Source organism: Elgaria multicarinata, chromosome 14, assembly GCF_023053635.1.
Source record: "Elgaria multicarinata webbii isolate HBS135686 ecotype San Diego chromosome 14, rElgMul1.1.pri, whole genome shotgun sequence".
Classification (NCBI taxonomy): Eukaryota; Metazoa; Chordata; class Lepidosauria; order Squamata; family Anguidae; genus Elgaria; species Elgaria multicarinata.
The window spans coordinates 14,060,024-14,204,202 of NC_086184.1; the positions used below are offsets into that span (position 1 = coordinate 14,060,024).

At 43.4% G+C, this 144,179-nt stretch overlaps 5 protein-coding genes across 5 annotated transcripts in view; 2 read left to right on the top strand and 3 right to left on the bottom strand.

The window, feature by feature from the left end:
- The window catches only part of PLEKHF1 (pleckstrin homology and FYVE domain containing 1), an 18,037-nt gene extending 13,156 nt beyond the window's left edge, over positions 1-4,881 (top strand). Inside the window, exon 2 of the mRNA XM_063140949.1 lies at positions 2,838-4,881. Within this exon, the coding sequence (XP_062997019.1) occupies positions 2,851-3,663 (813 nt within the window). The 5' untranslated portion in view covers positions 2,838-2,850 and the 3' untranslated portion in view covers positions 3,664-4,881. The remainder of the gene's footprint in view (positions 1-2,837) is intronic.
- Positions 4,882-16,756: 11,875 nt separating this feature from the next.
- LOC134408698 (protein C19orf12 homolog) lies at positions 16,757-21,798 on the bottom strand. Its single transcript, XM_063141079.1, has 3 exons — positions 21,606-21,798; positions 18,071-18,257; positions 16,757-17,084 (listed from the first exon to the last, which is right to left on the bottom strand). Exons 2-3 carry the CDS (start codon positions 18,228-18,230, stop codon positions 16,810-16,812), a joined length of 435 nt encoding a protein of 144 aa, XP_062997149.1. The 5' UTR covers positions 18,231-18,257; positions 21,606-21,798; the 3' UTR covers positions 16,757-16,809.
- Positions 21,799-26,627: 4,829 nt separating this feature from the next.
- LOC134408734 (protein C19orf12 homolog) lies at positions 26,628-58,275 on the bottom strand. Its single transcript, XM_063141132.1, has 3 exons — positions 58,186-58,275; positions 29,076-29,251; positions 26,628-28,506 (listed from the first exon to the last, which is right to left on the bottom strand). The coding sequence occupies exons 2-3, from the start codon at positions 29,233-29,235 to the stop codon at positions 28,241-28,243; spliced, it is 426 nt and encodes a 141-aa protein (XP_062997202.1). The 5' UTR covers positions 29,236-29,251; positions 58,186-58,275; the 3' UTR covers positions 26,628-28,240.
- Positions 58,017-88,236, bottom strand: LOC134408733 (uncharacterized protein F13E9.13, mitochondrial-like). Its single transcript, XM_063141131.1, has 7 exons — positions 88,155-88,236; positions 85,475-85,638; positions 84,869-84,951; positions 73,288-73,468; positions 65,045-65,195; positions 64,035-64,162; positions 58,017-58,359 (listed from the first exon to the last, which is right to left on the bottom strand). The coding sequence occupies exons 2-7, from the start codon at positions 85,548-85,550 to the stop codon at positions 58,160-58,162; spliced, it is 819 nt and encodes a 272-aa protein (XP_062997201.1). The 5' UTR covers positions 85,551-85,638; positions 88,155-88,236; the 3' UTR covers positions 58,017-58,159.
- Positions 88,237-88,433: 197 nt separating this feature from the next.
- CCNE1 (cyclin E1) lies at positions 88,434-104,197 on the top strand. The gene is made up of 12 exons (XM_063141198.1): positions 88,434-88,474; positions 89,304-89,358; positions 89,636-89,726; positions 91,857-91,925; positions 97,004-97,149; positions 97,250-97,385; positions 98,875-99,021; positions 100,283-100,378; positions 101,906-102,040; positions 102,125-102,236; positions 102,493-102,650; positions 103,594-104,197. The coding sequence occupies exons 2-12, from the start codon at positions 89,345-89,347 to the stop codon at positions 103,714-103,716; spliced, it is 1,227 nt and encodes a 408-aa protein (XP_062997268.1). The 5' UTR covers positions 88,434-88,474; positions 89,304-89,344; the 3' UTR covers positions 103,717-104,197.
- Positions 104,198-144,179: the final 39,982 nt, after the last annotated feature.

Sequence of the window (144,179 nt, forward strand, 5' to 3'; positions counted from 1 at the left end):
GAATTTTGTTCACCCTCCTTGACAAATGAAGTGAGATCTCTTTGCAGCCGTGGCGGCCAGAACAGTTAACAAACCGCATCTACACGCTTAAGCTTTGCTAGTGCGTTTTTCTTTACGTTTCCTTTCTCTCTCAGACCTTTGTGTGGTGCATCGGTTCTGGAGGGTGAATGTTATACCTTTCATTTGGGCGGAGAGGCATCGTACGCAGGTAGGATTTACAGCGGTGTTGACAGGAGGGTTAAAAGCTGCTTTTCATTGTCATTTCAGAAGAGGAACTTGGCCCCAGTCTGAGCTTTAGAGCTCTGTGTTCCTTTATGAACGATCAGTTGTGTCAATCATTGTATGTACATCAGAGAAACACATGTTTTTTCTGTGAACTTCAGTTTACCTTTGCGGATGAGGGAATGATGACTCCCTTTCTCCGTCTGTCTTAATGTTTTGCCTGTAACTAATGCCGTCAAGCAGTGTTTCAATAAACACAGACAGAATTCTGACAATGTATAAATCAGAGTTGCAGAAACTCAGGCCCAGGGCCTAAACTCAGTTCTCCCGGGCTCCCCAGATGGCCATACCTTTCCCCCCAACCATCCGTTCTTTCCGGCTTTTGTGTAGTCCCCCCCATCCCGGCCTGGCCCAAGGCTGCCTGAACCGAGGAGCCGCCACCGTGCCCCTCCCTCCCTCCCGATCTGCCTGCCCGCCCGCTCGCTAAATTTTGATTTGGCATGCATTTGTGTGCGTGCAGCTCAGCTGTTAGGTTAGTTTCCTTTGTGCGCACCTGCCTCCCCAGCGCGCTGCCTGTAAGGTGTTTTCACCTTCAGGATCTGCATTGGGCAAAGTATCATGGTGAGCCGGCTGGGTTGGGAGGTGCACGAGCAGAGCTGGAGGGGAGGCATGCAGGTGGCAGGACCAAGAAGCGGCAGACCCTTTGAAAAGGGAGAGCACCATTCTCCCCATACTCTGCTGCCTGCTGAGTCCGCATCCTCCCGCTTCATGGTAGGGCCAGCCCTGCTATACACACACACACACACACACACACACACACACACACACACACACACACACCACATTCTAAAAGGCTGGAATGCCTTTCCTAAGGCTTCGTTTCTGGCAGCACTAACTTTAATCTAAAAGATATTGGTGATTTTGGGCCTGCTCCCTTTTATCTTCAGTCCCACCTACCACTGGAATGTGGGCCCTGAGAGATTTTGCCACTCCCTGGTATATACCATCTGATCCTGCACCGTGAACTGCCTAGGGGTGTTTGCTGGGAACCATTCAGAAAACCGCATGGTGATCTTATGTGGGTTGTGCCACTCCAGGCTGCTGTCTCAGCTGGGGTTGTGGCTTCGAATGACACTGGAATGAATCATAGAATAGTAGAGTTGGAAGGGGCCTGTAAGGCCAACGAATCCAACCCACTGCTCAATGCAGGAATCCACCTTAAAGCCTACCTGACAGATGGCTGCCCGGTTGCCTCTTGAAGGCCTCTGGTGTGGGAGAGCCCACAACCTCCCTAGGTTACTGGTTCCACTGTTGTACTGCTCTAACAGTCAGGACTTTTTTCCTGATGTCCAGCCAAAATCTGGCTTCCTGTAACATCAGCCCATTATTCCATGTCCTGCACTCTGGGATGATCGAGAAGAGATCGTGGCCCTCCTCCATGTGACAACCTTTCAAGTATTTAAAGAGTGCTATCATGTCTCCCCTCAATCTTCTCTTCTCCAGGCTAAACCTGCCCAGTTCTTTCAATCTCTCCTCATTTTAAAACAACAAATACCTCTCACACCAGAATGAAGGTAAATCTAGAGTCCTCTTCTCTGACACGCTAACTTCTGATGTGCAGAGCCTTCTTGACTTGTGGGAGCATTCAAACATGTCACTCTCCACACACACGCCTGTAGTCTGAAGTTCCATATTTTTAGTAGAAGGATGAATGAATAAGTTGAATAGTCCAGGAAAGGCAGTACCGCATGATATTGCCGAACATGTAGTTCCACTTTATATAGTTCACAATGTTAGTACATAAGGGCTCATACATGCGTGGAATTATGTTGGAGGGGAGGGCGTTCATGACACTGAGAAGGGAAAGACCTTTGTCTTCTCCGTTACAGCTTCGTTTCTTTTATTTATTTTACTCTGGTTTGTTTCAACATTTTACTATGGGCTCTTTTGGAAGAGAGATATTTACGAATCCCTTACTTTTACTGTTTGTGTCCCTGCCAATCAGGCATGGATGAAGCAGTTGAACGTGTCTTCCTATGCTGTCTATATTATTATACTGCTCCAGTTTTAACAAAAATTCCAGTTAGATCTGATACGTAAGTTTTATTCCTCCCTTCTTTCTCTCAGACTCTACCAGCGAAGTCTATCTTAAAGTGGCAAAATTTTGCACCCAGGCATATTCTATTAGGAATCAAATTATTAAATTCATTATAATTCATTCGGAACATTAGTTGACACTAAAAGACACGCTGTTTGAAGTGCATTTTGATCCCGGATCCTCTATTTTATGTATATTTTTGTATTCGCCAGTTTCGATTTCATATATTGTATTTCTAGTGGTTGGTCTATGACCATAACTAAATGAATGAATGAATGTATATTTTATTTATTTAAACTATTTCTTGGCCTGCTTTCAGAATAGAAGCCCTCCCAGCACATCTTGCAACAATGAAACACATAACCATTAGGATATTAAAAGCAATAAAAACATAAGCACAATAAAAACATATAAACAGCAGTAAAAACAACAACGATAAAACTAGCAACAACAGCAATCCTATCAGGAGAAGGCCAAGGGGAAATCGTAACTTCTCTTTTTTCCTCCTTGCTTCCAGGTGACATATCGAGATGGTCGACCACCTGGCTAATACTGAGATTAACAGTCAACGCATTGCTGCCATGGAACACTGCTTTGGGACATCCGGCCAGCCCTTGGCCGTGCCGGGAAGGGTCCTCTTGGGCGAAGGGATCTTGACCAAAGAATGCCGCAAAAAAGCCAAGCCGCGCATCTTCTTCCTTTTCAATGACCTCCTCGTGTACGGCAGCATTGTGATCAACAAACGGAAGTACAGTTCCCAGCACATCATCCCCCTTGACGAAGTCACCTTGGAGACGTTGCCAGATACCTTGCAAATGAAGAACCGGTGGATGATCAAGACGGCCAAGAAGTCGTTTGTCGTTTCCGCGGCCTCCCAGACGGAGAGGAAAGAATGGATCAGCCACCTGGAAGAGTGCATTCGCCACTTGCTGTCCAAGACAGGTCGGCAGCCCCCCACAGAACACGCCGCGCCCTGGATCCCCGACAAAGCCACCGACATCTGCATGCGCTGCACGCAAACCAAGTTCTCTGCTCTCACACGGAGGCACCACTGTCGGAAATGCGGCTTCGTGGTGTGCGGGGAATGCTCGCGGCAGAGATTCCTCATGCCCCGGCTGTCCCTGAAGCCTTTGAGAGTTTGCAATCTTTGCTACAAACAGCTGATGGCAGAAGAAAAAAAGGAAATGGAAGACCAGGTGAAGCCCTTGCCTTCTCCGCTGTCTCACTACGATCCTTCCAGTGGGGATGACAGCGACCGATCCGATGAGGACAAGGTGGAACAGTGGCCCGTGGAAGCAGAGTTTTACACGGCAGACGTGGCTTGGTCATCTTTCCATAGGTGACCTCTGCACAATCTGGTTCATTTTAGGGGTTGTATCCTAAGGAATACAGAGAGCAAACACTTGCCTCAATGCACTTTTCAGAGGAGTAGCTTTAAAGGTGTTCAGTTCCATGCAATTTTCCCATTCTGTGAATAAGGGACAAGAGGTGACCTCTGACGAAATGCATCAGGGCCTGCTTGGCTCCTCTGAAGAAGCGAGTCGTTTTTTAAAAAAGTTTGTGGCAGAGCTGAATTGAATCCCAAACAAGACAGCTCCTGAGCATTCCTGAACACGTTGCACCTTTTCATTCAGCCTTTCCCAGCCTGGTGTCCTCCATGGGTTTTGGACCATAATTCCCATTATCTCTGACTGTTGGCCGTGCTGGCTGGGGAAGATGGAATTATGGTCCAAAACATCAAGCGCAAGACAATCTCGTTTTCCATTCTGGAAATGTTGAGTTTCAGCTTGGGAATTTTGCAGGGCTGCGCATTAGAACACCCTCAGACTGTGTCTGCTGGAGAAATCTGCCTGTTTTAGAACTGGAGGTCAAGTTCTGGATTCAGAAATCAAAGTTATGAAGTCCAAGGGTGGGTCAACTTCACAGTGGTAGATGGAGGGCCTTTGATGAAGTACTCTATGGAAGTTAATCAGGGGTTTGTAATAGCAGTATATTTCAAGGATCAGACCATTTATACTAGATTTTTAACACAGGTTGTTTGGATCAGCTTGGTGCTGAAGTGGACAGGGGAAGCCAGAAGTTGGATGTAGTGTTAGAGATTAATATTAAATGGACAGTTTTGGAGATGGGTGTTTGGAAACAAAGGCTTGCAAATCAACTTAAGGCACAATCCTATGCATGTTTAGATGGTGGTGGGGAGTCCTACATTTCCCATCATTCCCCAGCCAGCATGGGAGTTGTAGGACTTTTTCTGTCTAAACATGCATAGGATTCCACCCTTTATGTTAAACAATTGAATTCCTAACTGTGGTATTATGAGTGCTACCCTGTTTCTTAAAATTTTGGCTATGCTTCCTAATTTTCGTGTCTTCTGGTTTTATTTTGTTAATATTCAGAATAATAAAACGACTAGCCCAGGCTGTGACTCATCACTGCAACTTCCCCAACCTGGTGCCCTCCAGTAGTTTTGGACTCCAACTCCCATCAGCCCAAACAAGCATGGTCAGTGGTAAGGAATGCTGGGAATTGTAGTCCAAAACATCTGGAGGACGCCAGGTTTGGCAAGGGTGTGTTTTCACATGCAGTAAACCATATATAAAAATGTATTTTGAAACACTAAAACAGTTGGCAGACAAAAGACTGGTCTGTAGGTGATATTGGTGTGTCTTGGGGCGAGAGGGTGGCACCCAGTTATTTTCACCTATTATGACCCTGTTCAGACAACACACTAAGCCATGGTTCGGCTGCTAACCCTTTTGCAGCAAAGGGTTAGTGAGCATGTTTAAACCATGGTTATGTAACAACCATGGTTAGGAATGGTTCACATGACATGCTGAGCTCAAAATGCTAAACTACGATGGCTTAGCGTGTTGTCCGAACAGGGACATAGGCAGCCACAGCAGAAATAGATCTGAAAACCTGGGGGTGCACTTCTACGTAACTGAATTCTGGGCGTAGTTAACAGGTTTGATGCATATTGTTTTCCGTAGTGCCATTTGCTTCCTGCTTTCTCTACTTTTGGCACTTTTAGCAGCTTGTTTTTGAAGTGACATCTGCAACGACAAGGCTAGAGAAGTACTTTTTTCAAAAATTAACAATTGTAACCAGGGATTAAAGCCACAGACGCTTCATGATGCACGTATGTACATATATACACACCATGCACAACCCTAGTTCGCAGTCTAATGCTAAGCCAGCCTTCCTCAACTTACTGTGCTCCAGATGTGTTGGGTTCCAATTCCCATGAGCATGACTGATGGTTAGGAATGCTGAGAGCTGTTGTCCAAGTTGTGGAAGGCAAGGCTAGAACTTCAATCTTTACAGCTTGCTTTCGCCAAAGCAACAAAACCTGTTGGTTGGAATACTTGTTATTATACTACCGTGCATGTTAACTCTATATTCTGAACTCTTTATTCTGAGAGCCAGTGTGGTGTAGTGGCTAAAGTGTTGGACTGGGAGCCGGGAGATCCGGGTTCTAGTCCCCACTTAGCCATGGAAGCTCAATGGGTGACTTTGGGCCAGTCACACACTCTCAGCCCAACCCACCTCACAGGGTTGTTGTTGTGAGGATAAAATGGAGTGGAGGATTATGTATGCCGCCTTGGGTTCCTTGGAGGAAAAAAGGCAGGATATAAATGCAATAATAAAATAAATAAAACTTTATTCTTCATGACCAGCAGTGTAGTGGAGGCAGGATTTGCCGGGATGCAGTGCCAGCTCTTCTTCATTAGCAGGGGTGCTGATGTCACCTGCCACACACACACACCCTTAAAATGGCCTGTTCCCTGTAAGTTTAGCTGTACTTCTCACAGGAGCTGTGGGGAAATGAATTTTCCCAGCAAGATCATTGTTGTTCCTTGATGCAATGTGAAGAATTTCGGGGTAGCTTGATCTTGAACGGGCAATTGAGACCCATTCACTTTACAAAAGGCCTGTTCCTAGATCTGGTTTGCGATAGGGTGTTTGGTGGTGACACAGCTGCCTGAAGTTTTGGGCTCTCCTGGGGTGCGGTGTGTCTGTGGCCACTGTCGTGAGGAGTCCCTGCGTTCCAAAATTCGCCACTGCACCACTGTGGCTGACCATTAGACAACAGCATCTTTGTTGCTGCCACTTAAGTTTTTAAATCACAGTCTTAATTCGACAAGTAAACAACACCATTGTAGGCATTATATTTGGTTTTTGTACTCTTGCCTTTTTTTTTTTGGAACAGAAATGTTAGCTGACTTTTTAAAATTTGCACTGCCCCTAACCTGCGTCCCTTCCCACCCATGTACCAATATGTTTACATGACAGCCTTCTTTCTTTGGTCAGCTAATTGTGATTTCCTACTTTAATTGATGGATGAATTGCTTATTAAATATTACCCTGTTTCACTGTAAATTCACGTTTTGAGGAATCTTTTATTTATTTATTTATTTATTTATTTATTACATTTATATACCTCCCCCCCCCATAGCCAAAGCTCTGTGGGCGGTTTAGAAAGAATAAAACACAGAACATTAAAAACAAAATTTAAAACCTTAAAGTGCATAAAAATGGATTACATCCAATATCCATATATTCTGGGTCAGTTAAAAACTCAACATATGCTGTTAAATGCCTGGGAGAAAAGCCTTGACGTGGCACCGAAATGATAACAATGTTGGTGCTAGGCGGGCCTCATCGGGGAGATCATTCCATAATTGGGGGCCACCACTGAAAAGGCCCTTTCACTTGTTGCCATCCTCCGAGCTTCCCTCGGAGTAAGCACCCAGAGGAGGACCTTAGATGTTGAGTGTAGTGTAGATCAGTGTTTCATGATGAGAAATAACGCAGAACGTGTGGGCCTAATACAGTTCTAGTTGTGTCCTGTTGTATGCCACTCATGCAGAGGTGGGCAACATGCAGCCCATGCAGCCCTCACTGTACCCTGCTTCTTCCCCATATGTATCATGTGCCAATATGCCCTGCTGAAAGACCTCCCCACGAAGACTCCTCCCTCAGCAGTTGCTACCAGCAGACTGTGCAGAAGGGAAAATGAGAGAGGAAACAATCATTCCACCAGCCCTGCTGAAAACTTTTCCTCTTCCCTCCCCATCGCTTTTCCTTGTATGACATGACTTTTTAGATTGTAAATCTCAAGGCAGGAACTGTCTTGTTTCATTTACTACATGTAAGCTGCTCCAGAAGCCTTTCTGGCTGAGTAGCAGGATAAAAATACTAAACATAAATCAAACATGTCTGGATTGAGGGATTTATCTTTTATCATTCTGCCTATGTTAGGGTACGCACATTATTAAACGCGAGTGTGGGTTATTAAAGGCATGACTAATAGGGAAGCTATCCAGTCATGACTAAAAGCCATGTATTACTTTAAAAAGCAAGAATCTTTCAAAACAGCGGATCGTGTGATTTCAGGGCCCACTGGGTTGAACAGGCTTTCTCCAGGCACGGGAAGAACATTTCCAAGTTGGGAAAAGACAGAACTGGAGAGTGAAGCTGAATGAAAAACAGCCCGGTTTGCCTTTTTCCTCTGTCGAATTTATTCTTTTCCAGCAGGCTAAATTTCCCCCAAGTTTTCCATCCTCTGCAGCAACCTGTGTCAACTGAAATGGCATTTCCCCGCCCCCGCCCTGCTTCCCTCGTGGACAAACGATATAGAACTTGCCAGCAAAAGCCTTGACTGAAACAGATGTTTCTGGTTTTAAAGAGCAATTTTTAAAAAAACCTCTTTGTGTTGTTTTCCTCCTTTTTCTGGCTCAAAATTAGTAACAATGATGTTTATGTGCTTTGTTCCCATGATGCTGCATGAGCAGCAATTGGACTTAAATCTAAATTTGTCTACAATTAGAAATCCAAGGCCCCAATTCAGTCCCTTTCTCCTTAGCCCCCAGCCTAACTCCCTGTCCAATAAACGCTTCTGCCCACCACCACAAGCACACATGTACTATGAGATCCCTCTTCCACATTTCCCTACATTTTGTTACTTAGAAAAAGGAATGAAGTTTCTAGTCCTGTGGACCTGTAGGAAATGTGCACAGGCAGGGCTTCTATCCAATGGCTGGGTAAGAATAAAACTCGCTTCCACTTTCCATAGTTCTGCCCAATGAGTGTACAGACCTTGGAATGCCTTTAGCACCTGTGCACATTTCCTTATATCTCCACAAAAGGACTAGAAACTTCATTTTTTTAAAAACAAAAAAAAGCGCTGAAAGTGGACATTCAGGAAAGAGGCCTGAAATGTCCTGAAGTTGGGAGGGGCTCTTCCGAAAAAGCACTGGAACGGTTGACACACTTTTATTACAAATTAGAAATTTGATTCTTTAATCTTGATGCAGTTAAATAACTTTGGAACCCATGCAGATACCTGTATTTTGTTACGGCGGTTCTGCCTTTGATCCTTTCCATCCCACCCTCAGACACAGGCCATAGCTAGACCAGGCCTATATCCCGGGATTGTCTCTGTGCATCCAAATGACACACGGGATCCCGGGAGCAGGCAGGGATGACCCCTCCATTTGCCTGGGATAATCCTTAGGTCTAGCTAAGGCCACAGTGATGGATTTTGGAAGAAGCCAAGTAAGCCATGGCTTAGGCCTCATGTTAGACCTCTAAATATGTTGGCGATAACTAAGATGAAATCACTTAAATGTGTTGAGAAGTCCAGTGTGATTTACAGCAGAGTTGCCTTAGATCGAGAAAGTGTGGCAGCATCGAATTTAGTATTGGAGGCAATAAATGCAAACTAGAACCAGTTTAGAAGTTTAAATCAACTTAATTTATTAGTGCTTTTATACCCACCTTCAGAGAAGGCAATCCAAAACTGTTTAACTACAAGCATCCCCTGACGCTGGGTGGTACCCTTTCATTACCCTTCCTATTGTAATGTAACACACTTTTCTTCTCGCTATTTTTATGGTCTGGGGCCTCTGAATCTTGATATGGCTTTGGGCCTCAGCACATCTTCATCTGGCCCTGCTCAAACAGGTGAAGTTTCAGGGCACCTCACAGCTGTGGTTACACGCCTGGCTGTTGCAGCGTGAAAACAAAAGTAAGACCCCCCACCCCTGCGGCTTTTGCTCGTGTGCAAGCCAAGCCACAGGAAAAGAGCAGCGAGGCGCCGAAGAGAGCAAAGGAACACAGCCTCTGTTGTGTTTCTTATTGGCAAAGAGCTGAGTGTTAAAAGTTCTCCACTTCTGCCTCAGTAGGTGAGACGCTGGGTTCCAGCTCTTCAGCCCTTGCTCAGTTGAAAAACATGACCCCTGCGAAACCCAAGTGGGTTAAAACTAGCATCGAGAGCAAAGACCACAAACAAACGAGCAATCTCAAGTTGAAAGGTGCAGTTATTTATGAGACCATCATAAATAAGCAAACGTCGATTCAGATAAAGCTACGCGGTCGCTGACGTCAAGATATTTCATACTGAACTTCGCTTTCTCTCACAGCTTCAGTTGCTTTACAGCGAGGGGAACAGAACCTTTTCCCCGCCTGAGGACCGAATTCTGTTTCAGAGAAGTCCAGTGTGACTTACAGCAGAGTTGCCTTAGATAGAGAAAGTGTGGCAACGTAGAATTTAGTGGTGCGCAGAGCTAAAGGCAAAGGGGGGCAGGGCGTAAATCCAAGTACCAGCATATTTAAAGTTCATACTGCCAGTAATTAAGCCTTAGGAGAGGCATTTCAACCTTTTAGAATGGGGAGGGGAGAACCGCACAAAAGTTGGGAACCCACCGGGCAATGGGGGGGGGGGGGAGTGGAGGCTGGTGGCTCCGATGTCAGTGGGGCAGTGAATCTGCTCCGGGTTTCAGTCAGAATTCTAAAGGAGCTACCCGATTCATAGCTACACTCTTGATCACTGCGCTACTCGACCTGTCTTCATGAAGAAGGCTCTGGCGTCTGGGCAGGTAAGGTTATTTCCTACACAGAACGAGATAAAGAAAGTGAGTGAAGGAGGAAGTTCTGTTCAATACAGACCTGCTGCACGCTGGACAGGCCTATTTAAAAGACTTTTTCCCTCCTGCATTTCTGTACATTTACTATCCAATGAACCCAAACAATGTGCAAGTCGTCAATGGCTTTCTTCACGGTAGCGAGATGTAACCGTTCTCCCGATCTGGAGGTCTTCCAAGGGAAAACGGCTTTTGTGCTGAGCGCAGCTAAAAACTCCACTTTGTAGCCTCGTTCTCCTTCCTGAAAGTGCTGGTGGAGCTCCAGCCAAACTGATGGCAAAACAAGGCTCCAGCCTGCTGAACAGTGAAACCCAACGCTCCGGCCTAATCTAAAACCAACAGAGACCTTTGCCCAAAGAGAACAAAACCCACCACTGTAGGCAGAGTCTGGTCAGAACAAGAGAAGCAAACGCTCCACTACGAGATCAGATACTTCAATGCCAGCGATTATGTCTATCCATGATATTTTGCAAAATGCATTGGAGAGGGAGAATTTAATAATAATAATAATAATAATAATAATAATAATAATAATAATAATAATAGTTACCTGCCTCTCCCTTTGGATCGAGGCGGGGCACAACACAAATGCAACATCATACAACTAATTAAAACATTTAAAACCAATACATCACTAAAAGCAGCACATCATTAAAAGGCAAATTTAAAATTCAAGTGGATAGGCCTGGCGGAAGAGATCAGTCTTTATGGCTTTCTTAAATTCCGGAAGACTATTAAGTTGACAAATCTCTCCCGGCAAGCCATTCCACAAACTGGGAGCAGCAGAAGAAAAGGTTGTCTGGGTAATAGTTGTCAGCCTTGTTTTTGTTGGCTGGAGTAAATTCTTCCCAGAGGACCTGAGTGTGCAGGGCGGGTTGTACGGGAGAAGGCGATCCCGCAGGTAGCCTGGACCCAAACCTTGTAGGGCTTTAAAGGTGATAACCAACACTTTATACTTTGCTCAGAAACTAATTGGCAGCCAGTGAAGAGATTTTAAGACTGGTGTAATGTGGTCACCCCTAGGTGTACCGGTGACCAACCTGGCTGCCATATTTTGAACTAGTTGAAGTTTCTGGACTAGGCACAAAGGTAGCCCTATGTAGAGCGCATTGCAGAAGTTGAGCCTCGAAGTTTATTTTTATTTTATTTTTAAAAAAGAGTAGTTCATGAACGTTCTTGGCCACGTGTTCTCACAGGCATACATGCACACATACCATCCTTCGGTCTGACATGCAATGATACCTATTCCCACAACAGCCCGTTCACTTGTTCATCCATGTAGAACGGGTGGGGAACCTCAGGTCCTGGGGCCAAATCCAGGCCCGCCACGGTTCCCCGGAAGATCACACCCCCTTCCTCCAGCCAGCCTCACCCGCTTTCCCCAAACACTGGTTGTTTCAGAGTTTCCCGCTTTGGTGCCGTTTTCCCCCTATTCTAAAAGGTTGGAATTACTCGCCTGAGACTTCATTAATGACAGTAAGAACTTTACATTAAGATAGGCTGGGGTATTTGGGGGTAATTTTAGCCCTGCCCCTTTGGCCCTCAGCCCTGGTCAGCACCAGAATGTGCCACCCAACAGCTTCTCTGGAATGGAATCCAGGCCTCGGGCCCCGAGTTCAGCATGCTGGGAGCTGTAGGACATTTTCCCCCCATAGGATTTTGCCCTTATTGTGCCTTGGAGGCAGTATGGGGCAGAAACAAGGGGCCCCAGATGCAATGCAGTTTGTTTGTCACTTCTTGTTTCCAACAGAACAGAGGGCAGCCGTTTGGATGGCGATGAGTTGGGGTGGCCATGTGTCCTTGTTTACAGCGGACAGTCCTCTCTTTATAGAGCTGTCAAGCCCAAGTCCATCAGAAGGCAGAGCTCTGCCCCTCAACAGCACCTGTGCAGCAAACTGAACAGGCAGACACACCGGTCCCAACCGTCCACGCAATGGTGAGATGTGCTGTGTTTCTGGTTAGATTATAAAAATCATGTCTAAATTTGCATCTATACATATAAATTAGCATGTGCAAATTTTACGCATGTCCTCTTTTTTGGTGGTGCATTTCCTCTTCTTGGGCAATTCACAAGGGGCTATCCTATGGATATCAGGGAAATGAGGCTTTATGTGTCTTTCTTACCACCCAAATGGTAGCTTTTAAATAGAAACAGGAAATAAGGGCTGCGTCTCCCCCAATACACACACACCTACACACACCTCTCTCCAGCAACTTATACTGAAACTAAAAGAGACGTGCATTTGTCAGCAAGCAGCCTGACTGTGGGGAAAATCTTTCCAGCCACTGGCTGAACGGCTTTGGACTCCCACCATTCCGCCTTGCACCGTTTGGGATGAATGTATGTTTCTATCTTTCCTGCATTTTCGCAGCTCTCATAAATCACACTTAATGGTGGGCATTAGCAGAGAGCTAACAGCAATTAAGTGACGGAGCGTGTGTGTTCTGGCTCGCAGCTTGGGGTGATGCATTGATTTTTATGACCTCTTGAAACGGAAAGATGAAAGCGGGCATCCCGATTAAAGACAAACTCGATTTAAATTCCAGAAACAAAGAGCCCTACTCTGTTGTTGTCATTGTTTTCCTTATGGATTCTTACATCCCCACTAGCAGAACCTTTTGGTGATTCACACAGTTTAGGAAGAATAAGCAATTTGACTGTAAAGCCCCAATAGATTAACGGAACCCCCATGGATAGAGGCAGTATATCTCAGAATACTAGGTGATGCAGGATACCAACATCTTTGTAGCATCTTTAGCTGGCTGCTGCTGGCTTGCCTTTTGCTTCAACTTGGCAGTGAGGTTTTGTGCAGCTTGAGATCCAGCACTCTCTCAGCAAGGGCAACCAACGTAATGAGTCAGCAGCAGTGATCTCCTTCAGCAGCAGTGATCTCCTAGGAGGCCTGTCTGAAAGCCAAGCCACAGGGGATAGAAGGGAGAAAGCCAAGTCCCTTCCCTATTCCTCCGTCGTATCACTTGCTACAACCCGCACCCTCCTTTCTGGTTGAGGCCCACAGTCACCTCAAGCCCGTTTTCTGCCTGGGAAAGGCAGAACCAGGGAAGCCTATGCAGCCATGTTTATCCCTTGATTTCTCTACAGTTGGTGTTGTTGTTTATTCGTTCAGTCGCTTCCGACTCTTCGTGACTTCATGGACCAGCCCACGCCAGAGCTTTCTGTCGGCCGTTGCCACCCCTAGCTCCCCCAAGGTCAATGATATTTCATCCCTCCAGAATATCATCCCTCCATCTTGCCCTTGGTCGGCCCCTCTTCCTTTTGCCTTCCACTTTCCCTAGCATCAGCCTCTTCTCCAGGGTATCCTGTCTTCTCATTATGTGGCCAAAGTACTTCAGTTTTGCCTTTAATACCATTCCCTCAAGTGAGCAGTCTGGCTTTATTTCCTGGAGTATGGACCAGTTTGATCTTCTTGCAGTCCAAGGCACTCTCAGGATTTTCCTCCAACACCACAGTTCAAAAGCATCTATCTTCCTTCGCTCAGCTTTCCTTATGGTCCAGTTCTCGCAGCCATAGGTTACTACGGGGAATACCATTGCTTTAACTATGCGGACCTTTGTTGTCAGTGTGGTGTCTCTGCTCTTAACTATTTTATCAAGATTTGTCATTGCTCTCCTCCCAAGAAGTAAACATCTTCTGATTTCCTGGCTGCAGTCAGCGTCTGCAGTAATCTTTGCGCCCAGAAATACAAAGTCTGTCCCTGCCTCCACGTTTTCTCCCTCTATTTGCCAGTTATCAATCAAGCTGGTTGCCATAATCTTGGTTTTTTTGAGGTTTAACTGCAACCCAGCTTTTGCACTTTCTTCTTTCACCTTCGTCATAAGGCTCCTCAGTTGGTGACTGGTAGCTAAATGTCTACATTGGCACTCACATAAAGCCTAGAGTTTCATTTTAATATTTTAAAAAAAATTTAGACCAGCAGACGGTGGAAATTTACGCTTAATGTAATTAAACATAAAAAGGGAGCGAAATCGTCTCCATTTCATTGGCTCTGTAACCTTTCAAGGGGTTTATAGCTCGCCAAACAGGTAGCCAAGGGAAAAGACCGGGGATTTCAGCGAAAACAGAGGCAAGCAACAAAACAAGACAAAACCACACCAGCTGCCCGTTAAAAGTTCAACTTGACTCTGTCGTACCCAAAGCACTACCAGGTTAATAACCATGGCTGGAACAGATGGTTTCTTGCTACGAATCTGTTCTTCTCCCCAACACTCAACTCTTCCTTAGCTGTTGGGAAAAACTGCTGGCATAGCGCTTCTCAGTTTCCAAGGCAACACCTGTGGGCCTGCCCGGGACTTGGCGCTGAGATCCTGCAGCTGACAAGAGTTATGGGAGTCACCGTTCTAACAGCGCAAAGGCAGAACGTGCGCTCTCTCTCTCTCTCTCTCTCTCACACACACACACACACAGAGAAAGAGAGAGAGAGAGACCCACCTCTAATCCCAACAAATATCACTGCCAGGATTATGAAAAAGGGGTAGAAAAACAAATAAAATCTTTATTATGCAGCCATTAAACTACCGGTTGGAGATGTCACAGAACAATTTCAATAGCTGCATTTGGGGTGGAGGGGAAACATAAGGGATAAGATATCTATACCTCATGCTAGCCTTCCCTCCGGCTGGTGCAGTGTCCATTGACACTGTTCATGCTCTTATTTTTAAATCTGTCTCAACCTTGTTGAGCAGCGAATCGGTTGCATATGCACCATTTGGCAGACTGGAATCTGGGTTCTCACTCCCTGGGTTCTCATTGGGGCCCTCACTCCCTTCAGTGTGCATTGGAAGGGCAGGGGGCCAGGGGAGAAACATATTTTTACTGGGTTGCAAGCAGGGTGATGGAAGATAAAGAGGTACATAATCCACACTGAGCAATCTGAAGTATTGCTGTTATCAGTCTGACATGGGAGGTGGGAGTAGAAGCACACACAGGTGGCTCCCAGGAGCGTCTGGACCCAGACAACAGGGTTCATCAGGTTGATTCAGAATGATTTTGTCTACTCTTCTAGGCCAGTGCTGGGCAGACTTTAAGTTTATGGGATCTACTTTGCTTTGCTTTTAATCAAGACTTTTTCTTTCAATATAAAGGCAACAAAATAAAGGCAACAAAAAGACGAAGAATTTACATAATAAATCAAAATAACTAAAGAAACAAAGGCATTTGCTCATCATCAATCTTAGTCTATAGCTGATATGCTTATGGAACACCTACAATAAGCAGAAACTCAATACCTAATGAAAGTAAAAATGCAAGTCATGTGCAAAGGTAAGCCATTTTGAACCCCAGAGATCCAGCAACTGGTACCAGTTGCCAAATAATGGCTGAGGTCAGTGGACATATGCTAAGAATTAAGTAACAGGGTGCTTTTGAAAACACTCATCCCCAGAAGCAGTTCTACACTGGGGGCACACGGGGCTGTGAATTCCTGTCCCTCACCTACCTGTGGCAGAAAGTTCCCCGCCCCAACATCCCACCAGGCCTATAGTAAGGGAAAGAATTCTCCAGCCCACTCCATCGGTCAAAGGAACAAGAGCCACCAATGGCTACTCCAGCAGGAACAGCACCTGGACTGGACCAATGTACACATCAGTGCCTGTTTATGGCTCAGCAGCACCTAGTTCTGGCCTTGTTCTCCCTTCCGCTTTCTTTTTCCTCCACTCCCCTTCCCTTGTACATCGTCATCTTAGTTTGTAAGCCTGATGGGCTGTGTGTCTCTTTTTCGCTTTACGAGACAATAGGCTTTTCAACACGAGGCATTTATTATGCACTCATCATCCCCTACTCACAATTGTTTACAGGCTCTTTAGATGATACAGCGACTCTCCAGTTTCCCTTCTGGGTCTAACCGTTACTTTCGGCGAGTTTCTTTAGACCAGGGGAAATGCAGCATATAATAGTGAAAGCGAAAGAAAGCATCATTTTTTCCCTCTGTTTGCCCTATTCTGCTATACCACAGTGCCCCCTAGAGGTTATGTAGTGGAAAAGCAGGAAAGGAAACGCTCATCTAATACTTGTATCTCAATTCTGCGTAGAAACCGAAATTAGACTAAGCAGATTAACAGCCAATTAATAGCCTTGTATAAAAAACCTTGATAACGATCTGAAAAGCGGGCTAAAAACACAGTAAATAAAGAATATAAATCAATCTATGCCATGCGAGGATGTCCGCTGGGTTTTTCTAGCCAACTACTCGGCTGTCATGCAAACATATTTTTAGGAGCCTGAGAACGCTAAAGCTTAGGAAAGACCCATTTATTATGGATTCAAGTACTATGGGGGGGCAGAGGAGGTACATACTATACAAATACAGGTAAGCGGTTTTCTTTGCTCTGCGTTTAAAACATACCTTGTAACTCTGAACTTCCTTTCTTTATCTTATCTTTTTTTTTTCAATCAAGGATTGCAGGAAGAAGGAACAATACTAACAAAGAAGGTCAGGAATGGAAAGAGAGGCAAAAATCCAGGACTTGCGCCTCTCCCACCCACCCACCCCCGGCAATGCACAGTGTGGCTGGTGGAATTCCCTTTGGTAAGCACACACACATCTACCCTTATGGTTTCTTCTTCCCATACTGGATTTCAGCGTTGAGCTCATTGGTGAGGTAGTTTGTGACCACACCCAGCAACTTGGTTTGAAGGGTTGAATTCGCCAGGACCAGGGCTGTGATCTGCGCCAAGTCGGTCCAATTAAAGTCCTTAAGAATGGCATAGGCGTCATTGTATAGCTGCTGCTGCACCGTGGGCGGCAATTCCATGAGGATCTGAGGGACCGGTTTGAATTGACCAGCAGACATATTGGCACCGACCAGGCCACCAACTGCACCCCCTAGACAAGAAACACAGAGATGCTTTTTTAAGAAGCACAGGACCACTGCCGTACAATCCTGAGTCAGAGCCTTGGTGTCATGCCTTACCTGGAGGATTCATTGGATGAGGAAGAGGAAGGGGAGAGCCAGCACAGTGGGCCCCAATAAGAGACAGCTGGAAGCTGTGGCTGACACCACTCCGCTGGGACCATTAGAAGAGCAGCCACCTCCCACCATTCATGGACTCACCTAAATGCAGGAGGCAGAGCCAGAGCTGATTCATCCCGCCAAACGGCGTGAGCAGCAGAGAAGCAAAAAGAGTGTTCTGGAGGGTGGGTGCCATTACCGAGAAGGCCAGTATATAGCCATCATGACTGGTAACCATTGATTGCCTTACCTGCCATGAATTTGTCTCTAATCCCCCTTGAAAGCTATTCAAATTGGTGGCCCTCACACACCTCTAGAAGTCGACAAGTTCTTAACACAATCGCTCCAGATTACTGTCAATTCTTCATTCCTCACATAAACACTCTCAGCTGTTCTTAATCTTGTTGGATTCGGATTCCTGCACCTACAGAGTGCTCTTAATACAGCCTAATGGCACATGAGTTTGCTAATGCTTTTCTTTGATAACCAAGATGTTTTCCAAAAGAGCCTTCCTTTTTACAAAGAAACACTCAAAGAGCAATCCTACAGCCCCTAGATAGAAGATGGGGGCTCTTTGGATACTTTGGTTTCTTGGATCCAAGGCTGGAGACAGCGCTCTGACCTTGGATCCGAGAATCCATGCTCTGCCCTGTCCCCCCTCCCTCTCAAAGCTTGTGCAGAACAAATCATGCCAGCTGCCTCGCCAAGGCTGGGAATTCCCCCTCCAGGACGCTCCAGTTAGACTGGCAAAAAAAGCCTGTCTAGCAAAAATGCAGAGCAGGAGAAGTGGCAGAAGCAATTATTGTATTGTCTGGTGCTCCTCCCGTCCTGCAATGGACACTCGTCAGCCCTCACTTACCTATGGCAATGCCGAAGGGGCCTCCCATCATGCCTCCGAGAAAAGCGCCCAGCCCAGCCATAAGTGCACCTCGTCCCGAATGCCTCAGGGCCGCCTTCATGCCCTGCACTTCGGATACACGGCCCAGGAGTTGCATCACGTCATTCATATTGATGGGCATCTTGCCTAGATCACACCTTTAAAGTTCCTGGAAGAGAAGACACCATATGTGGAAAGCAGTAGAACACATTCTGTGGGCCATGGCGGGCCCTACCATTGGGCAGAGAGAGAAGCGGCTGCCTCGGCCCACTGATTTTGGGGGTCATGAAAGGGCATCAAATTAGCAGGATCATTCCATCAGTTCTGCCGAGAGCCCAGCATTGTTCTTTCTTGGAACACTGTTTCCATGCCAGAAATACCACCAGTTTCACAGCATTACATCTGCATTAAAGCTGGCTGTTATAAGGGGCTCCTTGGATACTTTGGTTTCTTGGATCCAAGGTTGGAGACAGCGCTCTGACCTTGGATCCGAGAATCCATGCTCTGCCCTGTCCCTCTTCCCCCTCAAAGCTTGTGCAGAACGAATCATGCTAGGAACGTATAACGTTAGGAATTAGTGTTTTCCTTTTCCCTCCCAACCCATTTTTTTCTTCTTCTGCTTGTCTTTTTAGATTGTAAAGCTGTGGGGTGTGTGTGTGCTCTTTTCTTGTTTACTTTGACCTGTAAGCCATTCTGAGGCTTTCCAGCTCAAGAACAGGCTACAAATGATTTAAATAATGACAATAATTTTGGAAAAGTCTCCCCAAGAAACCCCAAGCTCCAATCTCAGTGGGGCAATGATTTGCTCCAGGTTTCAGTCAGAAACAACCAGAACTCTAAAGAAGGTATTCCTCCTGTACCTTGGACAGCTCCTTTTGAGTTCTGACTGGTTCAGACAGAAACCCAGGACGGATTCACTGCCCCACTGACATCGGAGTCACCAGACTCCACTGCCAAGCTCTCCAGAACACAATCGGAACCCACTGCGCCACAGATGACTAAAATTTTGTCTAGCTATAATTAAAATCAGGTGAGATTTCCTGTGTTGGCGGGAACCGGCAGGGCCTACTGGATCGGTAATCTGTGCTGTCCGACATGTTTTACTCAAAAGTAAGCCCTGTTGTAGTCATTGCAATTACTCAGGTGTAAATATTCCTGGACTGCGTGAATGAATTATGACTGGCAAGCTGCTTTTGATGCCCACGTCTGTTCTCGCATTGCAAAAACTACCACTGCCAGATCAGAATGTGCAGGCTTGCGTTTTCCCCTGAGCATCCTTACATCAGAACAAACTTGCCAATCAGACAATGTTTTAGAAATTGACTTTTTATTTTTATTGGAAGCTGCATTCCTCTCCCCCCGCCCTTCTTTGAAAAAGTGGTTATCAGGATGAAAAACACAGCGTGGTAATCTTTATCCACTGAGAAAGAGAGAAAAGTTGTGTCTTACCTTATTTCCTTCCCCGCCCCCCATCTATATACTTATTTGTTTGCTTTAAGAACATAAGAAGAACCCTGATGCTGGATCAGACCAAGGGTCCATCTACTCCAGCACTCTGTTCACACAATGGCCAACTAGCTGTCAACTAGGGACCCACAAAGCAGGACATGGTGCAACAGCACCCTCCCACCCATGTTCCCCAGCAACTGGTGCACACAGGCTTACTGCCTTGGATACTGGAGATAGCACATAGCCATCAGGGCTAGTAGCCATCGATAGCCTTCTCCTCCAGGAATTTATTCAACCCCCCTTTAAAACCATCCAAATTGGTGGCCATCACTACATCTTGTAGAAGTGAGTTCCATAATTTAACTACATGCTGTGTGAAGTACTTCCTTTTATCAGTCCTGAATCTCCCACCAATCAGCTCCATGGGAGGACTGCATTGGGTTCTAGTATTTTGAGGGGGGGGGAATGTCTCCCCATCCCCCTTATCCACACCATGCATAATTTTGTACACCTCTAATCCTTCTTATCCCCTAGGAACTCCATTTTGTGTATTGTGGTGTTTTACCACTAGGGCGTGCACCGCTTCAGCTCCAAGCCAAAGACAGTCAATTTGGACCAAAGCGGGTCAGCTTCAGGCCGTTTTGTACCGAATCAGGTCTGAAGCTGTCCCTGCTTGAGCCCCACCACCACCACGCAACCCTCCCCCCCGCTCCTTACCTGGCCCCATTGTGAGCCTCCACAGCTGTATGAGCCTCTTCAAGGGAGTCGCCATTTTAAAAATGAGCTGTGGGCACTCATGGCAGGGCCAGGTAAAGAGCAGGGGGCTCATGCAGCCTGGGGCGGGGTGCACCTGGGGCAGCTGCTTGGCAGACGCCAGGAAAGACAGGCACCAGCCATTCATCCGGCCCATCAGATGTCCGAATAATTTGGACATCCGAATCTCACCCTGGAGGCTCCAAAGCGGCCTCTGAACCAGGTAGTAGAGTCCATGTTCAGCCCTACTTACAACACCCTGTGCATGTTTACTCACAAGTAAGTCCAGTTGGGTGTCATTGCAGCTTTCACCCACATAAATGTGAAAGGGATTGCAACTTTAATGATCCACTAATGTAGGGTGACCATATGGAAGTTAAAGCTGCAGGTGCCCTGCCCTCTTTTAAATCTGGTCACTCTGGTATAGCTCCTGCAGCTTGAACTGTTGTGATGAAGAGGGAATTTCACCAGGTTCTCCATATATACAAGTGACACCTGCTGAAATTCCCTTTTCTAGGCAACTGTTAAAGATACAGGAGCCCGGTCCTCCTTTTCATAGGGTCACCCTAACTAATGCTGCCTTTCCCAACCTGGCATTCACCAGATGTGTCAGACTACAACTCCCATAATCCCTAGCCAGCAAGAGGGTTGCAGTCCAACACATCTGTAGGGTACCTGGCAGGGGAAGGCTGTACTAACACGGAATAATTTGCCTGTTCTACCTCTTTGCTATGATAATAAACATTTCAAATTACAAACAGAAGAATAATCAGAAAAGTGGCACAACTCAACAGACCACCCACCCGCTGTCCTGTTTTGTCTTCTTCTGCTGCGGTAACACTGTTGTCTTAAGAAATAACAAATCCCACCCTGCCTTCTTTAACAGAAAGCCCAACAAACAGTTAACGCTGCCATCCTATGTCCACTTATCTAGGGGTAAGCCCCATTGAACTCAATAGGACTTACTTCTGAGTCGACATGTATAGAATTGTGCTGTTTGGTAGATAATAACTAGGTCTACACATTTACCTGGGAGTCCCATTGAAAATAGAGGGCCTTACACCCAAGTAAACATGATTGGGATTGCAGTGTAAGAGCACAGCAAGGCAACGCTATAAACTCAATGAACCATTGTTTTAGGGCGTAATCCTATGCATGTTTAAAGGGGGGGGAGTCTATAACTGCTAGCATTTCCCAGCCAACCATGCTGGCTGAGGAATACTAGGAGTTGTAGGACTTGTTTCGGTCTAAACCTGCACAGGGTTGCCCTTCTCCTAAATGTTATCTAAGAGGTTTCCCAGAGCACTTGCCTTACCTAAGAGTTCCTGTGCTTCAGCTGTTCCTCCCGGACGTCAGGCCTTCTTCAGGGAGATTGTTGCTTTGGCACATGACTTCGTAGAAAACCTCGCTTTCAGTTTTGCAAAGGGCTGCAGCTGATCATAGTTCATTCTTCATCCAGGCAGTCCTACGCTTGCCTATCTGCACCTCCTTCCAGCGCAAACCTGCCAGTTATTCCTTCACGGCCTTCCATAGGCTTTCCGTTATCTCCCTGAACTAACATCGGGATCTCTCTCCTCTGTGTGTGACCTTCGTCCCTTTAGCTCAGCTGTTCTCTTGTTTGCGCCTCTGCAAATTGCCATGGTACACAGATGGCACCATATCAGTCTTTCATAATGAAGGGACATAAACATTGCCTATGAAAATATAAGACCGATGGGAGGTGTGTGTATGCTTTGGTTCGAAGACTGGTGCTAATCTCTTTCAAGGGACTTGTTTGATTGGAGGCTGCTGCTAAAGATAATTTCGATGGCTTTATCTTTTCTGCTGCTATATTGATTTAGGCTATTGTGGTGTCTGCTCTACAGCAATCCTACGCAAGATTATTAAGAAGTCCCACTGTGGCCAATGAGGTTTACGCCCTAGTATAGGGGGGTGACACCTTAAACCTGTCAACCAAATCTGGCCCAGTGTAGTGTAGTGGTTAGAGTGTCGGACTGGGGGAGATCCAGGTTCTAGTCCCCACTCAGCCATGGAAGCTCACTGGGTGACTCTCAGCCCAGCCTACCTCATAGGGTGGTGGTGGTTGTGAGGATAAAATGGAGAGGAAGATTATGGGTTCCTTGGAGGAAAAGAGGTGGGATATAAATGCAAAAAATAAATAATGGTAGGAAGAAGTTTAAGTTAAATATATATTGGTATTTTGTGTGTGTTTTGGCCATAGCCTTTTTGCTCTCAGCCTGAGCCACAACTGGAATGCAGCCCACAAGAGCTTCTCCAAAATTCAAACAAGTTCAACGCCCCTGCTCTGATCAGTGCATTCAGGAGTGCAGACTCAATAATGGAACTGCTGATTGGATTGCCTAATGTGGACATAGTGTTGATGTTATTGGTACGGGAGTTACATGTCTCATAGGCCCTGTTCAGAAGACACCTTAAACCACAGCTTTAACCATGGTGATTAAGCCAGAAAGCTGGGCTGTGTTCAGAAGACACCTTAAACCACAGCTTTATCCATGGTGACTAAGGCAAAAAACTTTATTCACTGTGGTTAAAGCCATGGTTTAAGGTGTGTTCTGAACACGGCCTGGTTTTCTGGCTTAACCACCATGGTTAAAGCTGTGATTTAAGGTGTCTTCTGAACAGGGCCATACTCTTAAATAGCTCACGTACTGTAGGAAACTAGGAGGTTTTATCAACCCGATAGCAAAATCTCTCTCGAATGTTCAGAACCAGTTCAATGAAAGCTTAGTCCACAGTCATTTCTGTAGTTTATGTAGAACCAAGAGGCCAGCCATTGGTGGCACCTGGGAAGAAACTTATTTGACCAGATTAAAGGATTTCGTAGCAAATAATAAGAGTCTACTCATATAATGAGGTGGTAAATCAATGTCAATCGGGCTTTTGCTATATCAATACCTCCAAGAAACGTTACAGAACAGGTTAGGAGGGGGATTGTGAAAGGGAATGAAGTATGAATTACGCTTATCTAGACCAAACAAAGGTGTATCAGATCCCCACGCTGGGTTGAATTGCCGCATCAGTTCTACTGTCTTCTGTCGTGCATTCTAAAAAAGCAGAGGAGCTCTGAGAGGAGAAGAGTTGGCAGTTCCACACAGGGATACGGTGGTTCCCATTTGCCACTGCTGCCTTTGACTTCATTTGTGCTCTGCGTGGCACAGGGGTGGGGAATATCCCCGGCTCCTCTGAGTGTTTGGGATGGTTCCACAGCATGACAAGAGACATGGGAAGAGTGTTGAGTAAAGGAGAGCCACCAGAGAGGCTGGGTGCTTGTTGGTTGAGTGATGGGAGAATCAGTATTGGTGCTTCGATGTTCTTCCGTTTCACATCACCCCAGCCAAACTACCTACTCTCTGATTATTAGCTCACACAAGGTTTATATTCTCGAGTGCTACAGCTGGGGAATGTAATCATGCTTATAATTAATTTATATCCCGCATTCTATCCAAAAACATTAGTCAAGGTGGTGAACAACAAAATCCAAAATCTTAATTAAAACACAATGTAAAAACAAATACATTAAAAACACAATAAAAGGAATAAACAGCATCAAGCAATTGAGCACGCCTTCAGCAATAAGCCAGCTTATATGCCAAAGGTCTGCTTGAACAAAAAACGTCTTCGTCTGCCGATGGAAGGATAACAAAGGCAGGGCCTATCTAGCCTCCCTCGGCAGAGAGTTCCAGAGCTACGAGAAGGCTCTGTCTTGCGCAGGGGCGCTGTTAGACCTAGGCCCATGCGGCCCAAGCCCCGGATCTATTCCGCAGAGCCCTGAGTGCCCATTAGTGCCAATACAAGGTTTCTTCCTCTGCTTAGTTGCAGAGGAGGGAGGGAAGGTTCAACCCTCCCCTTCCTAAATGCTGCAATGCGAATTGGCTGGCTTAGCCGCCTGTGAAAGTTAAATCATTCCTAGTCGTTATTTCTAAATTTTCATAAACAACACAGGCAGATTTTATGCAGAATTGTGTCATGCGGGCCCCAAATCTTTTCAGTGCCTAGCAACACCCCTGCTCTTGCATCCCCACCCAACAAGCCTCTGACAGCACGACCAAGAGAAGGGCCTGCTTGGGAAGGTTTTAAAACCCAGGCAGGCTCATATGGAAGAACATGATCTTTCATGAGCCTGCCTGGGGTTGAAGATCTTTGGGGGAGGCCTTTCTCTTGGTACTGCTGCAATTCAGACAATACTCACAGAATCAATGCAAGGAGCTGTATTTGATCCATCTCTCTCTCCCTCCCCCCCCCCCACTTCCTGTTTATTCTGCCCATGTGCTCTGGCTCTGATCATGCAGGGAAGAATGAGTCAGGAGTGTTTGGCCAGCAGCAGCAATAAAAATAGAGCAGAGCGCTTGGTGGTCACAGACAAAGGGGCCTGGGCTTCCCATTGACTTCACAACTGCACAGCTGGTTGGAACTTACATGGGATTGAGGCGACTGCAACCTGCAGGCTTATCTTGTGCAGGAGGTATTTCTTCGACTGGTTGACAAAAGAGATGCTGTTCAGTCCCTGCCCCTAAACTGCAGGTTAATTTGGAAGAATTAGGAGGGAAACAAGTGTTCCACACAGTCTTCTCCTTTCTTGGGGATGCTCAGGAGAGACCAACAGAGGAAGTGCAGTGGTCACGGGGTGAGCCGTTCTCTCCCACCCCCATACTAGTTACTAGCATTAGGTAGCTTGATCTTTATCCCCAGATGTAGCAAACACAGTACCAGGCAGGGCCAGAAAGGGGGCAATTTGGCCACCCAGCTGCTGAAGGATGTCCTGGCTGGCTGGCTGCCTACCTGCCATTGTTCCAAGGCTCAAATCAGATCAGTCATGGGTAGAAGAATTTACTGATGTACCTGGTTTTTTATTATTATTATTATTATTATTATTATTATTATTATTATTATTATTATTTAGAATATTTATATACCGCTCCTCCCCATTAAAAAATTTCAGAGTGGTGTACAAGGTAAAATGAAAATAAAAACAGAATAAAACAGTTGAAACAAAATTTAAAAAGAAGCAAAAATCAGAAATCCAAGGCTGCATGTTAAAGAAAGGCTTCTTGGAATAAAGATGTTTTCAGGAGGTGCCGAAAGGAGTACAAGGTCGGAGCCTGCCTGACCTCTAGAGGCAGGGAATTCCACAGGAGGGGGGCCACCACGCTGAAGGCTCTTCCCCTGGTGGACTCAATTGGAGGATGGATCTATATGGAACCATCAGGAGCAGACTCGGATGACCTCAGTGACCGGGCAGGTTGGTACGGGAGAAGGCGCTCTCTCAGGTATCCTGGTCCCAAGTTGTTTAGGGCTTTGTACACTAGGACAAGAAGCTTAAACCTGGCCTGGTAGTGAATAGGCAGCCAGTGAAGTTCCCTCAGCAGAGGAGTTCCATGCTGGAAAGGGGCCGCTCCAGACAACAGCCGAGCTGCAGCATTCTGCACTAGCTCCAGCTTCCAGAGCAGCTTCAAGGGCAGCCCCACATAGAGCGCGTTGCAGTAATCCAATCTTGAGGTTACCAAGGACATCAGTACCTCTACATCAGGATTTACTGATGTACCTAATGTAGAGGTGTACAAAATTGTGCATGGTGTGTAGAATGTGGATAGGGAGACATTTTTCTCCCTCTCTCATAATACTAGAACCCAGCCCCCATGAAGCTAAGTGGGCAGGGATTCAGGACAGATCAAAGGATTTCTTCACACAACGCATAGTTAAAATATGGGATTCACTACCAGAAGATGTAGTGATGGCCACCAATTTGGATGGCTTGAAAAGGGGACTGGACAAATCTATGGAGAAGAGGGCTGTCAATGGTTACTACGCCTCATGGCAATGTGCTACCTCTAGTATCAGAGGTAGCATGTCTATGTATACCAGTAGCTGGGGAACATGGGTAGGAGGCTGCTTTTGCCCTCATGTCCTGCTTGTGGGCTCCTGTCAACAGATGGTGGGCCACTGTGTGAACAGAAGGCTGGACTAGACAGACCCTTGGTCTGATCCAGCAGGGCTCTTATGATTGTGGTGTTGTCTCTAAAGTGAAGAGCAATTAGCTGTTATGCAAACATACACTATACATCAGTATATTGTATTTTATATTATGGTTTTATACTGTTGTTTTATACTTTGAATGTTTTTAATTTTTGTGAACTGCCCAGAGAGCTCCGGCTATTGGGCGGTATAGAAATGTAATAAATAAATAAATAAATAAATATTCCTCAACCCTCCAGATATGCTGGACTACAGCTCCCATAAACCCCACCCAGCACAGCCATTGGCGATGCTGGCTGCGAATTGTGGATGTTGAGCTTCTCCGCAGGTATAACAATCACACTGAAACTCAGGAGTTAATTTATTTGAATTCAAGTATTAGGGGAAAGGCTCACGCTAAAGCACACATCTCAACAGTCTTGGCTCTGCACATTAAAGAAGGCAACTTGTGGCTCCAAAACACACACACACACACACACACACACACACACACACACACACAGGATGGGTAACAAGAAGAAACAAAATTAAATTTTAAAAGGGCAAAAATCACTCATGCAAGCGAATCTACAAAGAAAAGGAGAATCTTGAGAAGAAATAAAAGGCTTGAGAAGTATTCTTGGCTAACTAACTCGCTTCAGCCCCTACTTCTGCCACCGTTAGAGGAGAACTGAGTGGGAAGAGGCCCAGCCTAGCCCTGCCACTTGCCTCCAAGACATGGGGCAAAAAATGGAGAGGGAGGAACGTGCTCTAGGCCTGGGTACAGAACCCTTTCGGTCCCAAGGGCCGTATCAACTCCCTGGTGTGATAGCAGAGGCCTCTCACACGAAGACAACTCTCTCTAATGCACAGGCTTTTCTCACACTCAACCAGATGCACAGATCGTTCCTTTCTTTCTTTCACATTTCTACACCACCTTTCTGCGGGGGAAAACAAGGTAGTCTTGCAGCAATCATGTGAAGGTACTAAAGCCCCCATTCTGCCCCATCTCCCCCAACATGATCACCAAAAGAAGAAGAAATGATCTTGGAACAATGTTCCCTCCCTATCACCATCACCATTTTTTTTTTTGGGGGGGGGGGAGGCAGTGGCAAACACTGGGTGGCTTGGGGGATTCCCTGCCCCCTGTGAGCTGCAATTTTTGCACCCCGGCTCCTTGACTGAGTTCCATTCCACAGCCTGCACACAGCCACACAGAACAGCAGAAATATGGTAGAAAATCATTACCAGAAGCAGAGGCAGGATAGCCTTAGGTTGTGTAAGGGCTCATTTGAACAGGAGCCATTGAGCTATGAATAGGAGGGAGCCGCTAAAAGGGTGGAGGGAAGCGTCACAGACTGAAATGTGTTGATGTGGCAATAAAGGGGACGTCCTCATTCTCCCAACTAAAATGCCTTGTGCAGCTATTCCGTTCTTCCCTCTTAATTTATTACATTTATATCCCACCTTTTTCCCTCCAAGGGGTGTACATAATCCTCCTCTCCATGTTATCCTCACAACATATACTGTTGTTTTTATGTTTCTGATGGTTTTAAAATTTTGTATACTTTTTAATGTTTACTATTTTAAACTGTTGTAAACCGCCCAGAAAGCTTCGGCTATGGGGCGGTATATAAATGAAATAAATAAATAAATAAATAAACAACAAGCCTGTGAGGTAGGTTGGGCTGAGAGTCTGTGACTGGCCCAAAGTCGCCCAGTGGGTTTCCATGGCCGAGCGGGGACTAGAACTCGGATCTCCCGACTCCCAGTCCGACACTTTAGCCACTACTCCACACTGGCTGTCACAGGGGTGTGGAAGTGAAATTATACATGGCCACATTCTTGTAACTGCTGTAAAATCAATTACCCAGATAAAGTATTCTTCACTGGAACACGTTACCAAAAAAAAAGGGGGGGTGATGGTGGAAAAAGAAGTCCACTCAAACACGCGCACACACACCCCAAATCCACACTCTAGGTTCCATACTGGATTTCAGCTTTGAGCTCATTGGCGAGGTAGTTCGTCAACATGCCTAGCAACCTCTCTTGAATGGCTGCATTTCCCATGACCAGGGCTATGAGCTGCGCCGTGTCGGTCCAGTCCAAGTTGCGAATGATGGCGTAGGCGTTGTCATAGAGCCGTTGCTGCTCTACGGGAGGCAACTCCAGAAGAATCTGCGGGATGGGTTTGAACTGTCCGGTGGTCATCCAGGCACCAAGCAAGCCGCCAACAGCGCCCCCTCGAAAAAGCAACAGGGAGATGCATTTTTCGCCCCCCCAGCACGTGCACAAAAGTCGCCCAAGAGAACCTGGTAATCATTTACAGATGCAGGGGCACCACTCTGCACCCCTTCTGACGTGGATAGAGAACAGAGGACTTGGGGGGATTTCAGGCCCACAGAGTAAACCTGGCCCATCAGGGTGGTAATCCAGAAGGCAAGCCCTCTGCCCCCAAGCCAGCCCACCCCTTGACCTGGCTTCTGTGCAGCATTTTCTGTGCAGGAAGCCAGACGATCAGGCTGGGACTGCAGGCATTTGGCCTGCAGGGCTGAGATCAATCACCCCTGCTATAAAAAGCCAGTGGAGGCTGGTGGCTCTGATTTCAGTGCAGCTGTGAATCCATTCTGGGTTTCATTCAGAACCAGCCAGAACTCTAAAGGAGCTGTCCAAGGTGCTGCACCTCAGCCCCAGAATGCGTTCAGCACTTTCGAGAGCTCCTTTAGAGTTCTGCCTGGTCCTGACGGAAACCCAGAATGGATTCACAGCCCTACCAAAATCGGAGCCACCAGCTTCACAAACACTCACTTACCTACGGCTATGCCAGGTGGGCCGCCCATCAAGCCTCCAACAAAAGCAGTTGCACCTGCCACAAGCGCCCCTCGCCCAGAATGCTTGAAGGCAGCCTTCATCTTCCGCTCTTCGGACACATGACACAGGAGCTGCATCACGTCATTCACGCTGACGGGCATCTCGCCTGGCGCACCCCTGAAAGAGTTTCAAAAGAAGCAATCCCTGAACACAGGGGCGATGAACCTCTTTCAGCCTGTGGGGAGAATCCAGTTTTGGAGAAACTCTCGGGCTGGTCTCCTGTCTGGTTAGATCATTACCTGGGATGAATCAGAGGGTACACCTTTGAGAACCAATCTACCCGAGTAAATGTAGAGAACCCCAGAGGCCTGGATTCGGACCGTAGGAGAGCCAAACTTGGGCCTGAGATTCTGAAGCCATTTATTCAACTGAGCCCTAAGACAAGGAACATGTGGTCCTCCACATGGTGTTGCGATTCCATCACCTTTCACCATCCACTACGCTAGCTAGAGCTGATGAAAGCTGCAGTCCAACCACCTCCAGAGTGACACGTGTTTCCTACCTCTGCCTTCAGGTACCACCTACACAGCTGCCCCTTCAGATGCAAAGCCTCAAAATGCAACATGGAGCAATTCCGCTTATACATTCCATCTCTTTTCTCCGAATCCCAGGGCAGCATACGTCGGCTGCCCAAGCAGTCTTCCGTCCAGATGCTCAGACAGCCCTGACCCGCCCAGCTTCCGCAAAACTGCTGCATCACGTGCCTTCAGCTCATGCCTTAATCAGTACAGGAGACATGTAAAAGCCAAACTGTCCGGGCCGTGTATCATAGGACACTTTCCATTTCTTATACACCGACACATAAACGCAACTGCTGGTTGTCATTGCAATGCTTTTCCAAACAGCTTTTCAGACAGATTCACCCGTAAACAATGTACTATTTTGCTTTTGTAGCCTGGGCCAGTGTTTTTCTAAAAAGTAAATGTCTGCTCAAGCATGCTTAAAATCAGTTTCTCCCATTCTCACACAGGGGGGAAACAGTTGTGGTTACTCAGTGGCAAGGGAAAGGCACTCTTCACATATGCACAAAAACATATTTAGGGATTACGGCTCCCTGTTCTCTAGCCATTGATTCCTTGGATCGAAGACAGGGGCTGTGTTCAGAAGACGCCTTAAACCATGGCTTTAACCATGGTGAATAAAGCAAAAAGCTTTATTCACTGTGGTTAAAGCCATGTTTTAAGATGTCTTCTGAACACAGCCAGAGTCTAGCACTAGGAGGGTTCTGACTCAGCTTTAGCCCAGATTTGACCTCAGAAACACCACCAGCCTCTTGCAGGGGATCTACACTACTGCTTTAAAGCACTTTGAAAACGTTTTGAAACCTGTATATGCAGTGTGTCCTGGGCCCCAACAGTTGTCAAAACTGTTATAAAGCGCTTTAAAGGAGTAGCGTAGATCCTGCCTTGGTGAGGTTCTCACATCAGCAGTCCGTGTAATGGCCTATCTAGATCATTATTTAGAAAAGGAAGAGAAAGCCTCTGACCTTCCAAATGTTGTTAGATGCCAGCTGACCACTGGCTACACCGTTTGGGGCTTCTGGGAGTTGGAGTCCAACAACATCTGGAGACTCACAGGTTCCAGAAACAGGCTCCTACGTTTAAATACTTGCTATGTTTAAATTCTCTTAAGCAGGATTCTTTGGAAGCACGCCGCGCTTAGTTCTATTGCCTTTACTCCCAGGTAAGCATGCGTAGGGTTGCAATCTCACAGGGCCAGGTGGCAGATGCTGGTGTTGTTGATCATCAGGACAACAGTCATAAAATCCATTTTATTTCTGTAGTCATGATGGTGCTGCAGTTTTAAGTGGGTTTACTAGGCGACACTGCCATGCACAGACGATGTTTTCTTTCTCTGTTAGCAGGGCTGGCCAACAGCTGTCACCCAAAACGCCTCCCCACCACCCCAAAGGGTCTAACATTACCTAGCTGCACCACGGGCTACGCTTTGGGGAGTGCTGTCACCAAGCGCGGCCCCGGTTTCGGTGTGGTGGGGGAAAGCCCTTCGGAGACCGGCCTCCCACTCGCGCGTGGTCCCGATCTCCGCCCAGGGGGCGGCTGCGCAGCGCTCCCCAGCTCCGGCCGCCGCAACTGGGGCTTTTGCCTGCCTGCCTGCCTGCCTTCCTTCCTTCCTTCCTTCCTACCTCCGGGCGGGGCTGAGCGCACAAACTAGGCCGCTGCTGAGGTCGCGCCCGGAGGCTCCGATGGCGCCGGCGCCGCGCTCACGTGCGCTCGGGGCTGCTCCAGGGCAGAGACGCGTCAGCGGGTAACGGCGAGGGGCGGATCTCGAGCGCTTGGCCCACCTGGCAGCGGCCGGAATCCGGGCTGGAGGAGGGCGGAGCCGGAACGCACAGCTCCTGGCGTTTGGCCCGGGAGCGCCGGCGGCTTGGAAGGAAAATCTGCTGAGCCACCGGTCCGCGCTGAAAAATACGGCTGCAGGGATATATACTCCCCGAAGCAGGGCCCCTGGGCCGTTAACAGCTGCGTCACAGGCAGGAGTTCTGCAGGTGAAGAGTTTTCCGGCTTCACCTCCGGAATTTCCGCTACGTTGTTAAAAGGAGCAGGCTCTGGCTCTTGCCTGGAAACGCTGGGCGGCATCTGCGGAGAAACATGATACCGGGGGATCTACACTACTGCTTTTAAAGCACTTTAAAAACCTTTTGAAAACTGTATATGCAGTGTGTCCTGGGGCCCAACAGTTGGCAAATCTATTATAAAGCGCTTTAAAGCAGCAGTGTAGATCCTCCACCCGCCCCCATTCAGCTTTTTACAACAGGGAAAAAGCTGCACAAAAGAAGAGCAGCCACTGAAGAGGCGGGGCATGGGCAAGTGGGGAAAAACCCCAGTCGTGAGGTTCCCACAGCTGTTTCCAGAGGGGAAAAAGCAGGCAGAATTTCCAACAGCTGAATTCCACCCCCACCCCACCCCACACACACACACCCCGGGGCAAACTACCTCCATGTAGGCTAGACTTGGGGAGCGCACATTGCATTGCCCTAGATGCCACGACCAAAGTGTGTGTCTGTGTGGAAACAGCAGCTGCCCAAGAAGTTCTGAACTGGCCTTTCAATAAAATCCTTAGTATTTTGAATTCATTGGGTCATAGATTAGGCCAGCACTTGGTTTGCTGCCCCTTAGGGATGGGGAAAGAAAGCTGCTGAGCATTCCCTTAAGCTGCCAGCCAGAGTTCCCTCCATGCTTAAGAACATAAGAAGAGCCCTGATGCTGGATCAGACCAAGGGTCCATCCAGTCCAGCACTCTGTTCACACAGTGGCCAACCAGCCATCGGCCAGGGACCAACAAGGCAGGACATGGTGCAACAGCACCCTCCCACCCATGTTCCCCAGCAACTGGTGCACACAGGCTTACTGCCTCAAATACTGGAGATAGCACACAACCATCAGGGCTAGTAGCCATTGATAGCCTTCAGCTCCAGGAATTTATCCAAACCCCTTTTAAAGCCATCCAAATTGGTGGCCATCACTACATCCTGTGGTAATGAGTTCCATAATTTCACTATGCACTGTGTGAAGAAGTCCTTCCTTTTATTTGTCCGGGATCTCCCACCAATCAGCTTCATGGGATGACCCCATTGGGTTCTAATATTTTGAGAGGGAGAAAAATGTCTCCCTATCCACATTCTCCGTACTGTGCATAATTGGTAGCCTGAGGCTACCAATAATCATAACTGAGGCTATCATAATTGATAGCCTGAGGCTATCATGTCTCCCCTTAGCCTCCTCTTCTCCAAGCTAAACAATCCCAGTTGCTGTAACATTACCTCATAGGGGAGATGCTCCAGCCCCTTAATTATTTTAGTTGCCTTTTTCTGCCCTTTTTCCAGCTCTGTAATATCCTTTTTTAGGTGTGGTGATCAAAACTGTACACACTAGTCTTAAGTGTGGTTGCAGCATAGATTTGTATAACGGCAGTATGATACTGACCGTTTTATTCTCTATTCCTTTTCTTATAATGCCAACATGGAGATTGCCTTCTTTAGAGCGGCCGCACAGTGGGTGGACATCTTTATCTACCTGTCCACCACAACCCCAAGATCTCTTTCTTGTTTGGTCACTGCCAGCTCAGATCCCATCAGGTTATACTTGAAGTTGGGTTTTTTTGCCCCAACGTGCATCACCTTACACTTGCTTACATTGAACCACATCTGGGTTCTCAAATCCCTGTGCCGGTTTCTTCTTCATTCCTGGACCCTGCATATACTCTTACTTATCTTCAAAGACATCCAAGGCCTCCCTGCTGCTCCCCAATTCTCTATCCTTAGATCCCAGCACATCCCCTGCCTTGGCTCATTCAGCACCTTCACCCTCAGCTTTCCTGAGGCTGCTCTTCCTTGAAAAACTTCGCCCTTTCTTCCTTACTGCCCTTTAAGCCTGAAATGCTCTATGAGGCCACTTCCAACTTCCTTCACATCCCCCTTCAAAAAAAAATACACCTTATTTATCTGTGGGCATATTCCACTTTAAGTACGTACAACTGAAATAAATTTACATTCGATCCCTGTTTCGTCCTGACTTCATCTCCCTTGCTTTCCTCCCATGTTGAATTTATACTGTAAGTGCTTTGGGGCAAGGGACTTTCCCTCTTGTACTCTGTCAAGCACCACACCCATTGATGACACTTTATAAAATAGAATAACTTTTCTGTTGCCTTTTAAGCTCTGGTTCCAACTACCAACGCCTCAGAATACTTGCCATTTTGTGTCACTGCAATTGGTTACAACGTAGAAAGCACATTCCAACCCTGTGGGATGTGACACAGCTGTGTTGCATATTGCTCCAGATAGAACATATAAGGAAATTATAAAAAGCAACATTAAAAAATGGTTTCCCAATAGCAAAGTGCTACTTAGTTTGGGAGGGGTATGTATCCATGTTGACACTTCAGCCCTAATGCAGGCCTGCATGACTTCTAACCCAACAAGCTGAATGAAAGCCATCAGTCGTGTTTGGTGACCCATAAAAGATGGAATAAAGCTCCTATTTTCAAACAAAAATAATTGCTTCAGGTTGTGTGCCGAGTTCTCTGATCTAAGAGGCTGTGCAAAATAAGACTGAATGAGGAATGTGATTGTGTTGGCTTTTCTACAAAAAGGCACTAATGGTTAGAATGTGCTCAATGGCTTTTGATGGCTGATGGATAATAGGTAGGGGTGTGCATGGACCCCCCACTCAGCTTCACTTTCAGATCCGCCATTTTTCGGATCGGGCCGCTCCGCCCCGCCCCCACTCCGCCTATGCCCACTCCGCTCCGCTCGGAGCTCCGGATCCGGATCGGAGCTCCGTTCCCCCCCCATAGGGGGGGTCACCGGGCCCTGCCGCCATCGCCGCCCATGCGGTGACGGCGGCAGAGCCCGGTAAGGGGGAGGGGGGCCTTACCTGCCTCCGTCCGTGCTCCGTCGCCGTCTTCAATTGAGCCCGCGGTTCCACCAGGAAGTCTGGGCCGCAAGCGGCCCAGACTTCCTGCTGGAACCACGGGCTCAATTGAAGACGCTGACGGACCGCGGACGGAGGCAGGTAAGGGAGAGGAGGGGGGGGTTACCAGGCCCTGCTGCTGTCGCCGCATGGGCGACAGCGGCAGGGCCCGGTAAACCCCACTTACCTTTCCGGCGGAGCTCCGGATCGAGGCGAAGGATCCGCCTTCACCTCGATCCTCTTCGCCACGCTCCGCCGGCCCCCCAATCCTCTTCGCCTCCGCCTTAAGGGCAGGCGAAGCCCCCCGCTCCGCTTCTAATTCGGCGGTCCGATTAGAAGCGGAGCACATCCCTAATAATAGGTATTACGCACAGCCCACCTGCTTAGGGAGAGGATAGAGAAAAACATGTTGCGAGTTGGACTTGGAACGTAGCCAATGAAAGAGGCAACATTTTTGCAACCCGAAGGGGTGACAAGGCTCTTCGGAAATGCTAGTTGCTTTGGGAGAACTGATGCTTTAAAGTCTGCCCATGTTCAGCGTGTGCATTTGTAAATAAACAGATATTGCAAAACAACAACCCTAAAAGGCGGTACTGTGGCCTCAGCAGGGGACTGACCCTTGCTGAATTAAAATTTACGAACAGGTTCAATTCTATCACCAAAGACTTGAATCAAGATAAAGGATTTTACTATATGGCATTACACTATGTGAATTAATTGGTTTACTTTGTGCCAGGATGCTTGTTAGCAGCAACTGTGAATGTCCATTATATATAATGTGAATGTCACTGTCAGTATTTTCTGCATTTAATTTCCACTTGACCATTATTATTATTATTATTATTATTATTATTATTATTATTATTCCGCCGTTTGCCCAATACTGGGCCTCAAGGCGGCCTTACAAAATTTAAAACAAATACATTTTAAAACCTTAAAAAAAAAAAACTGGCTTTCCTTCTGCCTGCTTGTGTTTCAGTCTCAACTCTTGCCTTATGCTTATATATAATAAAGGTTAACATTCATTTAGTAATCTTTACAACAGCCCTGCAAGGTATGTATGTATGCTTACTACCACACTGCAGGTGGGAGGAGGGGATCTGAGGCTGATACATATATTTGAATTCTAGGGAATATAGTGCTATATTAAGTGCCCTGTTGGATCACCAATTAATTGCGCTTCCAGCTGAAAACAGAAGAGCAATATCTCAGCAGCACTAAAAGAACTAGTGTAGAAGCAACCAAGGAAAGAAGAGGGATGTTTAAATGCAAATTATTTGGAACAACAAAGGATGCAGAAAAGGAAATGAGAATGCCTTTGAAGTTGCTTTTATTATAGCCCCATCTGGTGGCTGCATTAACATTTAGCCCTACATTATACCTGTCATGGCTTTGAGTAGAAAAAGAAGCATTGGGTGCGCACTTAAGCTCAAACTACACGTGACAGTGACACACACACATCTTCAAACCCAGGTCTGCGCCAATAACATTTTTAAGTGTGGTGTGACTTAAGGTAGTAAGGGGGCAGATGGGCAGGGTATGTGAGGCCTTCTTCCTCTCAGTGTTCTTTCTTTCCTTGCCTGTGGACTATAACCACGCTGTAACTTTTCATTTTTGCTGAGTTGAGGTTTGGGAGAAAAATGCCTGAGAGCAGGGAGAGGCTTGTGGTATGAAAGACGGCAGCTAAGAGTGCCCCCTCCCTTTTTCTCACACCCCCTCTACCTATGTATCCTTCTGATGCTCTAAATTACACTGACCCCCTTCTGACCCCCAAAACCCTTAGACAATTTTGGGTCACTTGAAGATATCAGTCTCCTAGTAGCTAATATAGTGTGTAGGCCTTGCTTTAAGCATTTCCCCTTTAAAACAAGGCAAGCAGGGAGAGCATGCCTTGTTTAAAATTAAATTTGTGCCCCTCCGGGGCTTCCGGAAACGAGGCTTTGCTTTCAAATAATATGTGCTCTCCCAGCACGACTTGCTTTAAAGGGAAAATGGGGAGGGGGGGTTATTATTATTATTATTAATTTATTTATTTATATAGCACCATCAATGTACATGGTGCTGTACAGAGTAAAACAGTAAATAGCAAGATCCTGCCGCATAGGCTTACATTCTAATAAAATCATAATAAAACAATAAGGAGGGGAAGAGAATGCAAACAGGCACAGGGTAGGGTAAACAGGCACTGGGTAGAGTAAAACTAACAGTATAAAGTCAGAACAAAATCAAGTTTTAAAAGCTTTAGGAAAAAGAAAAGTTTTTAGCTGAGCTTTAAAAGCTGCGGTTGAACTTGTAGTTCTCAAATGTTCTGGAAGAGCGTTCCAGGCATAAGGGGCAGCAGAAGAAAAAGGACGAAGCCGAGCAAGGGAAGTAGAGACCCTTGGGCAGGTGAGAAACATGGCATCAGAGGAGCGAAGAGCACGAGCGGGGCAATAGTGTGAGATGAGAGAGGAGAGATAGGAAGGAGCTAGACAGTGAAAAGCTTTGTAGGTCAACAGGAGAAGTTTATATTGGATTCTGAAGTGAATTGGAAGCCAATGAAGAGAGCCACATAAAAGACAAGGACGGAGGGCAGATGTTGCTCAGAGGCTGCATGCTTCCCAGCACTGCTTTTGAGTAAATATCACTGAACTCAATAGTATTTATTTATTTACTGCATTTCTATACTGCCCAACAGCTGAAGCTCCCTTGCTTCTGATCCAGCTGTAAGAGTGACCCCACTATCAGATTGTAAGAGTGATCTAACTATCATGTTACTTTAGGGTGACCCTATGGAAAGGAGGTCAGGGCTCCTGTATCTTTAACAGTTGTATAGAAAAGGGAATTTCAGCAGGTGTCATTTGTATGCCTGCAGCACCTGGTGAAATTCCCTCTTTATCACAACAGTTAAAGCTGCAGGAGCCCTGCCCTCTTTATCAGATACTTTTCTGTTTGGTCACTCTAGCTATACTCCTGCTGAAATTTCCTTTTTTAATACAAGTGTTAAAAGACACATATAGAGCCTCATGTGGCGCAGAGTGGTAAGCAGCAGTTACTGCAGCCGAAACTCTCCCCATGGCCTGAGTTCGATCCCAGCAGAAGCTGGTTCTCAGGCAGCCGGCTCGGGTTGACTCAGCCTTCCATCCTTCTGAGGTCGGTAAAATGAGGACCCAGCTAGCTGGGGGAAAGGTAACCATGACTGGGGAAGGCAATGGCAAACCACCCCCTCTACAAAGTCTGCCAAGAAAACGTCAGTGAAAGCAGGAGTCCTCTAGGAGTCAGCAATGACTCAAGTGCTTGCACGAGAGGTTCCTTTCCTTTCCTAAAAGACACAAGACCCCTGTCCTCCTTTTCATATGGTCACCCTATGGAACTTAAACCATGTTAACTTTGTTTTTGGCTTCCAATTAGCTATGCTTAGCTTGCAGGTGGAACCACAACAGTCCTCTTTATACCATGATCTGGCTTAAACAAATGCTGAATGTTACCAACTTAACCAAGACTCCTGAAATAACCATTTCTGTGACAAGGCACCAACACATAGGATCAGGGAGCTCGGGTTCAACCAGCGGTGCAAAGGGACAACTTCTTTTCTTTAATGCTGCTGCTGGGATCCAGTTTCAACTAGAATGCTGTTGCACTTGGTTAGCCACTGTGGGAAATGGGATGCTGAATGAGATGTGCACACAGCTACTGTGTGATTAACTGGATCATTCCGTTGGAACATCCTGGAATGTTTTATCATTGGTCTATTAGAGGTACGTCACAGGGCAGGGAGAGCTGATCTGCCTGTGCAGTCCTGGTAAAGCTGTAACATTCAGATATCACAGGTTTCAATGCTTCCCAATGAAAAAAAAAAGCCTCGCACACAGAAAGTTCACATTTTAAAGACAAAACCATTCTAAAACCCTTCTCTACAGCTACCCACCACTACCACCACAAATATATATATCCCCCTCAAACAAAAACAAATTCCTTCAGCCTTTTCTCAAAGAATTTGCTTTCAGGATACTCTATAAACTTCCACACTTTTAGACCAACTCCTCCTTTGGACAACATTTCTAGTGACATCCTTGGTGCTAGACGTATTGCCAAACCAACCGGCTTAAAGGCTGCAGCGCTGTAAAGACAGAAAAATCCCCTAAATAACCTCTTTTAGTATATCTATCAAACAGTAGATGTCTCCCTTTGCTTGTGGCTGTGTGATGCGCCTCTCATGTGCGCTAGGCAAACATAGACAGCCAGTATTAATTTTTCTTTCCCAAGCTAACATTCCCATCATGCTTTGTAGAAAATCCACAGGGGAGAGAAGATAACGTTGAGTACAAGCACTGAGAACAGAGCACCATGAAAGCAACAAATTATAAACTCCACCGAAGAGAGAGAGAGGGAGAGAGAGAGATATTTTTTCCCTGTCAGTAGGATCACAGGCCTGGTACTTTAGTCAAAGCCTGCGTCTTTGCCAGCAGGTTCAAGAGAACCATCTGCAAGCACTAAGTGATTCCTTTCAAGCAAAGATTCTCACGACGACGACGGCAACCGAACGGATTACAGGGCACAAATACTGGGAGAGAAAAGCTGCTTCAAAATAATACAGCCAAGACAATGGGTTTACTGTTCCGGTAGCAAAGCGAAGTACAGGAGGGGATTGCAATGAAAGGGAAGCGCGATATTTGCACACCTCAGAGGGCTCTCACGTGTCGTGAAATTTGGCAGGACTCGTGTTTCTCTCGCTTGTTGCTCTACCCCTCGAACAATGAGGCTAAACCCCACATGTGTAAGAGCTGGTAGCGTACTGGCAAAACACCGGAGAAATTCTCCTACCTAATCACACTGCGTGCAAAATCAAGAGAACAAAAGGACTCTGCGATGCTTCTCTTACCGTTGGGGAGATAATTAAGGATGAATGAAATATTGTTCTGTGGATTGGAAATGAATGTGAAAACCTTCTTAGGAATAATTCTGTCCGTTACTTTTGGGCTAAAGTCTACCCTCCACTGCAGGGGTGTGTGTGTTTGTATAAAAATTTGCATAGCATTTAAATAAATGCCCTACATGATGGCAAACTTTGCTTTATTTGCATAAACACACAAAGCTGTTTCCATTATTATTGATATTACCTGGCATCATTAAAGAGAGAGAGAGAGAGAGGGAGATGAAGAATAAATGAAGAAGATCCTATGCTACAGGGCCTAGTAAGGAAATCTATTCTTTTTGGTCCACTACACACTTCTGCTAGTGGCGTGGAGAAGAACCTCTTTCACCCTGAGTGCTGAATTCCATTCTGGAGAAACTCTTGTGGGACACCTTCTAATGGTGGGCAGGGCTGAAGGTAAACTGGGCAAGGAACACCGTCCTAGCCAGGATCACAGCAAGTCAATCAAACCGAAGATTATTTGGCCATGGATATCCCTACATGCATTCATACACTAGACATTCCACAAATCTAAACCAATGTAACTATCACGGCCTCCTCCAAAGAATCTGGAGAATGGCAGTTCAATAAATACTGAGAATTCTCTGCTGGAGTTCCTTAGCACCCTTCAACCCTCAAAACTACAATTCCCAAGGAGCTCTGGGAAGAGGGAATGACCATTAGCATAGTGTAGATATGCTCATTTGAGTTCTTTCCCATCATCATGGCTTACCCATCTCTTTGTTCAACACCATCCATCTCTTTAAACTGAGCATGGAAAATGTGTGGTACACCAAGACAAAATGCAGCTCACGGCTAAACATTGTGGCCTGCCACGTGTGCATCAACCTACCGTGGATGGTATGCTGCATCTGGCCTGGCAGGTCACAGGTTGGGCATATTTCCATTTGAACAACATGAAGAGATACCCTTGCAGGGAAGACAGGGGCCACCATACACTTTCCCAAGGCCCCTCTTTTAGAGAATGATGCATATTCAACACTTACAGGGACTCAACTTGTGACAGATGGGGCTACACCCCTCTTGAAAACTCAAGCTTGCAGTTTGGGCGTACACCTGGACTTGGCCCTGAACCTGCATGCTCAGGCTTTGGCTGTGGCCAGGAGTGTGTTAGTGTAGCGGAGGCTAGTGTGCCAACTACACTCCTTCCTAAAGATGTCTGATCTGGCCCGACACCCATGCCTTATTTACATCCTGTTTGAGCGACTCCAATATGCTCTACGTGGAACTGCCATTGAAAAGTGTTTGGAAACCTCATCTGTTCCAGAATGCTGCAGCCAGTGTGCTAACTGAGGGCCAGTTACAGGAAGCACGTGACTCCTTTGTTACAACAGCTTCACTGAGTACTGGTCTGTTTCCGGACACAATTCAAACTGCCAGGTATCATCTACGACAACATATATGGTTTAGGACCAGGCTCTATAAAAGACAGCCTTCTCCTGTATGAGCCTATCCAGGTTTTAAGTTCTTCAGAAAAGGTCCTTCTTTCAGGACAGACACCTTCAGAGACACATTTGATGTCGAAGTGAGAGAGGGCTTTCTCGGTGGAACTCCCTGACGAAGGAGGCTAAGTTCATTCCCTCTCTGCTGTCCTTTCACCAGTAGGCAAAGACATTTCTATTCAAGAAGCCGTTTGGAGGCAGGTCTGTTGGGTTGGGTGCTTTGTTTTGCGGGTTGTCATCACACGTATGACCACACATGAACGAGCCTCAAACTCATGCCTCTCCTCTCATGCGTCTTCCTGCCTTGTTGTAATTAAGAATAGTTTGATATTCTTATCTGAATCTGAAAGGGAGTATGCAAAGCCAAGGTTCAGGCAGCGTGCAACACCAAACTAAACTAAACTTGATTTTGTTCTGACTTTATACTGTTAGTTTTACCCTACCCAGTGCCTGTTTACCCTACCCTGTGCCTGTTTACCCTACCCAGTGCCTGTTTACCCTACCCAGTGCCTGTTTATCCTACCCAGTGCCTGTTTACCCTACCCTGTGCCTGTTTACCCTACCCTGTGCCTGTTTACCCTACCCTGTGCCTGTTTGCATTCTCTTCCCCGCCTTATTGTTGTATTATGATTTTATTAGAATGTAAGCCTATGCGGCAGGGTCTTGCTATTTACTGTTTTACTCTGTACAGCACCATGTACATTGATGGTGCTATATAAATAAATAAATAAATAAATAAATAAATAATAATAACCCACATGTAGACCAGAACACTCCCCCACCCAAGCTCAACATACACCAAACTCTTGTTTATCCAGAAATCTGATAATCTTAAAATGTTGCAGTGCCGTAACTTCTAATTTCTAACCTCAGGGCACGCTGCTGCCAATTATTTATCCTGGACTCCAGCACCAACCAAAAGGACAATCCTATCTGCTGTGAGAGCATATCATTAGATGAAGAACTTTAAAAAGTACAATACAGGAATTACTCCTGGATCAATAGCTGTGGGGAATGATGGCTAATGTATACGGAATGATTGTGTACTTTAAAAAGGACATTCCAGTTGATGTTATTCCAAATTCCCACTGTTCAGACAGAATGCCTTGGTTGCTTGCTGCTCCATTGCTAGTCAGCTCAGGATTGAACTATGTGACACTGGAGTTCTGTGACTGGAACTGCCAATACATTTTTCTTCTTCGGAAAGCAGCTGGGCCATGGTTTAGGGGAAAGGGGTCCAACCTTTCCCCCTGGTGCCACAGTCCCAATACACATCCTCTTCACAACAGCTTTAATTATGGAGAAGACCAAACGGCCCCCATATCTTTTCTCCTCCATGGCTAGTAGCAGATTCAGGGGTGGGGAGGGAATCAGGCAGGAATTGATGCAAGGGCAAAGGGCCAAACTGGGGTCCGTTAAAAAACAAACTTAGTATTGTTAAATGCTGTTAAATGCCTGGGAGAAGAGAAAAGTCTTGACCTGGTACCTGAAAGATAACAGTGTTGGTGCCAGGCGAGCCTCATTGGGGAGATCATTCCACAGTCAGGGGGCCACCACCGAAAAGGCCCTCTTCCTTGTTGCCATCCTCCAAGTATCCCTCGGAGTAGGACCTTAGATGTTGAGCGCAGTGTACGGGTAGGTTCATGTCGGGAGAGGCGTTTCATCAGGTATTGTGGTCCCAAGCCATGTAGGGCTTTATAGGTTAAAACCAGCACCTTGAATTGGGCTCGGAAACGTATAGGCAGCCAATGCAAGCGGGCCAGAATCGGTGTTATATGTCCAAACCTCCTTGTTCCAGTTATCAATCTGCAGCTTCTGAACCGTCTTCAAAGGCTGCCCCATGTAGAGGGTATTGCAGTAATGCCAAAATACTCCAAAATATAATGAATGTAATAGAGTTTAATAACTGCAAATATTACTACGTGACCTTTGAGGTCTTTTTTGCCATCCATTTCAAGTTTATACTGGAGCAGGTGCCCATTCTGGTGCACAGGCTGTCATTTTGGATTCCCTTCTTCCTGCAGTTTCAGGTTAAGATAAATTCATTTGTGTTGTCTGCAGTTTTACAGCTCTTGCTGCTTCTAATGCTTCAAATCAGAAAATTAAATGCATTTCTTCCATATACTCAAAGGAATTCTGCCAGCTTGTGGTGACTCTTTGAACATGTCAGTCTGGGAGAGACACCTGAAACACCTATTTCGTAATTTCTCGATATCACTAGGGTGTGCTATAGCTCACAAAATCTCACAGAAAGGCAGCATTATAAGTCATCTCTTGCCACGTTACTCGGCATTTTAAATTAAGTGAAAACAACTTCAATTGAACAACACGTCTACATTTAGAACAATGTATGTTATCTAGAAAGGATAAACAGGATAAAACTCTATCAGCTCACTGCATTGTTTGGGCTTTTTTAAAAATTAAAGCAATATATAGCATGTTTAAGTGTTCAAACCACATTACATATATTATCTCAATAATCCTTGTATAATAAAATGATAATATTTGTACAGAACCTCGCAGGCATTGTCATAGTACTCCTTAGAACACCCCTTTAAAGGTGGGCCAGTATTATTAGTTCCACATTGCCGGTGGGGCCTGGACTTTGGAAGAATAGTGACTTGACAAAGCCTACTTTCCTCATCACTCATCTCACTTGCAAACCAAATGGCATTTGGCATTCCTGCGGCAGCAGGATCAATGCAAGTTGAACAGCAAGCTGGATGTGCTTAAGTAATCACATGAATTACTTTGCTACTTGCTGAACTCTGCAGATTCATTCAACCCATATTTCACAGAATACGATTGTATGAACCTGCCCTGAGTGTAGTCAAAAGGGAGTTGGAACATGGATGAACCCAGAAAAAAAGGAGTGTCCCCCAAATCAATGTGGCGTAGGTCCCATCAGTGTCATAAATTAGTATTGAGCAGACAGAAGCAGAAGTGCATTTAGAAACACACTCCTGCTCATGTACTACAACATCTTCAGAGGCCGTCCTCCAAGGTCCTCCAACATCAGAGGTCCGGCAGGTAGCAATTAGGCACTCTACTTACAGAATTTGCTCTTTAAGGAAGCGGGCCTGTTGCCTACTCAATAGCTTTTCAGCACCATTTCTTTTAAATATTTTGTTTTCTGATGCCTTTTAACCTGCTGAAACGTTGTATGCTGCCATGTTTTATTATTCTATTGTTATGTATTTGTTTTATATCTTTTTCCATACAAACCTCCCTGGAAATAATTACTGAAAGTTGGTGCATAAATTCATTACATTAAATCAATAAATAGTACAGAGTAGAATCCTGATAGCTAGATCAGAACTAGGATTTATATATGCTAGAATGTCATTAGTCTGCTGCCTAATACAATACGCGACTAAAAAGGCATTGCCCTGTAGTCAGGCAGCAGGTTTAAATGTATTCTTTAAACTCACAAGCACTTAGAAAACCTGCATCATCTTTGACATGGCATCCCACCCACCCCTTGTATAGGGGAAGATTATGGTGTTTCCTCACCTTAAAACTATTGTTTTGAACTGGGCATGGGAAACATGTGGCTGCAGGCTAAGGCTGATGGGAGTTGCAGTCCAACATCCGGAGGGCCACTTTTCCCACCCTTGTTTGAATCTTTTGTTCATGAAGATTTAGAGTGCAATCCTATGCATGTTTAGAAGATTTAGAGTGCAATCCTATGCATGTTTAGAAGATTTAGAGTGCAATCCTATGCATGCCCCAGCCAGTACTTTAATTGGATGACAGCCTATACTCACTCACTCATTCACTTACGCACACTCACTCACTCATTCACACACGTACACTTTTTTTAAAAAAATACAAGTTTATGAATTTTATATTTGTGGAAGAATGCTTGGAAATATGCGGACAGTAGATGCTAAATGGTTCAAAACCAAGCATAAACGCAACATGGTTCATGGAATAGATGTAACTATCAGAGATAAGGACTCCCCAGAGTTCCTGAGCATATTTATTATATGATGATGATGATGATGCTTCACTGCTTTGGTATTTGTTCATCCTTTCCCATTCTTATTAAGACACTGCCTTTCAATCTTCATTTATTGGAAAGCTAAAGATGTTTACTAAAAATAACTTTGGAGCCGCTAAAAAATGCAGCCTTTCACTTGTAAGTTTCCACCAGCTGGGCCTGTCTGCTTTAGAACTGACACCCTTGAGAGTTACAAATAGGATTTAAGGAGGGGAAATGGTTTATTGGAGGATGACAAACCGCTTCTATTTTTAATGTTCATTTTACCAAAATATTGTGCAGAGTCCTCTTTCTTTGTGAAACACCTTTACTTTGTTTTTTTTGTTGACTTATTTCCCTATTATCATCTTTAATTGTGTGATGGGGGAGAGACCTGAACACTTATTGTTGATTTCAGGCTACCTGTATTAGGCTTTACTTTAAGTTCCTCAGCAAGGGCTTTCCTTGCTCTAGTACATGAAGAAACATGGCTTAATTTGAGCTCAGGCCTAGTCCTATAAGCATAGGCTGCATTATACAGATCCAGACCATTTATTTAGTTTGTTTAAAATATTGTCTGCATCAGGCAGGTGCCTTGTTTCCTTGCAAAATCACTCTGACTTTCATCAATAAAGAGCCATGGAGACTGCGTGTTACTCCGTGGCCATGTGTTGCCCACCCCTTGTCTACACTGAATAGCAACAACTCTCCAGGTTTTCTAGACCTACATAGAGGTGCCAGGAACCATTTGCATGCAAGACATGTGCTCTACCACTGCCCTGTTCTCATAGAATAGTAGAGTTGGAAGGAGCCTATAAAGCAACCAAGTCCAACCTCCTGCTCAATGCAGGAATCCTTGTTAAAGCATAACCAGTGAGCTCCAGCCCTTTCCCTTGCTCTGTAGTCCCAGAACTCGTTTTTAAATACAAGGACTTCTAAGATGTGAAGTAGCACTTAAGCAAAAAATGCATCTAAACACATTCGGAATGAATTTTTTCCACCACTTCTCTCCAAGACATATAAGCATGGCTACTGCAGGCACCACTTGGGTAGTGCCTGCGATGTCAGATAAAGATAATTACACAACCTCCCTGCCATGCTAAGTTGCTATTTTTTCCTGAATACAATAGTATAATAAAGAATGGGTGCATGAAAGGACATTCAGTTGATAAAATGTACTATTGATTAATTGAGCAGCACATTCTTTTAAAAATAATTTTAATGTAAATATTCATAGAAACCGTATAGCCACCTTAAAAGAGGCATTTCTTCCTGTGTCAGAGAGAATAGGGAATAACTATTCTAAGGCATTTCCTACTGTGACATATGTGCATCGTCTTAAAACAAAAGAAACAAGCTTTTTCCTATAGTTTTGTTATATGCATAAATTAATGTATTAGCATTCATATGGTAAATTGGCAAAGAATTTTATAATAGGGTAATAGCTCTAGTGCATATCTACCTGAATTCCCACAAAGACCTGTGAAAGGAAAACTAATAGCCTTGCAATACACACTCCTCACACAGAGACAGTAGCACCCTATCATTCAGAAATATTTTAAAAGTAGAGTATGAATGCTTTAAATTAATAAATCCTGAAAAGTGTGTAGCGCTTCTTTTCCATCACCTTCAACAGCGTTTATAAAAACTGCCCTTAGGAGTAAAATTGACATGACCAGAAACTGCTTACAATCCGGTCTAGTCAATTTCTCCACTGCACTGACTGTCCTGTATGGGGCTAAAAGAAGTCCTGGCTGCAATTAGAAAAGAATTAGAAAAGAGCAAAGGTATCCACCTCTCAGACAGGCTCCCTTCTGCTCTTCTTCTCTACTAGGTCTGCAGTTTACCAACCAGTAGTACGTAGGTAATTTTATTTTTATTTATTTAAAACGTTTCTTGGCTACCATTCAGGACAGAAGCTCTCTCAAGGTGGCTTACGCACCACTGGTAGGCCTGTAGTTCTCACAAAAGTTTCTTCTTATAGCTAGCAGTAGTAGGTAAGCTACCAGTAGTATTGGGTTGGGAAAGTGGGGTATAAATTGTATTTTGTAAATCACCCAGAGAGCTTCGGCTGTGGGGCGGTATATAAAATAAATAAATAAATAAATAAATAATGACAGTTCAGCATTGGTGCTGTGGCAGTGCTAAGGGAGGTGTTCTGCAGTACAGGTTGGCAGCTGGAGGCCTTTGCCTAAACCCAGGCTTCTGGGATGTGCTCCCTGGCCCCTTTGCCCAACTGGAGTCACTTGAGATGAGAAGAAAATGCTATGTATGGCAACAGAACTCGCTAGCAAGCCACCTTAGGTGGAGAAGATTGGGGTGCTCAACCGTCAAGTCTCACCTATTTCTCAAAGTGAGTCCTCAAGGGAAACCACAATAGCAGTAAAGCCATGATAATCAGTTCCAGTCTTCACCCCCACTGCGTATTGCCACACATCTTTGATTAGAGGGCAAGGGTTCAAGTATGAATTGGTCCTAAGTGGGCACAGCCTCAAGCTTATTTTATCTTGAGCTTTCCTGGCTCCACTTGTTAAGCTACTTAACAAGATTTCTCAGGGATCTGCTATAGACAATGAAGGTCCCCCTGAAGACCAGTTAAGTATAGGCCTGTAATGAGCATAAATCATAACCATATACCAATTTCCACCAGTCTTACACCGAGATAGACCTTCCTACATAAATATCTGCTGCAGAAATAAATCAGAGACATTAGCAAGAGCCCCGCCAAATGAAACAGCAGAAGTCTTAACAGTTATCAGGCCAGTTAACAGAATAAACCTATTAAATAAATAAATTTGCTCTCCACCAATTTATGTCACCACTGTACTTAAAGTGAAACCTTTTAAATGAACAGATTTACTGTGTATGGAAATCTCCACTGGGCCTGGGTAATTATGCAGAGGCGAGGCGTTACTTTTAAAGTGGATGAATGGGTTGATACTTTTTTGATTTACTGCAAGAAACAGAAAAATGGTAATGGCACAAAATAAGCTTTTGCAAAACCCTTTTGGCAGACAGAAAATGTTTGATTTACCTAGAGCATCCATCAGGTTCTGTATTTTTAGATCAAAGTAGATAGATGGCAAGGCAAAATGGATATTATTTTGGTGTGTGTATGTGTGAAGGGGGTTGCTACTGCTTATCTATTAACATTGCAAGTTAAATTAAAAGTGGAGGAGGAAAGGGGGGAATCCTATTGTGCCAATGGGTAGGAATCAATCATAACTCATTGGCTAATCTAGCAAATGGATTTTCTGTACTGCTGGGATTGGGAAAAGTCATGTAAATGCAGTACCTGCCATCTATGGCCACAGCTAGACCTAAGGTTTATCCTGGGATCATCCAAGGTTCGCCCCTGCCTGAGCACTGGATCCCCTGTGTGTCACCTAGATGAACAGGTTTGACCCCTGGACGATCCAGGGATAAACCTTAGGTCTAGGTATGGCCTATGTCTCTGCTCCCCTAACCAGAAACTTTGGCCTTAGCTAGACCTAAAGTTTATCCCAGGATCATCCCTGTTCATGTAAATGACACACAGGATATCTCGGGAGCAGGCAGGGACGATCCTGGGATAAACCTTAGGTCTAGCTAAGGCCTTAGTCTACTTCTAGAGGACAGACGGACTGGGTGAACACCCATCCAGTGCAGGTACCTCAGATCCTGTGAGCAGCCCACTGGCCTCCTCATCAACTCCATACCTACATGTGCAGCAGAGATGGAAAATCCCAATCTGTGCTTGAGTCCACTCAGGTGAAGATGGGCTATTTCTATGAGAACTCCCACACCAGATAAAAGGAAGCGCTTCTTCACACAGCACAGAGTTAAACTCTGGAATTCAAAACCGCAAGATGTGGTGATGGCCACCAATTTGGATGTCTTTAAAAGGGGGTTGGATAAATTCCTGGTGGAGAAGGCTATCAATGGCTACTAGTCCTGGTGGCTAAGTGTAATCTCCAGTAGCAGAGGCAGTAAGCCTGCATACACTAGTTGTTGGGGAACATGGGTGGGAGGGTGCTGTGCTACCATGTCCTGCTTGTGGGTTCCTGGTCGACAGCTGGTTGGCCACACTGTGTGGACAGAGTGCTGGACTAGATGGACCCATGGTCTGATCCAGCAGGGCTCTTCTTATATTGTACACTCTTTGCATGGTATAACTTCCTAAAGTTTCTGTTACACCTAAAGCACCCCAAAACTTAGGAAGTTTCTACTATGTCAGAATTAGAGGGAGGAGGTGTGCTAAGATGTCTGTTTGATTGAATGCACCTTCCTCTTTTTTTTTCTTTTTTTTTAAATCCTTTCATGTGGGACAGTAGCATGATATTTCTCCTAAATCTTTCCCTGGCAAGCTAGCTTTCTTCATGCAGGAAGCTATACTGTGGTAAGCATTCAAGCAGGAAATCCCACCAACTACTTTCTGAAGGGGCAGTTTCAGAAAGACTGTATCTGCAAAGCTGCAAAGTCATGTATAGCATGTAACTGGAAGTCTCCAAAGCAACCAACTAAAGAGCAGTAGGTTGATAAAATTTGGAAGACTATTTCTATGTACATATAAACTTACTCAACAAGTGCAGCAAACAAGGAATCCTAACTTTAATAACGTTATTATGGCAACATGGTTTCTATTTATTTCCTATGTTGAAGACCCTCAAACTTTTGATCAAATTCCAATAAACTATATTTTTTCTAATGCAAAATAGAACACTTCTTTTATATGCTGTATAAATTGTATTTTTATTCTTTCATTAGATATTGAGCTCCTACTTAGACTATTTAACAGTAGATGTTCCATAAACATATCAGTTACAGAGTAAAACATAATTAGTGAATTGTTTGGTTTCTTTAATGATATTGATTTATTATGTATTTTCATCTTTTTGTTGCCTTTAATTTGTTAACTTTATTTCAAAATAAAATAAAATTTCATGATAAAAAGGACTGTACCACATGCATTTTCTGAGCATTTCATCTGGCCTGTGACCTAATAAAACATCAGCCAGTGGTGTGAATAAAATGAGAGAAACCTATGAATGCCATTTTGAGCTCAGGTAGGAGACAGACAGAATAAATAAAATTATCCCAGTCATAGACTATAAAAGATGGGGAGTGACTTTGCAGGAATAGAAATGAAAGGAAAATCTAATCTCAAATTCAACATAACCCCTGCAGATGTACAGTTTCTTGGGCTTCATTCTTCTATTAACATTTAATGTGGTAAAATCTCCACAAATTATCATCCCTCTGTTTCCATGTGGTATTTCATTTGTAAATGTTATAAGAGGTTGCCAAGACAAACTCAAATCACCAAAGTAAATTTATCAACCATCAACAAGGAAATGCACGGATTCAAAATATTTTGAGCCATGAGAATTTCTGTACTGTACCTGACAGATTTATGAAGCTGAACATGCTAATGTCCTTTGACCTGCTTAAAAATAAATATGACCTACCAAATTGTCATTTTATGGGTATTTACAGCTGAAGCACTTTGTAAATTTAAGGACTAATTTTCCCCAAAGGAAATCTGTACTCCCTTACCCTTGATAAACTGCTGAAAATGGAAACCCGCTACCAGACCTTCAGATTCTCTTTCCTTATTTCCAGCAACATATATAGATTCTACGGACTAAAGACCTGTAAAGTTAGGCCTTACTCGAAATGCAAACTACTGCATTCTGCACCTGGAAATACTTTTAAGGGACAATATGCAAAGCAAAGCACACATGAGGGCTCCTCCTATCTGGCATTTTATTGTGACTCAGAAATGAGCAACTGCAGCATTTTTGCCACTTAAATTTTCTAGCCCTCATGGCTAAATTGGCAATGAAGTTGAAAATATGAGGGCAGTATGCTTAAAAGGACGAAGTCAACCAAAGCGCAGCAGTAAATGAAAAATCTTCAAGATGTTATAATGAAAGGCAAGGATTTCCCCTAGTCAGGTACCCTCCAGATGTTTCGCGGACTGCAGCTCCCTGAGTTGTAGCCCAACACATCTGGAAGGGACCAAGTTGGGGAAGGCTCATCCAGCCTCTTCATCTTAAGGATGAAGTGCCACCTCTACAGACCCAGAAACAGGGAAGCTGGGCTGTTAGAGATTCCAAGTAGCTCAATACACAAAACAACTCAGAACCAATAGAATTTTTTTTTAAAAGCCTCTGTTAGTGCCATTAGCTTCTGAGTGCCATTTTTTGGGTAGAAAGGCAGGGTACAAATAAAATTAAAAATAATAATAAAATAGAACAATGCAATTATTTTAGCAATATAAGCCGCTCTGACTCATGGAGTATTTATTTATGTATTTATTTATTTAATATCTTGCCCTTCGACCAAAAATGGCATTCAGGGTGCCTAACAATAATAAAATGAAGATTAAAACGTAATTAAAACACTCATAAAAATAAATTAAAAACACATCAATAAAAGAAAAAAACTAACCAACCCAGCAGAACCCTGTTCAGCACAGAACAGCTTATACGTCAAAGTCCTTATATGTTAAAATAGGTTATCTTACTTAATTTTTTTAAAAAAACAAAACTTTGGGCCTTGCTGTCACAGATTCTCAATTAAACCTCACTACTAGGGAATGCTGTGTCATCTCTAAATCCTTTTAACTGCTGCCTCTAGAATAAACTCCATCGAAAAGAAACTTAATAGCCTGGTTTCTATGGCACAGACATGGGTTTGCACCCACCCACCCAGGACACCCTTTCAAATTGAACGAAAAAATAAGTTGTTCATTAACAGAAATTATTCACAAAAGTGAATAAAATGTCACTCTTCAATAACAGGTTGAGATTGCTTAAAGAATGTTAAATGAAATATAGTTTCTTACTATTCCTAAGCTGAATCTTTCCCAGCTAAATAAAATCTAAGCCGCTTTTCCTTCAGACCAGATTTTCCTAAATTCCACACCAATAACAGGAACAGCTTTAAGTATTTCCTCAAACTTCCTTATAAACAGGAACAGTTGCTGCTTACCAGTCTTCCTCTGTCTCCAGTTCTTCCTGCTTCTTTTGGCTTCTAGGATGATTATAATGTTTCAAGGACTACATGCTGAAGCTCCCTTTGGTCAAACACAAAAGAGGAACCTAAAATGTGATATGTATAAACTTGGTTTGCCCATAAAATCATCATGTTTGGTAAATTAAATGTAAAAGTTTATTTAGACAACAATTACAAATTTACTGAGTTTAGGTTTTAAATGTTTTGAATGATAATTTTATTAGCAAACCAAATTATACGTAATATAATTTATGTCCCTAAAGCACCTCTCACCAGCCTGGTACTGTCCAGATGTTTTGGACTACAACACCCAGTTTTCTGGAGCATTTGGCCATGCTGCCTGGAGCTGAAGCCCAAAACATGTGGAGGGCACCAGGTTGGGGAAGGGTTCCCTAAAGCAACAAAGTGGCTTTAGATCTGTAAAGATCACACACACACACACAAAGAAAAAAGGAATTGCTTATTTTTTTCATTTCCCCCAAATTTAAATTTCCCCCACAGCTTCAAATTTCCAGAAATTTTATATCTCTATCGTTCAGTCACACCATCACACTAACACTTGTTCATGGAATGGACATTGGAGAGCAGCCCCAAACAGACAACAGCAATCCTACCTCTGGCTATAGAAACCCCAACCTAACTGAAAGAACCAATACATTTTAGGCTATGGATGCTATGAATTCAGGGTAAGAGATTGCTATACCATTATTTACTTGTCGGTGGCTAAATATCGTATTGCTTTCTCCAAGGCCAGATGCAATGTTTATTCTATTGAATTACTTCAGGGCAGATATGCTGGTGTCCCTTGTAGGAATATGGAAGTGGAGACGATGGAGCATATCCTTCTGTCCTGTAGCTTTTATAATCAGGCCCGCCATCTTATGATCACCCCATTGTTGAGTAAACTGTCCAGAAGTTCAGACAAATTTTATGTTAAGTTTCTGTTGGAAGGTAAGTCCCCAAGAGTAACTTTGGCTGTTGCTAAATTTCTTACAGTGGCAGCCAGGATTAGAGCTCTCTGTGTATTAAACGAAAGTTGATATTAGCTATAACTGTATGATTTCATGTTTGATTCTTGTTTTTTCATGGATCTATGGATCACAATAAAGAAGTATAAAGTCTACCACTATTTCCCCAAGCATTGGGCTCTACAATGGGACCTATTTAACCATAGGTGAATCCCCTCACTTGAGGCCATCGACCTCTCAGACAACAAAGCCCATTGTCATGATTTCTCTCTGCAGAGAGTACTCCTCCATCACTCACATCTGACTGATATCTCCTTTACCTAGAGTTTCTTGTAACCGCATGAACCCATGTTAAACTCAGTAGAAATTGCACTAACTATGCAAGACTGAAATGTGAGAATAAGGAAAGATCCTACCAGACAAGAGGCAGCTATCTGACATTTTTAAAAGGCCAAATTGAAAGCAATCAACACCCAAGAAAATGATGCTGCGTAGGCTGGGGTGATAGCTTAGGATACTATAACGAACCTGGCAAGAGCTGCAGTGTTTTAATGTAAATTAACACAAGATAATCTCTTTGCATATTTAAGTGATGCACTTCAAATTAATTAATACATATTTAAGAGATGTCTCCTTGAACAGCTGTTATTTACTTCCAGAGTTTCTCCACATTAACACGGCTTGCTTTGTTCTTCTCCGAAGTTATTCATGCTTCTTACAGCACTTTAAGAACTTGCACGGTGTAAAATTGAGCATTCTTTTCTCCCAAAGAGATGAGGCTTTCTGATAACTTAAGATTTTAACATTAAACATTCAAGCAATTTTCCAAAACAGAAAGGTCAAATCCTACTTACAGCATCTGCTTGCAACAGACAAGCAGATGCTTAACGCTACTACACAAATACTTGCAGCAGTGAACATGATAAAGGGGAGGCAATCAATCTTCCCCTGTGGATTTTAAAGTCAGATTTACTTTGATGCTAGCCCACTAAATCCCACAGTTACTGTTTTGTGTCTCATAATTTAAGGCCAAATTATGGGCTGCTCTGCGCTCTTTAAAGTGCTTGGACGTGGGACGTGGAGCTGTTGTAATTGAACAGAGATGCCATGAAGTATTTGATGCATGTTCTAAATGTCACACATTCAGGAGATGGATGCTTTTCCAGGTGTGTTACCTTCTTGCTCCTTTGCAGTTCATTTAGACAATGCTGCAGCATGCAAATGCTTTGTTTTTCTAAAGACTTACCCAAACTGCAGTCTTAAATTGGTTTAATAGACATTCCCTCTCAGCAGGGAACCCTGGGAATTGAAGTTGTGACCAGGGGGTGGGAATGGGGGTGTTGGAGGGAAGAGGAGAAGGAAAGGAACTCTGACAATTCTTAGAATTCTCACCAAACTACAAATCCCAGGATTCTTTGGTGCTTCTTTAACTACTTGTATAAAACCAATATTAGTTGTGATGTAGTTACCTCCTAAGTGCAGAATCATAAGGCTGGAAGAACTCAAAGGTAATCCCCAGCCTTATACTCCAAGGTTAAATCATCTCACATCAATCCATCTTGGACTCCACAAGGCAGATTAAAGCAGCTGCCTCTGGTAGACAGATTTGGGGCACCGTTAAAGTGTGACAAATGACCAGTTATTTAAGATGATGGTGTTGTTAATGCAGGGGTGGGGGCACAGTTTAATTTATAACCTGCCTTTGTTCCCTGGAACGTAAAGTGCTATGTGCAGGGTTCGTAGGCAGAGGCCCACCCAGGCACTGACCAGACCCAGACCCGCTTGGCTTTAGCAAGATTACTGTGCCATATGCCTTTAGACCATGTTTGGGGATTCTCAGCACTTTGAGCCTCAGGTATCAAAATGTTTTGAAATTCCCCATCTCAGATAAACCTACATAATGTGCCATATGCAAAGGACAGGAGAGAACAAGACCACACTTCAATGCCTGCAGCTGCAGAGGACTTTAAATTTCGTTACTGCATGACAGCACTAGGTGGAGCATAATGATTTCCATAATTAGGGATGCAATATAAGCAATGGATGAGCTCACATTCTTGTACTTTTGTTGAGGTGATGCAAAACACATGCAGAATTCCTGCTAAGATGTTTTATGTGGGTCACAAGACATAGTCTGAAGGCAGCGGCCATCTTATTGAAGCTAAGCTGGGTTGGACCTCGTAACTGGCTTGGAGTGGAAGCTGCTGAGGAGCCCAGGTATGCTGCCCTGAGCTCCACGGAAGGAAGGTCAGGTATGAAAACAACAAACAAACAATCTAAACAAAGTGTAAGATAAAGAGATCCATACCAGGGGGCTAGATATCCCTCATTTTGAGGCACTGCCCATGACCCTACAAGATATTAGACATCCTTAATTGCAGAATGGCCCATATTCAAAATAGTCCCGGCGTGTTTGGCACATGCCTATACATTCGTCACCCAGTGGCTGCCATATCAAGTGACGCGTTGCACGTGTGAAACAGCCACCACAGACAGAACTTTTGTATTATGAGACATCACCTCATTTCATGTGACTTTTCACTGAAGGCAGTTCACACATTCAGCTACAAGTCATCAGACAATGAACACTGACGTCTACTTCAGACGTTACCATCGTAGCTCATACACAATGCTGGCACCCAGACATGGCAGTAATTACTGCATATAAAACAACACTGATTAAGATGCTGGGCTCCACTGAAACCATTTTGTCTAGACAACTCCAGTGGCACCAGCAGCTGGAGTTGTTGAGTCAACTGAGTATAGAAGAAGGAATCAAGTAATCTTATTTTTCCTTGTGAGTTAAGTGAGTATAAAAGAACCAATCAAGTAATCTTATTTTTCCTTGTTAACTTGCATCACTGTAGTAACACATTATAGCTTCACCTTCCCAATAATGAATGAATGTGACTTCTAGCAAGTCAGCATCTGTAAAATCACAACTATCATCACCCCTGAACAGTCATTATCAGCGTCTCTAATGCAGTTTCCAAATGCCTTCCTAGAATTGTATTCGCAACACTTGAAAAACATTAGGCTGTTTATTAGCTGACGTCTAGGGCTCCAATAAAAGGGTTTTCTCAAAATACAGTTTCAAAGCTGGTGATAATTTCATCGGAAAAAATGCAGCATGACGAGAAAACTTCTGAAGTGGGGGGTGGGGGGAGAGGCCGGAGACACAGAAGAGTCAAAACTTCTCCCTAAGCTGAGAACACAGGAACTGGTGTTTTAAAGCAGGGCTAGGCAGACTTCGGACTGCCCGGATCTACTTTGATTTTGACTCTAACCCCAATCACTGCAACATAGAGCCAGCTGCAAAATGATGGCTTCATGGGAAGAACCTGTTGAAGCCCATGAATCACACACTGAGATAATACAAGTAAAATTTTATATCTGTTGCCACAAATCAGGGATTCGAACACCTTACTTGTGGGGTGAAATAATTAAAGAATACTTTTTAAATGTTTGCTATTGGTAACAAAATTGAGAGCTTGAAATCCTTGCTGATTTGGTGCATGGAAATCATTCAGCGATCTATGAGTAGATCTGATGGAATTTACCTTCTGCTCAGTCATTTAAAGAATTGCACCGTGTGAGCTTTCTGTATAATGTGCTTTTATACAACTTTAAGTTGTATTACCTTCCCCCTGTATTTTTCCTCTCCAAGAGCCATGGGCTAGAACAGATGTATCCCAGCACCACCAAGTGAATATACCCAGCCAGGAAAGACTGGAGATGGCTTAGAACGAAGCTGCTCTGGCCAACCCCAGCCAAATGACCTAGGAAGATATCATAGCTGATGATACTGAAGGCCACTGAAAGGTCCAGAAGAACAAACAGGGTAACACACTCCCACCCACCACCCCTCAATACATCCATTTCCTAGTGTAAGGCATCTACTAGGGCAACCAAGGCTCATTCTTTACCAAGACTAGACTCAAAGCAAGATCAGAACAGATCTAAATAACTGTGCTCAATTCGCTTGGTGTTCAGATGCTGCCACCTTCTCCAGGACCTTGCTCAAGAAAGGAACATTACAGGGCAATAATTATCCAGGACCACAGGGTCCAAGTTAGACTTTTTTCAACAGATGGCCATGAAATCCCAATTTGAGTATTGTGAGAAGGCACGGGCGGGAGGTGAACCTGGGGATTTGCCACACAGACTCAAGAGCAATCTGCAGTCAAACTCCATATATTTCCGAACTTGCAATGTGATTAGCGGACCCCAAAAAACACATTCAACAGCATGCATATATATATGAAAGAAGTGTATAAAAAAATGCAGACAAATATGCTTTAATCAATGGGAAAAGAATGTGTCCTTTTTAAAGATGTGCACAACTGATGTGTATATTTTGAAAAATACACATGAAAACATGCACGGATTCTCATGCAAAAAGCGGGTGGGGGGAAGCTTGCAATTTGATATAGACTTTTGAGATGGAATTTTGAAAAGCTTGCTGAGCTCAAGTTTTGCCGATTTGCACATCCCTAATTTGTATGCAGCAGAACTTGCACGGGGTAATTTCAGTGGATCTGCTCCTTAGTGGATCTCTGCATTTAGGATTGCTCTGCCCACGACACAACAGTAAAGTTACTTGGTACATAGTTTATTGCAAAATTCCTATTTCCTACATTTGTTTACCCGGTTTTCTGATGGAGTTCTCTCCCCTCACCTCCTTCATCACTGCAACCCTGTAAATATCATTCCTATTTGCCTGAACTTCTGACCAGCAGGTAAGGCAGCGATTCCAAAAGGTAAGGCACACTGATGTGCTGCTAAGATGGGCCACTATTCTACATCTCTCGTGGTGGGGAAGACCTGCCAGAACTTGAGTCCCTCCTGGCATCAGACTATAAGAGAAGCAACACCATCCTGAGAGAGGCAATAAGGTCGTAACAGGATTCCCTGACATAAGGACTGCTACAGCTGCCAGGTGAAGAGGACCCTCAGAAGCGGCATCACTCTCTGGAAAAAAAACCAGCCTTTACCTGACTGGGTGAAGAGCAGGGCGAACGCTGGAAGACAATAATATCTATTTTTATTTATTTTATTATTTATTTATTACATTTTTATACTGCCCAATAGCCAAAGCTCTCTAGACTATTCTCCAGGAGTGAAGATTTGCAGGTAGAGTGCAGTGTGCCTCTAACGTTTTATCCAGGAAAAAAGTGTCACCCCAAGTATCAAACATTTGGATAATACTACGGTAAGGCATTTGGTAAGGTTGCACTATAGGATACAACTTGAGCAGCACAAGGATTCTGTATGCTTGCAGCAGATGCTAACAATTTCCCTCTCGCAGTTTACCGGTATGATCCATGAACCTCTTGACACGATCTGGATCAATGTTATTTGCCCAATATCCTCCTTTCTTAAAATAGGAACCAATGATTAAGGCATTTGCACCCAGATAGTTCTTCACGTTCTCCAAAGTGACTCCAGATCCAACCAGCACTGGAATCTTCACAGCATGTCCAACTTCTAGAGAAAGTGAAATGAGAAAACACATAATAAACCCTGTGAAGCAGGCAAGTTGAGGCCATGGTTGTTTTACACACAACAGTACCATACACTGCACTAGTGTTGCATGTTCATTTGAAGTATGGATTTCAGTTGATAGTTCTACCTTTGTTGAAGGTTTAAGAGACATAGGCCCTGTTCAAATGTACATATCACAGCTTAACAAGCAGAGATATGCATGAGCCGTGCATCTGCCTCTTTCATCCTCATACTACTCCTCTCTTGCTCGGCACACTATGACTGAAGACTTTCTACATTAATTAACCATAGTCAGTCATTACTTGTAAACAGAGGAACTGTGGTTACTGGGATTGGAACAATCCAGGATCTTACACCAACTTCAAACATTGGTTTAATATTCTGGTTTGTTCCAATCCTAGTAACCATTGTTCACTCTTCCCTTCTCACAGTATGCTGTGATTAACCCAGATGTCTTCAACAAATCATCCTACTTATAGCTAAGCGATTACAAATAGTCTTAAAGGTCGTCCCAACAGAGATACATCTACGGCTGATATCATGATCACTCACACTAAACCAATAAGATAGCAATATAAGGAGGTGGTGGACATCTGGTTAAACCCGGTCTTGAGAAGCCAAAGAAGTCTCAAAAGTATCAGTGCAGGCCTAGCACTGATTCAGTTGTTAACTAAAAAAAAGGATCTGGGAGTGGGGAGCAGCGTTGTTCATTTCCACCCACCCCATTTGCTGTGTTCAAAAGGGTTGTGCACTTTGTTACCCATGCAATTACCCCCAAATGCAAAATAGAATAAAATAAAAATAATGAGTGCACAAAGGGGGGGGGGGAACCATTTTGGTAAGGTAAAGCGCTAAGGGAAGCGTTTGCATAAACAAATCCACCCACCATCCAATATGCACAGAGCTCTGTTCAAGCCCAGCAGGGAACCAGGAATTTGCTTCTTTGATAGCAAGCAATACAATGCCTTCAGGATTGTCTAAACTCTGTATAAATACCAGGACCTGGGCCTTTTGTCCTTGCTGGCCAGCAAGGAAGACCAAGCTGGTGCTAGCCTGCCTATTGTATTTTTTAAAGTTATTTGAATAATCAGAAACAGCCAGCAAATACGGCAACAAGGGCGTAGAGCTCCTCAGCTCCAACTTCCTATGACCAATGCCCCAAAAGCATAACAATGTTGGAAACTGATATAATATGATCTCACCCTCCTCCCTTTTCTGTTTAGCTTGCAAAGTGACAAGTGATCAGATCAAAACATAAATTGGCATAAGCCGTTCAATGGGCTTATTTTGTAATATGATGAAAGGAATCCAATTGTGTCTACACTTAAGCAGCAGCAGGGGTTCCAGTGGCACAGACAGGCTCAATTTGCTGTCACAGAACTCCGTAATAAGACAATAAAACCCACCCTTGTTTGCTTCCCTTTCACCATTCAGAATTGCAGCACGAGGGTGCAGCTATATAGGTTACCTCTGGAAAAAGTCGAGTCACTGAGGAAACACTGAGGCACAATTATAGTATGGGCTCCCTCCCACCCCCAATATAGGCATACAGAAGCATTATTTGGTGGATTGCTTTCTTAATCTTTCCTTCATCCCACTTTCCAGTACTTCAAAGGAGAAGTTTAAAAAAAATCTCAAGTTTGATTTGTGCTCTAAACACCCTAATTTTATGCCAAGGAGATTACATTTCTTCCAAATTATGCACATTACAGATTATACATCCTGACTGTGAGCTAACTATTTCTAAGGATTTAGAATGCTATGCAAAGAACCTGGGTGGCAAAGGCAAAATAAGAAGGGAAGGATGGGAAAGGAGGCAGGGAATTGGCTCAAACTCTGTTTTCCTGGCTACTGGGAGTCCTCCTTATGGGTCAGTCTGTTTTGGAGCCATCAGCTATTTTTCTTCTGTAGCCCAGAGAGCCAAAATCTTCTATTTCCTCACCTTTAAGCTATTTAGATCAGTGGTGGGGGTCCTGTGCCCCTCCAGACTGCAACTCCCATAATTCCTGGCTCCCACTGACCATGTTGGCCGAGGGTGATAGAAGTTTGAATAACATCTGGAGGGACACAGGTTCTCCACACCTGATTTAGACTATAACTTATTACAAAGAAAAATGGCTCTAACTGCAAAATTAGGCTGCACATTAGAAAGAATTTTATAATTGTCAGAGCAGTGGAGCACTGAAATACATTGTCTAGACTTGAGTGATGGTAGATTCTGTAGCAATGGAGGTCTTGAAAAGCATATTGGATACATGGTTGGATTTGGTTAGATCAGGGTTTGGAAACATGTGGCCCTCTACATCAGTGGTTCCCAAACTTTTTCAGGTCACCGCCCCCTTGGTTCCACAAACTCATGCCCAGCGCCACCCTACCCTACCCTATAAAAATCATTATTCGGAATAGTGGTTTTCAACGACCCACCAAGGAAGATAATAACAATAAAATTCAAAACAGTAACAATTAATTGAATACTTTATTCAAAATCCAATTGGTGTGCCCTGCCATGCTGGCTGCAAACAGAGGCGTTCGCTCTCGTTTCCCTCCCTCCCTCGGCAAGCCTGGGGCAGGTGCTTCCCATTTAGAGGGGATTCTAGGAGTTGAAGGACTTTTTTCTGTCTAAGCATGCATAAAATTGTGCCTTTAACTTATCATGTCACACTTGCATGAATACAAGAATCAAATAGGATTTCCTTCTTCAGTGGAACACACTTACTTAAGAGTAAGCACCATTTTGTTATAGGAAAGGATAATGTATTTTAATTAAAATCTTAAAATAATTATCTGCCACCTGGTACAGAGCTTTCCTATGGAAAATCTGGCTGGGACTGAAGTAGAGGGGCACTAATTTTACTGTACTTATTGTCTTTAAATATGGTTAAATATCCCACAGTTACCTTGCTATTCTATTTCTACAATTCATTTTCTCCTGTCTTTTCTTCACCCTCTCTTCGTTTTCAGGCTGAATCCTATGCACATTTACCTCAGAGTAAGTTCTATTGATCTCAGTGGGGCTTACTTCTAAGTAGACATACTTAGGATTGTGTTGCAGCTCTGTTTTTATGGTGACACAAGATACACACATACCATGTTTACCAAAAGAACGCTTGAAAAAAGGGGGTTGGACACCCTGAAATAAGCAAGGGCAGATAGGAAAGGTTTCAGCAAGCATTCTGGAAAAAGGTGCTGCTGAATCTTCTTTAGCCAGGAAGGACCTAGGGAATTGCAATTCTCTCTCCCTCCCCCTTTTCTTTTCTCTCCCAATCCTGTTGTAGTCCAGATTTTTTGGGGGGTGGGAGCACACACACAGACACACAGCATCTCTCTCTCTCTCTCTCTCTCTCTCTCTCTCTCTCTTTTTCCAACCCCCCCTCCAAGCCCCCCCCTCTCTCCAACCCCCCCTCCCTCCAAGCCTCACAATAGCTGCTGGGCTGATTACGACAGAAGGGCAGCAGCTCAGAGGGGAGATGGCCCCAATCTGCAACTCCTGACAGGGGAAGGGAGCCTGGTGATACCTTACAGCAGCACAAACAGTCCTGTTCCCCACCCAGCCTGCTGGCTGACTGCTGTTCTTGGCAGCTGCTCTGCCGCCCGCCATCCTCCACATGCTCCTTCCTCTCCGCCACATGGATGCTGCTCCCACCTTGTGCAGCAACTATCGCGAGAGGTCTGCCGGGGCAGCTTGTAGGAGGGAGCAGCTCTGACCAAGAGCGAGCGAGCGAGCGGCAGCGGTGGCTCCAGCAGGAAAGAAGCCCTGGGCCCTCCTAGGCAGGAGAAGAGTGGGCAGAGCAGCTGAATTCGCCGCTGTTTCCTGCTCTGCTGCCTCCTGTGGGCGCTTCCCCCACCCCCTACTTCTGGTGGGGCCTCTGTGGGCTTGAGATAGGAGAAGAGAGCGGATGCGTGAGTGAGAAAGTCCTTCCTGAGCAGAAGCGGTGTGGGGAGAGCAGCTGAATTTGCCGCTCTTTCCTGCTCAGTCCCTGGGTTTTAGGCCCTTCTGGAGAGACCACCTCGAGCGCCCCCCCTGCCCCTTTGCCTATTAGCGTCCCCTGCCAGCACCCCCTGCCGTCCCTTTGCCTCTTAACGCCCCCCTATGCAATCCCACCGCCCCCAAGGGGGCAACACCGCCCACTTTGGGAACCACTGCTCTACATGTTACTAGACTGCAACTTCCATCCACTCACACTAGCATAGCCAATGGTGAGGGCTGATGGGAGTTGCAGCCCAACAACATCTGTAGGACCACACGCTCCCCATCCCTCATTTGGATGGATTCTGTCCTTTAAGAATGAGGGCAACAGGGATGATCAGGGGTCTACTTACAAAGCCCTATGAGGAGAGACTGAAAGAACTGGGCATGTTTAGCCTTGAGAAGAGAAGACTGAGGAGAGACATGATAGCACTCTTCAAGAACTTGAAAGGTTGTCACACAGAGGAGGGCCAGGATCTCTTCTCGATCATTCCAGCGTGCAGGACATGGAATAATGGGCTCAAGTTACAGGAAGCTGAACATTAGGAAAAACTTCCTGACTTTAAGAGCAGAATGACAATGGAACTAATGACCCAGGGAGGTAGTGGGCACTCCCACACTAGAGGCATTCAAGATGCAGTTGGATAGCCATCTGTCAGGGATGCTCTAAGGTGGATTCCTGCACTGAGCAGGGGGTTGGACTCGATGGCCTTACAGGCCCCTTCTAACTCTACTATTCTATGATTCTATGAATTAACTAGATGGCCTCTTAAGGGAACAGCACCCATCCCAGAAGCCTAAAATACACAACCCTATGATTTCTGCTTATTTCAAGGGGTTGGACTCGAAGATATATGAATCCATGAACTGGATCAAAGAGATCAAAATAGGCTATTCATGTCTATGCTAACAAAGCACATCATCGAAAACATCTTACTCCCTGACATCTTAGGCATTTTTATAAATCCAGCCACACTGCCCTAGAACATACACTAAATAACTTAATGCATTTGTAATCAACCAGCAAAACCAAGCTCCCATCGGTGTCCAATAGTTGACATTTGCACTCCACTCCTGCAGATGTTGTTCCTCCTACTGGAATGTCAGTTCCCAAGCTAAATCTCCCATTTCCTCCCATGTTAAGACTTATGTTTTTAATTCACCTTCATTAGAAATAACCTTTTTAAAAAAGGTTATGAAGAATGTCATCATTCATGAGCTACAGCTATCAGAAATGAAGCCCTACTATCTTTTTTTTTAATTAAGAGAAATGAGAAAAACATACATCCACTTATATGATTATCTGCTTACTATGACAGCTGCTTATACGAGGCAAAAATGCCAGAATTGCCACAGCAGGCTATAGCAAGGATGCTAATGGTAACATCCGCCTTTTATGCTGGATAAAATGGGTTCAAATTAAATCATACAACAGAAGAGCTAAAACTAGAATTGTGTCACCTGTCATGTTTAACACAGAGACTTCAACCCTTCTCCTCTTCACATAATAAGCACACAACACACACACACACACACACACACACATATAATGGATGCAAACTGTACCCAAAAGAACTTTGATCAGCCTTGGAAAACTGAACATGAATCAGAGTACATAACCTAGCAAAGGGGATTCTTCTCTATAGTAAAAGCCAGTCCATTATCCCTCTTAAGTCATTACAGTTCTCACCTTCTAGTTCCTTGGGATCCGCTTCCAGTCCAGTTGCAGTTCCAGTCAATACAACACCATCAGCCAGAAAGAATTCAGCAGCCTTAGCAGTCTCCGCTACACTGACGTCAGCTGTCAGAGAGTGAGCACTGTCAACAGTAGGAGCATACCCTGTTTACTTTTTGCCTGTAGTCATTATACTTATTTTCCAACAATCCTCTTTTCAAAAGACCTTCAGGCCAGGTTTTCAGTCCCAAAGAACCAGGAGATAAGCATCCAAAGCTGGTCACCATTGAGAGAAACATGTTCTCGAGATGCAAAACAGATTAACTGACAAGAAGCCTGACATGTTTTGCCCTGTCCTTTATTTTAAGGCCTTCTGCAAGCAGTAGAAAGAAGTGTCTGCACATTTTTTTCCAGCAAAAAGATTGTCTCCTATATTAATCTATTGGTGTCGCACTGGGATTCTTGTCAATAAATCTATTTTGCATCCTAAGAATGTGTTTCTCTCCTTTGTGGCCAGGTGTTCAGTCCCATCAGAATTTAATAAAACAGAGAAAGGTGTGTTAGGATTACCTATTTAGCCAAGAACAAAGTGCTCACTGTGACCGCCCCCATCAATGTATCTGAAGCAGTTGTTCAGAGATTCACACTTTATACAGTTGTAACCAAGTGGTGGTTTTACGGCAAGGACAACTTTTTCACATCTTTCCACATTTTGTTCTAGAATGCATTTTGCATTCCTTGATTTTGATAAAGTGTCCCAAGTTCTCATTACTTTAAAAAGTAGTGTTACGCTAGAATACTTGTAGTTAGCATTAAAGGAGCCCTGGGTAACCACAACTTGCTGGAAAATTCACTTGTTGATCATGGGACTTGTGTCACTTGCAAGAGGTTTCCACACAAACTAACTGCAAGCAAAACCTCAGTTGTTATTACTGAAATGAGTTTCCAGCATGGCTCACTTTACTAAACAGAACAGTCTATCAAACAGAGGTTGTGAGCCTGGTTTTAATGTGGATCCTACCTACCTGTGTTTCTTTTTAATGTCAGCAAAAACCTGAATGTGTTCTGCACCAATTTGCTTCCGGTATCTCAGTAAGCTGCCAGCACAGGCATTTAGAATCCCTTCATCCGCCACATGAGAAAAAACAAAGCCTTCTGCTCGAATAAAGTCAAGACCTACAAATGGTAATAAAGATTACTGTGATAAAACTGAACGAGGGGCATGCAGAAACAGTCAGTCATGGTTAGTTACCAGATGATTCCAAATCCAAAATGGGATATAAGGCTGTATTAGTAGCCTGAGCATGTACACAGGTGAGCCAACATTAAGTAACTGCTCAGTTATGAGCAGTTACTTAATGGCCTAAGGCATGACCCTAAGGCAAGTCACTATCTCTTATGCCAGGGGTGGGCAGCACAGCCCTGCTGAATTTGGGGAAACCCAGATTTATTAATTAATTTTAAAAAAGGAAAAAAGGAAGTTCATAGCTGGCATGAAGTGCCCAAAGAGTCATATTTAGCTTGCTTGATGTTTTATTCTAACGTTTTATTCTAACCAGAGTGGTTTTAAAATAATACAAATGCTGGTCCACCACTCTCTTTCCAACTCTACCAAAGACATCAATAAGAAGGAAGCTATTCTTCTCGTTTGCCCAGGGACAATCAACTATCACCCCAAGTGAGTGAAAAATTGTGCTTCTGGGACAACGAGTAAAACAAGGAGGTGTAAAGAAAAAAGAAGCTTCAATACCAGTGTGGTGTAGTGGTAAAGAGTGTTGGACTGGGATTGGAAGATCTGGGTTCTAGTCCCCACTTGGCCATTGGGTGACTTTGGGCCAGTCACAGACTCTTAGTCTGATCTCCCTCACAGGGTTGTTTTTGTGAGGATAAAATGGAGAGGAAGAGAATTATGTATGCTGCCTTGAGTTTTTGAAGGAAAAAGGGTAATAAATGCAATAAATAATAAAATAAATACAAGAAGCCTATCTGATTTTTCAATATTTAGCAGCCACTATCCTCTCATTTCTATAACCCATGGCAGCTACAGCTCATTGTTTTGATGGCTTAAAAAGATTCTTCCTCAATGTAACAGATTTCAGACTGAAAGGTTTCAGACTGAAAGGATTTATTTATTTATTAACAATGTTTCTATACCAGCTCTCATTTTGAAACAAATCCCAAAGCAGTTGACAAAATAATAAAAACAAACAAAAAAGACAATACACACACACACACGCACACGCACACGCACACACTAGCATTATGAGGTTAGTACAAAGATCGCTCATGGCTGAGGGAAAGCCAAAGCAAACAGATAAGTTTTCAATGAATGCCTAAAACATGCCGGGGCTGTGGGGTAGAGGCCACTGCAGAAAAGGTCCATCTCCGTGTCATCACAAAAGGAAATCCATAGGCCACAGCATGAACAACAGGGCTTCTCCTGAAATCTGCAGTGGCCTGGGATGTTGTTATACTAGGGGAGATGTCCCTTGATGTATCCTGGTCCTAAATTGTATAGGACTTTGAATACTAATAGCCTCGTGTGGCGCAGAGCGGTAAAGCAGCAGTTTCTGCAGCTGAAACTCTCCCCACGGCCTGAGTTCAATCCCAGCGGAAGCTGGTTTCAGGCAGCCAGCTCGGGTCGACTCAGCCTTCCATCCTCCCGAGGTCGGTAAAATGAGTACCCAGTTAGCTGGGGGAAAGGCAATCACAGCCGGGGAAGGCAACGGCGTCCCTCCAAGAGTCAGTAATGACTCAGTGCTTGCACGAGAGGTTCCTTTCCTTTCCTTGAATACTAATACCAACACCTTAAACCTAATGTAGTTAGCAGTCAACGTAGATCATTTAGTGCAGGCATAATGTGTGCATGGTGGGGCACCCAAGTCAGGAAAGTACTTTAGGCAAAACAGGCTACTGGTCTATCTAGCCCTGTATGATCTTTTCTGACTTGGCAAATCCCTCCAAGATTTCAGGCCGAGATTTTGGGAGCTTTCCCAAATATCATCAAGAAGATAGCAAAATGATAGCTGCAGGGTAGAAAGAATCTATATTTGTAACTTTATCACCTCTATAAATGTTCCTGAGGCTCAGTAATAGGCATCATTCTGTGCGGCCTCAAACAGATGTAGTTAATTAAATCAGGATCTACGCACAGGAAATTATGCACTACTGAAGAACACATGGTACACCTGTTAATAATGAAGCAGTTGTGAACAAAGCTTGGCAAACCATTTCAGACATGGGAGAACTCTGCTGTTCCCACTCAGAAACAAGGAAGAATCCAGACAGAATGCAGTTCAAGCCAAGACAATGACATATATATATATATGCCATTAAAAAGCAAAAAGATGTTCCGCTATAAAGCAATACATCAAATCAAGAAATAGAAAATAATGCTGAACTTTGCAAGAGTGCCTCAAAGTGCTTGCTAGCTCATAGATGTAATTTACTATCATTGTTATCTTTACTTTTTCATCCCAATTTCTTCATTTTATCCTTCTCCCCTTATTTTCTTCCATTACTATTTTCTATCAGTCCTTCACAACCATTTGGCTCAGTTCAGACAGTACATTAGTCAACACAGTGTGAAAACTCCACTCAACGGTTGAGGTTTTAGGGGATACTCCACACATAAAATGTTCAAACTCCACCGCTGTGTGACTGTGGACTACCATGGAGTTGAGTAAAATCCATCACATAAAATCCATCATGACGTTTGATTGACAGTTCCTCCGCTCTCTCTCCTCTCCTGCCAGCTTTCCTAGAGCAGCATTTGCTTCTTTCACCACTCTTGCCAGGGAACTCTGTAGCCAGTGGGAAAAGTTAACGCAACGGAAAACTCCAGAGCCTGCCACACAACACAACAGTTGTGCAGGAACTCTCCTCTGCGCAGCGTGGATATTCTGCATGGAGTGTTTTCCCAAAAAACCTCCACCATTGCGTGGAGTTTTCCCACCAGACAACACGTTTCTCAACGGTGGTGTTAAAAACTCCACTGTGAAGTTCTAAAACCACAGTTGAGAAACGTGTTGTCTGCACTGAGCCTTCTTGTAACTTTTTTTTAAAAATAGGAGTGGGACGTTATGTACTTGCAAGCCTAGGGGCACTTTCAGAAGCCCAAGAAGAATCCAACAGTAGAGAAATAGGATGTGTGTGTAGTCTTGGAATATTTGAAAGAGTAGAAGACAAGATGCAACCATTGGGAGTCTGTTTTGCACCAAACAGGACGGGGCAAATTAACCTGCTGGAATAGTGATATGTTGCAAACACATAAGAAATTCGAGTAGCACTACATTGAACCTTAGAAGGAAGCAGGATTTTTTTTTTCAGAGTGGATTTTTACTGCAGTAATAGTTTTACGTCAAGCCTTTAGTACGGCAATGAAAATGGGCTTTGGTTGCCAGTTAACCAGATGGCAGGACAGCCTTTAAACTGGCAGTTTCACATTTTGGAACCTTCAGAAAACAAATCACAGTTCAGTTAAGATCTAGCTATAAAAAAATGTCCTCTTTAAAAATAAAAAACCCTCAGTCAAGATTTTAAGATCCAATTTGAGCTGGCATTCTGGAAAGTAAGAGTAATTCTCTCATGAGTCAGGTTTATACAGGGTTCTTTTTTTAAAAAAAATCTGTATTTGTAGATACTGCTTTCAGAGCCATGAATAAAATGAAAAGCAAAAGAGCACACCTAATTACACCTTCAGATAGTATAAGGCCTCAGCTGCTGTCTGCCTGCTATAATTTCTGGAAAATCTTTATTTGCTTTTAGGTTTCCTATCTAGTAACACTGTGTGATGGGTGTCTGGCTCTCATCACTCCAAACTGAGGAAGATGATTCTTCTTATCGAATAAGGGACACACCTTGTTTTGGATCCACTGGAAACAAGCAATCCAGTTTCAAACACACTAATTCGTAGTGAATACAAATTGTCTCTCTGCCTAAAGGCGGTAGAGGAAACATACAGGAAAGTTTATTTGTGGCCGCAAATTGAGAGATATTATATCTACAAACCAGCCCAAGCAAAAAAACCACAGTTTTTATTTGTATACATATGGCTATACAACCATATGTATACACATGGACACTGGTTTGCTGTTTGGCTTGTGCAATGGCAGGGCTGGCCCAAGATATTTTGCTGCTGGGATGGAGAATAAAATGGTACCCCTCCCATTCTACATGCAGAAGCCAACTTAAGAGATGGCTCAACGTTGCTAACGGGACGGCGTCCACCGCCACATCTGACAACAGCAAGCTAGCTTAGGGGTGCAGGACAGGCTGCGGAACACCCATAGCTCCGTCCTCCAACACCTCCCTCCCTGCTTCCCAGCCTCCAGCATCCGCAGCCTAAATAGAATCAGGGCATCCATATTACCAAAACTTTGAGAATTCATTATGATTTAAAAAGAGAGCTTTTCTATCTCTTAGGGCTGCAGAGAAAAAGAGCTTCTTGGGAAAAAAGACAATAGCGATCTTTGCCAAAAGCTCTGCAAGAACGCTGAATCCTAGCTAAGGGGAAGAACTACATGGCTACTAGCCCTGATGGTTGTGTGCTATCTCCAGTATTTGAGGCAGTAAGCCTGTGTGCACCACTTGCTGGGGAACATGGGTGGGGGGTGCTGTTGCACCATATCCCACTTGTTCACCCCTGGCCGATGGCTGGTGGGCCACTGTGTGAACAGAGTGCTGGACTAGATGGACCCTTGGTCTGATCCAGCAGGGCTCTTCTTATGTTCTTATGTTAACTCTGCTTTGCCCATCCCTTCCTAATCGACCCCACCCTTGCTTTTCCCTACTGCTTGCCAATATCAGTGATCTCTTCCTTTCCTGTATCATTCCACATTTTGCTCTTTAGGAGTATCATCTAAAATGGTTTTGATGTATAAATATTTGTTTACACCCTCAGCCAGTGCCAAGGTCTAGAGCAGAAAAAAAAAATGCTGAGGAAAAAGATCTCAAAATGTATTCTTCCCTCATTTCCAGTTCAAATTCTCTTTCTTCCCTTGTCAGTTTAACCATGGCTTAGCATTAAAAGTGTGCTAATCATGGTAAACACTAGCCAGATTCCCTCTTAACTGGGATTTGCAAACATGCCAGAAAGGTGGCACGTTTGTGCAGCATTAACTGTGTTTAACATAAACGAAGATGTAATGTTAAATCATAATTAACATTAGCAAGGAAAGGGAAGGAGATATTTCTCCTGGAAGCACATTATCCCAAAGATGACCCTGACCTCCACCCCACAATTTGCAAAGCAAGGTTTTCAGCAAATCAGCACTCGGTCTATTTGGTTGTTCTAAATGGAGTGTGTGGTCAGCTGTTTGTTAGTTTATGCATGCTTAGGGGTCTTACAGCTACCTGAGACTCTACATGTTTACTCAGAAGTAAGTCCCTTGGGTTCAATTTGCTTTACTTCTGATTAAACACACATTGGATCAGGCTCCAAGGGTGAAGTGAATGACTAGAAATCTGTATATAATTGCAAATTATTGGAAACTGCACTGATATTGAAAATATATTCAGAAATATTTTTTTCCAAAATAGATGTAGAATTTAAAGTGCTGTCCTAAGGCAGAAAGGGGCAATTTCATTCAAGAAGTCGTTTTTAAAACTACGGAAAGAATGTTAAGGGGAAAGGAGGAAACACAGTTAAAATTATAGAGTGCACCTTAATATGAAGACATATCTGCTGTCTAATCAATTCTGCTTATTGACTGAAGCTCCTAGTTGTTTAAGTAAACCAAAGCATTCATCTGCAACAGCGAAGGAAGACAAAATGGCATTATCGTTTTTTGAAAATAAAATATAATATGAAAAACTAGCATCAATCTAGGAAACAGATGTTAGGAATAATAGACGATTCATCTGTCACAGTTTGCATCAAGATACATTAAAGGGATTGTATAAAAGTAATGCATGTTTTCAGTATTAATCACCTATCTTTCTTGAATAAGACACAGTATAAATGAAATGCTAAAACCTTTAAACCAGCATTCCAGCAGACTTGGTGTGGCGCAATTGGTATTATTAATGCTCATACTATAAAAGAAGGGGTTTTTTTTGCTTTTGCGCGAAATACTCTAATAAATCAAATTAGAAAATATTTTTTAAGATCCACAACGTTCTTATTGGTACAGTTAAATCAGACACACAACAGTTTACAAAGTGCTTAACACTTCTCCACAATGGCCCAGTGAATGAAGGAGGCCACAACTGACAGAAAGTCTGAAAACTATCACCATATCCAACACCACTTAATAGCACAGATGAACTCAGATTTGAACCCAAATTTAAGATGGGTACTATCCAATGGCCGACAGTAGTTCTTGTTAAGTTCAGGTTAATTTAATTTATTCTTAAGTGAAATTTCATTAATTCTACAGAGGTGTAATAGTTCATTACAGTAGATTACTGTAATATCCTGAGGTATAACTGGAATTAGATGAGTGATCATAATGATTTAAAATGAATCCCTTGTACCATTTTATTGAACTAAATGGAAGAGAGCCATCAATGGATATCTATTATGAAAGGGGGTAAAGCCATTGTTAATATGGTTACGGGAAGAGAACTTATCCTAAGACAGAACAAGAAGAACTTATAATGTGTTTCCCTTGATAGCAGCGAATCCCAACCTTGGATCCCCAGAAGAAACCAAAACTGAACAGCAATGCTGTTTTACTATTTCTCCTAAACATTTCTCCCTTTTCAGAGCTAACCATGGCTAGCAGCAGAGTTTAACACCCTGGTCAAAGCTAACCCTGCTTAGCATTAACACTGCTGCTAATAAAAGGCTGCATCAAGGTTATCACTGAAAAGTGCTGGAGAAGTAGGATTCATGTGCAAGAGGGAAAGACGATTGTGAGATCAGGAATATTATGCCTGCTCTGTATCTGTGAGCTGGATGCTCATACGTAAGGGTATGGAGCCTAAATTTCCCCATTGGGTTTTTAAAAATCGGCAGGTATGCCAACATCATTAGAGAATGAAAGCAAGGGTAAGCACACCACTGAAAGCAAATGAATAGGCCACGGCTCAAGATGATGCTAGAATGCAATTTACTTTTTTAGGACTATCCAATGCATTCCAAACGTATGTCTTCCAACGGAGTAAAGGGTAAGTATAATTTTGGCTGGGTTAAACAATCCATAGTTAGTCAGGGCCATGCTGCAGTGAGTGAGCGTGTTGCCTTCTGCACACTTGCTGCTTCCAGTTTACATCTGTTTTACTAACAACCCAGGAATGCCTCGTTCCTCAGCTGTTTGCCATGGTGTATGAACCCGGAACTCTTTGTGTTGTTGAGGGAGAAACAACCCCGAGTTTAACCTAACAACAAACCAGAGGTTAAAACTCTGGACAGCCCATGGTCCTGAGTTTGCATGGAACAATAAACAACACAGGAATGGAGCATTCCTGGGTGGTTTATGAAAACAGATGAAAAGTGGAAGTAGGCAGCATGCAGGGAGCAGCCTACCCATTCGGTCCAGGATGGGCCTGACTATCTATGGGTTGTTTAACCCATAGTTAAGGACATAAGAAGTGCCATGCTGGATCAGACTGAGAGTCCATCTAGTGCTGCACTCTGTTCACACAGTGGCCCACCAGCTGTTGACCAGGGACCCACAAGCAGGACTGGTGCACACAGACTTACTGCCTCGGATACTGGAGGTAGCACATAACCATCAGGGCTAGAAGCCATTAATAGCCTTCTCCTCCAGGAATTTATCCAACCTCCTTTTAAAGACATCCAAATTGGTGGCCATCACTACACCTTGTGGTAGTGAATTCCATAATTTAATGATGTGCTGTGTGAAGAAGTCCTTCCTTTTATTCGCCCTGAACCTCCCACCAATCAGCTTCAGGGGATGACCTAGTATTTTGAGAGTGGAAGAAAAGTGTCGGTCGTTCTACATGAGCCAGGTTTTAAATGAGCTGCTTTTGCTATACTAGAATAAGATCCATGAAATCCCTTCACCCCAAGGGAGGTCTACAGTCAAAACCAGATAGACACTCTTTACCACAAAAACCAGTACTTCTCAATGTCAGTTTGAAGCCCATCCCTTCCTTCACCCTTCCTATAAGCTAACTCAACTTTTTCCCCTCTGAAGGAGGATGGCTTTGGGAATAAAGATGACACAAGAACAGGAAATTCACACTTGTTTCACAGAAAAGTTCGGTGGGGATGGAGAGGGCCCAAATCTTGTCACCCTGTTCATATTCAGTTAGGGAATAGCTCAACAAATGACAAAGAACTCCAAATTGTTTCACTTACCTGCAGCAAGAGCAACTGCTGCAGCCTGTTGATTTGCAGCACATAAAATCTGAACACCCACAGGGAGCAGAGGACACGTCTTTTTCACAGTGGCACAAATGACAGTCATGGCCGCAGTAATTTCTGCACCAACGTCGAAAGTGTATGGCCGATCGTGCATATTTTCCACAATCAAGCCATCCTGTGGGAATACATTCAGAGGAAGCCTATTAAATTCAGAAGAGCTGCTCAAAAATAAACAGGGGACTTTGCATATAGTGGATAGATTTGTAGATAATGCTCATGAAATTTGCATTGTAATCATTGTAAGCAGGCAGCACAGCATCTATCCACCTAGCAGAGAACCTGAAGCTTTATATTATATCCTGAGATTTCTCAGCTTTCACTATTAGCAATGAAAAAGTCCACTTGGATGAAGGTGCTTAATTAAGCACTGGATTGCTTAATTTGCCCACGTTTCTAGTCTGCATGAATAAAAACTAATAGGTTTATTTGCAAGACAATTCACAGGAGGACATGGCAAGACAATGGGAAGGTAAAATTCTCTTCCTTCTCTGCTCTGCTTCCTTCACCTACCACAATTATTTTTAAAAAAACAAGGCAGGCACTCCACTTTTACTTAATCTAACTCTAAATCCAGACTTGCCTCTAAAATTTCAGATATCCCTACACACTGGCATGGTTTGCCAAGAACTCATGGTTAACAAACTCTGGGTTGCTGAAAATGCTTTACAAGCGAGCATGCATGCTGGTTCCCATGTACCCGCTTTCACTGCGAAAAACAACCCAAGGATTTCCGTTCCCTGGGTTGATTATATAACATCCGAACTCAGAACTCTGGATTGTTGGAGGATAAACAACCCAGAGCTTGAACCAACAACCCAAAGTTCTGGGTTCAGACGTAACATAAACAAACCTGGGACAGGGCATCACAGCAGAAACAGGTGGATCTGCTGGAAAGCATGCACGGTTGCTCCCACTGCCTTTCCAACACTCCATGGGTTGTTGGTGACATGCGAACTGGATGACTTGGTTTAGACAATTGTATCTTGGTTTAATAAACTGACATAGGAACATACCTTTTGCTTGCACAGGCAGACCCTCCTTCCTTCCTTTTCAGCACATTGAAATTAACCTTAGAAATCTTTACTTAACCATAGTTTTTCTGTTACTCCTGAACTGGAAACTATGGTAGCCCATTCAGAAACAGTTTGAATCTTAAACCAAGACCCCAGTTGGGAGCCTTGATTTAAACCAAAACTGTTAATCATAGTTTCCCAGTTCAAGCGTATGGGAAAACTATGGCTATATGAAGATTTTCTGGCATATAGCAGCAGCAAATGGAAAAGGGACATAAGATGAGACAATACAGAAACAGAGCAAGAGGGCAAAAGGTTCATGTATATCTCAGCTTATTAAGCTAAGGTAAGATGGTCCAAATTGGGCCACTCACAGATCAGAATTAAGGAAGCTCACGTTTTGTAATTGGGATAGTTTCTTTATCTATAATCATCAATGTCATCATGCATTAAAAAGCACTGCCAAAAACAGGTTGACGAAATTAATGTGGATCTTGGAGATATCCCCCAGTCACAGAGATGCATAATATAGGATAGGCAAAAGCTCAACTTGAGGTACTATATTGGGGCATATAAACGTTATTTCTTTATTAAGTTTGCAGTGCAATGGACCTTTAGCTACCTTGAACTGCATTTCCACCCACTTTTAGCATCTTTTTCCTATGTTGTATAAGGGAGAGAACTCCCCTGTAATTTCAGAAGGGGCTTATAATGCAATGTGGGAAGCAGTGTTCAAATTATGGGATAAGAGAAAGGGGAGCTTTAATAAATTCTGCAAGCCCTAAACCCTGATCCTTACCAATTTTAGACAAATCACGACTCTCCCATTACATTCTAACCAGGGTAGCTAGGAGGGAGAGACATCACAGAAGATAAGGGGGCTGAGACCTCTCCTGCCCCATCTCCCTGTAATTCTAGCGTCTGTACAAAGGAAAGACAATGCTTAAATAAAGACAACTAAAAAGCCCAGTGTTACGTAGCCAAGCTCATTAACATGCTTTAGCATTATGACACTGGAGATAATACCAGAAAACAAGCTTAAAACTAAGGTGTAATACTGGGGTTTTAAAACAAAAGCAAAAAATACAATACAATTTTTCCTTCCAAAGAGATAGTCGGCAAAAGTGACTGTTGGTAGATACACTCGCTTGCGAAAACGCCCTGCCTAACAGCATGATTTTTGTAAAGCTATCATATAAAGAATTAACGGTGAGCTCAATTATACTCTTTTTGAATAAGCGTAAAGCGCAAAAAACGCTAAATTGTAACTTTCATTTTCAATTACATGCCACCAAGTCAAACCTTAATACTTCCAACAGAATAGGGGGATTGACTCAGTTGTGATGATTGAGGGATGTGCTAAGCAAAGAAATTAATGCAGGTCAAGAGATAAGGTTCCCCCCCCCCCCCAAAAAAAATAGCTGGTGGTTCCGTTTTTGGTTTGCTTTTCCCCTCAATGAAGAGTTTGCAAAGACTGAGAAGTCAAGTCAAGAAATAAGGGACATGGGCATAATGTAACGCCCAAGTTATTGCAAGGGTAAAACGGAGGATTGAGAGACCTTGTGCACCGCGGTTCACACCATCACTGCAGCCCACCGGTGTGGTGCATGCCAGCGGCCATTTTGAACATTCAACCTCCGGCAGGTATACGATGGTCTGTTATGTCATGCTGCAACCCATCCAAATAAGCCATGGTGGGATGCAGTGATCGTGTGAACCCAGTCCAAGCATTCCCCCTTTAGCTCTGTGGAAGGGTGGAATAGAAATGTAATAGCTAACTAGTTTCCATCTATAGCACTTTATTAATAGTTATTTAACATCCAAGGTGCTTTACAACCAATGGACTCAATTGTCTTTACTGCAGTCCTGCTACTCTTATTTTAAATACTGAGAAATGTGGCAAAGAGAATGTAACTTGATCAAGTTGCCGCAAAACAAAGAGGGGAAACAAAGCCTTAAAATGCTACTCTGTAGGCCGGGGTGGGTGCATGGGCTTCAAAACTCCATCTTCTCAGGAGGCTGCCTATAACATGTGAATGAATGGGCACTGGCTGCCAAGAGAGCAAATGAACAGGTAGCACCTGTATATCTATGTCTTTTTTTCTGTCTTCCATTTTCAGCTACTCCATTCCATTCTTCCTCCCACCCAGTTTTCAGTTTTTTCCTCTCAACAATCAGCATTCTGTGAGCACTGGGCATGTATAGGCCCCTTGGGCTGCTGTTTTTTTTGGGGGGGGGGGCACGGTTCTCCCTCAAGGGTTCCCCCCCTCAAGGTTGCCTGTACCTCTGCAAACCTTGGGGTTCCTCCAAGTCTGCTTTTACCTTCCTCTTGTGCATGGCTGGCTGTTGCTGTTTTGGCTACATAATTTAATCGGAATTAGTGTAGCTAATTTCAATTAAGGTACATGGCATACCCAACACATTTCAGCTGCTAATCTTCTTCTGGGTGAAAAAGATCTTATATTTATCACAGCAGCTGTTCTCTTGGGACAAGTTATATTTGAATGATAAAGCATTGTTTTGTGGTTTTGCCCCCTATTACATTTTGTGTGCTGCCCCCTTGCCCAAGGGATCATGTCCACTTTTTCCTCTGATCATGTCCAGTCCATACCTGAGCAAATACATCATCACAGATCTCCTAGGTAGAAGTTCAATACTGTCAACTGGACTGCATCGTCTCTCCACTTCCACATTTTAGTAAGTAACACAAGGAACTAGAATCATTCATATTTGTATTCAGAATTGCTTAATGGATAATTTTCTTTTTTACTGACTCCTATAAATCAACACTGCATCCTTATGATTTAGCACACACAGCTACACCTTCTACAGATAAAACTCTAGATAGCAAACCATTATTTTCAAAATGTCTTTATATTCTTCTGACAGCACTTAGGTGAAAATATAGAAATGCCTCATATTAAAAAAATTAAAATGAAAGCCTCAAACATTATTCCTTTGAGTATAGCCAATTGTGTATACTATTTATAGACCCATTAGAAAATCAATACAATTTTACATTTTAGTGCTACAGCAGCATCTTCCATCAGTGGAAAGAATCTAAACCACACAGGCCTCATTAAAAAATAAATGCAAATTTGCCTACAAGAATCAACCTCCTTTTCTCAGATATTGTATGCTTTCAGTATTTTAACACATGATGCCACTCCAGACCAACCTTGAACAAATAAAGATTTATTTGTTGTTACATTTTTATTCCACTTTTCCCCCTCTTGCAAGGAACCTAAGGCAGTTCATATAGTCCTCCTCCACTCCGTATTATCCTCACAACAACCCGGTGAGGTAGGCTAGGCTAAGAGTCAGTGGCTCAGTTCAGACAAGACGTTAGTCAACGCAGTGTGATAACTCCACTCAACAGTTGAGCTTTTAGGAGGTACTCACCACACAACGTGTTTTAACTCTACTGTTGTGTAACTGGGCTACCGTGGAGTTGAGTAAAATCCATCCTGATGTTTGATTGACAGTTCCTCCGCCCTCTCTCCTCCCCAGGTCTTCCTGATGGTATCCCATCAGCTATTGCTGCAAAATAACAAATCTTGTCGGCTCTGCTAGAGCAGCACTTCGCTCATTTCTTGCCTGGGAACTCTGTAGCCAGTGAGAGAAGTCAGCACAATGGAAAACTCCACAGAGCCTGCCACACAACATGCAACACAACAGTTGTATAGGAAATTTCCTCTGCACAGTGTAGATATTCCACGTAGAGTGTTTTAAAAAACACACAAAAAACACTCCACCGTGGGGTGGAGTTTCCCCATCAGACAACACATTTCTCAATGGTGGTGTAAAAACTCCACCGTGGAGTTCTAAAACCATTTATTATAGTAGTTTTATCCTGCCCTTTATCCAAAAAGGCTTTCAAGGCAGCTTACAAAAATATTTCTTAAGACAGTCCCTGTCCACTGGCTTACAATCTAAAAAACATGACACGAAAGGAAAGGGGATTGGAAGAGAGGAGGAAAAAAGAAGAAAATTCAGCCACTTGATTCTTAGTTGTAAAATTATGTTGTCTGAACTGAGCCAGTGACTGACCGAAATCACCCAGTGAACTTCATCACTGAGTGAGGCTGGCTCTCACAAGTATTAGTACAACATTCTAAACACAACACCACACTAGCTCTCAATACAACTCTGGTTACTATACCATTTTTAAAACAACTTCGGGGTACTATCAAGTAAGTTCATACACGTTTGATTTGTAGGATACTTTAAATTGGAGAGTGAACTGGACAGCCCACTGGGGGTTATTTGTTTAGTGTTTCCATAAAAGCAATAAGGTCCATACATTTATCCCCTTAATAAAAATAAAAGCAGAACCTGGAAAAACTGAGAGGGTTCTAAACTCCTCTGAATCAGTAACTGCATATAATCTTGTCATGGCAATTTTGATTGTGTTTGGCAAAACAAGCATATAGCAGCTACAATTTTTCAGCACAGATGGCATCATGTCTGAGCATTCACTTGTTTTCATTAATATGCTCCAACATTATAAATCTTCCATATTTATTATGTTCTTTTAAAAAAGAATCACTAATGCATCAAACAAGCCACCTTCTGAAAAAACAACACTGAGGATTTGCTTTCATCACTCATACCACTTTGAAACAGCAATGTACTTGTACTCCTTTCTATTCCACTTCACAGTTTCAGCAAAAAAAATTTAAGGGGTTAGGGAAGAGTTATAGCTACAAAAAAAAGGCAGCGATTGATAGACCAATTGCATTAGTTTAGGCCTCCTCAAATCAGTGGAAATGCACCAGTGTTAAATGGTATGTCAATTGTGTGAAAGAATGCTAGTCACTATATGAGATGAAATTGAAAAACTACAGTAGGGCTATATTTTTTAATGGGGCCAACTAAAATATGACAAAATAGTGAGCAAGCTTTTGAGTTCTCCAGGATCTCAATGTTTAAAGAATCAAGGGGAAGCTGGGAGTGATGTAGCTGCCCCTGTTCCAAGTCTGCAGTTTAAAACAATCTTAGGGTGCAGTCCTCGGTATGTTTAGACTGAAAAATGTTCTACCAGAATTTCCATCCATGCTGGTTAGGGGTTGCAGGACTTCTTTCTGTCTAAACATACATAGGATTGCACTCCTAAACAAGAACACAGGAGAAGTTTTGCAGACCTAGTTGGATTAATGTCTCAAGGTGAAGGACATGAACTGATGTTTTCCTATTTGGGGCCTATAAAAATCTAGCAATTGTTCAGTTCTTTTTCTTTCAAGTCCTTCAGAATGCCTAGGAGGCAGAGAACAAAAATAAAGAGCAAGTCTTTATATTAACAAAGGTGAAAATTAATTGATAGGTAAAGTTAATAGGAGCCAATTTGGAATATCGTTGTAGGAGGGCATTATTTCACTGACCTAAAACCACCGAAGCTGCCAATAGTTCAACAGTCATGTAGCTAATAGCAATAATATAGTTTAACATTTTATGTATTTATATTTTCATTCTGTATTTCATTATCTTATGAATTGTTGTAAACTACCCACAGAGCTCCTGCTATTGGGTGGTACAGAAATGAAAATAAAATAAAATAACAACAACAACAACAACAACTTCTTTGGGATTCGAATTGGGTGAAACCACTCCGTCCGTTCAACGCATCATATGAAGTTGCTAAATAGTAAAAACCACCATCACCAGGGACTCTAATTGCAGATCTCCCATGATACATTAAGTTGGGTCTTTAGTCTCTTTTCTTTATACAAATCCTGCATCTCTACATCTACCTGGGTCTCTCAATCATCCAATAGCTAGTTTTAAATTGCACATAAACAATGTTTAGAATAGTATGCAAATCATGTGAATGTTTCAAATTCTATTTCACTGTTCCATTCACTGCTTTGCAGTCTGATTCCCACAACAAAATTCCAGGGGCTGACTAACACTTAGCATCACAAACCTTGACATTAATCCAGTGCTATCCAAACATTACTTTGGTGTTGCAGACAGATATACCACATCTTATATTTTAGGATCAGGCAATTATTAATTAATTATCCATTTATTCATTAATTATCCATTTTACTAAGAAAAATGGCAAGGTTGCCTACAATGATAAATAAAACTTGATAAAAAGAATAAAACAAATGCATTAAAACACAACAACGGAATAAAAACAACTTCTGGCCCTCAGACCTGCTTACACACCAAAGTCCTGCTCAAATAAAAAGGCATTTGCCTGCTGGCAGGACAGCAGAGAGGAAGTGAACCTAGCCTCCCTCAGCAAGTTGTTCCTCCTCCTCCTCCTCCTCCTCCTTCTTATTCTTATTCTTATTCTTATTCTTATTCTTATTACTTGTATCCTGCCTTTTGCCCAATGCCGGGCCTCAAGGCGGCCTTACAAAGTTTTAAACATACATTGGGGGGTGGGGGGAGCAAAACCATAAACGTTTAAAATAAACAACAAAATTATAAGACAGTAACATAGATGGAGGGCCAGATTATTCTCCAAAGACCTGCTGGAACAAAAAAGTTTTAGCCTGCTTCCGAAAGCCCATCAAGGAGGGAGCCAGCCTAGTTTCCCCGGGAAGAGAGTTCCAGAGCACTGGAGCAGCCACCAAGAAGGCCCTCTCCCATGTTCCCACCAAGCGCACTTGTGAAGATGATGGGACTGAAAGAAGGGCTTCTCCAGAAGATCTCAAAGCACGGGCAGGCTCATAAGGGAGAATACGTTCTTTCAAATAAGCTGGACCTGAGCCATATAGGGCTTTATAGGTCATAACCAGCACTTTGAATTGTGCCCGGAAACAGACTGGAAGCCAGTGGAGCTGCTTTAACAGGGGAGTTGTGTGCTCCCTGTAACCAGCCCCAGTCAACAATCTGGCTGCAGCTCTTTGAACCAGCTGCAGTTTCCGAACACTCTTCAAAGGCAGCCCCACGTAGAGCGCGTTACAGTAATCCAATCGGGATGTAACTAAGGCATGTGTCACCGTGGCCAGGTCCGACATCTCTAGGAACAGGCGCAGCTGGTGCACTAGCTCTAACTGTGCAAATGAACTCCTGGCCACCGCCGAAACCTGGGCATCCAGGCTCAGGGCTGAATCCAGAAGTACACCCAAGCTGCGGACCTGTGTCTTCAGGGGGAGTGTAACCCCATGCAGCACAAGCTGAATCCCCATTCCCTGATCTGCCTTTCGACTGACCAGGAGCACCTCTGTCTTATCTGGATTAAGCTTCAATTTGTTCGCCCTCATCCAATCCATTACTGCCAACAAACACCAGTTTAGCACAGAAACCGCTTCCTTGGAATTGGGTGGAAAGGAGTAGTAGAGTTGGGTGTCATCAACGTACTGGTGGAACCACACCCCACAACTCCGGATAACCTCTCCCAAGGGTTTCATATATATGTTAAATAGCATGGGGGACAAAACAGAGCCCTGAGGGACTCCAACGGCCAAGGCGTTGAACAGGAGTCCCCCAGTACCACCTTCTGGGTCCGTCCATCCAGGAAGGAATGGAGGCACTGTAAAACAGTGCCTCCAAGACCCATCCCAGCAAGGCGGCCCAGAAGGATACCATGGTCAATGGTATCGAACGCCGCTGAGAGGTCCAGCAGAACCAGCAGGGACACACTCCCCCTGTCCAGTTCCCGGCGAAGATCATCCATCAAGGCGACCAAAGCTGTTTCTGTCCCATAACCAGGCCTGAAGCCAGATTGAAATGGATCTAGATAATCTGTCTCATCCAGGAATCCCTGGAGCTGGGAGGCCACCACACACTCCAATACTTTGCCCAAAAATGGGATGTTGGAGACTGGCCGGTAGTTATCCAATACAGTGGGGGCCAAGGAGGGCTTTTTCAGTGTGGGTCTTACCACTGCCTCCTTCAAGCAGGCTGGAACCCTACCTTGGCGAAGGGAGGCATTGACCACTCCGCTTACCCACTCAGCCAGTCCCCCTCTGGCAGCTTTTATAAGCCAGGAAGGGCAAGGATCAAATATACACGTGGTGGCTCTCACCTATCCAGGGACCCTGTCCACATCATTGGACATAGCCTGGGAGCAGCTACCAAGAAGGCCATGTTTTGTGTTGCCACCAAATGCACCTGACAGTTATGGCCTGGAAAGAAGGGCCTCTCCCAAAGATATTAAGATTCCGAAAGACTCATGTTTATAGAGCCCAAGCCATATAGGGCATTATAGGTCATAATCAGAACTTTGAATTCTGCCCAGAAACAGACCAGTAGCCAGTGAAGCTGTTGTAACATGCATAAGATTGCCTTTTCTCTGAAGGGTTGTTTTTGGCACTACTTGAAACTGCAACTCTAAGACCATTGGCCCCTTCCTCTAAATTTTGACAATAATTTGAAATTCATGATAATTTGAGCTAATGTTCATTAAATACACACAGGCGCACACACACACACAGAGAAGAAAACAAGACCAAAAATAAGTGTACATTGCAAGATGTCAGTTCGATAAAATCTTTATAGAAGATGCAGGAGTATAGACTAACTGTATATGATATGATTCATCTGCACAAATTTAAGACCTGTATCCCCAAGCAGCCCCTGGATGGGAAGCATATGTAAGCTGTTCTAAGCTCCTTGGAGACAGAGTGAGACAAACTTATAAACAAATAATACTAAGTAACCACATGCATTTGCAGTACTAAATACCTAAACATATAACTCTTTCTTCAGCTGTTCTTCAAGGCCAAATGTAAATCTATAGCATTTCTATTTTTGGGCTTATCCCTTATTTTCCCCACATTTCATCACATGCCATTTCTCACCCACCCCTCCAAACATCTTTCTTCACCAGCAGTTTTCGTATGTTCCTTTAGTTGAACTTGGTGCCATCTTTTGCCAACTTAAATTTAGACCCCTTGCCTGACACCAGTTGTAAAGTAGTGTGAATTTATGAACCTATACAGAGTGCCTACTGACAAAAATAATCTACTCCAATAAAAGAATCAGTCAGGAAAGAACACCAGAAGCAGAAACCATTGGTCTGTTTCAGTCCTGCTTGAAGGCTAGTTACTAGGGCATCACATCACTGCCAAGCCAGCAATTTATAGTTTTACTGCAGGCAGGCTGAAGTAGCGTGTGGCAATGCAGGGATACAGGGTGCAATGGAATGTATAAAGCATATCCTGACCTTTTAAAAGGACATGCACCCCGTTAAAAATCTGCCGACCTATGGAAATTACTGCAACACCTGAGGACCAATGGAAATTCAAGTCACTAGTACCTGACTGTTGTTGCCTCTGGCTCAAAGTGGCCTTTCAGGTCTTGCCTTCTAAATACACACAGCAGGAAAAAGCTTGCCATCAGAAGATCTACCACAGGAAAATTGTGGTTGGGCAACGCTTCAGACAAGTGCAAGCTGCACTTGTGTGTGTACTGATTTTTAGTACAATATGCTATAGTGCCCTGCAAAGTCTTAACACTGCGCCACAACAGCCAAGGTGTGAGCATTGATATGACAACAGGAAGCTGTCTAGAATGAACATTGTATGTGCTTAAATAGATGCATGAAGTGTTTATAAGGAGAGTCAGTCCATTGCCTATCTAGCTCAGTATGTTGACTGACTGGCAGCAGACCTCCAAGATCTCAGGCAGAGGTCTCTCCCACCCATTACCTGAGATTCTTGAAGTAGAGATGAACCTGAAGCATTACACATGCAAAGCATATTGAGTTATAAGCCCACACTTTGGTAAACCCATCTTTAAAAACAGAGCACTCCACTTTACTGACCCGATGAGAAAAAGCAATTGCCCTCCACATGAGTTATCTGTGGGGGAGAGAGGTGGAACTACCTTTCCCCATAAGGCACAGCTTGGATCACTTTGAGACATCTGAACTCTTTTGTAAAATTATTCTTTAAATTGCATGGAAATCTTTGATAGAGACACACTGGCTCAGTTCAGACAACACGTTTCTCTACGCAGTGGGAAAACTCCACTCTACGGTTGAGGTTTTAGGAGGTACTCATCACACAACATGTTCTAACTCCACCGTTGTGTGACTATAAGCTCCCGTGTAGTTGAGTAAAATGTGACCTTTGATTGACAGTTCCTCCACCCTCTCTCTTCCCCCAGTCCTCCTGATGGTATCCCATCAGTCATTGCTGCAAAAAAACAATCCCGGCAGCTCTCCTAGAGAGAGCTGAGAGTCACTTTTGCCACTCTTGACAAAGAACTCCATAGCCAGTGGGAAGTCAACTCAACGGAAAACTCCACGGAGCCCTCCACACAACACAACAGTTGTGCAGGAACTCTCCTCTGCACAGCATGAATATTCAGAGTGGAGTGTTTTCTTTAAAAAAACTCCACCGTGGACAACACATTTCTCAACGGTGATGTAAAAACTCCACTGTGGAGTTCTAAAACCACTGTTGAGAAATGTGTTGTCTGAACTGAGTCATTCACTCATGCTGCATTAGCATATTATAACTGGATTGGTTAGAAAGTAAACGTTTTCCTCTTATCTGTGAAAGTTCGAAAACATAAGAAAGAGAAATGAAGACACATCTTACAATTCCTGCAGCCCTATAGATTTCAGCTTCCTGGCAGGCTTCTTCAGTGATCTGAGTCAATGGCAACATACTCCCTGGTGTTCCTGAAAAGACCAAGAGGCCCCGTTAGATCAGAATACACACACAAAGCAACTTTTGGAACCTATCATAGTTATGGATATTCTATTAAGAAGCGAATGACAACATAACCTCCCCATCAGATGGCTGAACAGTGACAAGAATAAACTTCATATGGTTGTTCTCATCCTCTCATATAGTCTCCTTATATATTAAAACTATTAAATCTCCGTTACTGAAGAAGTAAATAAAGCACACATCCGGGCACATGACAGTTCTTCATACAGGCTAGCCGCACATGCACTGTCAAGATCCAGAGTACGATATACCATATTTTTTCGATTATAAGATGCCATCGATTGTAAGACGCACACTAATTTCAGTACCGACAGAAAAAAAAGCTTTGATTCTAAGAAATAATAAACGCACCCGCGACTCTAAGACGCACCCTGTTTTTAGAGATGTTTATATGGGGAAAAAGTGTGTCTTAGAATCAAAGAAATATGGTAGATCTCATTCAGATGCAACAATAACCTTTGGGAGATTTACCTGGCAGTGCTTTCACATGGACCATCCCAATGACGACAGATTTCAATCGCCCAAAAAGCTGCAAAAACTTCATCATTGGACAGGGGCAAGAAGATTTCAGATGAACTCTCTCTAATAAGCAGCTAACGAATCAACTAATCGGGTAATAGGCCAAACATGATCATCTACAAAAGAGAATGGTCAGGGTTTATTTTATTTTTTTTTTAAAAAATAACAACTGTAAGGTCAGAATGTGCCTTTTAGCACAGACAGTGTCTTCCCCCTGAGCAGAATAAGATCTGTTGCTAATGGTCTTTGCCTTCTTTGCTTGTAAGCATATGATGAACAGCAACAAACCTTGTTTCGTTCAAGGATGTGCATGCATGTCTGTGAAAGGCACCAACAACCAATAATATTTTTGGAAATGAAAAACACCAATCCTGCAAGAGGCCCTCTCCCAATTCTCATTCACTATCTGGATGGAATGCACACTGAGTATGGGCACTCTCTGCACATACTCAGAGGCACAGAGAGCCTCAAGGAAGCAGAGTTGTTTTAAAAATTGGAGGGGGAGGGGACCAAAAAGTGCCAAACTAACAATCTTACAAAATTTACTTAGCTGCATGGTGTAGTGCCTAGAGAGTGTTGAACTTGGGAGATCCAGGTTCTAGTCCCCATGAGTGACTTCAGGCCAGCTACTGACTCTCAGCCTAACCTACCTCACAGGGTTGCTGTGAGGAATAAATGAAGAGAAGGACCATTTAAGCTGCCTTGGGTTCCTTGTAAGAGGGGAAAAAAGGCGGGATATAAATGTAATAATACAAAAAAAGAAATGTAAACATAAATAATCATATAAAAACACATGTAATTATATGTATATGATTAAATTATATTTGTAAATATAAATGCAATAACAAAGTAACTAAATATTTATTATTACATTTATATCACCCCCTTGCAAGGAATCATGTCAGCTACCTTGGATTCCCTTGTAAGAGGGAAAAAAGGCAGAATATAAATGTAAGCAAATAAATAAATATGCCTTAACAAATTATTATATAGTTATTCTACAAAAATATAAATATAAAGAAGATGCATATTATATTTATAAATATAAATATACATGTAGTTAATATTTATATTTTATATAATTACTATTTATATAATTGATATTAAGAAATACTTATTTACCTTATTACATTTACATCCTGCCTCCCCCCCCCTTAGATTGAACCCAAGGCAGCTCACATGGTTCCTTGCAAGAGGGTGGCATATATTATTACCTTTATATTTGTAAATACAAATATACTATAACTGTAATAATAAACAAATATCCCGCCTTCCTGCCCCCTTTCCTCCTCTCCGTTTTTTTTATCCTCACAACTAGGGTGACCATAAAAAAAAAAGAGAACAGGGCTCCTGTATCTTTAACAGTTGCATAGAAAAGGGAATTTCAGCAGGTGTCATTTGTATATATGAAGAACCTGGTGAAATTCCCTCTTCATCACAACAGTTAAAACAGGTCAGGGCACCTGCAGCTTTAACTGTTGTGATGAAGAGGGAATTTCACCAGGTGCTGCATGCATATAAAGGACACCTGCTGAAATTCCCTTTTCTGTGCAACTGTTAAAGATACAGGAGCCCTGTCCTCCTTTTCAGACAGTCACCCTACTACTCACAACGACCCTATGAGGTAGGACAGGGCTCCTGTATCTTTAACAGTTGCACAGAAAAGGGAATTTCAGCAGGTGTCCTTTGTATGCATGCAGCACCTGGTGAAATTCCCTCAAAGACTCAAGCCTCCCAGGGAGCTTCATGGCTAGGGTGACCCTATGAAAAGGAGGACAGGGCTCCTGTATCTTTATTAACAGTTGTATTGAAAAGGGAATTTCAGCAGGTGTCAATTGAAGTGGGTGAAATTCCCTCTTCATCACAACAGTTAAAGCTACACTAGCTATAGTAGAGTGACCAGATACAAAAGAGGGCAGCTTTAACTGTTGTGATGAAGCGGGAATTTCACCCTCTTCAATTGACACCTGCTGAAATTCCCTTTTCTACATTACTGTTAAAGATACAGGAGCCCTGTCCTCCTTTTCATAGGGTCACCCTATTCATGGCACTTGAACTCAGGTAGGGTGACCATACGAAAAGGAGGACAGGGCTCCTGTATGTTTAACAGTAATGTAGAAAAGGGAATTTCAGCAGGTGTCAATTGAAGAGGGTGAAATTCCTTCTTCATCACCACAGTTAAAGCTACACTAGCTATAGTAGAGTGGCCAGATACAAAAGAGGGCAGGGCTTCTGCAGCTTTAACTGTGTTGATGTAGAGAGAATTTCACCCTCTTCAATTGACACCTGCTGAAATTCCCTTTTCTCCATTACAGTTAAAGATACAGGAGCCCTGTCCTCCTTTTCATAGGGTCACCCTATTCATGGCACTTGAACCCAGGCCACTAACCCACAATAGCACCCTATAGAGGGCAGCGAGAGCCACTCCCCCTGGATCCGTTATTTCTCCCCTTTGGGGGAGCGGAGTGAAGGGGGGATCCTCGTCCTCCCTCAGCAAGGAGGGAAAAACGGCCGCCGCTTCTTCCCGCTCAGCGCCCCCCTCAGCGGCCACGCCCCCTGGCAGGCCACGCCCCTCCCCTGACCGCCGCCATCCCCTCCCCCCTCCTCCCTCGGCGTCCGCCTGGGCGCTCACCTGGATGGGGGCCCTTGCGGCGGCCTGTACCTGCCCTGAGGGCAGGATGGCGCCCCGGGGGCAGAAGAGCCGTCGCGAGGCGGGCCCCGCCGCCGCCGCCGCCCCCTCAGGGCTTAAATGCCCCCGCTCGGGGCCTGGGCCCGCCTTCCTGTGCGCGAAAAGGCCGCGCTGGCCCGACTCGGGGATCCGCCGCGCTGTGAGGAGGCGCCCAACCCAGGCGAGGCGAGACGAGACGAGCCCGCCTTCCTGCGTCCCGCCCGCCAACGCCACACGCACAGGCACACACGAGTGCCGGTCGCCCGCCGCCTCCTCCTCCTCGGGTAAGGAGAATGCCACACGCTCGCCTCCCCCCACCCTGTTTTGGGGAAGGGGGCTGCGAGGGGCTTCCTGGGGGGCTTTTCCAGGGTATCCCAAAATGTGAATGGGGGGGGACTGACACGGGTTGGCCCCCCCCACTCTTAGGTGGTATAATGGGGGGGGGCTTTGCAGTAAGTAGGTGGTCTTCTTTCACCCACCCACCCCCACCCCATGCATCCTTTTTGCATTTTCTTCTGGTTTGGGGGTGGGGTTGCAGGTCAGTCTCATTCTGGGGGCCCTATTGGGGTGGTGTTTTGCCTTATAATTTACTTTGGATTTATTTTGTATTGGTGTGGGGGGTGTTTCCTGGTCGAGAGAGGAGAGGGGTAAGTAAAACTTTCTCAGAATGGCTTTCCTGTGGAATATTTTGGATGGGTGCAAATAATGGGGAAGACTGTACTATTCTCTCTGCTTATCTGGTGATTCTTTATGTGTGTGCTAAAAAAATAATAATCTCAATGTGGGTTTGCATATCATTTTTTCAGTGCCCTTTCTTACCCCCACCCCCCAGCTACACAATCCATGTGTCTTCCTTGCTCTTGCTGCGTAAGGCTTATTTGGGCCTGCAGCCTTTATAAAGCTTTTCCTATTAGACATTCTCATCCTTTTTTGTTGAGATGCATATCAATATTTATTTCTCTTTCAAAGCTTTTATCCTAAAATTGCACCCTCTCTTCTTATGCATGACTGTTACTCCACCTTCTTCTTTCTAATCAAGCCACTCTCACAACTGAGATTCTTGCTTGAACAGGAAGCATTTAATGATTCATTGCTGCCATTCTTTTCTTTCAGGTTCCAAGTCAGCCTTGTCTTGACCTCTCCAGGCCACCATCATGCCCAGTGAGAGGTGAGTTACATATCCCTGTGCACTCCACCCCTTTCCAAGGCCTGTTGCAGAGGGAGTTTGTAGGCCTGGAACTCCTTTTTGCAAATCCTAAAGAAATCTGTGACGTTGAGCACTCAAGAGCATATAACATTGACTGAGCAAATTTAGCCATCTCGTTACAGTGACAACAGTATATTTCTCCCTCTTCTCCTTGCTTATATAATTGTTTTCTTAAGCACAAACATGAATGTATATGCTTGGCATGAGATGACAGGCTCTGGTCTTGGTCTCTTTGCAGTGACCGCAAAGACAAGAAAGGGCCCACCGAGGAAGAAGGTACCGCTGACTTTGGTGTTCGAACCCGCAAGAGAAAAGCTGACGTTGTAATAGTAAGTGGTAGGGATGAAAAAAGGATTCATTAAAAGCACAATCCTATGCATGTTTAGACAGAAAAATGTCCTACATCTCCTAACATTCCCCACCCAGTATGGCTTACTGAGGAATGCTGGGAGTTGTAGGACTTTTTTCTGTCTAAATGTACATAGGATTGCGCTTTAAAGGGTACTATCTCAATCAGATCATGTTGGTATAAATGTAAACCAACTCCTTTTGAAGGAGTGGCCTCCATTTGAAGGAACACCGAGAAAGGCTGTTCAATGCAATTAATTACTCCTAAAGATAGGAGTACTTAATTTATTGATCAGTTCTTTGTCTGTTACTTCACGCTGCTCAAATACTCCATGAGGTCAAGAATGCCACTGTGTCTGTGGTAGCTTACCTTTGTCTTATTTCATTAATGTACTCTATTAGAAAGGTGAGTAACGATAGCTAGGGTTGTGCACGGACCCCCCCGATCCTCTTCGTGGCCCAATCCAGAAGTTGCGGATCGAGCCGATCTGCCCCACCACGATCCGCCTGTGGCCCGGTCCGCTTCATTACGGAGCTCCGGATCGGAATCTGAGTTCCGTTTCCCTCCCACCCATAGACTTACCTGGCTTCACCACACGAACTGCGGTGGCGGGGCCAGGTAAGCCCCCCCCTCGCGCACACCACTTAGCTGGTCCGTTGCGGCCTGTCTCCAGCTTCACTTGAGCCCGCGGCTCAACCTGGAACTGTAGGCCCCACTTGGGGCCTACACTTCGGGTTGAGCCACGAGCTCAAGTGAAGCCAGCGATGGGCTGCGACAGACCACGTAAGACCCTCCCTGCTCCCTTACCTGGCTCTGCCGCCGTTGCCGCACGGACAGCAGCAGTGCCAGATAAAGCCCCCTTACCTTTTTTTTCGGAGCTCCGGATCGAGGCGAAGGATCCGCCTTCATCTTGACCTGCTCCGTGACGCTCCGCTGCCCCCCCCCGATCCTCTTCGCCTCCGCCTTAAGGGGAGGCGAAGCACCTCGATCCGCTGCTGCTTTTACGACCCGAAGAGAAGCGGAGTACAGCCCTAGTGATAGCTGCTTGCCCCTGAACCAATCAGGGTCAAATCTTGGAGCTTTATACAGAGTGAGACCATTAATCCTTCTAGCTGTACACCGACCCTTCAAGATCAATGACATTGACTTTCCAGGGTTTCAGACATTAGTCTTCACCAATTTTACCTGGAGATGCCACTCTTGTACGCACTCTGCCACTTGAACTCTTTTCAGCAAATCCCTGATGAACCAAGCTTGTACTAGTCACCTGCTATAGCTACAGGAGATAGCTATATCTCCAAAGAGGAACGCAATCAGTCTGTCTTAAGATCACCCATCTTACTTGCTGCAGGAACCAGAGAGCACTCCCTCCATGTGCTGGTTGTCTGCTGGTTGTTGTGAAGGATTGGACTTGGGTCTAGAAACTTATTAACTTCTCTAAAATTTACTTCATTGTTTCACAATAGTGATTAACTAGTTTTTGTGGCTAGTGTAAGTCGAAGACCTGTTGATAATAGAGGTATATCTCTTTGTTAAAAGGGAAATTATTTGACTGACCTATTGGTCAACTATTTTTTGACTGGTTAAATGCCCACCCGTACCCATATAGCAGTTGAGATTATTCAGATTATTCCAGAAATTAGATTCTTTCCTGTCTTGCATTTCACGTAAGTAATAATAATATTCCACATAAGTAATGATAATAATCAGTGTGCACCATGGAGATTATAAACTCCTTAAAACTGTTACACTTGCCCTTTAAACTTGGTGAAGTCAATGAGCTAAGTGTGATTGTGTATAAGTATGCTAGTTTATGGATTTTAGTCATAGTTAACTGGACAGGTCTTCTTCCGAGAATGGATGGTAATTAATCTGTACTTAAGTGACCACACCTTAAATGAGGCTGCTAATACAGAGTAGTGAACCCATCATAGTAACTGTCTGTCTGTGTCAATGCCACATTTTAACTGCCCTGTTGTGTTAACAAATGTTCGTGGACTGCCTTGGGTACTTAAAATTAATCGAGGGAGGGGTATTATTCCAGAGCTGTTGTTTTTCTATGTATACTTCACCACATATTTCAACCCTGGATTCATTCTTTTCTATGTAGTTTTTACAGGATCCAGACGAAGACGCTGCCAAAATAGAAATGACCAAGAAGAAACAGAATGACAGCCAGGTAATTTGGACAGTCCTGTCCAACAACAATCTTGGATACCTTTAATACTAACAAATTGATTAGGGCATCAGCTGCATGAAATATTATCATAAGATGCGTGAAGTCTTATCCTGAGTTACTTCAGTATGTACAGGCTTATGTCCAGCGGTGGCGTGGGCATTGTAAGCAGTAATATTTTAATAAATCTATATAGTTTTATGGATTCCCAAAACATGCTGGCTCGGAATGCTAGAGGTTGCTGCCCTACGCATCTGGAGGGCAACAGGAAGGGGAAGCCTATGCTAGATGATCTCAGTAAAGTCATCTCTTTGCTAAATCAGGAGGCTCAAGTCAGATATTGTGTATTTTTGCAACAGCCTGGAGAACAGGGGTACAGAAACTCAGTCCCAAGGGCCATATTCAGTCCTCCTAGGGTTCCCAGGTAGCCATGCCCCCTTTCCACTGGCCACTGATTGTAGGGTGGTTTTCTGGCATTTGGGCCTCTTTTTGAAAAGGTTGAAATGCCTCTCCTAAGACAGGGGCCTTAGCTAGACCTAAGGATTTTCCCAGTCAAATGGAGGGGTTATCCCTGCCTCCTCCCAGGATCCCCTGTGTGTCATTTGGATGCACAGGGATGATCCCGAGACAATCCCTGGATATAGGCCTGGTCTAGCCATGGCCTTAGTTACTAGCAGAACTTCGAACTACAATATGCTGGTATCTTTTGCCCCCCCCCCCCAAAAAAAAAAAACTTCTCTGGAATGCAGCCCTTGGGCGGCTCTTCTAGGGAACCTTGTCTTCTTAAACCTGTCCATGATAATACTTCTGTTCCTCCAAAGAAAAATAAAAAAAAATCTTGGTTTTGCTTGAAGGAATGCCCTCGTCATTTCCATAGTTTTGGTATGCACAAATATGTAGGACTGCGTAACACCTCATTTTTGTTGTAAAAAATATATATCCGTATACAATGAGGAAATTTGGCTGAAGTTGAAGAGAGTGTATTGGCTTTGTTTGTCTACTGTGACAGTGTTTGGGGTGGTAGTTAGAACTGCAGAAATAGTGATCAAGAAACATAGCTTGGGGAGTGGGGCGGATAGTGCAGGGGCTAATGCAAAATCTGGTAGATCTCACCAATTACAGCAGCTGGAGGTCTGGAGGCTAATGCTACCAAAGCAGATGGGCTTTGTTTGCTGTGGATTCTGTTTGCTACAACTGCCTATTCCAGTTGTCAGTCAACCTGTTAAATGTTCACTTTCTGGACCCTTCCCCACAAGGAAGGAATTTCCTTCTCTTCTGGTCTCATAGGCGAGATACAGGATTAATTCAGATTTGACAAGGGAGGATAGCTAGCTTTTGTCACGGTGCCTACTTCTTTTCCTCCACTGGACCCATTTTGCAAGTTGTGAGTCATCCATCAACCAACCTAAGTTTCAGTCGAAATAAATGACTTGCTTTTTTTCTTAGGGCTCCTTAAATATTATATGCCTAGGTGAACACATGAAACATCTGTGTGTAATCCTAGAAGCATGTAAAAGTATCAGTGAGGGAATTTGTCTTTTACAAACATGTCTATTGGACAGATCTTTCTTGAGTGTATACTCATGGTGGCACACTCCTATTTGCCCCATGTACGTATGCCTTTGGTTTCAGGTATGCCATACTTACTGATGTTATCAAGTAGAATTGCAATTTTCTGTCTACCTTTGCGGAATATTTTAGATAGTGTGGGGATTATAAGAAAAAGTTGCATAGCTGTTATATCCTCTCCTTTTCCAGAACGAATAAAAGCTGAAATAGCTACATGGTTATAGTATAGATTTCCAAAGCACAAGTTGTACGATGCATAAGTTTGCATAAAATGTATTAGCCTTGTATCTCAAATAAAGCTGATACCACAGTGTCTGTTGCTTTATAGAGAAAGTACTTTGCTGTAACAATGTATTGTACTAGTTATTTTGTACGCTTATGAATCCAATGTTTTGATAGTTCATCAGCAGCTTTGTAGTCTATGGTGTAGCATCCCATAAGATGCTCTCAGGTATGAAATGAAACAAAACAAATGTAGATGATGAACATTTAAAAAACAAACATGCACAACCCACCAAACCCCATATTAGTTTAGTACTTTTATTAGGTCAACCAAAAGATCACCAAATAACGTGATCCAAGTGTTGCCCTCCTTGAACCTGGTGCTCTGGCATGAAATTCATGTCAATCCACCTCTGCAACACTGCTTTTTTCATATGGAGTAGGGTTTTGGCTTGGACTTCATCTTTGCTGAGAATCTAAGGCAGGTGGTTGTCTGTGGAAGAAGCACTTTTCAATACTGTGCTATAATTTAGTGAAAATAACTTTTGCCTGTTTGGGATCAGCACATTCTGGTTTTGCCCCCATCAAATTCTTTGTGAATGGTGCCTATAGGAGAAGTGCTTTTTGACTTAGTGGCAACTTAATTGAGACCAGAAAGGCAGAGCGGATTAAACTGCACTTGAATCAGAGTGTACGTGTGTGTGTGTGTTTTTCCAGCTTGCCAAAGCTGGAAAGACCAAAGAGCAGCACTGTGTGTTCTGTCAGTGCTGCACAACTGTTTGTTATTGGTTGTAGTGTGAGGCCTTGTACTGTCACAGAAGGGAACTAGGGATTATGTTGTCCAGGCCAGCTATGATGAATAATTCAGATTTTTTTCAAGGAAATGGACACTGCTCAGGAAAGTGAACTAGCCTGAAGGGAAATCCCTCCTAATGCTATTTTTTTATTGCTGTAAGCCACCTTGTGAGGGTTTCTGCCTGAAAGGTGGCCAAGAAATGTTTTAAATAAATAAATAATATGCTGCCAGTAAAACTACCGTGCCTTATAAGCGGCCCATATTATCTGTCCCTTTCTGTTGAAAGGCTCTGAGACAACTTAGCTGATCTGTACCCATAAGGTGTCACTGGAAAGCTTTTGGTGTACTACCACAGCAGATATGGTTTCAGATGCCTGCAGTGCTCAAAATTCAGAATCTAAGGTGCTCGTTGCCTTCCTAAGTCCTCGGCTGCATGGCATAAGGCTAGAGGTACTGGTCCCCCTGTATTAGGTCTCGTCTTGAGTACTGTGTCCAATTCTGGGCACCACACTTCAAGAATGATGCAGACAAGCTGGAGGGGGTTCAGAGGAGGGCAATGGGGATGATCGGGTCTGGAAACAAAGCCCTATGAGGAGAGACAAAGAGCAGGGTATGTTTAGCCTTGAGAAGAGAAGACTGAGAGGAGACATAACATTCTTCAAGTACATGAAAAGTTGTCACGCAGGGGGGCCAGGATCTCTTCTCGATCATCCCACAGTGCACGGAATAATGGGCTCAAGTTACAGGAAGCCAGATTCCGGCTGGACATCAGGAAAAACTTCTTGACTGATTGAGCAGTATGACAATGGAACCAATGACCAAGGGAGGTTGTGGGCTCTCCCACGCTAGAGGTATTCAAGAGGCAGCTGGACAGCCATTTGGCAGAGATGCTTTAAAGTGGATTCCTGCATTGAACAGGGGGTTGGACTCGACGGCCTTATAGGCCCCTTCCAGTTCAACTATACTATTAATTCTAAATGATTCAATGCCTTCTGCCCAGCTAAAGAGATTATGGCTTCCTGCAAGCACGAGTCTAGCATAACATCAAAATAGATGTTATACTACATAACATAGGGACATAAACATAGAACAGACAAGGAAGCAAAAGGGAAGAGAACACAACTTTTCAGGAGCAAAGCTTGTTGACCCAGGACAAGATACTAACAGTGGTTGATATCACTTTCAAGTACCAGTTTAACTAACCTGACATCCTCCAGGCGTTGCTAGAAAACAAATTAAGATATATATGTTCTGAAAGATGGTCTGGAAAAGGTTTTGGTTTCACATTGAGTCATTATTTACTCATCCAACACACCCAGTAACTTTCAGTGGTGTAGTTGTAACAGACATGCACGCTTTCGAACTGTTTCCCACGTAAATCCTTGTTACATGTTTTTCAGTTTATTAGCACGTGCAATTTTCACTATGATTAAGCGCTGAGCTGTGGTTATTAAAAGCTCTGAAATTAATTCTACGAGAGGCCATTGTTCTGAAAAGGGTTTACAGTATTTGTATACGTACAATAATAATAATAATAAAAGAACTCAAGCTGAGGTAAATTATTATTTTGTTGAAGTGTGTGGGTGCTTTCGCTGCATTTTAAACCCTTGCTGCAAAATATACACAGCTTCAGTTATCAGCTTGAGGTTGCTTGGGTTGGTTCCTTTACTCCTTTCCTTGCAAGTGGTAGCTAAGCTAATGCACTTCAGTTTCGTTTTGCTTTACATGTTGGCTTCACATGAGTATAATGAGCAGGGGGTTGGACTCGATGGCCTTATAGGCCCCTTCCAACTCTACTATTCTATGACTTTTCAGAGCATGCCATTCCAGAATGTAAGGAATAGCATAGGTGCCAATTTTCATATGGCGTGTATATTTTTGTATGTGTGTAGACTAATTGCGCTGTAATTACGAGACCGCCAAATTCATTTTTAATGTATGTCTTGTGCATGCATTGAGTAGTAACAACCCTTTAAAAAGGCAGCCTGTGTGTGTGTATGTGTGTTCATTACCGCAGGAATTCAGACAAAGTAGGATAACTGTTTGGGACTTCCCATCTGTTTCTTCCCCACCTGAAGTCCTAATTTCTCTGTTTCTTGATTTTGACTATCAAGGATATTGCCATCAGGTGGAAAGTAAACAGATGGGATTCTGAAACCGAAAGCCTTGTCTTCCTTGATGCAGAATATCTTCTTTGTGTAGCAGAGCAAATGCGATGTTGCAAGTGCTCTTTCAAGAAGGCTACTTTGCTGCCTTGGTGTTCATTTGTCTCTTCCCTTGAAGCAGCAATGGCTTTTAAGAAAGATACATGTGCTCAACTATATGGCAGTTTATCTTTCAAAATGGCTAAAACAGTTGCCTTGTATAAGAAAATAATTACTTTGACTGTTTTTAAAAGTTGTTTCATGGAGGATTTATCAGCTGTTCAAGTAAACGTCTTTGTAACTGTGAACCCTAATGTCCGTAATTTTTATTTTTATTTTTCCTTCAATAGCCATCTTCAAATTACGATGCATGCACACATCCCCATATGCTGATCCCTACACCAGACAAAGAGGATAAGCTGGGGAATCCAAGCATCTCTCCTTTCGTACACCAAAGCCTTTCTTCAGCTAGAGATTCACCATTGCCTGTTTTGGGGTAACTTCCCCCCCCCCCCCCCCAGTTTCACATTATACTGTTTTGTTCTTGTCTGTTAAACTTTGCTTTAACATAGCCTCTCTCTTTTTTGTTTCTGTAGCTGGGCAAGTAGGGATGAAGTATGGAAAAGCATGCTCAACAAAGAACAGACGTATGTGAGGGATAAACTATATATGCAAAGGCACCCACTCTTGCAACCTAAAATGCGGGTAATTCTCCTAGACTGGCTAATGGAGGTAAGATTTTCTTGTTCAGCCGACATTTCAAGCAAGTTATGCATGAGTATAAGATTTTGATCAAACTGTCTGTCTTGGAGCATTCCATTATATATGACAAGTTTTCAGATAAAATAATAATGATCTGTGGGGCTGGATATCTTTCATTTGCTCTCAAAGCTTGCAGAGGTATAGCCATGCTTCGCTGGAAGGATGGGGGGAACTTAGTTTGGCAAAATCCTGTAGGGATGCTCCGGTATTCTCCTGTGACTCCTTGTATATAGCTTCTGTGCGTGCTTGGACATATGTATATCTGACATGTACCTGTGTTCTGGGAGTTCCTTGCTTCCGAACGATGGATGATTGGAGAATTAGGCTGTTTCTAGAGGAACGCTTCCCTCAGCACCCCTTAGTCTGTACTCTTGTGGGAATAGATCTATCTGTTCAGTAGAGTTGGCTTAGAATACTAGGGAAACAAATTATTATTATTATTATTATTATTATTATTATTATTATTATTATTCCTACATTAGCCAAATTAACAGGAAGTAGTGTGCATCAATTAGGGCTCTCAGTCTAGTAATGCCTTACTGCAAGGTTTTCTGGAAGGAAATAAACCTGAGATCGCAGGACTTAAACAACAAAGAGAGCTGATCAAGAGGGAGGCAAAAGAAGACTGTCTGTATAAATGTGAAGGCTCTCCCCCAAAAAGGAGAGGGAGAAAAAGACAGGGGTTGTAACCTACCTTTAATCTGCTGAGAACGTAGATGGAGGTGGAGGAGTCTTCAACAATGCCTTAGATCAGGTATTCCTGGGAGGGCTTCCAGTGGGCAGGTGTTTGAGCACAAAGAGCTACAAGAGAGACTCACGCAAAGTGTCTGCCAGCAAGGCTGCTTTCAAAATCACACTAAGCATAGGAAGTCAAGGGCAATTACATTTGTCGACACAAAAATCCTAGCTGGGCTGTTAAAAAAAGAAAAGAAAAGTTCCACGGGAAACAAAAGGGGTGGAGTGCTGGGGGCTGTCTTTAGAAAAGGCAGTCATAGATAAAAGGTGAGCGGAATACTAGGATGGATGGTCACAAAGACACATGGGACTCTCGATATTGTAAGTTTTTGAGTGGCATGGCATTAACCTGATTGCATTTGGGTGTGGGGGGAAGATTGGCTTAGCCTGTCCAGGAGATTCGTTGCCTTGGGCGTTCATGTGAACGCTGATTCTGACGTTCAGGCCCCGGTCTTAGAGCTGTCAGCCGGTGCCAATGTAATGGCCACAGGCCGGCAAAATGGAGGCGTCAAGGCAAAATAGAAGTGACTTGGCCACAGTTCATTCACTGACTGTCATCGTATGCAGGAAGCCATAGAATTACTCTCAAGACAAAAAGCCTAGTTGTGTCACAGACCAGGTGAATTCAGATCTAGTCTGTTCCCTCAGATTGCATTCCTGTGAAATTCCAGTGATCGTGGAATGATGCTAAGAGGCAGAGTATCTTTTTTCCTCTCTGTTGCAGGTTTGTGAAGTCTACAAGCTTCACAGAGAGACGTTTTATTTGGCACAAGATTTTTTTGATCGGTTCATGGCAACACAGCAGAACATCGTAAAGACACTTCTGCAACTTATTGGGATTTCATCTTTATTCATAGCTGCGAAACTTGAGGTAAAATGAGCCTCGCCCCACAAAACTAAGCCCACTTTCTAGGGAGTAAACCCCGCTGAACACAGTGGGACTTACTTCCATGTAAATATGGATTGGATTGCGCAGTTCAAAGTAAAAGAGAAGCTGAAAAATCCTTAGTGGCAATCTTCATGTGGATCACATGTCTTTAAATATGGTGAAATGCAGTTTGAAATCTTAAGAAAACCTCTTCTTTTGACTGCTCTTGGAGGTGCTTTCATGCACGTAACACTACAAAAAATGACTCCCTAGCCAGTTGCTGCAATAATCTTTGTATATAAAAGAGACGCTTTTGGTGGAATCACTAGCAGCAGAGCCTGGTTGTTCGAAACTAGCAAAAACACTTGTTGTCAATAGAACGGCATTAAGGAAACAACTTCAGATTATAGACCCTGCAGGGGTTAAAGGAGTAATTGAATTATGCACATAACATTTAGTAGCAGTCCATGGTATCAAAAATGTATTCCATTAGGTTAAAGGAGGTGGTAATATTTTCAGTCCTAACCTCTTACTTAAACTGCACATTTGATTAACTAATTGTTTATATTTTATGGTACTCTGAAAAGACAGCATTAACAATTAAAAAGGGGGATGTTAATCATTATAAAATTCAATAAAATGCAACGGAGGTTGCTGTCCTCGTTGCTTTCTCCCAGCGATCATACTTTATTTTGCTGAACCCAAGAAACAGACCCACACCCCATTACAGATGGCAGATGTGTGATAAATGTTTTGGTAAAATTCATTCTTGTTTACATCTTGTATGGAAATAGATCCTTTTTAAAAATAAAATGAAAAGTTTAATGTGAGTATGGTAGCCATAATTTTCTCCTTTCACTTGCATTACCCACTGGCTGCTAATAGTCTGAAATGAACAGATACGGGTTGGAAAACTGTGCAGGAAAAGAGCAAGGCTGTATATGTTCTCACAAATTGTAAGTGAAAGGCCCTGTTGTTTTCCTGTCTTGGCAATTTTGACATGAGAGGCTACAGTCCCTGACAGATCTTGTGTTACTGAAAATAACTGCAATACATAAAGTTGCTAGCATGTTATATTTGCAGTTACTGCTTGCCTTAATTGATCTGAGCTCCCAAAAAAACCTGTCTATATCAGAGTTGTTCTGTTACCCAAAATGTAGACATTGTTAACTGTCAGTGTCTGAAACCATCTGGCTTTACCATTTACTATGATTTTAAGTGCCATAGTTGACAAGCATATTGATGTCTGTCTTCTGTGTTTCAGGAGATCTATCCTCCAAAGTTGCATCAGTTTGCATATGTTACAGATGGAGCTTGTACAGAAGATGAAATTCTTAGTATGGAGCTCATCATTATGAAGGTAGGTAAGGACCAAAAAAAGGAAGCATCTGTATGGACAGCAGCATTCCGCATTTGAAAAGCTTGATTCCCTAAGATAAAGATGGGAAATGGTTTTTCTTTTAGTGACTGCATTGCCGGTTGTCAGGGACCCCAGGCTGGTGGTAGGCAGGGCCACCCTCTTTTCTCTCCAGCTTGAAAAGAGGGGGCACTGTGTTCCTCCTGCTGCTTGCTTGGTGTCTGTGCTGGCTGCAGAGGAAGGGGCTTCCCTTCCTCCCCAGCCGGCACAGAAACAGCAGGGCCAAGGAGAAGATAGGCCCTTGGCCTGTGGATTCCTGTCCTTGTTCTTAAAACTTTCTCAGGCTTCTTAATACAGTCAAGATATGGTGAAGTCACTTCTTGCCAGAAGAATGTGCGTTAGCCTGTGCCGTATGAATCTGTGCCAATCTTTTATCTTTTTAATAGCCGTGTGAATAGAAATCTCTCCATCCTGAGACTTCTTGAACAGCTTATTTCAGCACCCGAGACACTGGGTGTTGATGCATCTTGATATATTTCATAAGTTCATCATGAAAAGTCAGATGTTGCTCTGGTATACTAATTCTGTAAATCACAGCATGTTCTTATTACTTAGTAAAGCACAGCTATAAATGCAATTTGTGTATTCCAAAACTTAGAATCTAGGGAGAGTGCTTATTATCATCCTATCCTTCCTAACTGAATGGGGATTTGAATCTAAGTCTTCCCATGTCCTATCCACTACACCGCTGTGGCTTTCTCTTCATACTTACACATTCATATGCGCACATATGAATCTGCAGTGCACTTATAAGAACCTAAGAAGTGCCCTGATGCTGGATCAGACCAAGGGTCCACCTAATCCAGCACTCTGTTCCCACAGTGGCCAACCAGGAACCCACAAGAAGGACACAGGTGCAACAGCACCCTCCAACCATGTTCCCCAGCAACTGGTGTATATAGGCTTACTGCTTCTGATCCCGGAGGTAGCGCATTGATAGCCTTCTCCTCTAAGAATTTATCCATTCCCTTTTTAAAGTCATCCAAATGGGTGGTCACCACTACATCTTCTGGTAGTGAATTCCATTGTTTAACTATGTGCTATGTGAACTGCTCAATCATTGCACCATGCCTGAAGAATAGAGGTAGGGTAGCCATCTAGCAGGGGTTGGAGGCAAAGGTACGGCTCCTATCTTTTAAGAACGTAAGAAGTGCCCCAATGCTGGATCAGACCAAGGGTCCATCTAGTCCAGCACTCTGTTCACACAGGGGCCAACCAGCCGTCAGCCAGGGATGAACAAGGCAGTACATGGTACAACAGCACCCTCCCACCCATGTTGCCCAGCAACTGGTGCACACAGGCTTACTGCCTTGAATACTGGAGGTAGCACACAACCGTCGGGGCTAGTAGCCAACAACTGTGTTGTAAATCCTTAACTATTGCTACAATTGTGTTTACAGGGAAGGGCAAGCAAGTGCAGTGTGCTAAAGAAACCCACTTTGTCCCCCTGACATACACATTCTTTTCTAGGCCCTCAATTGGAATTTGAGTCCCCTCACAGTTGTGTCCTGGCTAAATATATACCTGCAAGTTGCATATCTGAACGAAATCTATGAAATGCTACTGCCGCAATATCCCCAACAGATATTTGTGCAAATAGCTGAGGTAAGCTGGCTTCTACGTTTAAAACATTCCCCCTTGTGGCCTTATGAATGGTCTCCTGTTAAGCTTTCGGTCTTCTCTCTGTAGCTTTTGGATCTGTGTGTGCTGGATGTGGGCTGCTTGGAATACACATACGGCATACTAGCTGCTTCTGCTTTATATCACTTCTCCTCTTGCGAGCTGATGCAAAGGGTTTCAGGTAAGCCACTTTTTAAAAAAATAAATAAAAATAACCTAGAATAATAATAATAATAAATAATAATAATACATTTATTTCTTACCCGCCTCTCCATTTTGATCGAGGCAGAAAACAACAATAAACGATAAAATACACAAAACTGAATTAAAACATAATATACGTTGTTAATAAAAAACATCCTAAAAAACATTCTAAAAACATTTAGAACTGCTAAATAGAAACATGATTTACAATGGGTTTTTTCTTACTCTTCTAGGTTATGAATTATGTGACATAGAGGACTGTGTGAAATGGATGGTTCCCTTTGCTATGTCTATCAGGGAAGTAGGGAGTTCAGCGCTCAAACGCTTCAGAGGAATTCCTTCAGAAGATTTGCACAATATACAAACGCACATAAACACTTTTGATTTGCTGGTAAGCATCACGCCAACCGATATCTCCATGGAAAGTGTGCTTCATTTCCTTTTTGAGCTTTGGAATAAATTCTTATGCATAAGAGACAGGAAAATACAGTGAAGCACATTTGTTAGCCTTGTTACTTCTATTGCCGTGTTTCTGATGCAAAAAAAATGTTTGTGACTTCTTAAAAGAATTTGATCTCCAGTTGTAGTCCTTAAGCGTCTTCATGTACATATTGATTTCTCAGAACTGATTCTCACTTCGTTTTGTGCTTGTAATATGAAACATGTGCTGATGTGTTTTCTTGCCACCTGTCCCCTTTAAAATAAATGAGGGGGGTATTCTTTCTTGCTTGGCCACATTTTAGAACGACAAATGCCAAATAGTACAGAAATGTGTGCACTTCACCTCAAAAGTGAAGCGAATTGATAACGAATTTGTTAACAGCAGCAAGATTAATGATATCTAGGAACTGGAAGGTTCACGGGGATTATCATATAGAAGATTGGTATAAAGAAATATGGGATATCGTATTAATGACAAATTAACATGTAATATAAAAGTTAGACGAGGAATGATAAAAATGAATGACTTTGAGGGAATATGGAAACAGTTTCTAGAATTTGTATTATTAAAGGGCAGAGGGAAAACACCTCCAGAGGAAGCAATGAGATTTTGGAAACATGAAAAAGATCCCGTGGTTGGGGGGAGCACTTTTATGTTATGTATGATTATGTTAAAGAGAATTAAGTTAGAATATATGTTTATCAAATGTTTACTTTATATTATTGTGTATTATGTAGTATTGTTCTATATCGTAAAAAAAAAGTGGTGTGTGTGGATAGATAGATAGCATTCAGTATGTGAAATGGAGTTGCTCCTGAAATCTAAAAGCACAAGTCTTCTGTACACCTGAATGCCAAGAGGGAATGATCAACTATTTGTTCATCTATTCTAGGACAAAGCTCAAGCAAAACAGGCCATGTTGGCAGAGAGGAACAGAAGTTCTCCTTTACCCACAGGGGTCCTTACCCCACCCCTGAGTGATAAGAAATTGTCTCAGTCATCCAAACAGCTATAATTCTGCAGGCTGCCCAAGCTGAAGACCTCTTGGCTTCCAAGTGCCTTCTTTAGGATTTGTGATTCTCCTTCTCGGTGCGATGCTGCCAGGGACTGACTGAAAGTCTTATGAATTCTACAACGGAAAGTCTTTTACACTTTTCTAATGGAAGAAACTTACATGATGGAAACTATTTTTTATTGTACGCTTGTTTTTAAATGAACTGATCGAGTACACCAGCCACCCCAAACATCAGGCATTTGCTTGGGTTGCTGCTAAGGAGGGTGATACTTGATATCCTGACTCGGGGAGGGTGTGAGGAGAGAGGGGGTTGTGCCCTCTGCTCTTCCGGGGCACTAGAGCATGCTCTAGTGGGAGTGAGATGTGGAAGGCGAGCCCTCTTCTCAGACCTTTTCAGTTTACAACTTGATTCTTTTTTTAAAAAACAAAACCAACACTTTGTATAAATGCTCTTACTTGTCAAATTTTAAAATAAAATGCTGCCAGCTGTGTGTTTCACAGTCTTGCATTCATATGTTATAACTCTGGATGATGGAGGACAGAGTATTAGTTACTTTTGACCTTCCAAGAAGTGTTAAGAGAAACCCTTAGTTATTTTAATGTATTTGTTCAGTGCCATCAGCGTGCGCGGTGTTGCACATGGTGCAACTAAAAGGACTGTAGGACTTGGATCAAGGTTGTGATAGGGAGAGAGTTCGACCACCCTCCCATTCCCTAAACCATATTGAGTATCAGCCCACACAGCTATTTCTTAGAAAATTTTGTCTGAATATCTACTCTTGACTGTAATACCTAGTTAGGTCAGGGGAGGGGAACCTCCAGCCCACAGGCCTAATCCAGCCCATGCTGGAGCCTAATCTATCCTGCAAAGGATTGCAGGCACCCTGCGGACCTTGCCCCCTTCCCAAACCTCATTCCCTTGGGGGGAAATAATACTCAACACAGGGTGAGCAGCACTAAGACGAATCTCCCCCACTACCACTCAGTCATGCAGGAGCCACCCTCTGCAAGCATCTTCTGAGTCGCCACACCTCCGGTGCCCCAGTGGAAATGCGAGTAGCATAAGAAGCAGGAGGCTGGTATAGTCAGTGCTTTCAGGAGTCACTTCCCCTGCCATTCATGCTCAGAGCAGCCTAGCTCAGCTAGGGCTTGCATAATCTGACTGGTTATCAATTGTGATAGATTTCCACAAGCCAGAGGCCATGACCAAAAAGGCCATGTCTCACGCCTGCCTAATTCTTTTGACAGGTGGGTGCACAAGCTGGGACTACGATGTTGAATTTATGTAACCTGGACACATGCTGGATATGGCTTTAAAGACCAGTACCAACACTTTAAATTAGGGCCAGAAATACACCGGCAACCGGTACAGCATGATCCGACCTAGCACTTACTGGTAGATGGGCGACCACATTTCATACCAGTTGAAATTTCCAAACTATCTTTAAAGGCAGCTCTGCGTAGACTACATGGTAATCCTGCCTCAATATCACTAGATAACTGAAGCAGGGTCTGTCCTGAGTTGAGTAAAGCACCAACAACCTGATGAGGAATATGGTTTTCCATGTAAGATCTTTTGTACATGGCAAGCAATATTCTGGATATGAGGTTGTCTCCCAGTATGATGGAAAAACCACGTAAGTTTTCCCAACAGATGCTGTTCTCTTAAAAAAACCAAAAAACGCTGAATGTCCACACTGCCTGTGTCTTACAAATACCAGATTTCCAAAAGAAAGCTGCAAGTTGGATAGGAATGGAATGAGTATAAATGTCAACCTTGTCAGTGCAAAGCTGACAATTTGATTAGTAGCTGCTATGAATGCAGAAGAATAGGGCATGTGTTATCTTCAAATTCTCATAAAACACTGCGTTATGACTCAAAAGGATTGTTGCCATAAATGCTGGTGGCCTCTTCTTGGACTTCTTTGTGTGTGTGCGGAAGGTTTACACGTGATGTTTGTGTCTCAAATGTCCACTATATTAAATCAACAGTTAGTGCTTCAGCAAGGGGCACTCCTCAGTCCTTTGAATTGCCTCTTGGATTTTATGGGGTAATAGAGTTGATTTGGTATCTCCTGCTGAAAGGGCAGCCTCCCTGCCCTAACCAGCAACCTTGGCTAGACGCAGTTACTACTATTCTACAACAATATGCAAAAATGAAACTCCCATTAGTTGGATGCAAGAGAAGCATCTATATATTTTCTCCACTGTACATATGCTGTTTTGATTTGGTAGTGTTTAAAGGGAGATGCCGGTGGTGGGAAAACTACCACACATTAAGTATTTTGAGTGAATGGCCTCTTAACCTCACATTACATCAATTCTAAAATGCAGTCTGGGGCACACAGCGTGCCAGGAGAATTAGATGGATTAAATACCGTCTGCGAGCCCTCAAAAGTGGCTGCCCGCTGCACAATTCACTGCTCTTACCCTGACGTCTTCCAATCAGTTTCTTGTGCAATCCTATGCAGAGTCAGAAGAAAAAGTCCTACAACTCCCAGCATTCTCCAGCCAGCCATGCTGACTGGGGAATGCTGGGAGTCATAAAGTTTTTTCTTTCTTTCTATATATGCATAGGATGGCATCCTTGGTGTGTATGTTTGTCCAGGCCCTTCCTCTGCCTCGAAGAGGTATCTTTGCGGTGGTACCTTCCCGTCCCCATATTCCTGATCTTCCATATGGCAAGCTGTGAGGTTTATAGGCATGGTTTTTGTTGCTTTTTCTGAAGCGAAGCAGCTGGAGCCTCTGAAATGTGAAGACGAAGGAGACGACTGCAGAACTAAGTATAGCCTTGGCTGGGAATTTAAATATTCACTCGCCGCCGTGATGCCAGGGAGCCGAAACATTTTCATGTCTTCAGAAATTGAGAGGCAGCTGCTTCATGCAAGGTTTGCAGAATGATCTAGCCCCAGTTGAACAAATGTAGGTAATATGGATGTTTTCATGTATCTTGCGGGTTAAGTAGGAAGCGTAGGTGTTTTAATTGTCTTTATAGAACACCACTGAACCAGTAAACTTGGTAACAATTTGGAGCTGCCGGGGTGAGGGCGAGGAATTCTATAGGCATTTTTATGTTTCTTATCAACTATTTCCAGATAGTGCAAGAATAAAATATGAAGTTGGCAGATAGAATTTGCTAGTCCAGAGCCATCCGAGACCATGATATACCATGCAAATGCAACATTGGCATAATTGGTATTAGGAGGAAAAGAGGTAATTGTCTAGATTGGGCATTATTAGAAAGACAAGGCTAGCACTTGCTTTGTTATGTACCTTCTTGTGGAGGTGCATACCTTATGTGCTTAATGTTTAGATACCTAGAAGGCCTCTTACGCTGGGCTGGTTCGGAAGCTTTGTTTGATCTCTGGGCTAACCGTTTGCAAGCCATCATGTACCACTGGAATCATCCAGCAGCAAAAGCACTTGGGAACTCTCTGATTTTGTTTAGACATAGCGCTAAACCATAGTTGAGTGTAATTGATAGCCCCAGGGAGATTTCATCTCTCTGATGAATGCCAAGGGTTAAAAGATGGCTTCTCTGCCAAAGGGTGGCTACAGGTGGCTACATGCCAGATTTGCATTCCTTAATGGTGGACATCATGTCCTAGCAGACAAAGGGAAAAACTTTCGACCAATAGAGCATAGAATGTAACCTATGACTCATTGAGATTGTGCATCTTAACTTGAGAATTGAATGTAACTTAACTTGCTAATCCAGAATTGACCAATAGAAAGGTTAGAAAGAGACTAACACCCTCTTGTAGTCAGGGCTTATATATCCTGTGAGATTCCCTTGTTCGGGGCGTCCCCATTTTATGGAACCGGAGAGCGCCTCCATACTGCAGTATTGGAAGTAAATGGATTAAGTGTATTCTCCAGCCTCGTGTGTTTGATTGGCTATTAATGCACCGGGGAAGCGGGCCTTTAAATCCCTGGTTGACGGACAACATTCTGGCGACCACAACATGCTGAGAATGAGCCTAGCCCCTCCCTTCTCCTGTGCCGCAGCTTTGGCTTTCATTTTTCATTAACCGCAGCTTGCCATGTCAACCAAACCCAGACAAGCTGTGGTTAATCTTAACTATGGTTAGTAGAAACAAGGCAACTTCAAACCATAGTTTGTGAAGCTGGCTGGTTTTCACTAATCACAGGTCAGGGTTTGGATGACACACTAAACTGCAGTCTAAAACAGAAGCAGATGCTTCTGTCCTGGAGGAGGAGAGAGTGAATGGGCAGCCATGCTTATACAGTCCCTGGCCACGGGCCTGAGGTTCCTTTCCTTCTTCCTTCCGAATCCAAAAGCTACCGTGAACTTTAGCTTCTTGCCATACATTTCATGAAAATATTTCTTGTTTTCTCAAGTTTACATCTCCCAAGCGTTCACGGTTGCTATGAGGCAGAATGCCTGAGAGATGAAAATAAATCTGTGTCATTTTATTTCTCTCTCTCCCCCCCCCCCCCCACCAGCCCTTATGTGTGAAGTTCATTTCCGCTTATTTCTCCCACACATACACACATATGCACAATTATGCAGGCTTGGTAAAATACTTACACTCTTCCTCTGATGCTCTCTCTGTGAAGGAATACATATGCACAGTACTCTGTTCTTGAAAGACCATATGCTCGGGTTTGTCAACTTAAAATACCCCAGCAAAGTGAATGAATTCAAACAATAAACTTTCCCTCTATCACCACCTATCTTGCAAGGTTAATTAATCTCTCTTAAAATATCTAAATTCACATTCAGGGCCCACATCCGGACAAAGATTACTTTGGCTTCTACTTATTTCCTCTTTTTTCTTTTTTTTTAGCCTACTGCATTCTGCATAGCTGATATTAAAAAAAGTGTTATGTTTCTCTTTACTTTAGTTCTCTGATCGCATACGATGGAAATTATTTGGTATTGCTGCCTGCTGTTAAAAAGGCAGTTAGCAGAGAAAAAATAAAGGGCAAAACAGAGTGAGCATTTGCCAGTCCCACATGGACACAGAAGACTAAAAAAGAGACCACAGCTCTTTAGTGAAGGAAGAAAAACAGGTCTACTCACAAATATTCTTGCATAAAGATGCAGGTACAGAGTAGGGTTTCTGCCCATGGATTGGCAGAAGGTAGGTATCTGTGGCGTTACACCCCACAAGTCAGGGTAAAGAGGGTTGTCTTTTGAGTGTAGTGTGCAGATAGTTGGTGTATATTAAACAATCCTGATAATAAAGAAAGTTCAAGAGTGAAGGTGTGAGAGAAAGGAAAGCGTGTATGAGAAGAGAGAAAAGATTGGATGAGAAGTTTTAACAAGGGTCTGAAAAGTTTTATTATGAAACAAAGTTTGTGAACATTGAAATAAATTTTTATTCAGTTTGTTTTACTACCACAAAAATCCCACGTGTCTCCTTGGCATTTATCATCTGCAGTTATATACATATAACACCCGTTCTGACATTAATTCACCATCAGCACATATAATTCGCAGCGCATTATTTTATTCCTGACATTATTCCTGTTTAACCCCTTTCTCCACATAATTTGTAGAAAGGTGGTGTTTGTCCCTCACTTCAGGCTCATAAAGTGGACAGGCCTGTTGTAAAGAGCCTGTGTCGTGGCACAGTATCCACATATTTTGGGCTTCAACTCCCAGCATTTCTAACCATTGGCCATGTTGACAGAGACTTCTGGACAACTCCAAACCTCTGGAGATCGACCTTCTGCCCCCACCCCAGTGGTATGGATATGGTTAGGCTTACTTCATGAGTCAGGTTTTTTTAGCTAAAACCTTTAATTATTTATTTCTTGTGACATGCAATTTGCAAATGCTATTTTTGTTTTAAAACATTATTATGTAACACTGCAAGGGAATAGGGTGGCCACTCATACACTGCCCCCCCCAAAGGAAAGAACAAGAAAATCTTTCATATAATCTGCATATCTTTGCATAAAATGTACATAATTTACATAAGATTTGCATGAAATCTTTGCATTAAATGTGCACATGCTAACTGATATAAAAATAACACGCGTATGCTAATTGATATAGAAAGAAAGATGATAGTTAAATAAAAATACATTTCAACTTGCCCTAGGGGGAAACATAGGAATCTACTTTATACCGAATTAGACCATTGGTCCAGGTAGCCCAGTATTATTGACACTATTAACCATGAACAACCCAGAGTTCACAACCCAACAGCAAACCATGAGTTCTCTTCCTAGGTTGTTCATGGTTAACAACCCATAGTTAAACCATAGTGCAGGTTTCACACATGACAACAACCCAAACTTAACCCTTCTCTGGATTGTCGTTACACGCGAACCAGGTCCAAGCCAGACCATTAATCCATCCAGCAGTGATCCACTGCAACTCTCCAGGGTTTCAGGCAGATTTTTTCCAGCCCCACCCAGAGATTGCATGCAAGCATGTGTGTTGCCAATTCCCTGCGAAAGGAGGAAAAGCATACAACATCCAGTATTCTCTAACGGTCTCCCATCCCAAGTACAAACCAGCCCTGTTCCTGCTTAGCTTCCCAGACCAGAAAAGATTACGGGTGTGCACGGACCGCGCCGCTCCGCCCATACTCCGCTCCTCTTCGCCGCGGAGCTCCGGCTCCAAATCGGAGCTCTGCAGTGGAGGGGAGTGGTGCCAGGTAAGGCCGGGAGAGGAGGCCGGAGGTTTAGCGGGCCCTGTTGCCATCGCCGCCCGTGCGGTGACGGCAGCAGAGCCCGGTAAGGGACCAAGGGAGAGGGGGGCCTTACCTGCCTCCATCCGCAGTCCGTCGGCGTCTTCAATTGAGCCCGCGGTTCAACCAGGAAGTCTGGGCCGCGGCCCAGACTTCCTGGTTGAACCGCGGGCTCAATTGAAGACGCCGACGGACCGCGGATGGAGGCAGGTAAGGGAGAGGAGGGCAGGGGGGGGTTACTGGGCCCTGCCGCTGTCGCCGCATGGGCGACAGCGACAGCGGCAGGGCCCGGTAAACCCCACTTACCTTTCCGGCGGAGCTCCGGATCGAGGCAAAGGATCCGCCTTCACCTCGATCCTCTTCGCCACGCTCCGCTGGCCCCCCAATCCTCTTCGCCTCCGCCTTAAGGGCAGGTGAAGCCCCCCGCTCCGCTTCTAATTCTCCTGTCCGATTAGAAGCGGAGCACATCCCTAGAAAAGATCAAGCATGCTCAACTTAGCATTGCCTTTGATGATCTTGACCAGGTCACCTCTGTCCCTGCTGTGTTCACCTCTGCTATCCAGGTTCTTACTCTTGATGGGCAAATCCCCAGCCTCTGCTCTACCGTCTTAGGGTCCTCGATTATTAAACTGAACTTAGGCCCCTTCAAATAAGGCGCGAGCACTGTAAAGTAGGCCACACAACCACCCCAGCAGGGGACAAAAGTTTTCCGCACAACTTCCAACGACAGGCCGCATCAATTCATCTTGCGTACAATATCCTCTCTGCTGCCTGGATAAGAGAGAAACTCGCCTCGGCCAGAGCAACATTAACATTTCAGTTAATAGGACCAGCCGCGCTGCTGCGGAGTCTGAATCCAGCTTTGGTTACTTATTAATGAAGCCGCAAAGTGCCTACACTTTAGACTTCACTTAGCTGAGGGGAGCCTTCGAGCACCAATTTGACTTCTATTAAATGACTAATGGCTATTGAGACATAATGTCCTCGCAGCAGATATCACATCCTATTTAGTATTTAATGTTTAAATATTTAATTAATTAAACACTGCCAAATATTTAATTAAATGCCATCAAAGCCATCCCGACACTTCCAGTCTGCATAATGCAAAAAGAGAGAGAGGGGGAGGAAGTGGGGGGGAGGGGGAGGGTCTGCTCTCCCCTCCCCTTCGTTAACGGCAGGTTTATTTATTTATTTATTTATTTATTTGGCCAGATGGGCAACTCGAATAATTGGGCGGCGAGATCAAGGCTTTGCAATATAGAGAAATAGCCAAAAGATGGATTCTCTCAGGCTACTAGAGAATGTGACACGCTGCGGTAAAGAAAGCACAAGAAAGCTGAATAAAAAAAGTTGTTCTAACAAGGACAAGATGGTGTCAACCTGTTTATGACAGGCCAGAGATAGAACACACCCTGTGCATTGCACATGACGCGCCATGAACAAATTAGGCAACCGTGTATGGGCGCGCAGGCTTTGTTTTGTTTGCAAGACTTGAGGAGAGTGGAAGAGCAAAGAGACGGGATTCCCAGGGTAGCGGAAGGTGTGGATTGGACAAGACATGAAGATGGGACCGTTTGCACAGGCATGCCTGTGACTGTTTCTTTTCCTCATCTAATCAACCCTCGAGGACTAGCCGCTGAATGTGGGAATGGCCTCCGTGATGAAAATCACGGTGTTTGCGGAGTAGGAGGACAAAATGAAAGCTTCCTTCCTGATGTGACATTCACAATGATGCCCGTTCGCAAGTACAAGTCACATCACTTGAGCTCCGTACCGTTGAGGGACTTATACACTCAGGCACAACACCTGGGACTGTTTAGCTTAGAAAAGAGCCAGTGTGGTGTAGTGGCTAAAGTGTTGGACTGGGAAGTGGGAGAGCCAGGTTCTAGTCCCCACTTGGCCATGGAAGCTCACTGGGTCACAGACTCTCAGCCTACCACACAGGGTTGTTGTTGTTGTGAGGATAAAATGGAGAGGAGTAGGAGGATTATGTACACCACCTTGGGTTCCTTGGAAGAAAGAAGGCAGGATATAAATGAAATAATAAATAAATAAAAGAGGCGAGTGAGAGGAGACATGATAGAAGTGTACAAAATTTTGCCTGGGGTGGAGAATATGGATAGGGATACCTTTTTCTCCCTCTCTCATAATAATAGAATTCAATGAGGTCATCCCATGAAGATGATCGGTGGGAGATTTGGGACAGACACAAGTGGAATTCACTTCTACAAGATGTAGTGATGGCCACCCATTTGGATGGTTTTAAAAGGGGGTTGGGCAAGTTCTTGGAGGAAGAGGCACCTATGGCTATTAGTCCTGATGGCTATATGCTACCTCCAGTATGAAGCAGTATGCTTTTGTACACCAGTTGCTGGGGAACATGGGCGGGAGGGTGCTGTTGAACTCATCTCGTAGTTGTGGATTTCCCATGAGCGGCTGATTGGCCAATGTGCGAACAGAATGCTGGATGAGATGGACCAACCGTCATCTGATCCAGCATGGCTCTTATGGTCTGAAGAACTACACAAATAGTTTAAATAAATAAAATAAAGTTGCTTATCATGATACTGTTACTCTGTGACATTCTTTAATTGCTCGGTTAAGTTGGATTCCTGCCCCACACACCCCTCAGGTGAAACGGAGGAGGGAGGTTGTCTCTAAATCTACACCGGTGATTTTGGGCATAGAACTGTGGCTGGTCTTTCCAGAGCAATTCAAGAAGCTTGCAAGAGGATGATCTAAAGTAGGCGGTATCAGGGAAGTGGTAAATGGGGATGGATTTTTTGTCAGTAAATTAGGCTCGAAATGAACATGTAGACAGACAGGCCTGAGATGCAGCACTCCCCATGAAGACAGAGGGGCTCTGCCACTCTATTGACTTTTAATTATTTAAAAGTAAATGAGTGCTACTTAGCATGGCATACCTGCCAAGAGTTTACACTAGTTTTACTTAAATATTTACTCTGTTATTCAATAAAAAATGAATCTGCTGAAGCAAAAAAAATGGGAGCGTTGCGTGTCACATGACCCCAGAACTGCTTCTAGCATGTGCAGATTTTTTTGAAAAATGGGCCACGTTGCCCCCTAAGAGAGATGCGAAAATACACAGGAGGACAGTACCTTTATTAGGACGACCCAAAATAAATAAATGAATGAAAAGCTTTGTGGTTCTCCAGAACTTTTCTTCAGGTTAGATGTTAATCGAAGTGTGAGGAGGTGGAGGGAAGGAAGAGGTGTGTGTGGGAGAGGAGCCAGTGTGGTGTAGTGGTTAGAGTGTTGGACTGGGAGTCAGGAGATCCGGGTTCTAGTCCTCACTCAGCCATGAAGTTCACTGGATGACTTCGGGCTGGTCACTGACTCTCAGCCTAACCTACCTCACAGGGTTGTTGTGAGGATAATACGGAGAGGAGGGGCTATGTGAGTTGCCTTGAGTTCCTTCCATGAGGAAAAAAGGCAAAAGGTAAATATAATTCTTTTAAAAAGCTTTTTAACCACCCTATTGCACAAATACCTCCAGCCAGGCATAATCCTTTTAACATTTTTAACACTTTTAACACTTAATTTTAACTTAAATTTAAATTTTACTGTTCTAATTCTGTATTTTAATCTTATAACAATTTTTGCTGCATGGTTTTATCCTGGTTATGCTTTTTACACTGTATTTTGTATTTGTGCTTTTAACCTGTTGGTTGTTTTATTATGGTTTTAATTTCTGTGAACCGCCCAGAGAGCTTCGGCTATTGGGCGGTATTAAAATGTAATAAATAAATAAATAGATCCTTATGGTTCCCATAAGGCAGAAACGTCCGGAGTAGTAGGCTGCCCCTTGTGGTGAACTACTGAACTACAGGTGGCAGCTTCTCAGTGAAATACCAGCGTGCCCTGGGCTGACTCCTCACACCCAGTCTGGAAGGAATATTGGAGGGCGACCTGTTCTAGTGGAGTCTTGATTGAGCAACAAGGGCCAGATTTACACCAAGCAGGATATGACACTTTGAAAAGGGTTTGAAAACTGCATATGGCGTGTGTCCTGGGCCCCAACAGTTGTCACTACTGTTACAAACCATTTTAAAGGAGTAGTGTAGATCCCGCCAGGGTCTTCCTGAGCTCTTGTGGGTTTCTTGCATTTTTAATTAATTAATATTCTTACTGGCAACTGAGATCACTTCTAAGGAAGCGGCCATCTTTATTCCCCATGAATGCCATGAGTGATTAGGCATTTTGTAGTGGTGCCCACAGCAGTATCTCAAATTCCCATGTGTGTCCATGGGCCCTAAAGGGTTGGGGACTCCTGGGCTACAGGCACGTTGCTGGTGCTCACTCTCAAGAAGGTATATGAGCCTATGGCGGTCTCTAACTGCGTGATTTACAGCACGGTCATGACTGGCCGCTCACAGAAGTTTCCGGGTCAATTTCATGACTTTGTCACCAGGCAGGACATCTCCTGCCCTTTCCCCTGCCTTTATTCTGCTGACAGAAAGCACAGATAAGACCAGCTTTAGAAAATAAATTTGGCAAATGGCCTGTGTGTTGGTGTCATCGTGCTATAAGTCCACCACTAGATGGTGCTGTTTCATTGATTTGAATGGGAGTTCAAACTCGATGCAGAAATAAGAAGTATTCCATTCAAATCACATGTGTAATGAGCTGATTGTGATTTTGGGACGAAAATGGAAGCAGAAAGCGGCAGTTTTTTTTAAAAAAGTGTAGAGAAACTCTAAGTGTGCAGAGAATGTCATTATATGATGTAGTCACAAGATGGCACTGGACTTAGTTGTATCCAAGTGGAACCAGGAGTTTCCAGTTTTTCTGGAACTCTGTTGTTTAAAAGAGATAATAAAGTTCTCTTGCTTCCTGGCTGTCCAGGTTTCCCCAACCTGGTGCCCTCCAGATATGCTAGACTACAACTGCTAGCATCCCCCAGCAAACAGGTCTAGTTGGGGGAGGTGGCTCTAAGCTTTCCATGACATTATAGTATGCACAGGTAAGTTTGCTAAATATGAAGTTTGACTCCAGCTCCTATTTCTCTGAATGTTCTTTCTTTTTAGATGAAATGCAGAGTGTCCGTTCAATTACTTTGGATGTAATTTTTATGTGCTGGGCTGAAAGTGAATCCTTATTATTAACCCTGTTTAATGAAGACCGTTTTATCAATTGTTAACCGCGTTACAATGCTGTACCATATTGCTGCTAAATGACAAGAGTATCATCAAATGAATATTTGGGGCTCTGAGCCCAACCTGCAGAAACTCAAAAGGAGTCAGACTTCTCCTGTGCTTAGTTTCTAGATTCAACAGGAGCACTTTGAAAGCTTGCAAATGAACTTACAATACCTGAACAGAACATCATTAAAGGATTGCGTTGCAAAGGGTGGTGGTTTGGGGTATAACAATCAAGAGACAGAGAGAATGCACCCAATTAATCTGGCAAATCGTGTATTCTCTTTGGTATACACTCTTACAGTGTGAAAAATCATAATAAAAGTCTATAGTGTCATTCTTTTTTTAAAGGCATCAAGGTACCAAAGGTATCAAAATAGGATATTTCAAAGATTCTACTGCCATCTTGTGGACAAGCACATACCTATGTTAATTTGGGCCATGTGCTTGAGAGAACCCGAGGGTCAAACTACATTATTTGTTCTCCAGATGAGCCCGCCAGTTCTTAATTTGACCTTAAAATATGATGGATTATCTTTAGGAAAAGTTCATCAGCACAAGCGCAGAATATGCGTTTTTTCTTCTTCTTCCATATCCTTCCAAAGCTTGCTAAAGTGTGCAGGGCAGGAACATGCCTCTTTATCACAACAGTTAAAGTGCAGGGACAGCTTTACAAAAGAGGGCAGGGCTCCTGCAGCTTTAACTGTTGTGACAAAGAGAGAATTTCACCAGGTTCTGCATATATATAAATGGCACCTGTTGAAATTCTTTTTTCTATGCAACTATTAAAGAGACAGGAGCCCTGTCCTCCTTTCCATACGGACGAAACAGGCAGGGCTAAATGCTTTTATTACCAATAACTCCGGAGAAGCATTTCCATCTTTTAGAATGGAGGAAAAACTGGTTGAGGAAAGGGAATGAGCCCCGGAGAGAGAGAGGCATGGCCAGATTGGGAAACAGCAAATTGTATAAAGGGTTCCAATTCCTTATTGGTCACATTCTTAAAAAAAATACTTATAAAAATTAATATTAAAACCCTTCTCTTGATGAGTGTGTACATCTCAAGGTTTTTTTGTGTGTGAACTCCCATTGTTGGAGACCACCAAGATGTGAGCATCCTTTGCAAAACTGGATTGCTGACTTCTCCCCTGGCTTAGCTTTTGTGTCTAACTGATGTGTAATAAGCAGGAATTCAGCAAATGAAGGTTATTTCCCACCCCACATTACTGCGCCTACTTGCTAAGAGAGGATTCTCCTGCTGAAACGACTTCGACTTCTGGATTTTCAAACGTTGGGCGGTATGGTATTGAATCGTGATCGCATGTCTAAATTAGCATTCTATTAAGAAAGGAAGGTTCTATACGGAATCCATAATTAGTATTATGGCATTAGTACAAATGGATGGTTTGGTGAACTGCTGTGATACTGAGAGATTTTTTTACTGGAAAAGGTGCAAAGGAGAATCAACACCATCTCAGATGTGATTGCAAATGGAAATAGTGTTGTGTTTGTTTTAATAATGTGTACATCTCAGCCAACAGATCTGCAAAACCAGGAATGACTGCCAGGTTTTCAATAAAGTGGTCACATAATCCTGCTTGAGTGAAATGTCAGCTTTATAAGGAAGACATTTTGTCGGTAGCTTTGTTAAGGATAACAAAGATGTTGTAGGGAGGCAAAACATAGATCTTTTTTTTTTTTTGTCGCTACTTTTAAGTGAGAGTTAAAGTTAAGTTCCAAGCCTGGAGAATATTTGTAAGTCACAGGCCTTCTTCCAGTAAACGTAATGGGCTGCCTTCATTTCTCAGTGTCTAAGATGTAGACAAAAGTTCCCGTATTTTCATGTTGAAGACGACACCAAGAGAATGAGTGATTTCATTGCTGTGTGGCCTGTTGAACCTTGACTCCACATTCAGGCACCTCACACAGGTGTATTTAAAATGGATATATACAGCTTTTAGCAGGTCTCTAATCACAGGCCTGCAGCAGGATTTCAACCAGTCTAAGAGAAGATAGAAAGGGAGCAGGGAAGTCTAGAAGGTCTGTTGTACTTACGGGGATAGTGTACTCTTAATACACCATCCCTGAGTTGGTAATTGATTTCAATGGGTGTATTTTAAGTACGACTAATGTCTGGATCCAACCCCATGTGTTTTAGCACAGTGTATTTAGGATTTAATTGTAGTTAACATTTGCTGGATTGAGCCCTAGTTTTTTGCTCCAGAGTTAATCCAATTCAAAAGTTAAGAAATGCTTGTCATTTAGCCAAATCTTGAATTTCAGGAAATTGTGTCTTTGTTAAGGCCATATAGCATAAATAAATCTGCTTGTGTTTGCCTTTAGCATGTCACTGCTATGCAGCCATAAGGTAGACTGTATGGTTGCTGGGCAAGGAGCAACCCATATGTCTTCTAGCACATTGCTGGTTCTCAATTAATGATACTAACGGCAGTGGCGGTGGCGGAGGCGGAGGCCAGGGTGTAACAAGCAACAACAGAGTTCATTTTTACTCCCAACATATGGGTGGAATGATTCCACCAGGGCTTGGTCTGAAGGCATATGATGCAGTCACTTTGCAGAAACTAAGAAAGCCTAGCTCTGGTCATTGTCTGAATGGGAGGCCACCTGAGATCTTTATGTATATACCACCCTTTTGTTTCATCATGGAAGAAAAGTGGATATCAATGAAACAGATAATTCGTATGAGTTGGTGGTTGTATAGAGCCAGGTGGTGACAGCTATTCCAGATTAATTAAACCAGAATAAAAGGATGTGATCTTATGAGTAATGTTTTTGGTGGCTCTTGGACTGGGTCAAGAAGATTGAAAACAGCTTCTTCTAACTCCCCAGGGTGTGTGTGCGGGTGTGTACATACGTATGTAATATCTGTTGGTGGATTGGTATGCATCTATGTGTGTACTGTATTTATTTGTTAATCCAAAAGAGCGTTAGGATGGGGCCATAGTTCAGTAGTAGAGTACATTTTTTGAAAGTCGCAATTTCAATCCCTGGCATCTCCATCTAGGATGAGGAAAGACTCCTGTCTGAATCTCTGAACAGCCACTGTTGGTCAATGCTGACTCTACTGAGTTAGATGGACCCAATGGTCTCACTCTATATAAGCCTAGTGTGGACAATTTGTGGCTCTCCAGATGTTTTGGCCCTTCATCCCTTCCCTTTGATGGCTAGGGCTCCTGGGCGTGGCAGGCCAAAATGTCTGGAGGGCCTCCAGTTTTCCACCCCTGATATGAGGAATCTTTTTATGTTCCTTGCCTACAACCTGAAGGGATCTTTCAAGAAGTATATTCATTCTTGAGCCCTTGCATTCAGTGACTTCCAAGCATTGAAGTCCTCACTCCAACTGTTTTGGATGACAACGCCCAGGATTCTTGACCACTGGCTATGCTGGTTGTGGCTGATAGGAGTTGAAGTCCAAAACGTTCACCAGGTTGGGGAAGCTTCTTCTTGATGATGTATGTTTCGTATAGAGCTTGACCACTAGGGAATTGGATTGTTCTTGCCCCCAGACTAACGTCCTCAAATGGGCCAGGCAGAGTACCCCGGATCTCTCCATCTCTTGAGCTCCAATATCTTTGCGATAGAAATGACCGTTGGTTGATCCGTCACTATTTCAGCTGCGATAACCAGCTTTTGAACTGCAATAAATGAGGCCAATCAACATTACTTTTGTCTCATTACTTCAAGAGCTTACACATAAATTTCCTCTTATCCTTTTTCCCCTTTGGTCTGGAATTAGCCATAGCGCTCGGTGTGTGCTATTATACCCAGGTCTTCTCAACTGGAGATCAAACTATTTGATCTCTGCTGGGTTCAGTAAATTGACTGGCAAACAGGTTTTGCTTGCTTTGGTTTAGGAAACTCTTGTTCTCTTGTATGACTTTCTCAGCCTATTCTTTTTTTTTTAATACAGTACTGTTGGGCAGCCTTCCTCAACCCAGTGCCCTCCAGCTGTGTGGGAGCTGGTTGGGGATGATAGAAATTGTAGCCCCACACAGCTGGAGGACACTAGGTTGGGGAAGGCTTACGTAGAGTTAAGTATTGAGCTGAAGTAACCTCATAATAACAAAGAGAATAAAGTAGTAATGACTGTATGAAGCCATTAATACCTTCCACTTAGCTCTGCACATTTTATTACTGGATTCCACAGGGTACTGTAGATGTTTTACCACCACTTTTTGATGCTACATAAGCTAGGGTGACTATATGGAAAGGAGGACAGGGCTCCTGTATCTTTAACAGTTACATAGAAAAGGGAATTTCAGCAGGTGTCATTTGTATATATGGAGAACCTGGTGAAGTTCCCTCTTCATCACCACAGTGAAAGCTACAGGAGCTATACTAGGGTGACCAGATCTAAAAGAGAGCAGGGCTCCTGCGGCTTTCACTGTGGTGATGAAGAGGAAGTTTCACCAGGTTCTCCATATATACAAATGACACCTGCAGAAATTCCCTTTTCAATGCAATTGTTAAAGATACAGGAACGCTGTCCTCCTTTTCATATGGTCACCCTACATTAGCCCCTGTCCTGAGGCTGCATAATGGAGTGTTTAGAAATCAAATCTTACACTAGAGTGACCTCCCCGGGCCCCAAACACACCAGCTGGTGATTTTCCTCATTCATTCTCCTGCAGTGAAGTATTCTTGCAACTACACTTCCATGTTGCCAGATTTATTTTTAACCAGAGACTGGAGGTTTTCTTTCTTTCTTTCTTTCTTTCTTTCTTTCTTTCTTTCTTTCTTTCTTTCTTTGCCTTAAATGTATAGTTTGTGGTTACATGGGCCCTGTTCAGAAGACACCTTAAACCACGGCTTTAACCATGATGGTTAAGCCAGAAAGCAGCTTTCTGGCTTAACCACCGTGGTTAAAGCCATAGTTTAAGGTGTCTTCTGAACGGAGCCATTGTTGTTGTTCACTATTAAAATAGCATCTGCAGAGGAACGTAGTCAACATCAGCACCGCAGAGAGCAGGTTTTTAACCTTTTGATCCTCTGCCACAATTCTAATCAAAGTTACTAGATAGGGGCAGTGTTGCAGTTAGTTAATTCATGGAAATTTAGACTACAGTTAGATTTAGGATCTCTATAGCTTACAGTGCGGTTTCCTGTGATTTCTTCCTATTACTCCTCCTCTTCCTCTCTCTGACTTCCACCATTGCTGGAAGCACATGTATTTGCTTTTTCGTTCCTGCTGGTGTAATGGAACACAAAATAAACTCTACGCTGTACCTCCATTTTATATGGAAGAATATTTGTGAGTAAACTATTTTACTTTTTCTTCACTGAAGAAGGGTGTGGTCCCCTTTTCATTCTATGATAGCCTTGTGTGCACGTGGGACTGCTCAATGCTCATTCTGCTTTGCCATTTTTTTGTTCTGCTCTGCTAACTGCCTTTCTAACAGGAGGCATCATTACGAAATAATCCCATCAGAAATGCCTCTCCTAAGGCTTTCTTTCAGGAGAGGGGGATGTAAAGTGTCCCTTCAGCCACTGATGCTTGGAGGTTCAAAGGGAACAATGTTATATATTTTTTCCTTTTTATAATTTTTATTGATTTTTAAATTATAACCAAAAAGTGATCAGTCCCCTAACAATTGATGTCTAAACAGCTGTTATATAAGAATAAGAAAAATTAAGTAATACAATTTTAGAGTGAAAAACAATACAAAAAGGAGAAAAAAGGGGGGAAGGAACAATGTTATATGACTTACCTTTTTACCAGATTTTTACCAAATCCATTTAAGAGGAGTCAAATGATTGTGCATTATAAGAAAATGGCATTGAGCATATTCAAGACTCTTCTTGCCGCTGATGACTGCAGGGGTCACTGAACAGCACAGAGGGGAGCCTATATTTTTGGAAGGGAAAAAAAGAAAAGAAATATGGTTTGGGCGACTGTGTAAAATATTCTCCCTAGAACTGTGAATACTTTTCCATCTGATTCCAGCTCCTCTGAGCAAATCACCCTGAGGTGAATGGTTGGGTCAAAGTTAAATACAGCTGCTTGGGGAGTTTGTGAGTATGAAAACAGACTAATTTGGGGCATAAGTCATTTTTATGACCCTAATTTCCTGTATTACATGCAGAAATGGTCCATAAATGGCACAAAAGACTTTAGTAAACTGAACCTTAAAGAACCTTTCTCTCCCTCTCTCTCTCTTTTTGGATTTGCAAAACTGGAGCTTTCTTTATGAACATATCAAAAGCAAAGTCTTGACGTCTCAGTTTTACTAGATCCTTTTCTTCCAAGATATTTGTGAGCCATTGTATTGCAAATCCCAATCCTAAGCGTTCTTAGGTATTCTATTGTTAACATCAGGTTTTTATCCACTCTGTTTTCTAAGAAGCTGCCAATCACCTGGTGATAGTTTAGTACCTTTATTTATTCATATGTTTCTAACAGAGGAAGATTTATTAGCTGTTTATCATCCTACTGAAGTATTTCTCCACACTTCCTACTGGCAATCCAAAGCTGGACAACTGGTGAATGCCCTTCCTTTGTTCCTTCCTCCGGCTGGCAGCTTCACATCATATATAATATCCGGGGAAGAGAACTTGAGGCCCAGGAGTAAAATCCATCCCCCATGGGGCATCAGGATCCGCCCAAGACATTTTTCTGCCTGAGGCAAAGACCAATATGGCGCCCCTCCCATTCCATGCTCAAAAGCCTCTCTTCAAGACATAACATACTTCTTCAACATCAACGTTGGGACACTACATGTGAAGGCCCCAAACTTGTGTAGCGAAGGCCATGTGGCACACACTTCTCTCCTTCAACACCTTCCTGACACCTCTCAACATTTGCCACCTGAGGCAACTGCTTCACTTTGACTAATAATAGGGCCGGCCCTGTGAAACCCCAATCTGGCCCTCTGGTGGTGGTGGTGGCTTTCCAGAAAGTCATGTCCCCTTTTCCCCCAATCACCAATCGTTTGGTGATTTCCTAGATTTTGTGCCACTCCCCCACCCCAATACAGTGGGAAAGATTGTGCTTAACCCAAGCCTTCAACTATATCTGGTTGATTTAGTAACATCTTTATATTCCCTATGCTGTTCATCACTTGAAATCTGGCTTTTATTCCATGGGAATATCTTCTTTGGGAATATATTTTATTCCCAAGGAATAAAAGTGTTTCTCTGTTCTCTAGCAACTTAGCTATACTGATAACATATATGATACATATATTTTAATCTTCACAGATAGCTACACAAAGGAAAACAGACCACAAAACTGACATGTTCTTGGTGACAACAGAAGTTATAGATGAGAGATGTATGGATCTGGAACATTTGGGACAAATTGAAATTGAAGCACTGAGGAAGGGCTGGTTATCTCCAAGCAAGATGGTTTGTCCCAAATTTTCCAGATTCATGAGTAGAATCAGAGACAGGATGTGAATGGGAAAGGAGAGAGCATTGAAGCCTTTCCGTGCATGGAAACTGGTTTCAACAAGTAGAAGATGCTTTCCATGGGTAGAATGAAACACCTTTGAATCCAACCCATTCTGTTTGAGTTGACACAGGATGATATAGATGGTCTCTCTATGGTGATCTAGTCTGTGATGTGCTCTTTCACGCATGGTACAGCTCATGAGTGATGAACGTATGTGCATCAACCAGCCCATAGCGCTCTACATGTGCTTAGCGACACTTTATCATCACATCACTGACACTTACAGGTTCTGGGGCTCAGCCCTGCCTCAAATTAAGCCTAGTATGTTAAAGGACAATTTTGAAAAATCAAGGCCTGAGTGGTTTGCTAATTAACACATTTGTCCCCGCTTTTTTTGTTTTTGCACAGTACAGTTGGTCAAGCCATCTGGACCTGCTGTTCTTGCTTCATTCATGCGTCTTCTTTCTCAAAGGCAATCGATTTCAAACATGCAGGTGTGTCATATTACTACTTCTAATGCTCATTACAACTACTATCAAGAGCAGGAATAGGTAGCAGAGTATTCATGCTACAGGAATATTATGATTCCTATTACAGTACTAACTTCTAATGATGCATTAGAAAATATTCAAATTAAGCAAAGTGCAGCCTAAAAAAACATGTCTGTCATGACGGCGGCCATGAAATTGATCGTTAATATTATGAGGGGCTAAAACAGGGGTGCAGAATTGTTTTGGGGTAGAGGGATGGGTTGTCCTCCACCTAACACCCCATGGGCCAGATGACATCCCACCCCCAGAGGTCACTCTTCCTCCTCCCATTGCTTACTCATCTGTGGTCATAGGGAGGTCATGTGCCCTACTTTATGGAAGACCGTCCTGCTTAAGTGGCTACCCAAGTCAGAGAGGGCAGGTAAACAGAAGGAGGAACAGGACCAAGGGGTTACAGAAATTGGCAGTGGGGTATGCTTACCCCCTGGCACCCTGCTGGTACTCTTAATGACGTGTATATGGAATGTTTCTGAACCACTCCTTATTAGGAGGACCTGATGAGATGTTACAAAGCAGTGAGAACATAAGAAGAGCCATGGTGGATCAAGGGTCCATCTAGTCCAGCACTCTGTTCCCACAGTGGCCAACCAGCTGTCAACCAGGGACCCAACAAGCAGGACAACTATACAGGCTTACTGCAGGTAGCACATAACATCATGACTAGTAGCCATTGATAGCCTTCTCCTCCAGGAATTTACTGGAGGAAGCTTTCAAGCTCACCAGAGATCTTTTCCGAGCTTTAAACAAAACAAAAAACAAAAGTCGGGGGAATTTGGGAGAAAGGATCTTGATGGCTATGATAAGAACAGATTTACTACAATCTCAAAATAGAATTGAGGAGACACTTTGCAGACATAATCTTTGCAGCAACCTGAAATCGTGTTGCACTAGCCCTTGTCCCTAACCCAATTCCATCTGCAAAGCCACCCCCCCCCTGCTTCCATCCAAAATGTGTCTGTCTGTCTGTTTGCTATAGATATTTTAAGCTATCTTCAGTCTGACGACTGCAGAGGAACGCCATTCAAAAGCATTCGACAACCATGTGAATAATGTTTAAAACAGCAGCACCAGTGCAACTTCAGGAAAAACAGGTAAAATTCCAGCATAAAAATAAATATAAGGGTTTTCATTAAAAGGGCTGGGCAAAGGAAAAGACCTTCCCTGGACACTGATAAGACCCCAGAGCCAGGGCTGGGCAAACCTCCGTAGGAAGAGCATTCCACAACTGGGATGCCACAACGTACAAAAGCCACTTAGCTGTGGTGGCCATGTGCCCTACTTTATAGAGGACAATCCTCTCCTTGAATTTGTCCTCTGTTTGAAGGGCTGTCCGGTTCCGAGCCTGTGTTCAAGTAAAGCACCAGAAGAAGAGAAAGCAGGGGCTTTAGAACTGCCTATCCACAGTCAGCACCTGAATAACGGACAGAGGAGGCGCACACATCTGCCTCGCTATGGTGAAATGCATCGTATTCCTATACAAACTATAGCCGTTATTTCTAAATGCATCTATACCCATACGTTAGAAGGTGCAAATGTTATTCCAGTTTCTGTCCTCTTGTTCCGCTGATGCATCTCCTCTTTTCTGGAGATGCATAAATGGCCATCTTACATTTACCTCTTCACTGTCCACAGAGCTGGCCCGAAACATTTTGCTTCCTGAGGCGAAGGTGGCCAACCATCTGTCAGGTAGGCTTTAGGGTGGATTCATGCATTGAGCAGGGGGTTGGACTCAATGGCCTTATAGCCCCCTTCCAACTCTACTATTCTATGTGGCAGCTTTTCTATATTCCGTTTACAGAAGCCGACTGGACTGGCAGTTGAATCTTACTTCAAGGCTGGTGACAGGGCAGCATCCTCCAGCACACCTGAGGGTAACCAGCTAGCCTAGGGGGACACGGGGCATCGGGGCAACTGTGTGGTACATCAACACCTTGCTGCTTCAGGCACTCACCTCACCCTACTTAATGGTAAGGCAGGTCTTCGTTAGGAATATTGCAACCTCGTCTGCGAGTTGCAGGAAGGGGGCAGCGTTGCTGTTAGCTAGTGAATGCATGGGAATTTAGGGGCATAGCTAGCCTTAGGATCTCTATAGCCCGCAGTGTGGTTTCCTGCTCCTCCCCTTCCTTTATTCCCTCTCTCTCTGACCCCCTCCATTGTGGGGAGCACAACATGCTCTCTGTCCTTCATTCCTGCCAGTGTTATAGAAAAAAGAAATGGACTGACTAAACTGTGTTTGAAACTATACACCGTACCTTCATTTTTATGCAAGAATATTGTGAGTAAACCACTTTATTTTTTCTTCACTAAAGAAGGGCGTGGTCTCTTGTTTATTCTAAGATAGCCTTGTTTGCATTTGGAACTTCTGTTCTTCCTTTTCTCTCTCTGTGCTAACTGGTTTTTTTTAAAGAGGAAGCAATACCAAATAATTCCCATCAGCCCCGACATACATATAATTTCAGAAGGCCTCAGAGATGAAACTGTGAGGACCTTGGGCAGGTTCATGTGGGAAAGGCAGATTTTCAGTTAACAGATTTCTAATTGTTCAGAATTGTTCTAGGAAAAGGACCAATATCCAGTGCAGTTGTTTCAAGACTGGTGAGGCATGTTCCATTCAAACGCACCCAGTTAGCAACTACATAATCTGCAGGCTCAGGCATTTTCATCACTACCACCAACATCCAATCTCTCCCCTCCCAAGACTTTTTCTTGCAGTTTTTGCATAATATTTAACATGAAGAAGAGTCCAGGTGACCCTGAAAGCATGCTCACTTCTTTGCAAAATTTCAGTCGGCCCAAATAAATGGTACTACCATATTGTTATTATGTATTTTTTAATGTCTTATTGCAAACGTAAGGAAAGTTACAATGCAAAAAGAGAAATATAGTGGTGTATTTAAAGTAGAGGAATAAGTAAAATAAAAAGCTATAACAAAACTATAGTCAAGAGTTCCATCCAGACATTATCTTGAAGTTTAGTATTATTCCATTTGCAAATCCATGGAAATCAGAATGTCACTAGAGTTTTCTTTTTGGTACTGAGTTCTTCTTATAGGTATATGTAATAAATTAGATTGTATATCAGTAAACTATCCACAATATGTTTGCTTTCCAAATGCCTATACTGGGCCAATGATCTTGTTTCTGATTCTTATCTAACAAAATTCTGATTGTAATTAAGGAATTGGTGACTATTTGTTAATGAACACACACAGTAGAATGTGTGTGTGTGTGTGTGTGTGTGTGTATTAAAATGGACCAACATGGATTGGATACCTGCCATTTTGGTCAATGCTGAGATGATAGCGTCTGGGATTTTTTTTGCTATGTAAACAGAACCTTAAGAGACTTGCCATTCTGGAACTATCTCTGACTCATCAGTACAGGGCAATAGTGGGGTTGACAGATTGTTTTTATATGATAATAATGTAACACAATGTACCCAGCGCTGTTCCTGCACTATCAACTCTCTTCCCCACCTCCATATAGCACACTAAAATCTGGATGGGATAAAGATAAAATGCCAACTCAATTCTCTTAGAACTTGCAAAAACAATCATATGGCTATCCCTCCGTCTGCATGATAATTCCTATGTTTTTTAGTGTCTCACTTAAATTCTCAATGTACACTTATATTCACAGGCTTATGCTGTACTCTGGGTTTAATATACTATTTGCTTAATGGCCCATTGACATAATCATTTGATATAGATCCTAGTCATACCACATTACCAGGTTGTGATATATTAATATAGCTACATATTAATGTTGGATGGGAAACCTATTACATCATTATCCATGAGCAATTAGTTGCTATCTGTCGCAGGTGTACACATCTAGCTCAAGTCATTAGGAGGCCAGCGTTTCCAAAGGGATGGATCCTCTCCGTTAAGATTGAAATCAAGTGGAAATCTTTCCAGATCTGTCATGGAGTTGTGTATGCAACCAGGCCAGCTCCGGGGGTTTTGAGGGCCCTTCGGCAGGACACCCCCAATGCCCCCCTCCCTCAGACAGTCCATCTGCCATCTCACCCCCCATTGTCACCCGCTGCTATTTCTTCCTCATCCTCGTTCTCATCACTGCTACCACTTGCTTGCTTGACATGCAAAAAGACAGTGAGCAAGTCAGCAGTGGCAACTCCAGGGGCCGCTTCTCCATAGGACCATGCTGGGATGTGGGCAATGGCAAACGCCCGATCATGCCTACCCCGGACACCAGCCCTGTGCAAAATACATTTTGATTTCCTACAACTGTGTGCCAAAAGAGCATGAAGATATAGGTTTAAGGAACACGGGATCAGGATTGTAAAGGCTGGACAGAGTTCATCTAGTTGTTGATGCTGGTTTTATTGTTGGTTTTATTGCTATTTTATTGTGCTTGTGTTTTTACTGCTTTAAATATTTTAATTGTAGGGTTGTTTTTTTTTTTTTGGTATTCTATTGCAGTAAACCATCTTGGGAGGGCTTTTGCCCTGAAAGGCGGCCGAAAAATGTTTTAAATAAATAAATAGTGTATGCCCTCCTTTGAGTAATATAATCAGCTTAGATCCAGGCCCAATTTAATAACAAACTATTTGCCATAGACTCACTCTACCTAATGGTAGTGCCGGCCCCAGTGGCTGCCCCAATTGCTCATGGGCCACCGGTAAATCGCATTGCCATGACAATTAGATGGCATGCTTCTCGTTGATAACATGCACGTATGCTCAGTATCCTAAGCAAACATAGCTGTCTGGGAAACAGCAGCTATTGTGAGCTACAAAGTAATGTATGGCAAGCCATGGCATTACAGGATGGAACTTTTTGGTAAGTCCAATATGATTCCCAGGCTGTCTGTTTGGGGAAAGGTATATCTTGCCAGAAATACCTGTAGAACAGAAATACGTTTAGTGACAAACACCCGGGGTTAAAGCGTATCACAAGCAAGGGACACTCCAGATTTGAGAAATTCAGATAAGAAACGTTGATTACTCTTTTACATGCATCGGAGCTTTGTTCTACTGGTTTTCAGTATTTACTGATAACTGCATGTTTATTCAACAGGCATAAAAATGGGAAAGGAATTTGCCCAAGGTCAACAAACCTGTTTCCTTTAGTCCTGTGTACCACAGGGCTATTTGCTATGAGACCACAACTATTTGCCACCAACATGCACTGCAACTTTCCCTTTAACGTACTGCACAGCGCCATTATAGGTGCAAAAGAAGCTGCACAATAGTGAGCCAGGCTACTGGTCCATCTAGCTCTATGCTTGGGGCAGGCAATATGTTCCCCAAGGGCACCAGTGCGCCCCCACACATCTTCCTTGGTGCCTGATGAGGTTGCCCATCTCTTCCAAGGTAACCTTTTAAAAGGTTCCCTATTCTTTGTGACTGCTTACACCTCTCATGGCAGCCATTTTGTGGCAGTGCCCAGGGCAGTTTCTCAAATTGTCAAATGTCCCCAAACCAGCTGTTGGACAGCGACTCTCCAGAGTTTCAGACAGAAGTCATTCCTGGCTGCCCTTAAAGATGCAAAGGATGAATCTGGGACCGCTGGCATGCAAAATCTCTCCTGGCCACTGAACTCCAGCCCTTTCCCAAATCCAATGGAGGTTTACTCTGAAATAAATGCCACTGAGTTCAACAGTCCCTACTTGCAAAGACGTATATAGGATTGAAGTCTTCTTCTTTTATGAACAATTTTTATTATAAAATTTCAACAAAACAAAACAAAAAAGGGGAAAGGGAAAATTGTAGTACATAGATTTGAATATATCAGTTTCAATACATTTATATGAAAAGTGTGTGTGTGTTTGTGATCCTTCCAATGTTGTAATATCACTCTTTTAGCTGTCAAAAGTGTGTGGAGAATCCATTTGCGCTGACCATGTGTTAACTTCCAGGAAGCGGTAGATAATTTAGGAGGATATGTACACCAGTAAAGATTAATGTGTGTTCCAATGCAAGGTGTATCCATATAAGAACCTCCTTTAGATGAATAATGTTTGATTATAGTCTCCATCTAAATGAAGAAATGATTAAACTACTTCTCAAGGATGGGACACTTCTTGGTGACCAAAATTAGTGCAGTTTGGCTGAACACAGGATTTGATTCTGTGGGTCGGCATTTATTGAGAAGCTGAGTAGATGGGTTGGACAAAATGATCACTAGATTAGGGGGTGGGTGTCAGGCCCCCCCCCCCATTTTTTTGTACTGATCAACTGCACATATCTACCACCAAAGTTCTGGATCACTGTGAAATTGTTGAACTACAAATCAGCCTTGAATAAATTTGGGTTGAGTTGATCCAGGCCTGGTTTGGGCTCTGTAGGTAACTGTTGATTACTTCAATACTTCATTGTGATTTAAGAGTGAGTTAAATGCCGAGAGAGAGAGACAGAGCACATCTCATGGGTGGCATTCCATGAAAGTTGGGGGAGGGGGAGGGGAATAGAGAACAAAAACAAAAAACATCCCCATGAAAATTATTAGTGTTTGTTCATAACATCTTTAAAGAAAAACAGCTTTGAAAGTTACATGATTGCTTCAATGTGTGTTCACATAAATATACATGTACAGGCACACAGGCATATCAAAGAGAATGCTTCAGTTCTCAAGTCACATGGAAAAGGAGTGCCAATGATCGTATCAGAGCTGCTGTGCTCATCAGCAAACATATAAACACACGTTTTGGAAAACTAGCCTGCCCCAGTTAGCCTTCCACCCTTAAAGGTGACCTAGAAACAATTTCAGATAGATAGATAGATGTCCTCCAGATGTTGCTGGGCTTCAAGTGCCATCAGCCCCGACCAGCATGGCCAATTGCCAGTAGTACTGGGAGTTGTGGTCCAAAACATCTGGAGGGCAGCAGGTTAAAGAAAGTTGCACTAAACTATGGATAGTTCCGTAGCTGCCAATGGCCACATGTGCTAAATCTCTCTTTCTTAGTAGAATGTGTTGGGTGCAAGACTTCGGAAGCCATGTGTTTGCTGAAACTAAGATTCACTGGCACAGCTGAACATATTTCACCTCTGGCTTTTCACAACATTTTAACAACAGTTCTAAACTCTTTTGGCCCTGGTTTCATCTGGTTTTAGCCATCATTATTCCAGTTTTCTGCTGTTTCTTAAGTTTATTATTATCTAAACTTTCTATTTCCATTGGTGGGTTTTGGATGAATTCTTAGAAGCTCTGGGCTGAAGGGTGGGATAGAAATGTAGGAAATAAATAAATAGCTTTGCTGAAGAAGGAAGACTGGGCCACGAGCTGCAAGTTCAATTCGTTGCAAAAGCCATAATAAAAATCAAATATATGCAAAACTACTTCACGTGAAATTATTATAGCCTGTGTGTGATTCAAGTTGAAATCGCGTAATTACATAATTCATTATGCTAAGGCGAGACACACACATGCTTTTCACGTAGAGATCGCGGATGGCTGAACTGCCCTGCCCTTCCCCTACATGTCTGGAGCTACAGTCATGATTTCTCAAGCTCGGGAAACAGGAAGAGGTATTTCCAGCAGAGGTAATTCTCGATGCACTACTTCTGAGTCTTCCCAGCTTGGAGATATTAGAACTACTCAATTCATCTGCCCTCCCTTCTTTCAGTTTTAGTAGTGCCTTGCATATGCTGAGGCTGCGGAGACACACCCACATACCCCAGCAAAGATGAAAATGTCATTGTAACAATGCTGCTGTGCAAACAAGAGGCCTACCACTGCATCATGGGTTAAGTGCCATTGTGTCCACAGGAGACATGCCTGGCTTCTGCTGCATAGATTATGACAAGGATGATGTATTAATGCAGGGAAGGGGAACCTCCAGCACGTGGGAATAATGTGACCCATTCTGTCCTGCAGAGAGTTAGGGACTATTCATCGGACACACTCCAAGCCCAAATGGAGAAGAATCCATCTGCTATCTCTGTCCAGAGGCCTAACGTAACAATGTAATGTGCCTCAATTAGCTGGGACTTGCAGGACCCGAGCAACAAGGTAGTGTATATAATCCTCCTCTTTCTCTCCATTTTATCCTCACAACAACCCTGTGAGGTAGGCTGGGCTTAGAGTCTGTGAAGTAAGCACCACTGAGTCCAATGGGGGCTTACTCTCAGGTAAACGTGCACAGGATTTCAGCCTAGCAGTACAATCCTACACACGTCTACTCGGAAGTCGGTCCCATTTAGTCCAATGGGGGCTTACCCTCAGCTACGTGTGCACAGGATTACAGCCTAGCAGTGCAACTGCACATCTACTCAGAAGTCGGTCCCATAGAGTCCAATGGGGTTTATGCCTAGGTAAGTGTGCAAAGGACTCAGTCATTTGGGGGCGCAATCAACCCTGCCTAGGCCTCTGACTCATTTAGATATAGCCCCCAACCATGTGGGTTTTGCTCATAGACAAATGGTTCTCATGTGGTCAGGAAAATGTTTAAAAGTCACCAAAGCCAGGCCAGAAAAGGTGGGGAAAGAAAAAAGATTTCTGTGGGCTCCAGACATAGATTAAAAACCTTTGTCTCTTCTACTTGAACTTCAACAACTGGCAACCATATGTGTAAGCAAATGAAGTTTTACTACTTTGCTCTTACAGAGATCATTCTCAGATCTTTCTTTCTTTGCCAGTTGGCTATGGAATGAAAAAGAACAATAGATTCAAGATAAAGTTATTTGCATTCGTGATGAACGCAACTACTATCTACCTTGCATTATCCTCAAAAAAAAAAAAAATTAAACCACATTTTTAATTAACTGATAAACTATTAATCAAATTTTTGCAATGTTAGGTGACACATTATTCATTTAGATAGAATGACTGTGAACTTAACTAATCAAATCTGATTTGCTCACATATGCTTGATTGAAATACATTTTAACTAGCATATACAAAGAAAAAATCTTGGATTTCTTACCTAATCTTCAGAGTATACTGCTGAGTTAATAAGGGCAGTATTTTTTTTTAGATGAGACCACCATTTCTTAATCTGCATATCAAAATCAAGAGCAACTTAATTGCAAAACACATATTCCTGAAATCTAATCATTATACTGCTTTAGGGTATTTTATTGAAGCATGTTAAATTATGGACAGAATATTAATGATGAAGCTAATCAAACCCAATTAGTCACTTCTAACAATAGTCCCATAAATATACAAGTCAGGTACTAAAGTACTGTAGGTAAGGTTTTAATTTTTTTTTTAATATATCAAATTTGTGTGGTACTTGTGAATTGCATACTTGTTATTTTTAATCTAAAAATCTAGGACAGGTCATTTCAAAGGAAATGAGCAGGACTCGAAGACAAATTAAGCTCTTCCATAATATTTATATTGATACACTGGATTGTCAGTACATAAATACTACGTTTGTTGTAATATTACACTTTTGGGTTAGTGGAATAACATTTTGAAATACTAATAAGCAAAAAAAAATGCATTTAGGATGTGCATCAAGGAGCTTCTGGATTAGAATATTGGCACACTGCATATACAGCCGTGTGTTTGGGTTTCAAGGCCTAATTATTCACAACAATTGGAATATTATTATTATTAATATTATTTATTTATATAGCACCATCAATGTACATGGTGCTGTACAGAGTAAAACAGTAAATAGCAAGACCCTGCCGCATAGGCAAGGGTGGTGCATCTACTGTCAGGCGTTGATGGACTAGAACTGGAAAGCCACATTTCTGTGCACTGCTGCCCTATGTGGTGAAATTCCAGGGCCACAGGTTGGAGCATCTCTGTGAGCAGTGACTCTGTCTACCCAAGGTGACCCCAAGGCACCCAAGTGACTCTGTCCACCCAAGGTGACCCCAAGGCACCCAAGTGACTCTGTCTACCCAAGGTGACCCCAAGGCACCCAAGTGACTCTGTCCACCCAAGGTGACCCCAAGGCACCCAAGTGACTCTGTCTACCCAAGGTGACCCCAAGGCACCCAAGTGACTCTGTCTACCCAAGGTGACCCCAAGGCACCCAAGTGACTCTGTCCACCCAAGGTGACCCCAAGGCACCCAAGTGACTCTGTCTACCCAAGGTGACCCCAAGGCACCCAAGTGACTCTGTCCACCCAAGGTGACCCCAAGGCACCCAAGTGACTCTGTCCACCCAAGGTGACCCTTGGTTCTCCTCACCAGGAACAGCTTCAAGCTTCCTGTTCAGGCTAGACCTTCACCTGGACAATGATTGGCTTTTCTGGTCTCCTCCTTTGGTGTGAATTTTGGCTCCTACTGGACAGTGGCCAACAACTCAAATCTGACCATTATGAATGTAAGAAGCTGCCTTACACTGAGTCAAAACATTGGTATTGTGTGGGTGCAGGGCTCTGGACACTGGTGGCTCCACGGTCAGTATAGGCTCCAGGTTTTGGATGGCCATTGGGCAAGGCACCCTCAATGGGTCTCCCTCAGTGAGTTGACCTTCTCACCACCATTGTCATCAGCTGCTACTGCTCCTCATCCTCTTTCCTATCACTGTTACCCCTTGCTTGCTTGACAAGCAGAGAAACCGTGAGAAGTAAGGCCATGGCATCTACTGTTCCTCCTTCTTGCCACCTCCATTGTCTGAACCAGAGTGAGCGGCAGAGGAACAATCATGTTGCAATGGTGAAGAGGAGAGAGTCCTGGGGTCTCTTATCAGAGGGCCTGTACTCCTCGTGCTGTCCTGCCCACCCCCACCTGAGGGTTGCTCTATAATTTTATCTAACTATATATAAAGAATGGCTTTCTTTCTTTCTTTCTTTCTTTCTTTCTTTCTTTCTTTCTTTCAAAACATTTATATCCCGCCCTATATCAATAAGATCTCAGGGTGGCGTACAGATAAAAGCATATAGTATAAAACAGGAAATATACACAGCTAAAAACAAATTCAACCATAAACCAAGTTAAAACAATATATAATTGAAAAGCGGTACCACTATTAAAACAGTTAAAACAATGTGCCAAGTTGGTGAATTCAACCATTAAAAGCTTTGTTAAAAAGCCATGTTTTCACTTGGCGCCGGAATAAAATCAATGTTGGCGCCAGTCGGGCCTCCAAGGGGAGGGCATTCCACAGTCGGGGTGCCACCACAGAGAAAGCCCTCTCCCTTGTCCCATCATAGTATATAAGTATAAAGACTTCACTGAAAATGAGTAACCGCATATGACAAATGGGAGGTCCCATGAAATGAGCCAAAGGAAAAATAAAAAGAAAGCATGGAATGGAAGTATTAACACTGAGTAAGAAGTACTTCTGGTTCAGGTATGTTGGTGCAAGAAGAATACCTTGGTTAGTTTTGTTGCACTGTGTTCTCTTGGCCAGAGATGGATGGTGGTGTGGAAGCCAACAACTTTCTGAGCAGCACTCCAAGCTGATTGTCATGTTCTTGCCTGTTCCCTCTGGCATTCACATGTGCTGGCAAGCTGACACGAGGCACTCACATCAGTGAGACTTCTTTTATTGAGGAAATCATACGGTAGACAAGCTTAATGGTTATGGAGTCTCTAAAACATACCTAAAGCTGAACGATGGTTAGGAAGCTTTAGGCTCTTTTCCTTAAGGCAAACACTTGGAGGGGGGAGGGTGAATAGGGTATGCCAATAATAGGGTGACGCTATGAAAAGGAGGACAGGGCTCCTGTATCTTTAACAGTTGTATTGAAGGGAGAATTTCAGCAGGTGTCGTTTGTATGTATACAGCATGTGGTGAAATTCCCCCTTCATCACCACAGTTAAAGCTGCAGGAGCTATATGAGAGTGACCAGATACTAAAGAGGACAGGGATCCTGTAGTTTTAACTGTGGTGATGAAGGGGGAATTTCACCAGGTGCTGCATGCATGCAAACGACACCTGCTGAAATTCCCTTTTCTACACAACTGTTAAAGACACAGGAGCCCTGTCCTCCTTTTTATATGGTCACCCTAGCCAATAACAGCTTTGAGCTTCTCCATACGCCGCATACGCTGGCTCCTCAAAGGGACATGGCCAAGCTCCTAAAATGAAGTCCCAGGAAAGGTTGCTCTGAGCCACCAGATCTGGGCAGAGAGATCCGTCACACACTTGTCAGTCTCAGCCTACCACTACAGAGCTGACCCCATGAATTCCCATGAATTCAGGAAAGGTTATGCCTCAGGCCCAGGAGTCCCATCCTTCTGCTAAGGACTGGGAACTCCTTGCCGCCTGAGTCTGAGCACAAACACAGAATCCACAGCATATGCAAGTCCAAGTCTATGAAAAGCTTCACTACTTTTCATGGCACAGTTCTTAGATATCCAAAGTCCAAGCGGAGATGGAATCCAAAGCAGGAAGGAGGTCAGGCGTTACGTCAAGAGATGAAACCTAGCAAAGCTTTTTCAGCTTTGCACCAGCCTCTAAAGCCTATTTAAAGACACTTAACAGACAGGTCGTCTGACCTGTAAACCATGCCCACATGCCAGGAAGCCAGGATGTTACAACCCACTTCGAAGAGTGTCCCCCACCTTTTCCAAAACATTCTGAAGTTCCCAGAGAACCAGCTACTTCAAAGAACAAAGCAAAAGAGTGAACCAGCTACTCCCATGAGAACTGCTTACAGAGATAAGCTTGCAAAGAACGTTGGACATTCTCAAAGCATTTCCTAATAAATCTAACCACTAAGTACAAAGCCTATACATGACGCTGATTTTGCAATCATTCTGAGCAAAGTCATTTTCAATGTGCAACAACAGAAATCTCGCCTTCCACAACCTCGTGCCCACTAAATGTTTAGGACTTCAACTCCAATCAGCCCCAGGCAGCATGGCCGATGGACAGAAATGCCGAGGGTTGTCATTCAAAACATTGGGAGGAGAACAGATCGGGGTGCCTGCAAAGTGATCTTCAAAAAGATACACTGTGCATGTTTTTGCCATGCTGTGCCCTAACACTGACAAGCACATTTCTATGATTTTCCCGCAAAGGTTATAAAAGACTGATTTGTGCTCCTAAATAATTTCTAAAGCAACACACACACACACACAAACACACCACCCACTAGATTTGTTTCAGCACAGGCATAAAGAGGAACAGGGTCTGTGGTTCCTCTCAATTTGTTTCACAGCCTCACTACAGTTCCTGTTTTTAATAAAGATTAATGCAATGCTCAGTAGCATTTGGAAGTTGACTGGGAAGAATTAAACAAAACTGGTAGGGAGTCAGTAAATAGGAGATGCCTTGGGCAAGAGAATACAGTTTGTTAGAACAGAACAGATGGTAAGGAACAATACAAAAGGTGAATGAAATAAAAGGAGTTGTGGGCACGAAGGGAAATAGATTGAATTTTAGCTGTTAAAAGCACCAAGTTTGTTAATGAGTATATTATATCAAGTGAACAGGGAAAATATATACAAAGGGCTTGCGTCATTATCAAGAGTGAAACAAAATTTGCAAATAGGTAGGAGTTTTAAAAATAAACAATGAAACAATGAAACAATGAAACAACAATGACGCTGCTTATTTTCTCCGGCTTGCCTGAAGGCAAGAAAACTTGGAATTTTCCATTCTTTGCTCTCCTGGGTGAGGAACTAGCGTGAATTCATGATGTCCCAGGCAAGCGGTTTGGTTTACCTTATTTACTGAGGACATCTTGTTCCAGTTCTCCCTTTAAAGTGAAGTCACAACTGTGTAAATTTGGAACCGATTGTCCTATTTTGCAAATAGATTGCAACCAGATGCACTTGATTAGATCACAAAACTCCTCCTTTTGGAACCGAGGAAGAAAAAGAAGGAACTGTATGAAGCATATCTGCAGCTTTGGAAGTTGACAGTGTACAAGAAAGGAATTCATACATGTTGATCCCAAGGTTGTAAGTTCTACAACACTGGATCAACCTAGCTCACTAACAGACTCACCAAGAAGGACTATGGGCTCCTCTAACTGAACAATTTATTGCACGCTCATGATTGGCCACTCACAGAAGTATGCAGGTCTATTACATGACATTGTCAATAATCAGGATGTCTCTTGTACTATCCCCTGGCAATCCCACTATTAAAAGAACCACAGATAATGTGGTAATATCCAAAAAAGCATGTTTTTCTGCCACTAGTCGGCACTGTCTCAATGTGAGACAGAGAGCCTAGAAGGGAAGTATTCAATTCAAACCATGTGGTTGCCCTTCCCTGCCTGTGTAATGCAGCCCATATGAATCATGCAAAAGAAGCAGGAAGCACAAAGCCCCAGTAAGGCAACACAATTTCCCCTTAACATAGAGAAACAGTTAACATGTTTTACAGAGAGAACAAAGTTTTAATTAACTGCTCCTACTTACTCCTAAACCTCTGGCCTTAAGAAGTTACAAACATTTCAATGGTTATTTTATTACATTTATATTCCACCTCCATCCAGGGAACTCAAAGACAGTTGGTTTTATCCATTGCTGTCATTCCACTAGCACAAAGCTTCTACCATTTGTGGAAACCCTGTTGTTGCTAGGATGCAAAGTGTCAAACAGTACAAGCTGCAGCGCAAAATATTGCACAACTAATTCCAAATGAATTAAGCTAGGTGTTGCTTTTGCTAGCTGTTCTGCTAGCGGTTGTGCCATCACTAGCGGATTATTCTGCTAGCATAACACTGGATATAACCCAGTCTATACTGGACTCCAGATGCTCTCCCATCCAGGCATGGACCAGACGAGATCTAATTAATTTTAGCGAAGTTGCCACTTAAGGCACCTTTAGACCATGCCTGGAGAAGGATGTTACACTTCCTAATTTTCTCATCTAGTAACTGTAAGCGAACCAATTCTCCATTAATAGTTCCAACGCTTTGGGAAATTCATTTTCCATATTCCTCCTACCAGACTGGGAACCATTTTAGGAATAAAAGGGGGCATCATCGTACGGGGGTGTTTTATATAATGTCAAATTTGTTCTCTTGTTAGGGATCCAGAAAGGCTTCACACAACCACGTCTTTCGCATGACTCCAGCTTGTTCCTAAATTCTCTCCAACAAGAAACATAAAGCCTGCAAGCACACACATGTAAAGCACTATTTCCATTTGTATTCGACCCTCTTTCTTCTGGGCTGAAGACAAAAGCAGACACGAAAAGTCTTTGGTTTTTTGTCTCAGCTGCACCTGGTAAACTTCAAACTGTTCAACAGGGGCCAGGAGGCTGCTTTTCCCTCCAAGTCCCACCAGGGGATGCATCCATTTCTGCACCACTCCTGTGCCACCGACTAGGATGCGGAAACTCAGCAGCGCAGCAATGGCATAAAAAAAATAATCCGCCTCTTTTTCGAAGCAGAAATTTGTGGTTTGCTACTGAAATTCAAGCAGCATGGTGGGGGTACGACAAGGGGGCTATCTTGTTTTAAAATAGTCCGCTTTTCTGTCGCTGCTGAATTTTGGTGGCAACCCACAAATTTGTGCTTTCAAAAGGAGGCTTCTTCCCCTCCTTCCCCACCACTGCTACACCACCAAATTTTAATGGTGGCAATTGGGACAGGGGGGTGCTGTGTGTTGCCCACCCCTGCTATACAAATATACCAAGGGAAAATTAGCAATAGGCCACAGGCCAAGTCTGGGATCAAAGGATACTGATTTTATTACGGAATATACAAAGTTGTATATTAATTAAGCAACTGCACTGTGTAATAAAAAACAACAACCCTGTCCCTCAAAGAGTCATAGGACGACATGAAGACAAAGTTCTACCCTAAGAGATTCACACCCCATTAGGCACATATCTGGTTAGGTTTGAAAGTACAAAATCGACAAGTTCAAAGGGTTTACCTCCTTAACACAGAAAATATGGGGAAAGATCACTAAAGTGACACTAATCGTATCACTACCAGGTTTCCACCCACATGAGACTGAATGCAGAAAAGCAGGAATTTCTGGGTGATGTTAATCAGACCCAGCAGAAACGAGTAGAAAGCATACAATAAGCCCTCTAGTTCCCATACTGATAGTAAATGAGAACGAGTTTCATTAAGGGATCAATTTGACTTGGAAACTCTTATATGTGCTACTGGTCTGGTTTAGTCCAATCATCATCATCATCATCTGAATTCAAATGATTTTAAACATTTTCTTCATATTTTGAAGTTTGATTTGCACTTCATCCCATGAATACAATGATCAATTGGTTACAACAAGCTAGCTTCCTGTGGACTAACCACTAATTATGTTGTTGAAGAAGGGGGATGAAAATGCTTTGGCATGTTTTGTCTTACTTCTGAAGCCTCATTTTTTTTCCTTCTTTGTGCGAGATTTTCTGAGCAAAGGAGGAATAAGAAGCTCAAATTAAGTCCCATCCTTAATCTTCTTTATTTGAGACCAAGCATAACCCGACCTTACATGCTTCCCATGTATGAATTTCACGGGTTAAACTAAGCACACACTGAATTTTAGCCTAAAGATATGTCTCACATTCTTCTTCTTTTTTCTTTCCTTTTTTATTATGAATGTTAACAAAAAATAAATCGTGAAAAATAACAAATAAAGAAACATTACATACACAGGAATATCATTTTTATCAGATATACCATTCATTTTTTTAAAAAAGGAAAGAGTTATGCATAGGTTTCAAGAAAAGCAGACCAATGTCTCACATTATTCTTAAGTAGCATCTGCCTGACATGGTTAGATTATATTTCCTGTGGCAGATTAAACATTGACTATTCCACAACCACCCTGTTTGGGTTTGTGTAATAAGGGCAATATAGTCTCTAGCCTGACAAATGGCATACCAGGTGAAATGTTGTCAATTGCCCGTACAGAACTAGAATGTGGATGCCCCCGGATTTAAGTCACTAAAGCAAAGATTAGTGGCACACCCACTGGTGAAAAGTTGCATAAATCGACACAAGTTGGAGCCATTTGTGTGCTTTCTCACCGTATTTAACAGATGCAAAATGGTGCTCATCAGCATAAATTTACTACACTGTGTCTCATTCGTTTACTTCACACTGTTTTTGTGCTTTATTACAGTTGCTATTTTTTTTAAAAAAAAAATGTTTCATTCTTCTGTCTTTTGGTTTTCTCAACACTTGGTGAAACATTTTGTAAAGCTCCAACATCCATAGCTCCTGAACTCAACGTATTAGTGAGTCCCTGATTGTGAGGTTGATTACTTAATTAGGATATTTCTAGTAATGTTGAAGAGATGAAGCAAAGAGATCGAAAGGATGTTATTTTGTAAGGAGAGCTAAAAACACAGATATTAACTAGGGTGACCGTATGGAAAGGAGGAGAGGGCTCCTGTATCTTTAACAGTTGTGTAGAAAAGGGAATTTCAGCAGGTATCATTTGTATGCCTGCAGCACCTGGTGAAATTCCCTCTTCATCACCACAGTTAAAGCTGCAGGAGCTATACTAGAGTGACCAGATATAAAAGAGGGTAGGGCTCCTGCAGCTTTGACTGTTGTGATGAAAAGGAAATTTCACCAGGTGTTACATGCATACAAATTTATATTTATTTATTACATTTATATACCGCCCCACAGCCGAAGCTCTCTGGGCGGTTTACAACAATTAAAAATAGTAAACATTAAAAGTATACAATTTTTTTTAAAAAAACATAAAAACAGTATAAAAACAACAGTATCCATTTAAAAACAACAAATAACACCTGCTGAAATTCCCTTCTCTATACAACTGTTAAAGATACAGGATCCCTGTCCTCCTTATCATATGGTCACCCTAGATTAACATAAAATATCTGGAACTAAAACTAGAAGTCATCTTGCTAGTGAGGTGCTGAAGATTATGCAAGAACTGCATTCAGTGCATAGATATTGGAATTATTCTATACTGCAGAAGAGTTAGGGCCTGTTCAGATGCCATGCTAAGCCACAGTGGTTCACATTTTTGAGTGAACCACAGTGGCTTAGCATTTATTTATTTTTATTTATTTAAGGATTTTTATGCTGCCCTTCAGCCAAAAAAGGCTCTCACGGCGGCTTACAAAAGTATTTCTTGACAGTCCCTGCCCACAGGCTTACAATCTAAAAGACATGGCACAAAAGGAAAGGGGATTGGGAGGGAGGAGGAGGAGGAGGAGGGGGAAAAGGAAAGCAAATTCAGGCACTACAATCTTAGTTGCAAAGTTCAGCAGTTACAGTTGACAGCAGGAGGGAGGGGGCTCTCAGCCGGAGCTGGACCTAGGCACGGTGGAGAGGTGCCTGGCTGCTGCTTCCTCCCTCAGCATGTCATGGGTGGGGCGGACCCCCAACCACGATGGCTACTTTAACCCTCCTGGGGAATCACCCTCTGCAGTGAAATTAAGAGCCCCCAGGGTGGCTTAGTGTCATCTGTTAGGCTCCCCATAGTTAAAAATGGTCATTCTGAGAGGCAAAAATGTGGTGACCATAGAGACAGTCACCTAGAGTGGCCACAATTTCCAGTGCAGTCTTTCTCTACATTGGGGTCAGCTCCATTTCTTTGAGGGTCCTCAATGCCTCTACTCCCTCAGTGAGTCTACCTTCTCACTTCCATTGCAACCAGCTGTATTGCTCCTCCTCCTCTTTCTCATCATTGCTACACTTGCTTGCCTGACAGGCAGAGGGTCAATGAGTAAGCAGGCAGAGACATTCACTGCTCCTCCTCCTCCCCTTCACTGTTATACAGGACAGAGCAACAGGCACATTCTGAGACTTAGGGTAGTTCCAGACAAAACTTTTATAGCACTATTGTTGTCTGTTTAACAGCAGACATCGTCGTCTCCCATTTACAACCCTCCCATGTTCTCCCACCGCTTCTTCTGGGATTATTTCTTATCACCAAAAATCCAGTAAGGAAAAAAAAGAAAAGAATTCTGCACAATGCCTTCTGATTCGTAGTGTTAGGAGCTCTGGAGGCCCCCTAAGCCTCAGATGAAATTAAGACTTGCTGGCTCAGTGAACTTCCAACCATTCATGGAATGAAGAAGTCAAACAATGTATAAAGATACATAGAATATGGATTCCACATTTATAGTTTTCCATTGCTATGTACGTTTTTTCTCTCAGCTCTTTAACCAAATGCCTTTCTTCCCGCAGTCCTTCAATGAAGATTTACAAGGCTAGCCCACCTCATTAGGGAAATGATTTCTCCCTCTCTAGGGAGCAGAAGAAAAGCAAAGAGCAAGCCTTGGGCCTTGCTCAATTTGAACGATAACCAAAGTAGCAATTGGCCTATAGTTCAATGTTGTGGCAAAATTTCTTTCTGGTAACTGTTTCAGAATAATTATGGTTATAATGCACATGCACCAGTGAATTTGACACACATTTTAGTATTTTTGCTCATATTTCATTAAGAATTATCCCAGGGAAGTCCTGGATTTGAAGCCACAACTGAATGCTCCCTATTTTAGAACTTAATAAGAGGCCTAATGTTACAAAATAGCAACTATAAAACTGTAGGCTGCCACATCCCAACTGGTGAGACCTCAGTGGGTAGGATGCTTAGCTTTGAGAAAGTGCCAGAGGCAATACAGCATAAAGGGCAACAATTATCTGAACTCTTACTTGAGAGTAAGCCCCATTAAACCCAGTGTTACCTCACATCCCTCTTACCCGGGCATTGTTATGCAAATCTATATCATGCAAATTTACGTCATGTTTTGAGCACACAATTTCAGTTTTCTTATTGCAAAATACTACCCCAACATTTATATTCTCTATTCTTCTGAGAACATTTCCTATTCCACCAAGTGTCTGAAAGTTGGAGGCTGTACCATTTACACATAAATGGCAAGATAGAAAATAGATTGTAATGCATCTTCCTTATTAAAGGTAAGCTGCTCTAGGACAAACTTTCTTGGTTTTACTAAACCCAAAACAATGATTGCAGACTCTAGCTGACAGAGAGCGCCATCAGACGAGCGTTTTATTGCGCACTCATTACAGGGCATTCATGGATTTTCACAGGTACCTCTCACGTCATCTGCCTCCCGCCCCTTCTAGCCTTCTTGGCGCAACAAAAAAATGCCACAGTAAGTCCGACTTATTTTTAAAGATGGAAGTTGCCACTATCTTCTGCGATTGAAACGGCCCAATGAATGGGCCACGTCCACGTTGTTTACTTCCTCTTTCAAAAGAGGAAGTAATGAGTGACAAATGCACAGGTGGTAAGCAAATGCAATTTCCCCCCCATGTTTCATGATGGAACAAATCCAAACAGACCAGGATGAAGCATGTTTGTCAAGCAACACAGCCTTAGGGTGCAAATTTATGCATGTTTAGTCAAGAAAAGGCATGGCTGGCTGGGTAATGCTGGGAGTTGGACTTTTTCCTGTCTAAACATGCATAGGATTGTACCATTATGCTCAAAGCACCTCCCCAGAAGCAAGCAAGCATCAACAGGGTTGGACCAGACCATCCCAAGCTTTTTGCACTCTTTCTCTGAGATCCATCTTTTGTCTCATTCAATCCTTATGATCTCACAAGCAATACAGCCCGATTCAAGGTATATTTATTAAGAATGGTATTAATTCTGCCAAGAATTACTGGGTTTGCATGTGTTAAAATAAGAAAAAAAACATGCACAAATAATGACAAGACGAACAATAGTTATTGGGAAACGAGCCAGTGTTAATTGTTCCACCCTCTCTGTTAATTCTAATATTTGTTTACCAGGATGGGAAGCAGGATTAACATCCCACTGGGTATTTTAGGGCCAGTCACTGACTGAAATTATACTAAAATGTAATAAATAAATTAATGATTTCAGTTCGTCACAACTAACTTTTGAGTGCAATCCTATGCATATCT

Bases quoted from the DNA above. Each gene is read 5' to 3' on its own strand.
- LOC134408698 (XM_063141079.1), bottom strand. From the start codon at position 18,230: ATGCCCATCAATATGAATGACGTGATGCAACTCCTGGGCCGTGTATCC. The intron at 17,085-18,070 runs GTAAGTGAGGGC...TTTCTTGTCTAG, and splicing joins CCCCTTCGGCATTGCCATAG to GGGGTGCAGTTGGTGGCCTG.
- LOC134408734 (XM_063141132.1), bottom strand. From the start codon at position 29,235: ATGCCCGTCAGCGTGAATGACGTGATGCAGCTCCTGTGTCATGTGTCC. The intron at 28,507-29,075 runs GTAAGTGAGTGT...TGCTTTTTCGAG, and splicing joins CCCACCTGGCATAGCCGTAG to GGGGCGCTGTTGGCGGCTTG.
- LOC134408733 (XM_063141131.1), bottom strand. From the start codon at position 85,550: ATGATGAAGTTTTTGCAGCTTTTTGGGCGATTGAAATCTGTCGTCATT. The intron at 84,952-85,474 runs GTAAATCTCCCA...TGGTCTTTTCAG, and splicing joins CCATGTGAAAGCACTGCCAG to GAACACCAGGGAGTATGTTG. The intron at 65,196-73,287 runs GTAAGTGAAACA...TACCATTTGTAG, and splicing joins AGCAGTTGCTCTTGCTGCAG to GTCTTGACTTTATTCGAGCA.
- CCNE1 (XM_063141198.1), top strand. The intron at 97,150-97,249 runs GTAACTTCCCCC...TTGTTTCTGTAG, and splicing joins TCACCATTGCCTGTTTTGGG to CTGGGCAAGTAGGGATGAAG. The intron at 99,022-100,282 runs GTAAAATGAGCC...TCTGTGTTTCAG, and splicing joins TCATAGCTGCGAAACTTGAG to GAGATCTATCCTCCAAAGTT.